The sequence below is a fragment of the Sceloporus occidentalis genome, unplaced genomic scaffold (genome assembly GCF_023333645.1).
Source record: "Sceloporus occidentalis isolate IW3139 unplaced genomic scaffold, rSceOcc1.0.p SCAF_14, whole genome shotgun sequence".
NCBI classification, from domain to species: Eukaryota; Metazoa; Chordata; class Lepidosauria; order Squamata; family Phrynosomatidae; genus Sceloporus; species Sceloporus occidentalis.
Genome location: NW_028316994.1, coordinates 15184610 through 15324643, shown reverse-complemented (window position 1 = coordinate 15324643; position 140034 = coordinate 15184610). Strand labels below are relative to the sequence as shown.

At 43.6% G+C, this 140034-nt stretch overlaps 9 protein-coding genes and 1 long non-coding RNA gene across 24 annotated transcripts in view; 7 read left to right on the top strand and 3 right to left on the bottom strand.

The window, feature by feature from the left end:
* EFS (embryonal Fyn-associated substrate) overlaps positions 1-14765 on the top strand; it is a 19647-nt gene extending 4882 nt beyond the window's left edge. Inside the window, exons 2-6 of one of the 2 annotated variants that reach the window (XM_089480528.1) lie at positions 184-516; positions 3384-3482; positions 9750-10442; positions 12034-12123; positions 12908-14765. In XM_089480528.1, coding sequence (XP_089336654.1) covers positions 184-516; positions 3384-3482; positions 9750-10442; positions 12034-12123; positions 12908-13321 — 1629 coding nt within the window. In that variant the 3' untranslated portion in view covers positions 13322-14765. The remainder of the gene's footprint in view (positions 1-183; positions 517-3383; positions 3483-9749; positions 10443-12033; positions 12124-12907) is intronic. The other variant, XM_089480529.1, reaches the window with a different exon arrangement.
* Positions 14766-17241: 2476 nt separating this feature from the next.
* Positions 17242-35591, top strand: SLC22A17 (solute carrier family 22 member 17). 2 transcript variants are annotated; one of them, XM_089480550.1, is made up of 10 exons: positions 17242-17795; positions 19624-19968; positions 21486-21589; positions 22659-22813; positions 24711-24876; positions 26523-26656; positions 27135-27240; positions 27984-28207; positions 31034-31145; positions 33582-35591. In XM_089480550.1, the coding sequence occupies exons 2-10, from the start codon at positions 19633-19635 to the stop codon at positions 33895-33897; spliced, it is 1653 nt and encodes a 550-aa protein (XP_089336676.1). In that variant the 5' UTR covers positions 17242-17795; positions 19624-19632; the 3' UTR covers positions 33898-35591. The 2 variants fall into 2 exon arrangements, with proteins under 2 accessions (XP_089336676.1, XP_089336677.1); XM_089480551.1 differs by lacking the exons at positions 22659-22813; positions 24711-24876 and having other exon boundaries at positions 17247-17795.
* Positions 21512-31090, bottom strand: LOC149304211 (uncharacterized). 2 transcript variants are annotated; one of them, XR_016271987.1, is made up of 5 exons: positions 31013-31090; positions 28254-28388; positions 26044-26126; positions 24184-24382; positions 21512-21597 (listed from the first exon to the last, which is right to left on the bottom strand). It is a non-coding gene; the product is annotated as an uncharacterized LOC149304211 (long non-coding RNA). The 2 variants fall into 2 exon arrangements; XR_016271986.1 differs by having other exon boundaries at positions 21552-21636.
* PABPN1 (poly(A) binding protein nuclear 1) lies at positions 35584-46362 on the bottom strand. Of its 2 annotated transcripts, none has more exons than XM_089480552.1 (7): positions 45556-46071; positions 42086-42200; positions 40113-40180; positions 39922-40028; positions 39593-39680; positions 38063-38217; positions 35584-37437 (listed from the first exon to the last, which is right to left on the bottom strand). In XM_089480552.1, the coding sequence occupies exons 1-7, from the start codon at positions 46054-46056 to the stop codon at positions 37398-37400; spliced, it is 1074 nt and encodes a 357-aa protein (XP_089336678.1). In that variant the 5' UTR covers positions 46057-46071; the 3' UTR covers positions 35584-37397. The 2 variants fall into 2 exon arrangements, with proteins under 2 accessions (XP_089336678.1, XP_089336679.1); XM_089480553.1 differs by lacking the exon at positions 45556-46071 and adding an exon at positions 46225-46362 and having other exon boundaries at positions 35610-37437.
* Positions 46363-54372: 8010 nt separating this feature from the next.
* PPP1R3E (protein phosphatase 1 regulatory subunit 3E) lies at positions 54373-60836 on the top strand. Its single transcript, XM_089480600.1, has 2 exons — positions 54373-55060; positions 58851-60836. Exons 1-2 carry the CDS (start codon positions 54608-54610, stop codon positions 59328-59330), a joined length of 933 nt encoding a protein of 310 aa, XP_089336726.1. The 5' UTR covers positions 54373-54607; the 3' UTR covers positions 59331-60836.
* Positions 60837-62083: 1247 nt separating this feature from the next.
* LOC149304207 (twisted gastrulation protein homolog 1-B-like) lies at positions 62084-73213 on the top strand. The gene is made up of 5 exons (XM_089480601.1): positions 62084-62165; positions 64262-64405; positions 67151-67250; positions 67756-67971; positions 71198-73213. Exons 2-5 carry the CDS (start codon positions 64292-64294, stop codon positions 71416-71418), a joined length of 651 nt encoding a protein of 216 aa, XP_089336727.1. The 5' UTR covers positions 62084-62165; positions 64262-64291; the 3' UTR covers positions 71419-73213.
* A 6783-nt stretch (positions 73214-79996) lies between these two features.
* LOC149304206 (homeobox and leucine zipper protein Homez-like) lies at positions 79997-84298 on the top strand. 3 transcript variants are annotated; one of them, XM_089481012.1, is made up of 3 exons: positions 80090-80176; positions 80717-80837; positions 82273-84298. In XM_089481012.1, the coding sequence occupies exon 3, from the start codon at positions 82335-82337 to the stop codon at positions 83856-83858; it is 1524 nt and encodes a 507-aa protein (XP_089337138.1). In that variant the 5' UTR covers positions 80090-80176; positions 80717-80837; positions 82273-82334; the 3' UTR covers positions 83859-84298. The 3 variants fall into 3 exon arrangements, with proteins under 3 accessions (XP_089337139.1, XP_089337138.1, XP_089337140.1); XM_089481013.1 differs by lacking the exon at positions 80717-80837 and having other exon boundaries at positions 79997-80102; XM_089481014.1 differs by lacking the exon at positions 80717-80837 and having other exon boundaries at positions 80123-80176.
* Positions 84299-84617: 319 nt separating this feature from the next.
* LOC149304205 (E3 ubiquitin-protein ligase RNF212B-like) lies at positions 84618-101515 on the bottom strand. Of its 9 annotated transcripts, none has more exons than XM_089479792.1 (17): positions 101075-101106; positions 98886-99049; positions 96957-97097; positions 96416-96468; positions 93956-94030; positions 91272-91387; positions 90228-90288; positions 90029-90057; positions 89797-89843; positions 89364-89406; positions 89004-89061; positions 88415-88460; positions 87991-88030; positions 87732-87856; positions 87458-87519; positions 87336-87376; positions 84619-86338 (listed from the first exon to the last, which is right to left on the bottom strand). In XM_089479792.1, exons 3-17 carry the CDS (start codon positions 97054-97056, stop codon positions 86305-86307), a joined length of 930 nt encoding a protein of 309 aa, XP_089335918.1. In that variant the 5' UTR covers positions 97057-97097; positions 98886-99049; positions 101075-101106; the 3' UTR covers positions 84619-86304. The 9 variants fall into 9 exon arrangements, with proteins under 9 accessions (XP_089335923.1, XP_089335918.1, XP_089335919.1 ...); XM_089479793.1 differs by lacking the exon at positions 101075-101106 and adding an exon at positions 100559-100662; XM_089479790.1 differs by lacking the exon at positions 101075-101106 and adding an exon at positions 100402-100547.
* Positions 101516-111032: 9517 nt separating this feature from the next.
* LOC149304204 (large neutral amino acids transporter small subunit 2-like) lies at positions 111033-128707 on the top strand. The gene is made up of 11 exons (XM_089479582.1): positions 111033-112487; positions 116016-116220; positions 116349-116500; positions 124437-124562; positions 124802-124955; positions 125052-125175; positions 125274-125377; positions 126234-126330; positions 126559-126708; positions 127774-127951; positions 128070-128707. Exons 1-11 carry the CDS (start codon positions 112361-112363, stop codon positions 128216-128218), a joined length of 1566 nt encoding a protein of 521 aa, XP_089335708.1. The 5' UTR covers positions 111033-112360; the 3' UTR covers positions 128219-128707.
* Positions 128708-133197: 4490 nt separating this feature from the next.
* CEBPE (CCAAT enhancer binding protein epsilon) lies at positions 133198-137132 on the top strand. Its single transcript, XM_089479583.1, has 2 exons — positions 133198-133949; positions 136812-137132. The coding sequence occupies exons 1-2, from the start codon at positions 133518-133520 to the stop codon at positions 137112-137114; spliced, it is 735 nt and encodes a 244-aa protein (XP_089335709.1). The 5' UTR covers positions 133198-133517; the 3' UTR covers positions 137115-137132.
* The last annotated feature ends 2902 nt before the right edge of the window (positions 137133-140034 follow it).

Sequence of the window (140034 nt, the reverse complement as noted above, 5' to 3'; positions counted from 1 at the left end):
TCTGCACTGGGGCAAACCTTTTTAGCATCTGCCTTGCAACATCACTGACACTCACCCACTGTGACTTCACAAGCTATTGACCCCAGGGCTCAGATTCTGGCACTGAAATCTCAAAGTATGGCATAGTCCTGACCTGACATCTCCTACTGATGATTGACAGCCTTACCCGCTCTCTCTTGGCAGGTCCAGCTTTGCCGTGCCCTTTATGACAACACGGCTGAATGTCCTGATGAACTGTCCTTCCGCAAGGGTGACCTGATGGTTCTTCTCCAGCCGGAAGCCCCAGGCCTCGAAGGATGGCATTTCTGTTCCTTGCATGGCCAACAGGGAATAGTCCCAGCCAACAGGGTCCGGATCCTCCCTCAGCCAGCATCCCCCGGACTGACCCCTTGCCAACATCATGCCACTGCTGAGGTTTACCAGGTGCCCAGGAAGGAGGTGGCCTTGGTTGGAAAGGTCTACGAAGTGCCCCAAGATGAGCAAAGGCAGAAAGAGCGGAGGAAAGAGGATCAGGAGGTATGGAAAGATATCTGGCAATTGGCACTCTCTTACCCCCTTCTGTTTTATTCCCTTGGGGGAGCAATTTCATCTTAGGTTTGAAGCTGGGAATTGTATTTATTTATTTATATTTAAGTATGTGCTGTAGGCCAGTTCTGTGCAAACAGGTGGTCCATGGACTGATGCTAGCCCCTGAGCCATCTGCTGCCAGTCCCTGGAGAGTTTCCAGGAAAGAAAGAAACGGTTGCAGACATTGGGCACAAATATGATGCCAATTCTTGGCACATTGGGAGAAGAAATCCTGCTGGTCCCCTACAACAGATTGCTTAAGGAACCTTGTTGTAGAGTACATTTTAGAGGTAGGCAATGGCAAACCACCTCTGAGTACTTCTTATCTAAGAAAGCCCCATGAAATTTGTGTGGCCACCATAAATCAATAGATGATCTGAAGGCACATACTATATTATACTTCACTTTTATTTAATCATTATCCCACCTTTCTCCACATATGGGATCTAAGGCCATCTTACAGTAAAGGTTAAAACAAAATACAGTCACCCCTCTGTTTTTGCGTACTTTGAATCCGCGTCCCTCACCCATTTGCGGGCGCCAAACAGAGGGGGACAAAATGGGGCACACCAATGGCACTTGAAGACCGGCAATTTTCCATTTTCACAAGGGGGTCCGGAATGGATCACCCATGAAAATGGAGGGGATACTGTACAATTAAAGCAAGATATAATGTAGTTGTTTCATTGTTTGTCACAGACATTCTCTAGCTCTGCCTTTATGGAATACTGATCCACAATGAAATTAATATCGTTGTTGTTGTGTGCCTTGAAGTCATTTCCATCTCATGGCAATCCTATGCTGAGCCTAGAGTTTTCTTGGCAAGAATTGTTCAGAGGAGGTTTCCCTTTGTTTCCCTCTGAGGCTGAGAGAGTGGGATTTGACTCTCCAGAGTCATTATACAACACCCAAACCACTACACCATGTTGACTCTCAAAATAAATATTACAAAATAAATATTGTTAAAAAGATGTTATCTTAAACCTAATCCTTTCCCTTGTTATTAAAGAAACATCACTTTGGTCTAAAACACACTGCAGAAACAATCCAGTTTGAGATTGCTTTAACTGCCCTGGCTCAGTGCTAGGGAATCCTTATTGTGGCACCAGACGTCTTGAATAAATGTCTCACAAAACCAGTTTCCAGAATTCCCTAGCACTGAGCCAGGGCAGTGAAAGCAGTCTCAAACGGGATTATTTCTGCAGTGTGTTTTGGACCTTAAAAATACGCCAAATGTAGGAGGTAAAAATATCATTAAACCATCCATAAAATTAAAACTAGTTTTTAGAAAAATCATAAATATTTAAAACAAACACTATAACACAATGCTGCAAGGCCCAGTCCCCTTGGGCAGCCAAGTCTTTAAAGGCCTACCAAGATTTATTTTAAAGAAAGAATTAAAGTGTTAGGTCAATATCACACTGCACTATTATAGCACTATTATTCTGCTTTAATTGCTATGGGTGCTGCCTGTGGAATTCTGGGGCTTGTAGTTTAGTGACACTTTGAGAATTCTAAATGCCTTTCCCTAAATTGCAAATCTCAGGATTCCATAGGAGGCAGCAATAGCAATTAAGGTGGAATGAAAGCACTGTAACAGTGCAATGTGATATTGTCCTTAGTCTGTCTGTGGAATGATAGCAAGGAGGGGATGCCAACCTAACCTCTCTTGGAGGGGAATTCTTGAATCTGGAACCATTTCCAGCATAGCCAATGCCAAGGGATTATGGAGGTTACTGCCACATTCCTCTGCAGTGGCAGCTGGCAGATTCCATATCAGTGGAGTGAGGAATCCTCGCCAAATAAACTATCCAAGGTGCTGATGTCTACTCCTAAAATGGACACAGCACTTTGGATAACTCTTTTAACTTCGGACATAAACTCAAAGCGGATTTATTTGCCCCAGCACTAATGGGGAAAGGATGGTATACTTAGAAATTTGTGGCTTCGCTCCCTTAGGCAACAACAACAACATTTATTTGTATCCCACTTCTCTAAAAGATCAAAGCAGCTAGCTATCACTAAAAAAATTCCTAAAAACATCCCTAAAATACAATGGTCGCTTGCTACCACTGTATCCCAAACCCTCCCTAACCCACCCATCCACAATAAAATACAATTAAATTATTAAACAGTTATTAAAACAATTACTAAAATTACAAGGCAGAGGGAGTTAGGCAATGTCCTTATTACTGATTGATGCACCCATGGGGAAAAGATCTAGAGTAAGATTCATATACAGTTTAAAAGAAAAATTGGCCAAAACACCTCAGCCCAGCATCTGGGTCTCTCACTGTCATTATAACTGGTTGCTGTATCTTTCACTTCTATAATCTCTTCCATCTGCATCCTCTTTTGTTCTACCTCCATTTGTTTGTTACATGATTAAGTCTGCTTTGTTTATTATTTATAATAGTTCAGCACTGGCTCAACCTTCTCTCCCTGGAAAGTAATCTGAAACAACTCCCAATTGCTTGAGACTTTTATAAATAAAGGTTAATAATAATAATAATAATAAAAGCAGCTTTAACTAATGTATTGCTCTGGTCTAGTACCACTGCTAAATCGTATACTTTTACCACCATCTCAGTGTGGCCAGAATCTGTGGATGTATTATAGTGGTGTAATTAATATTAGTGTAGAGGGGGGGAAATAGATGCAGGAGCCACAGAGAAGGTAGGCACTGGAGAGTTAGGCTGCTCAAACCTGGCAGATTTTGGCTGCTTCTCTCCCTCCCACTGAGCAACCCTGGGAAAAGGATGCATCTTTTGGGACTTGCATCATCCTGGTCTCTGATTTCTGTTTCTTCCCACCAGGTATATGAGGTGCCACCACCTGCCCGGCCCTGTCCATTGCCCCCAGAGAGTATCTACAGGGTGCCTCGGGGCACCAGAAGAGATGGGGACCCCACGGAAGTAAGTGTGTCTGCGTTTGGGGGGAATGTGGGAAGCCCATCAAAAAGTTGGGAAAGTTCCTTTTGAGGTGCTAAAAACTCCCTACATGCTAGCTGGGGGTTCTGTGAACTCTTATTTTTTAAAAACTGTATTTTCCAGACTCTCAAACTGACTTATAAGATGGCAGTTACTGCATTATTATGGACTTCAGTTGGATATTAAATGTACAGTCACCTCTCCAGAGAAGGAAATAGATTAAATGACCACACAAATACCTTCCAGCTCTAAGCAGAGAGAGAGCAACTAACCTAAGATTGGTAAGGGAGTTTCATGGTTGAATGAGGATTCAAACCCAGCTCCCCTTCCCATTTCTGTGTTGGTCCAACACTAGATCATGAGACCACACTGGCTATGATGGGTGCACAATTTTAAAATGCCAGAAAGTGGCATGTTCTGTTAGAAGGAGATTTTCTAGGTCATCTGTATTTGTCAATATAAGTATTTTCTCCCTTTTTATCTCTGCTTCCATTGTCCTCTTCTTCATAGAATCCCATGAATTGGAAGGGACCACAAGGAAGAGATCACAAGGTCTAGTGGTTCCCAAACTTTGGTTGCCCAGATGTTTTAGACTTCAACTCCCAGCAGCCCCAGCAAGCTTAATCAGCAGGCAGGAATTCTGGGAGCAGATGTCTAAAACATCTGGAGGACCTGAGTTTGTCCAACCCCCTTCCATGCAGGAATACACAACTAAAACTCTTCTGAAAGATGTCGATCCAGCAATCTGTTTAAAGATCTCCAAAGAGGGACAGTCCCTTCCTTAACTATATGTTTTTAAAGCTCCACTTTGCCCACCCTGGTGTCCTTCTAAGTAAGCCAGACTTCAGCCACCATCATTCCTGGCTAGCACAGCCATTGCCCTAGTGACCCAGGAAGATGGGAGTTGTAGTCCAGCTGGCCTGGTGGCCACCAGCTTGGGAAAGCTCTTGCTTGGGGACAACAAACTTTTCTCTCCTTGTTCTTGGATGACATTATAGTAATGTTGGGTGGGAGAGTCCATGGATTCTTCCCTCATTTCTTTATGTTGATCAGCCAACAGTGCATTCTTTCAAAATCTGGCCAGTTAATAAGTTATCTCTCCATGTTATCTCTGAGAGCCTTGTCGCTTTTTTTTGGCATGATGGCTCTCTCTCTCCTCTGAACTGGCTGGGTGTGCGTTTGATAACCGTGCCATTTGGATGTGCCTCGGCTCACGCTGCTGTCTGCTGGTGGGCTCGCCTTTCTCCTGTGGAGAATCGCCTTTATGGATAGCTGGCTCCATTTGTTGCAAAAGACAGCTGTGTCCCTCCTGGTCTCCTCCGACTGTGTAACTATATCTTGGGCCAAATGTGGAGACGGCTTACTCCTGAACCATATTGGGGTCCTTTCAGCTTCTCTCGCTTTCACAGCGCAGGAGGAGGTTGCCCTAGATGGATAAAAACTCAATGGGGAGTGGCAGATGAAGGGCAAGAAAGTGGCAGCTGGCATAGAATGAAAAATTTAAGGGTTACGCTCTGGGATTGGAGGCATCCCATCTTGTTAAGTTAAAGAGAACTGGTTATGTACAGTCAGCCCTTGGTACCCACAGATTTTTTTTATCCATGGATTCAAGGATTTGTGGTTTGAAAATATTTTTTATATATAGCAATATTAAGGACATTTCTATACCACTCATCAGTGCACTTAAGCACACCTTAAGCAGTTCACAAAGTGTAAGCTAACTGCCCGCAACAGGTTGGACATTCATTTTAATGACCTACAGAAGGATGCAAGGCTGAGTGGACCTTGGAGTCCCTGGGATCGAACTCACAATCTTCTGGCTGTGAACGGCTGCAGTACAGTGTACAGTGTGTGTGTAAATACATACACACACACACAGAGATTGAGAGTATTCCAAAAGCAAACCTTGCTTTTACCAGTTTCTTTTTGGGACACCATTTTACTATGCCATTATATTTAATGGGACTTGTGCATCTTGGATTTTGTTATCCATGGGGGGTCCTGGAACCAAAACCTAGCAGATATCAAGGACCCACTGTATGTGTTTTTTGGACATCTCTGGACTCAGAGGGCATCTTTGCCCTGAGAAAGTTATATCTTGGGGGGCATTACAACTCCTAGAATTCCCCAAACCGAGCGTGTCCAATAGGCAACAATTTAAAAAAGGAGGTTTTCCAAACTCAGTTCTCTTCCCCCTGAACACTTGATTTCTTAGTATTTGTAGCACCTGGGTGGGATTGGGAAATGATCAGAGTTATTTAAAATCAGAGACAGTAATTGAACCAAGAAGAATAAATTTTAGGCAGCAAAGTCTACCCACTAGGGAGTAGTTATGCCACACTGAATGGAGGAAGATTTACTTCTGAATTATCATGCATCACATGGTGCTGTTAGACTGTCTGCAGCATCTCTTTTCTGGTCCACAAACACAGGGAGCTAAGAATATTACAGAAAAAGAAAAGGAATGAGAGGGATATAATAGAATCAGAGTCTGGAAAAGTTCATTTTTTATACTACAGTTTTCAGAATTTCCAGCCTTTTGGAAGTACCATTTCCAAGGGTAAAAAATGGGAGCATGCTTACCTCTTCCTTGCAAGGTAGAACAGGCTGGGAGACATTTCCTCCTTAAAGCTAGTGCTTTCATCTTCAGCATGAAAACTTTCCTCAATCTGAATGGATTAAGATCTTCAGGCTTTATTTATTCAGAAATAAATGGGACTGGTTCTGGAGGTTGTATTTAATTCCTCTGGAATAAGCTTAATTGCAGACAGCATGTATACTCAGCAAGGTCCAAAACACTCTGCAGAAATAATCCAGTTTGAGACCACTTTAAGTACCTTGGCTCAGTGCTAGGGAATCCTGAGAATTGTAGTTTATTGTGGCACCAGAGCTCTGTCTGTCAGAGGAGTCTAAATGTCTCACAAAACTACAGTTCCCAGGATTCCCTAGCACTGAGCGAGGGCATTTAAAGTAGTATCAAACTGGATTATTTCTGCAGTGTGTTTTGGACCAAAAGTAGAAAGAATTTAAGCAGCTGCCATACTGCAGAATTAATGCAGTTTGATACTGTTTTAACTATTACAGCACCTTCCTTTGGAATTCTGGGATTTGTAGTTTGTTTTTGGAACCAGAGCTCTTTGATAGAGAAGGCTAAATATCTTGCAAAATCACAAATCCCAGAATTCCATAGCATTGAGCCATGAAAAGCGGTGTCAAGCTGCATTAATTCTGCAGCGTAAACACAGCCTCACCTATCTCCCAGGTCCAAATTTCAGTATTTTTCTCCCCTAAAGGAGCTTTAAAGCCAAATAAACAGAAAAGAAGCAGCTCCGTTAAAAAAAAAAGAGCAAACCAGCATTTTTTCCCTAGATAAGGCTCAGTCTGTTGCAATTTAAACCTGGTTGAGCAAAACTCACTCTGACTTATTCCTGAGATAAGCATGAATGGGGCAAAGGCAAACTGTGATAATGCAAAGAGCGACTCAGAGGTCATCCTATTTTATGATGTTTTCTAGGAGGATGGAGGCTTACCCTCCTGTCAAAAGGCATTCAAGGACACTTGATGTGTTGGCTTGCAAACTCAGCATCTTGGATGATGAACATAGTGTCCTGACTAGAGATGTAAAGGCCTGGAATGGAGGGGGGGGGGGATAGGAACAAAACTTTCCCCTAGTTATTTATGGGGTTTGGGGGCTTTATGGCCATGTTCTAGAAGATTTTATTCCTGATGTTTCGTCTGAAAATTTCTCTGAAAATTCCAGCCACGGATGCTGCAAAACGTCAGGAAGAAACTCTTCTAGAAGATGGCCACACAGCCCAAAAAACCCACGAAAAACTATGGATGCCGGCCATGAAAGCCTGGCTTCGACTTCACAAAACTTTCCCCTGCTTTCCTTCCCAAGCCTATATTTCTAGGGAAAGTGGTTTGTGAAATATTCTTGTTCAGAATGAAAAATAAAATATTCAAGATGAGGTGATCCTATATTTGCTCTTCTGGCATTATTTCTAAAAGCTGCACTAAGACCTTTATGGAAGACTATGTAGAGTATACTTCATATCACTGCAGTTCTTGGTCTTGGTTTCCCTTTCTCAGTTCTGTTTATGTTTGATTGACATTATATAAAAGGGAAAACAATGTTCTTTTGTTTTACCAACGCTGCAGGTTTCACCTGTTTGTTTTTTGTCTTTGCCAGCGCTTCATAAACTGGCAATAGCAAAGGGGTTCTTTATGCTTCGGGAGCTTGTAGGTGCCATTTGTAACAAACATCAATAAATAGTAAATTCAGTGTTTAATTATTTAGGGGGAAATATGTTTAAACTATCAAATGTAATACTTTAGTGCCAAATACAGCCAGATGCAATGCCTGTTGTGTGTGTTGTTTGCCTTTAACACACACTATTTCCAACATGAGAACCCTAAAGTGAACTTATAGTGGTGTTTTCCTGGCAAGATTCGTTCAGAAGAGGTTTGCCATTGCCTTCCTCTGAGGCTGAGAGAGTGTGTCGTGCCCAAGGTATCCCAGTAGGTTTCATGGCCAAGCTGGGAATCGAACCCTCAACTCCAGAGTCATAGTCCAACACTAAAATCTCTACGCCACATTGGACTACAACTCTGGAAACCAGGGTTCAAATCCTCAGTTATGGAAACCCATTGGTTGGGCAAGTCACAACCTCTCAGCTTCAGAGGAAGGCAAATCCCCTCTGAACAAATCTTGCCAAGAAAACCCTGTGATAGGGTCGCCATAAGTTAGAAACAACTTGAAGGTACACAGCACCAACAACTATCTAACAATGTAAATGGGACTGATGTGACATTTTTCCAATTTTCTGAAAATTTACATTTTCCCCCCCTGGAATAAAAAAAACCCTTTCCCCATGGCTTTCCTGACAGATGCCTTTGAGCAGAGGTGCAGCTGGGTAATTTTAGACAGGACCGATTGATTGGTGGCATTGAGGTACCAGTTAATATAATAAAACCTCTTAGCCTTTTACTAGACAAAGTATGAAAGATATATAGTACAATATCAAAAGATAGTATGAAAGATATATGAGTATGTGGGATCCCTTCGTATCTATGTTTTTGGCACCAACTGCTGCTGTTTTCACCTGTGATTTATTTTAGATTGTAAACTCCTTGGGAACAGAGTGGGTTTGGGTTTGTTTTTTTTAATGGTAGATAATGCTTGGATGAAAAGGTAAGATCATCAGAAGGAATAGGTTTCAGTAGTCCATTAAGTCTCTCCTAAATCTCTTTTATCAGCTTGATAAAACAACTTATTTTGGCATTCTTTCTTCACTTTGAGTCATTCTTGCTCTGAAGATCACATGGCAGGGAATTTTGGCAGTGTACAATTTCAGCCAGATTACAGGGTTCAGTGTCTCCTTGTATATTTAGTATCCCTGGAGTAAGGAAACATGCCCATCAAGGAGAAAGTCAAGCCTGGAACCAGTGGCGTCTATGTCAGTAGAGTGGGTGGGTCTGCTCCTGGTTTTAATCTCAACTACAAAGTTGTTATCCTCCAAAAGAGGTTCTTTTAGCCCCTTTAAAAATCCAACTTAACCCCAGAGTAGATTCACTGCCTCACTGATACGGGTCCCGCACCAATTGCCATTATCTAGATCAGACCCTACTTCCCTCCTGATTTTCTATGTGAAAGTAGATTTTCATGCAGAAAAGCACTAAAATATGTGACTTTCCCCAATCCCCAGATATGATATGGTGAAAATCTGTAATTGGTGTCTGCACATTATATTTGAATGTCCAGTTGGCCCTCCACATTTGGGGTTTTGACTTTTGCGGACTGGATTATTTGCAGTTTTGATTAATATGTCCTTTCTAGGAATCTCTAGGTGCGACTCTGCCAGATGTTGGCCATAGAGTTGAGCTGGAAAACCTAGAAGTTCCTAGAGACAGTACTTCTCTAGGCATATGTAGGTCCTCCAGCATGATTATGTGATCAACCTCTGGCAGATGTTGACTGTAGAGTTGCAATGGAGGACCTGGAAATTCCTTTGTTGTTATTAACTGCCCTCGAGTTGATTCCAAGTCTTAGGATTCCTAGAGGTGTTATTTTATACATAAAAAGAGTAGTGGTTGTTTGTTTTTTTAATTTATGGTTTTCCCACATTCACAGGAGTCCTTCACCCCTAGCCCCGCAAATGTGAGGGGACCACTGTATAATTTGGGGCTTCCATCCAAATTGCCCATCATCATCATCTTCACTCCTCTCTGTGCTCATTCTCCCACTGGCAGGTTTATGACGTCCCCTCTTCCGTGCTCAGGGACTCTCCATCTGACACTTACGACTCACCTTCTCCATGCCCGAAGAAAGTGGCCCGTGTGGCCCCACAGCCCACGGCCCCTCCGCCTTCTGACGACCCTTACGACATTCCTCTTGCCTTCAAAAAACTGTCAAGTCCGGAGGTGGAAGAGGAGGTGGATGACGAAGACTCTGAGGGTCCCCTGGTTTACGCCACTCCATCCAATTTACGCCGGGCATCGGCCTTGCTTAATTTGTATGAGTCGCCAGAGGAAGTATTAGGGGGAGGCAGAGAGGAAAAGGAGGAGGAGGAAGAGGAAGAGGATGGGGGGATCTATGACGTTCCTCTCCTGGTATCGAGCTCTCCACCCCTTGAAGGGGCACTCCAAGGACTGAGCCTGAGGGAGTCCGGGCCTCCGTCCCGCCCTCGCCTGCCCTCAGCGGAAAGCTTGTCCCGTCGTCCATTGCCTGCCCTTCCCAGCGAAGAACGGCTGTCAGTGGAGCCCCCTCCACCATCTCCAAGCATCGTGAGGAAGGGTAGTATCCAGGACCGCCCACTACCTCCACCACCACCACGACTGGGGGGTCTTGGAGCAGGGGAGCAGCTGGAGCAAGTCAGGGATGATGGACACAATGAATATGAAGGGATTCGCCTGCCAGATGAATATGACTATGTTCACCTCAAGGTAAGGAGAAGGATAGCTTGCCACAGACTGCATAGCAACCTCTAACCTAGGAGTTCCCAACATGTGCTCCGAGGACCCCTTAGGGCTCCGCATGCACTTTTCAGGTGCTTCGTGGCTGCTCCAGGAAAAATAAATAAATAAAAATTGAATGAAATTAAAGAATATGAATATTCTTTGGAGTATATATACTCCAAAACATCATTAACTTGTAAGGGTAGGCCTTTTAGGGGCTCCACTAGAGAAATAAGGGTTCTGCAAGTCAAAAAGGTTGGGAACCCCTGCTCTAACCCTACAGACGAGATGTTGAATTCTTGACCTGGGTTGGTATCTAGTCCATCAATGTAAGCCGCTTCGATCGTTCAGAGGAGTGGGATATAAACAATTTATTATTATTATTATTATTATTATTATTAGCTATTAGCTATTAGCTATTAGGGGGATTGTTCCTTTTCATGCATTAAACCCCCAAGCATGACATCTTAAAGGAACTTGTTACTTTACTCATGATCACCCATCAGCTCAAATTTTTGCAGTTAGTCCAGAAAGGTAATTTGCCAAGTTCCTTAGTACGGTACTGACAAGTACCATTAGTGTTGCTATTGGGCTATCAGAAAATACAGGGAAATGCTCTCTGGTTCTCCCAAGTGGCCGCTTCATATAGTACAGCTTTGAAATTCTGAGAAAAATGCAAGAGATTACAAAGCCATCCATCCTAGGTGCATGTGAACCTTCCTTCTCCTTCCCAACCCCAGTTGCACACATGTACATGTATGTGTGTGCATGTACACTACACACAAACACACACAAATGATCAATGGGGGAAAATCCTGTTCCACTAAAAATAGAATATGACAGCCATGACTGTTAGAAGTAAAAAAGTAACTTGGTTCCAGTTCATTACTGGAAAAAGTAATGCAACTCATTAGAAAATGAATTACTTCCTAGTTCTACAGAATCAAATCATTACCAATCAATAAGCTAAACTTTATATGAAACAGCAGTGCAGGCAATTAATTCATTGATGCTTAAATTTGTTGCTTAAAACAGACGGATGAAGCTTTGTCCAGAATGGAGATTTAGTGATGGGGAAAGCTGTATCTTCTTTAAATTTGACTGATCAGGTGGTGCCTTCTTTCTTCCTCTTACTGTCTCCATTCTGCAAAATGTTTCCCTTCCTAATTCTGAATAAAATAATTATTATTTGCCGCCTTCTAGGCAGCAAAAGGCTAAGAGGGAAGTCACAAAGTGCCTCATACTGAAAATAAAGAGATAGGGAGCCTGAAATCCAAGGGCCATCCACAGACCTCAACATAGTTTCATATGGATCCTGGCTTTATTTCATACCTCATCCATTTTGGCCCTGGCTTCACCCATTTTAGTCACTTTGGGGTCTACCCCCACCCAGTGCTAGACAGTTTTTCCACCACTGCGGTCCTACAGAATGTAGGGCTGGTCATACTTTTGTTCACTTTTCAGTTTTTCAGGACTTTTATTTATTTATTTACTACATTGGAGGCCCATTTACCCACCAGTGGTTTCTGCTGTACAAAAACCGTCAACTACATACCCAATCTGGCCTCTCTCTTCCTAGGGAGCAGATAAAATCCAGCCCAAAGTGACCACTCCTGAAGGGAACCCTGGACTCACGCTACCTACAGACATTGCTCAGAATGAAGAAATGGTATCTGTTGCTTTTAATACTTTTTGATGAATTTATACTGAATTTGTAACCCATGCTAGGAATTGAGATCACAATTTCCTTACAGAATTTATTCCCTGGGATGTCTTCTTTGTGCGCTTCTTTTTAAAGAGAGAGCTAAAACTGTGGCCATATGGTCAGTTTACTAGAATGAGATTTCAATCCAGGCTTTACATAACCTTAGCCAGCTCTTTCATCTATTAAGAGGGTCCAGCCTCTCTCTCTCTCAAATAGAAGGTTTCCCAGAATCCTTCCTGGAATTAAGTGACATAACTTAGCATCATGCTGGGGAATTATAGATGACATGCCCTTCCCGTCAAATCCACCACGCTGATAGGGATAGCTGAAATGACTTCTTTGCTTTTGCTATCATAAAATGACCCCACAAATGTCAGACAACTTACTGGAAACATGTAACCAAATGTTTTATACACCCCAAGCTGAAATTTCCTCAAGCCTATTTACACTGAATGAATTCTTATGTAGATATTATTGTGAGTTGCCCAGAAAAGATATTTCAGGAGCAGGAGAGGTCTTTTTTATCAGCTTCCATTTTGCAAATTGTAGAAAACCGAACAAGATGAAATCCAAAGATATAACCATGTTAATCTGTAGAATCAGTATGTAGAGAGATCTTGTAGCACCTTCGAGACTACCTGAAAGAAAGAAGTTGGCAGCATGACCTTTCGTAGACTTACGTTTATTTCCTCAGATGCATTTGGTGGAATCCGTAATCCATTCTCTGATCTCTTCTTCTGTTTTGTAGGCACCACCTTCCCCAGAAGACAACCAGCTCCTGCAGTTTTATACAGGGCAATGTCAGACTCATTACACCACCCTACTTTCGGCCATCGAAGCGCTGCTCGCCAGTGCAGGTGCCCAGAAGCCCCCTTGGGTCTTTGTGCCTCATGGCAAATTTGTCATTGTCACAGCACACAAACTGGTCTTTGTGGGGGACACTGTGTCCCGCCTGGCCTCCTCTGCAATGGTGCGAACAAGGGTGGGGGCTGCCAGCAGTTCTCTCTGCCAGGCACTGAAAGAAGCCGTACGTTCGGTCAAGAATGCCGCCTTGCGCTACCCTTCTCCTCCAGCTGCCCAGGAGATGCAAGAGTGCGTGGCAGAACTCTCCCGACAAGCCTTGGCTTTCACCTCCTTGCTCGGCACTTTGGCACCATCTTGATGATTCTGCCCTCTGCGTCTGCTTCAATTCTTCACCAGCAAACACACATAGACACAATGTGGGAGAAAGACAGACACAAGAATCCCTGGTGCCAATAATTCCTACATCACTTCAGACCTCTTATTGGGGTTGTGCCCTGTGGACGTCAGCAATGGTTATGCCTGAACATGCCTGTTGGATAACTCTGGGCCTTGCATCACTACCAATGCTTCCTTTCAGCTCTGGCTTTCAGGACCCAGAAGCACCATTTTGTGACTCCAGATGTTCATGCTTGTCCCCAATAGCCATAACTTTGCTCAGTGACATTCCTTTAGCCCCTTCCTCTACAAGGACCTATACCTCACCTTGGACTAGAAATGGTTCTTCTGAGTACCAAACCTTTGCCTGCTTCTTAATTTTTTAGACCTTGGTCTTTTGCAGGTACAAATATGGCATTGCCTTAGTTTCATTCCAGCTTAGAACCTTTGGCTGTTGTCCTAACCAAAGAGCCTTTCTGATCTTTGCCCTCTGACCCCAAGGTGCACGTCATGGCTTATTTTTCCCCTACCAACTGCTTTCCCTTTGAAACGACAGACCTTCAGAATGGTTCCATCAACAGTATTCACATTCCTGAAATGTTTCTGCTCAAAAGCTTCTGATGATGATATGGAGTTGTAGACCAAAGACATGCATTACACCAACTGAGGAAGGCCGTGATCACTGCCTTCCCACAAACTTGATGGCAGTTATCAGGGGCAGAGCCCCTCAATAAAAGCCTTAATGGTAAAGGAGTAGGTAGAGAATTTGGAGGAAATTTCCCTTTTTCATTCTGTAACAAAGTCTGTTGGAAAGGGTGGAGGAAGGAAATATAAAAAAATGATGGGAATAGTTGGTATAGAGACAACAGAGAAGATTAAGGGGGTTGGGGACAAGAATGACCCAGGCAGTGTGAAAGCAAACAAAGAAAGACTGCCAAATGCAAAAGGAAGCAAAGAAATCTGGAGCAGAAGGAAAGAAGCCAAGGGTCAGGAGGAAATGATAAAAAATAGACACTAGAGTAACTGGTCAAGGTAGACTTTATATGGCACGCAATACAGACCACAGATACGGTCACTTGCATACTGAAAGGGATGCACATGGAGCATTTGGAGAGCACTGGGGAGATAAACCTTTTCTAGGGCAGTTGGCAAAGACCCCATCTGTAGGGACAAGGAAGACAGCCTGACCCACTGATCAATTTACTCAGGTCCGTGCCTCCCTTCTCTGAAATCCCCTTTCTAATTTTGCATTCTTTCTTGAGTAGGTGACAACCACATTTTCAGTTGATAGACATCCCCCTCCACACACACAAATATAAATACACACAAAGGACCCTTCATCTCACTTCGTTGCCGGAAGCAAATGGGGTCAAAACATCTCTCTCAGGAAATATTTGCCAAGTTATTTTCTAGGTTTGGTCATAATAAAATTGGTGTTAAAAACAAATAGCTGTGTGTGTTGCTTCCTTTCAAATCCTGATTAACTGCCCCTGCTTCCTCCCCACCACCACCAGCGACTCAGAAGTTTTATTTTTAAGAATGGATATATTGCTTTTCATAAAATATAGCAGAGAGGTTTAGACATTGAAAACACAATGAATGAAAAAATCAAACCACAATCCTATGTGGAACACTTGGTTATAACCAGGTATTACTCCCCAAACTGGCATAAAGTATGGGACACAGCAATCAAAGTCAGTGTCCAAAAATTGACAGGAGAAAAATAAAAGTTTTTGCCTTTGAAAACAAACCAAAAAAAAAGAGATAAGGGTTCAAAACGCACTGCAAGAATAATCCAGTTTGAGACTGCTTTAACTGTCCTGGCTCAATGCTAGGTAATTCTGGGATGGGTACTTTAGTGAGACATTTAGCCGTCTGTGTCAGAGAGCTCTGGTGTTCAATAAACTACAATTCCTAGGATTCTCTAACACTGAAAGCACAGTTAAAGCGGTCTCAAACTGGATTGTTTCTGCAGTGTGCTTTGGACTGTAGTCTCTTTTACAACAGTGTTCCCAAAGTAGTGGTCGCTGGACCAGTGCTGGCAAGTTTCTAAGAAAGAAAGAACTCTGTCCAGTGGGCAGAAATGTACATTGAGAAAAAAGAATAATTGCAGAAAAAATAAAATGGAATAATTGCTGGTTTATTATTATTATTATTAACCTTTATTTATGAAGCGCTAGTTTGAGAAGCAGCATCCTTCTATAAGACATCACATTTTAAAAATATATCACCTGAGAATGTGGCTAAATAGTCCCTGTTGCTGTGGCTTCCAGGTCATTAAACGGGCATCCCCTAACATTAAAAATATGAATACGTGTATTTTCCTTTTAAGCAAAGAACGTACCGTCTCTCTCTTCCTCCTGCTATCAGTGTCCTTAATGACTTTATGGTGGCTTATGTTGCTTTTCAGAAACATTGTCATGCTTCTGTCCGCTGTTCTAAGGGCAAAAAAAATTCTTGGGTCACTAAACATTTCAACAAAAACAGAAATGAAAGGGGGCAGCCCATACTACCACTTTCTTATAGAAAAATGTTTTCAGAAGGATCTGGTCAAAATGCCAAGGTAATGTGCCAGTTGTTCAGGAATTCAGGTCAAAAATTAGCTTCCCAAAGTTTTCGGCAACACTGATTGAGATCTGGAATATGAGTCGAGGCCCTGTGGTTTTGTGAACATTGTTAATGTGAAGCAGCAATTGTTGTTGTTATTAATGATGATGACGATGTGCAATTATTATCATTATTATCATTACCTGCCTCTCTGCATGGATCAAAGTGGGGGACAACAACAATGAACAAACAACATCAGTTAAAACACAAGTTAAAACGCACATCAGTTATATTGACAAATAAAATGTACACATATTAAAACAATCCACATCTAAAATTCATAATTTAAATTCACAAGTAGTAGTAGAAAGTAGTAGGGTTCCGTTTTTGAAACCAGGTGTGTGTTTTGACAAATGACAGGACAGGATTGCAGTGTGCAGAACACCAAAGGCTAACATTTGTTTAAATCAAATATTCTCAATGCTAACTATGCAAGATTAATAGTTGAATGTCGTGGGACATACTTTTGAATAAATATATGTATCGCAGTCAGGTCTCCTGTTGTTCCCAGACCGGAAGGAAAGCAGGTTATGAAGTTAAACAAACATGAGCCATGTTTATTTAATTTTTAAATTTATTTTAATTATATGCCGCCTTTCTCCTAAATTGGACCCAAGGCGGCTCACAAAAGTTACTCTAAAAAAAATACAATTTTCAAATCAGAATGAAATTCATCACATCAGTCAAAAGGTTAAAAATACAAAATCTTTAAAAATGTGCAAAAACAGGTTCTGGACTCAAACAGCAGATTATAAAACCGCATAAAGATTGGGTGTGTTTAAAGGCTGTTTTCTCATTTCATTTGCTTTTTAAAATGGGTTTTTGAGCAGTTGCTGGAGTGGAAATTGGACAGGTACCATTTAGCTTTCATGGTTGTGTAGAAAAGGACTTTTTTAGCATGTTGTTGTTTGCCGCCTGGTTGTGTGACCTGCAACACCTGCTGAAATTCCCTCTTCTACACAACCATTAAAGGTAGAGGGGCATTTGCTAGTTTCAACTGTGGCAACCCTCGTTTTAGGTGATGTGTAAATTCATGGATGCTTCATCCTTTCTGTCAGGAGTTTAAGAAGATGATTTTATGTATGTATTTATTTATTATATTAATTTGTATCCCTCTTTTCTCCCAGACTTGGGACCCAAAGCAGCAAACAGTCTAAAAACTTGCAATTAAAAGTTTACAAAAATAAGGGCTCTTCTTCTCCCTCCACATCCTCCTGACACAACAACCTTGTGAGGCAGGCTGCTTCTGCATTGCAGAACTAATGCAGCCTGGCACTGCTTTAACTGCCATGGCTCCGTGCTATGGAATTATGGGATTTGTAGTTCAATGAGACACTTCTCTTGAAGTAGCCAATATTTGCTAATGATGATAAGCCCCGAGTAAAGGGGAGGGGGACTCTTTAAAAGGATATATTGGCCAAATATTCCTGGGGTGAAATCACTTTTGCTTGTCATAAAAAGCGGCCAGTGGAGATCTGGACTTCCCAGAATTCCATAGCAGGCAGACAAAGCAGTTAAAGCGCTTTCAAAACGGGTTATCTATGAAGTGTGGACACAGCCCCATGGGAAACTCAACCAGCAGGAAAAGGAGGGGTTAATCCAGATTCATTAATCTGAAATGGGCGGGAGGAATGTGGAGGAGAAGGAGAAGGAGGAGAAGAAGGGGGTTATGTTAGTGACGCATCCGGGCTCCGTTCCCTGAGTCCGCCTCAGTCGGGAGAAGAAGGCCGGGGAGCCTCCCTCTTTCCCGGCAGGGCTGGCTACTTTAGGCCGGGGCTTTGAGGGGCCATGGAGGCCCTCTTCTGGAGGGGCCCGGGGCCCACTGAGCCTCCCTCGGCCGGCTCCTGGTGGTGGGTCCCCGACCTTTTCCCTCTCCTCCACCCCTCCATCCTTCCCTCCTCTCTCCTCCTCCTCCCAGCCTTTCGCGTTCCCCTTTTCCTCCCTCTTTCTCTCCTTTTCTATATTTCTATGCCCTCCTTCTACCTCCATTTCTGGGACCCCGAGAGAGAAAGAAGAAGGGGCCTCCCCTTCTTCTCTCCTATTCTTCCTCCACACACCCCTTTCCCCATCCCTCCTTCCATAGGAGACCATCTTTCCTCCTCCCTCCCTTCCCCATTCCTTCTCTTTTTTGCTGCTGGAGGGACCTCACCCACCATTTTTTTCCAACCCCAAATCAGACCCATATAATATATATATATATATATATATATATATATATATATATTCATTCATCTGGGTAGCATTTGCCCTTGAGCTTTTCCTCAGCCCCTTCCCCTTCTCTTTCATATCTTCCACATCTCCCTGATCCCCCTTTTCCGTCTACATCCCTTTTTATTTCCCTCCTTCCTCTCACTTTCCCCCTTTACTCCATTCTTCCTCTCTTTTCTATTCCAAACCCATTATCCATAATCTTTTCTCTCTGCCCTTTATCTTTTCTACTTCTTTTCCTCCTCCTTTCCTCCATTTCCGTACCTTTCTTTCATACCATTTCCCCTTCTTCCTGCCTTTCACCTTTCTTTTCTTTTCTATTACTCATTATCCACTCTTCCTGCCTCATAACCCACCTTCTCACTGATACTCTTTTCTCTTTTCCTCCCTGTTTTCCTCCTCCTTTCCACCATTTCCATACCTTTTTTCATACCATTTCCCCCTTCTTCCTGCCCTTCACCTTTTCTTTTCCTTTACTTTCTTTTCGTTTACTTACTTATTATCCAGTCTTCCTGTCTATCCATCCACCTTATTGCTGATCTTTCTTTTCTTATTTCTGTTCCTCTTTTCCTCCTTGTCTTCCGCCTCCTTCTCTCCATTTCCATACCTTTTTCCTACTGTTTCCTTTTCTTCCTTTCACCTTCTTTTCTAGGTTTTTCTCACTTTCTCATTGATATTCTTTTCTTGCTTCTATTCATCTTTTCCTCAATCTCTTCCTCCTTCTCCCCCCATTTTCATACCTTTTTCATACCATTTCCCTTTCTCCCTGCCCTTTGCCTTTTTTCTTTTCTTGTCTTTTCTATTACTTTCATTGTCCACTCTTCCTGTCTATTCATCCATCTTCTCACTGATACTCTTCTCTTTTCCTCCCTGTTTTACTCCTACTTCCCTCCATTTCCATACCTTTTTCACACCATTAGCCCTTCTTCTACTACTTCACCTTCTTGTCTTCTCTTGTCTTGTGTTTTCTATTCCCCACTCATTTTCCACCTTTCCTGTCTATTCGCTCACCTTTATTCTTGATATTCTTTTCTCACTATTGTTCATCTTTTCCTTCCTGTCTTCTGCCTCTTTCCCTCCATTTTCATACCTTTTCCATACCATTTCTCCTACTTCCTCTTCTTTTCTTTTCCTCACCCATTATCCATTCTTGCTGTCTGTTCACCCGCCTTTTCATTGACATGCTTCTCTCTGATATTCATCTTATCCTCCTTGTCTTCCTCCTCCTTCCCTCCCTTTTCATACCTTTTTCATACCATTTCCCCTTCTTCCAGCCTTTTGCCTTTTGTTTCCTATCCACTCTTCCTGTCTATTCGCCCACTTTTTCCGCTGATACTCTTTTCTCTCTGATACTCATTTTTCCTTTTCTTCTTCCCCTTCTTTCTCCATCCTCCTCACTTTTCCTCCCTTCCCTTTCTTTTGCCCCTTGCTTGTAGATTTAACTGCCTTCTTCCCTCTTTCTCTCCACAGAGGCTGCCCATGGATACCAGCCCTCCAACGCCAGACCCTGGGGCCCCACGAAGGGACTTTGCAGCCCCCACCTCTGAAGCGGGGCCCCCATCCTTTGAATGGCTGCTGGGGCGGCTGGGAGCAGGGGGGCGGCGCCAGCGTCTCCTCCTGGCCCTGAGTTGTCTGCCCTGCCTTCTCCTGGGACTTGGGGATGGCTCTGATGCCCTCTTCACCCTCACACCTCCGCGGCACTGTCGGGACCCCAATGGCACCAAGCTGCCCGAGAACACCACTTGCCAGGATGCCCACTGTCAAAACTGGGAATATGGAGCACTCCCAGCACTCACCAGCAATCCAGTCACTGAGGTGAGACATCACAATGCTGCTTTCCCCCCCTTTTTTCATGGAGCTTACTTTTTTGGGCTACAAATCCTAGAATATCCATACTAGAATGGCCACTTGCCATGCTGGCAATAGGTATGCTGGAAGTTGAGGTCCAAAAAAGTACCTGCTTTTTTTCTGCCACTCAACTCCCCAGAGTTAGTATCTCAGAGTGTTGTGGGTTTAAAAATCCAGTGGTCATGCTGGCGGAAGGCCTAGATACCATAAAGGCATCCGATCTCTTCTGATCTTGCAAGGTAAGCAGTATCAGCTCTGGTTAGTCCTTGGAGGTGAGATCACCAATGGATACCAGGTATAGGCTGTATTTCAGAGGAAGGAACTGGCAAAACCCCCACTGAGTATTCTTTGCCTGAGAAAACCCTGTAAAATTCATGGGATTGTTATAAGTCAACAGGTGACTTGAAGGTGTGCAAACACATGCTGGCAGACACTTTTATAGACACTTTTGTTGTTGTTGTTGTGTCCCTTCAAGTCATATCCACCTTATAGGTACCCTAAGGCTACTCTATCATAGGGTTTTCTTAGCATGTTTCTTTGGGGTGAGGGGTTGCCATTGCCTTCCTCTGAGGCTGAGAGAGTGTGACTTGCCCCAGGTCACCCAGGGGGTTTTCAGATTGTACTCCAAAAAAAGGGTACTGCTTCCAGTCTCCACTTTTACTCTGATGTGCCCCATGGATTTAGTGTGTCATAATGAATAAAATGTCATTCTTGGATCAAAGAGTCGTGGGTTCAGATTCCTCAAGAAGCACAGTAGGTGACTTTGGGTCCACCACTATCTCTTTGGCAGTTTAACCCCACAAAATTTGCTGTGAGAATTAAATTGGTGAAGCAGAAAGAACTATGTGTTCTCCTTTTGAATTCTTTGAAAGAAGAGCAAGATAAATGTTTTGTTTTTTTAATGGCACACCTGGGCTACCTTGCTCCTAGGCCTGCACTGTTACATTCTTTCACTCCTACAGGGAGTGTTTAATTTTAAACACACACCAAACCGGTTTTTAGTGCTGGCCTCAGTTCTTGATCCCATGAAATAGTCATTAAGATAGAGGAGGGTTCTGACCATGTGCAGAGTGCCTACGAAGAATGCTAGGCCTGCTTGGACTTCCTTCTCTTTGCAATGAGCTGTAACGGCTAGACCGTGTTGGTTGAAAACACTGTGTACATTTTTTATTTTAGTTATCATCCAGGTCAGAGTTGGCCCAACCATTTGGCAGACCAAGTCAGCTGCCCCAGGGAACCCTCCCATTTAGGGGGACACAGAAGGGCAACAGATTGTTAGTTATTCACCATATTTTTACTGCCAGGAAATAGAAGAAACATATTTGTAAGTTTTGGTCCTGCAGGTGCCAAAATAACTTAACCAGCCAAAGATACAGTGACTTTTGACTTGGAGGGGAGATAACTTTGTTCCTTTTGTACCAAAAAGGTCCTTGTTGTCTGTTATTCTATCATTCTTCCTGCTTCTCATCTTCATTTCTCTTTAGTGGTCCTTGGACTGTTCTCGAGCGTGGGTTGTCCCCTTGGAGCAGCTCTGTTTCCTCCTGGGATTTGCTGCTGGAGCCCTTTTTCTGGGTCACTTAGCAGACAGGTAAGACTCTGTTGGAATATTGTTGGGATTGGTGTTAGGACGAGAAACTGGGGAGAAAGATTATCAAGGTGTAAAGCTAAAGTTTTCCAGAACTTGTCGTACATCTGCAGTGCAGAAATAATGCAGTTTGACACCACTTTAGCTGCCATGGCTTCATCCTACAGAATCCTGGGATCTGTAGTTTTGTGAGGCACCTGCAGTCTTTGGCAGTGAAGGTTAAAGACCTTGTAAAACTACAGATCCCAGGATTCCTGTATTGGAAGTGACAAAGAGATGGAAGTTGTAATTGAAAAAAAGTAACCTTTTCAAGCTCTACTCCTGACACATCCCAATGTGCCCCTCCTTAGCAAAACTCGCAGGTGATGGAACACCTAGTGGCAGAATTGTCTCCTGCATGCAGGGCAGAGAGGCATTGTTGTTGTGTGACTTCAAGTTGTTTCTGACTTAGGGCAACCCTTAAGGCGAACCACTGGGTAGATTGCAAGAAATCAGAATTTAAAAAACATAAAATTGGAATCTTGGTAACAAAATTTGAATGGGAATTTGTAAGCACATTGTTTCTCCCAAATTTGTTTCATCTAGTTCCCTTTCATTTCTCATTCTTCTCAGTGAGGGCAGTTCAGAAGTTAAAACATGCTAAAGTTTTTGTTTGAGCCAGTATGGCATAGCAGTTTGAGTGGTGGACTATGATTTTGGAGACCAGGGTTCAGTTCCCGCTCAGCTATGAAACTCATTGGGTGACATTGGGCAAGTCACATGCTCTCAGCCTCAGAGGAAGACAACTGCAAACTTCCTCTGCCAAGAAAACCTCATGATAGGTTCGCCTTAGGGTTGTCATAAGTTGGAAGCGACTTGAAAGTGCACAACACACAAACACACACTAATTTTTTGTTTAGCTGAAGTGGCCACCCTCTTTGCCTTAATCATCACTGTGGCTTGCTTTTTCTGCCAGAGGAAAGTGAGATATTTCTGAATGGACAGGAGTAAGGAACCGTCACACACTTCAGAATGGAAAGGAAAGAATAAGAAAATGGATGTTGGAGTAACTTCTTGTGTTTCTTGTCTGCAGTGTGGGACGGCGTAGCACTCTTCTCCTGGCACTTGCTCTTGGCTGCCCTGCAGGCATTTTGGCTGCATTTGCTGCCTCACCCTCTGTGTTCATGTTGGGTCGTTGTCTCTGGGGGGCAATGTTGGGTGGCATGCAGCTTGCCCTCTACCTTAGCCGTGAGTATTCCTTCCTGTCTTAGTCTGACCTCATGCTTCCTTTATGTTTTTCCTGGGGCTTGCAGATTTGAATTCATTGGTTCAGGCCAGTCATCAGCTGCAATCTGTGGCATTGCTAGGGTTGGTATCATCCTAGTGCGGTAACTCACGCTGTCACCACCAGGCTCAGATCAATGGTCCCTCAGGAGCAGAATGGGTGCTATAGGACAGAAAGGCTTTTGTCTACTTGCTGCCAATGGCTGGAGACTGTCCATGTCCTGGGGTATTCCGGTCTACCTGCCTTCTTCAAAAGTCCTGAATGAGTCCAGGCACTATTAAGTGATGGGAGAGGCCTCCAAGAGTTTGCCATGGTGTGCTGACAGGAATTCCAAGCAGCCTCCTTACTTGCTCTGGACAAATGGACCAGGCTGTTCCTAAGATCTTCAGTCTCTGGAAGTCCAAGTCTACCGACAGAGAAGTGTAGTAGTACACTCCACATCGGAAGGCAGACATCCGCCCTCTAGAAATGCCCCTGGCTGCAATCATAATGACAAGCCCATTAAAACCTTTCACTTTATCTGAGGGAACCTTTTTTCAGATACTTATTCGTAGCGAAATTAAATAGACAGTGAAAGGGAGTCATACCTTCTCTGTAACAGTGTCCTGGCTTGAGAGAATATCCACTGCTCAGTGGTATTATCTGTGCAGCACCCAGATCTTAACAATTTTAGATACTTCGCAGAAGTGTAGGGTCTTTTTTGTTTAGACCTTTTTAATTCAGGCTGTGCCATTAGTACTGTGTTTCCACCTGGTGTTTTATTCCTGTGCTTTTGAACTCTTTTATTGTTAAAATTATACAGTGGAGTCTTGTTATACGCTGGGGTTTGGTTTCAAGATCCCCCGTGGATAAAAAAATCTGTGAGTGCTCAAGTTCCATTAAATGTAATGACATAACAAAATGGTGTCCCTTATTAAAAATGGAAAATCAAGGTTTGAAATTTATACTTTTTTGAACATTTTCAAACTGTGTATAAAAAGGGCCGACTGTATTTGCATTCCTTGGAAATAGCTTGGGATATTCTGGAAGGCATAGTTCAGAAAATAACATTTCAAAACTGTACAATCAACAGAGGAAATGTTCTTCTAGCTATAAATATTCCATGCAGATTTGAAATGTTCTCCTCATCACATTTGTCTGTCTCTTCTACTACTCACCTGCCTGCTCTACTCTTTCTGTCTCAATCATCAGTTCATCAGTGTGGTTAGCCTCTTCTGCAGGGATATGTGAAACAGTTATGAGGCTCTCACTGGACACGTCTACATTTGCCAGAATACTCCAAGCTGCTCACAAAGTATTTGGTCTACAAATTCCCCTTGAATTTGCCTATTACCTGCTCTCCTCCTGCTGTGGGTTTTTGGTGCTTGTCACAAACAATGGGTTACTGGCTTCCCATGTGGCACTCATTCATCATCCAGTGCCACTACCGAGGTGAGAACGAGGTGCCCAGCAATGCTATCAATGCTTGGTGCATCGTTCTGACCTCAAGGTGCCTTGCACCTGCTACGGTAGTGGCAGGCAGCTTGCAGGGTCTGAAAATGAAAAAGCAGACACAATCATCACTGCAAACAGAGACAAAAACATACAGCAAAAGGTGAGTTATTTAAACACACGTTAAAGGGAGGAAGTCCTGAATTGGGTGTGGGCATCATAAAGACATTCAACACAGTGAGCCCAAGGCGAACTCAGGGCAGAACACCACATGTAAACAAGGCCACTACTTTCCCTGCAGAAGAGGCAAGCCACACATATGATCGAGACAAGAAGGGCATATAGACAACCCGAAACATGGAGGGAACATAAAGAGAATGGTTGGTTGAAGGCTTTCTTTTATTTCCCCCCCCCCTCCTTTTTTTAAAGGGTTGGAACTGTGCTGTCCTCCCCAGCGGCTGCCAGTGGCCATGGCAGGAGACCTCCTCATGGTTGGAGGCCATTTCCTACTTCTAGGGCTGGCATTGGCTTGTGGCAGCTGGCGGGTCCTACAGGGTGTGATGTCCTCGGGGCTTGGGCTTTGCCTGCTATATGGGTAAGTTAGGGTTGCATCACTATAATCTCTCCAACCCCCCCCCCCCCGCTTTTATCAGTCTTTCTCTTCCCTTAATTACATAATCTCTCCTGCCAAAAGAGCTCCATCTGGGTGTTTATTGTTGTTGTTTTTCTTGATGATGTTAGCTACCTTCAAATTCATGGTGTGTCATGTAGTTTCTGAATGTAGGCAATGTGTTAATTTTACAGAGAAATGCCTGATGTGGGTTGCATTCTCACTGCAGAAATAATCCACTTTGACCCTACTTTTACTGCCATGGCTCAATACTGTAGAATTCTGGGAACTGTAGTTTGTTGTGGCTCCAGACCAGAGCTCTCTGACAGAAAAGGTTAAATGTCTCACAAAACTACAATTCCCAGAATTTCACAGCATTGAGCCATGGCAGAAAAAGTGGTATCAAACTGGATTATTTCTACAGTGCATAGGCAACTTAGGTTAACTGAAATCAATGCTTTTATTTGCTGTTTAGGGAAAGATAATGTTAATATCTACTTCTTAATGGTCAACCCTGCATGTTATGAATTTTGACTGTCCCTTACAGCTATTTTGAAAATTAGCAACACTCCTTGCCACCTATGCCTGACCTGGAGAAAATCTTAAGTACTCGAGTAGCTTGAATACTTCACTACTAAATATTTAAGTACACAGGATCCTCTATTGCCACACCCCTGTCTACACCTTAAGGTGGCTATCCTTGAACAAAAGAAATTCAGGGACAGATGCCAATGCAAAACAACCAAACAAGAGTTAATCACAAGGCTCATCCTTATCTTCTGTGGCAGGAATAGAGAGTAAGGCTTTTATCATGCAACAAGTTTTAATCTGTTCATTAGTGTGATAATGTCTGTTTCACCAGCCAACTATTGTATTTTAATGGCTGCTGTTAAGGAAATGATCACTGTTTGATGTCAGTTAAATGTAATTCCCACCTTCCCAGGTTAAGTGTATAATATTCTGCCAAATGAAACAACATTTAAGGTGCCACAAGACTTTTTGTTGCTTTTAAATAACATGCAGAGGCCTTTGTCTTTGAAAAATGCTTAGTAGTGAAGCAGTTATTTTGTAAAATAACCATGGGTTTTATTCAATATGAAGACACATCACTCCAAAAAGGCCATCAGTAAGCAGAGATGGAGACAGACTAACCTCCTTTTGAAGGGTGTTCCACAGACTTGGTGCCACAATCAACAAGTCCCCATCAGTTGTGTCAATACCTCCTGTATTTTTGTCTAGGGGAACACAAAGCAGGGCAGGATTGAACATCACCATTAACTACTGCCTAACCCACTCATGTGGTGTAGAGGTTTGAAAGTTGAACTACGACTCTGGAGAACAGGGTTCAAAAATCAGCTCAAACATGGAAACCCACTGGGTGATCTTGGGCAAGTCACATTCTCTGAGCCTCAGAGGAAGACTGTAACACTAAAAGAAAGAGGTTGACAACTTTGTCCCACCCAATGTTTGTAAACTGTAGTTCCCATAATCCCTCATCATTGCTTAGGGCTGATGTGAGTTGGGCAAATCACAGTTGCCCACCTGCAGTCTGAAGACAGCCCATTCCAATTATAAGGTTGTCAAAGTTTGTGTCCCTGATACCCAATTCCCCCCTCACCATTCTTTCCTAGCTGCCCTGGATTTTACCCCGAATCGCCCCGTTGGCTTTTGGCCACTCACCGCACAGCTCAAGCCAAGGAGATTCTGATAGACCTTGCCCAGGGAGGTGGTGCCCAGGAGTCTGATGCTCAAGAAGCACTAGCTGGTAAGTCTTGAAAGATGCCAAAAGGCCTTTTATCAAATATAAGCTGATGTCAAGCTTCTCATCAGAGAACCTCGGAAGGTGGTGGACTCTTGTTTTTAATCAGAGGATGAATGACCATCTCTCAGGAGTGTTTTAGTTGTATATTCCTGCATGGGAAAGAGTTGGACTAGATTTCCCTCCCTATCTCTTCTAACCCTTGGATTCTGTGAGGGCCCAGATGAACTGGGCTACCTCCATCCTGTGGCCCTCCAGATGGTGATGAGCTGCCATTCCCATCAGCTTGTGCCAGTTTGGTTAAAGGTGAAGAATGATGGGAGTCATAGTTGAATGACATCTGGAGGACCACAGGTTCCTCTTCCTTGTCCTGGGTCCCTCTGTGCTTAAAAAAAGTTGTGTCAAGCATTGTGTGGTGTTCCTTCTGCCCTTCTCTTTTAATGCGTCCCCTGAAATTCCTTCTACGTCTTCTCCTTTTTTGAAGAACTTGACAATGCCTGCCACCTCCCTGCTGCGGCCCAAATCTCCCTCCGTGCTATGCTATCCTGCAGAAACATCTGGAAAAATGTTCTCATCCTTGGTTTTACCACGTAAGTTGCTCCTGACATGATGTCCCTGGGAACCAGGCATTGCTGGGAGTGGAGGGACAAGATGGGAGAGATATGTAACAGGATGCTAGAGGAGAAAACCCTTTGAAGATGGTGGGGAGGGGGAACCTAAAAATGGGAAAGAGGAACAGGTTGCACCTGCATGTATATAGTATAATGAAGTAAAAAATATTGGAAAGTGGAATGAATGAAAATAAATATTGGGGTGCATCTATCCTTTGTACAAGTGTTTGTATAAAGAACTGCCGATATGTTACACATACTGGTTGAGCATTCCTTATCCAAAATGTTTGGGACCAGAAGTATTTTGGAATACCTCTATTTATATGTACATAATAAGGTATCTTGGAAATGGGACCCCCAAGTCTAAACACAAAATTCTTTTATGTTTCATATACACCTTATACCCATAGTCTGAAGGGAATTTTATACATAACATAATATTTTAATAATATATTTTTGGCATGAAACAAACTGTGTACATTGAACTGTGAGAAAACAAATGTGTCACTGTCTCAGCCACCCATGAAAAGAGTTTTAGTTTTTGGGGTATTTCAAAATTCTGGATAAGGGAGATTCAACATGTATATGCACACAAAGAAAGGAATTTGTATTTCTCTATCCATGTCATGGCTGTCTTATTTTAACAGACAGGTGGAAAGTATATAATGAGCTGTGCTGTCCTTTCATTTTTGGTCTCTGCCACCTCCTCCTCCCCGCTGCAGGTTTATAGCCCATGCCATCTGCCACTGTTACCAACTTGCATGGGAATCCCTGGAGGATCCGCATGCCAAGTTCTACCTCTCGTACCTGCTGTCGACCGGCAGTGCGGGCCTAGCCTGCCTCTTCCTGTGCCTGAGTGTTGACCGGTACGGACGCCGTGGGATTTTACTCCTCACCACCACTTTAACCGGCATCGCCTCTCTTATCTTGCTGGGCCTGGGAGAGTGTAAGTCTCATGGACTGGCTGAGTGGAGAATTGGATGCTTGCTGACCTGTTTATGGTGGTGCTGAGTGCTGGTAGATCATATGAAAGACCTCGTAGTTCAGGAGTCATCATCTTTGGCTAGTCTGGGGACCAGTCCTCACTCTCCCTCTACAGGATCTTCTGCAGGCCACCCTTGCCAATGCTAAAAATGAAAAACAAATGACCAGAACTCACTTCTTTAACCCCAGCCCATCCATCCAATTTTAATTCTTTACTGTGCAAAAAGTAGTGTGGTGGCTTTGTTTTGTTTTATAGGGGAGCTACTGTTCTAATTTTTTCAAAAAAGATAAAGTTTTTGAATGGTATGAGTAGGATTCTCTGGTGGCCACAAAAATAAGTGGCAGCATGTAGCCCACGTACCATATGCTGCCCAGTCTGGAGTTTATCAAGGATTGAGGTATCACATTCACTCTACTGGTTTCTTCTCTATCTTCCCCAGCCATTAGCTAGAGAAAGGGGATCTGAGGCTAAATAAAACCCAGAAATCAGGCTGCAAACTCAGCTCTGGTTTGCATCCAGAGAAGCTAGATTCTCCTCCCAGATGCTTCTAGGAAGCCCCCACACAGGCAAAACCACTTATGAGTATTCCTTGCTGAAAAAAACCCCTATGAAATTCATGGGGACACCATAAATCAACAGGCGACTTTAAAGCACATACTCACACAACAGCTGATAATCAGTGAAAGTTCTCTCCTTCGCCTTGCATTTGTCTAATCCCCTTTTAAAACTGTCTAAGCTGGTGACAGCAAATTCCTATTAAGTCAATTATCTGCTGTGAGGAGGACTCTTACTTTCCCTGTCCTGAATGTACGCTTAAGTAATTCTGTCGGATGGCTCTTGAGGTCCAGTAATGAGAATGGATGACTTCACCATGCCCATTTTTTTACACTTGCATTGTTGGATAATCTCTGGTCATGACTCCCTTTATCTCTTAAAGTAAAAGGCCCCAATCATGTGGTCACCTCTTGGAGAAGCTGTTCCAGTTCCTTGGGTCATTTTGGTTGAACTTTTCTGGGCTCTCCCCACTGTCTAAGGAGTACAACAAATATATCATATGTCTAGATCTTGGAGACATTATTTGCTGGGGCTACCTATTTCCAGCATCCGCCTGAGACTTCTGAGAATTGGTATTCCTCAAAAGGAACATCTCCAGATGCTAGACATACAAGGTATTGGAGTGGTATAGTCCTTGTCCTATATATTCAGCCTATCAGTAGGTGAGCATAAAGCCATTAGTTTCATGGTTGACCTGCGATGAATCATAAAATCATAGTTGGAAGAGACCGCAAGGGCCATCCAGTCCAACCCCCTGCCATGCAGGAAATCCAAATCAAAGCATCCCTGATAGATGGCCATCCAGCCTCTGTTTAAAGACCTCTAAGGAAGGAGACTCCACTACACTCTGAGGAAGGAGTGTGTTCCCCTGTCGAACAGCCCTTACTCTCAGGAAGTTCCTCCTAATGTTGAGCTGGAATCTCTTCTCCTGGAGCTTGCATCCATTGCTCCGTGTCCTGTTCTCTGGAGCAGCAGAAAACAAGCTTGTTCCCTCCTCAATATGACATCCCTTCAAGTATTTAAACAGGACTATCATATCACCTCTTAACCGTCTCTTCGCCAGGCTAAACATCCCCAGCTCCCTAATTCGTTCCTCATAGGGCATGGTTTCCAGACCCTTCAAAACTGAATATAATTACTGATAATCCATGATGTAAATACATCTTTTTCCTGTATACTTCAGTTAACAAGATAGATTCATTTTTGGGCATTACTGCTTTAATAGGCAGAAATGGAATGGAAGAATAGGGATGGGTTCTTTCATCACAAAAAGGGAGAGCAGTTCAACATGTTTCAGCATTTTTTTTTATTTAGAACTAATAATATGCACCTATGAAATGAAATAACTGGGCCAGGTAAGCCACGTATGAGTAGATAAAAACATTTTTAATGTTCTGGAGATCATTTGAAGGTTTTTCATTCTCCAGTTTCCACTTTTCTTAATTATTTTCATTTTGGTGGCTAAACTTAGCAGATCTCTGCTTTCTTAACATGCAGATTGGGGAGCTGGTGAGAGAAGCTTATCTATTTTCACTCTTTCTGTTCTGCTGCTCATGAATGCCCAGTAATGATCTTCTTGCCTGTTGGATGCAGGCAGACATGGCTACAGTAGAATCAGCAAGAGCATGGTTCTCCTTTTCCCTAGCTCACGCTTTCTTTATTGTACAGTGGACCCTTGTTATACGCTGGGGTTTGGTTCCAAGATCCCCCGTGTATAACAAAATTCATGTATGCTCAAGTCCCATTACATATAATGACATAGCAAAATGGTGTCCCTTATAAAAAATGGAAAACCAAAGTAAATTTATACTTTTTGGGAACATTTTCAAACCGTGTATGCTTAAATCCATGTATAAAAAATCCGTGTATAAGAAGGGCCGACTGTATTGTTTACTCCCAGACACATTGCTGCAACCCAAAACCAAAAATCTGTTCCTCCATTCCTCCTTCCCCAGCCTTATGGTGCTGATGCTGCTAAAAATCTTTCAGCTAGACCGCAGATTAGAACAAAATGGGAATTGGGTGGGTGTAAAAAATTGCTCAGGAAAAACAACTTTTACTATCAAAGGCTTGTTAACTGAGGTGTGCCTGCATACATTTTAATGCAACTATTTCTGCTTTGGATGACAAATGTTTTGATTAGGTTGGTTCATTTGCCCATACATACAATTGTAATAATTTTCCCATGCATGATTACTACTGCTTCAATACTTGTCTCTCTCTGTGTTGCAGATCTGAATGATGCTGCACGGAGGACATTCTCCATCTTGGGCCTGTTCTCATCCCATGCAGCCGGCTCCCTCAGTATCTTCTTTGCCTCTGAAGTCATCCCCACCATTATCAGGTCAGACAGGAGAGAGCTGAATGACTGGAAAGCATGGCAGCGGGGACACAGGGGCCTGGGATAAAAATGATCAAGTTTTTAGTTTAAACACGTTTACATAACTTTTACCTTCTGGTCTACCCCTTCCTGCAGAGTTTCTTTGGCTGAAGTTCAATTACTGTTTGCCCCATTCTATATTTTAATTAAGCTTTTGTTCATTGTATGGTTAATCCAGAAGAGATTTTAAATCTGCCAGCATCATATTTTCTTTAGAGAATACACACAGAGCTAGACCTACACTGGATCATTCTGTGATACTGTCACCATCACTGTTTTAAACAGTATTCCTAGGTTTCAACATTTATGCCGGAGGGTTTTCTATGTAAACAAAAATAGCTAGGACCAAAAAATACACGTAGCCTGAATTGGATTGATGGTTTTTTTTTACCCCATCTGATATAATGGGCTGAGACAAAGCATGTCTCAGTGCTGCTTTTCAGTCAGCCACAATGCAGTGAAACAGAAGTGATATGCTCTGGTTGTCATTAAGTTGGTCTTATTTGAAAGTAATTGGTTCCAATGGGGGTACACTGAACTACCCAAATATGCAGGATGTATACATTGAATTTTACCTTTTTTATTTCACTTTCACCACACTTTTTCTGGATTTTTTAGTAGAAAACACTTGATTCTGCACACAAAAAACACTCCTTTGGACTTGGGTCATTTTTATACACTTCAGAGTTTGCACTGGGATAAGAAAAGTCTCGTAATGCTTTTTTAAATCCTAGTGGATGATGTTAACACCCTTCACCCTTTACTGGCCTTGTTTCTTCTCTTGCTCCCTTTCTCAGTAATTATGAACCCATTTGCAGTTACCTCCCCACTCTCATTTTTACAGACTCTCCCCAGCTCCACTACTTTCTCAGTCTAAGCTTCAATACTCTTACAGTAGAAGATTGTGCCACACATAGACAGACGTTAGTATGGGACAGAATTTATTTTCATAAAAACAGATATTTATGGGGCTATGAACCCACTGGTTGATCTTGGGCAAGTCACATTGTCTCAGTCTCAGGGAAGGCAATGGCAAACCTCCTCTGAACAAATCCTGCCAAGAAAACCCCATGATGGGTCACCATAAGTCAGAAATTATTGGCGGACACACACAACAAAAATAAAACACAGGTTCCTAGTCCATATGAAAAGGGGCATAGGCTTGGAAAGTACTTTACTGAAATCTTGAAAAACATGAGGGCAGAAGGATGGTTTTCCAGTAACTCTGGTGCCTTGTTCATTGTCACACATAACATTTTCTTCTGTTCAATGAACAGCATAAGCAGAGTGTTATGAGACTTCTCATACTCCTCAAGGTCCCATGCCCTTTCATGGGAAACTAACAAATGATAAATGCTTTACTACTTTGGATAACAGGTTCAGTCTCCCTTATCCAGAATGCTGAAATCCAAAATATTTGAAAATCATCCACATGGGTGGTTGAGATAGTGACGACACCTTTGCTTTCAGATGGTTCAGTGAACACGAACATTGTTTCATGTACAAAATTATTTTAAATATTGTATAAAGTAACCATCAGGCTACATGTGTAAGGTGTATAAAAAACATAAATGAATTTTGTGTTTAGATTGGGGTCCCATCGTCAAGATGTCTCATTGTGTACACAAGCTGACCAGACCTCCTTTTCCAAGACATATTATACATTTCAACCTTCGTTCCAGGAGGAATTTCAAAATGTGCTTCATTTTGAACATTTTGAACATGACAGTGTGTACGTAAATGCAAATCCGAAATCCAAAACACCTCCGGTCCCAAGCATTTCAAATAAGGGAGACTCAGCTTGCAGTTACTTATTACAGTGTTGCATGTGTGTTAAAATGCTTATACAGTTGACCCTCCACATTTGGTTTTGACTTCTGCAGATTTGATTATTTGCGGTTTTGATTAATATGTTCTCTAGGACTCTCTAGGTCCTCTGGCACAACTCTGCCAGATGTTGACCATAGAGTTGTGCTGGACTACCTAAAAGTTCCTAGAGAAAACATTTCTCTAGGCATTTGTAGGTCCTCAAGCATGATTCTATGACCTTCAGGCAGATGTTGACCATAGAGTTACACTGGAGGACCTGGAGAGTCCTAGAGAGGTGTTCTCTCAGGTAAGTGGTTTTTCCACATTCATGGATGTCCTTAACCCCTAATCCCAGCAAATGTGGAGGGACCACTGTGTATGTTGAATGTTGATTGCCTTAGAACAGGGACAGGAATCATGTGGCCCTCCCATTATCGGGAGACTGTAACTCCCAGCAGCCCTAGCCATTGGCTCCATGATAAGAACTGTTGGGATTTGCCATCTAATAATATCTGGAGGGTTATGTGATTCCTACATTTGAAAAAGCTCTCATCGTTCCGGCTTGTGTAACCAAAGCTGTTCTCTCCCCAGGGGAAAAGGCCTAGGCGTCATTCTGGCATTGGCATCATTGGGAGGTCTAAGTGCTCCAGTGCTCCGGTTGCGAGAACAGCATGGCTCATTCCTTGAACATATTGTGCTGGCGTCCCTCAACATCCTTGCCCTTCTCTGCCTGATGCTGCTTCCCGAGAGCAAACGCAAGGCTCTGCCTGAAGGCCTGCGTGATGGGGAACTTTATCGGAGACCCTCATTGCTCCGCCGGGCCGGGGGAAGCGAAGGCCGAGATGCTGAGGGGGCCACCCGGCGAGACGATGTGCCCCTACTGTCCACACCAAACCCTACTAGCTGATGCATCTCTGCCGTGACTGAATTTGACCACTTTCCTCCACATTGGGCCTAATCCACAAAGGAGGAGAAGGGACAAAGTAGTAGTTAATGTGACCCCTGCTTTTTCATTTTCTGCTTCTGGTGTAATGTGAGGAGACACACAACTTCTTCTGAATGTCACACCAGAAGCAGAAACCCAGAGCAGCAGTGCCAATTGCTTGTGCCACCACACACAATTCTGTTGGCAGAGATAGACCCACACCCTTCTTTTGATTTGCCACAAATGGCTAGGTCTGAACTGGGACCATACATCTCAGGCCCACACTTCCAAGAGTGGGGGGCCAGACAGAATGACCTCAAAACTCCTCGTGTGTGCAATAAAGTCCTCGGTCAGCCTTCTCCAACCTGGTGCCCTTTGGATGTGTTTTGGGACTCCCTGGTTGGAGAAAGCAGTCTTGGATACTATTAAAAATTCTTCACCTCTTTTCCTGGCTCTCCACTTCACTCACTGAAAGAGCTTCCCGATAGCTTTATAACAAGCAGAAATTGAGTAGTCAAGCTTGGTCTCAGCTGGGGAGGCAGTTAGGGAAAAGCTTTACCTGCTGGACTTCTGCCTAGCAGAGAAATGTTAAAGTGCACAAAAGCCATGATTGGTCAGAAAGTGCCAGTATTAGAGAACTGTTTTTGTTTCAACATCTATTCTCCTAAAAGAACTTAGCTGTTACATCCATTTCCCAGTCTCTTGGGATACCTCATGGTTTCATTTATTTATCTCAGATCACACCTTGAAATTTGCCAAAGGCTTCTCCTTTGTGGGGAGATAAAGCCTGCCCTAATTCATAAAACTTAACTGTAAATAACCGCCTATTTGGAGCAGTTTCCATCATCATGCCCATTTTACAGATTTAGCAACTGAGGTCAAGAACTACATTCAAAATCACTGGCTATTTTATGGACAAGGTCAAAGCTTTCAATCTATGCACTCCATTCCTAATTATTCATAATCACTTTGATACAAATCTGTCTAGAAAGGGCTCTTAATTAAATCTTTTTTGCCAAGCTTCTTGAATGAAATTGGGGGCCTTCAAAATCTTTTTAATCACCTGATTTTCCCCCCAAAAAAGGCCTGGGGCTGATGGCTCTGGAAGTGCTTTCCAGCGATTTCTATTCTTTGTGGGCTTCAGAAAACCTATTTTGTTTGCTACTCACATAAGAGGCATGTTGATTCAACTGATTTCTTGTTCTGCCACATGACTGTATGCAAAACTGGACCCACCTGTATAGACATTTCTTGCCAGGGCATTGTTTAAATGATAACAGCCGGAAATTAACAATAGCTATCAATTTCCCCCCAATTATTTTAATGTTGGCTTTCTTACTGTCAAAGATACAGGGCTCCTGTGGGTCGCAGCCTTCATTAAGAATATCAGCAGTACTTCACTTGGGACTTCACACAATCTTCCATCATGTGTGACTGGTAATTCAACTCATTTAAGCTAAAAGTAAAAGCAAATTGGCATCACTGATAGGAGGATACTGAAGATAAGAAGGGAACATGGCAATGCTGTGACTAGACTCAACTCCTGTTCCTCCAGGATGTTTCATAATGCAACCCACCTAAATTTGGAAAGTGTTTTGGCTGCTTTTTAATCCTAAAGGGAAATGAACTACTGACTGTTAATAAGCTAAATACAGATTAAAGAAAATTCTTGAGAACTCTGATCAATCCCAGAACATTTATTAAGTCATGGTGTTACCTTTCATCCATCGTCCTGTATGTGTGCATCATTTCTACCTTTGTTCTATGCATTAACAGTGCCACTATGACATAGCTAAGAATAGCCAGTGCTCAAAATAACAGATTCTGTATGGGTAAGGGGCAAGTGTTTTAATTGAAATTGGGGCTGCAGGAGCTATGTGAGGAGGAAAGACTTGCAAAATGGGCTCTCTGGACCTATTGCAGGAGATTCTGGAAGGCAGAAAAGTTCCCTTCAGTTCCAAGTTACTTCTGATCTCATTCCCTGCCTCAAAGGCTGCAACCCATTTCCAGCTGGTTTAGACTTTCCAGAAGATGGATCACTACCAGGCGATGCTCCCACAAACTACAGGGGAGATGCTTTCTTTGTTAAGGACATCAATGTGGGACAAGCCTCACCTGAATACACTCAGCAGCTTCCTCTTTGCAAGGAACATATCGGGTGCATTGTTTTTTCAAATAAACCTAATGGAATACCTTCTCTCCAGCAGAACCAAAGTCTTGGCAACAAAAACCACTCAAGCTCATCTTTCTTCCAAAAAAAACATCTTTATTTTTTTCCACCCTCTTAACATTTTTTTCCTATTTCTCCCTCTCTACCCTCCCCAGCCCTGGCCCAACCTGAATCTTTCCTTCCCCCACCCTTTCTTTTCCCTTCTTTTTTTTTTTTTAATTCATTCTCCCACAGGGAAACATGGCCCTTAATTCCTCCCCACCGACCCCCAACCCCAACCCGCCCCCCAAGGGAGTCCTCTCCCTTGCCCCAGGTTGCTACAGCTTCAGGTTTCGGTGACATTTCTTCAGGCTAAAAAATAAAAGAACCTGTAAAGATAAAGACACTCAAACAAGGCATATAACATACCCCTGGAATGAAGGTGGGGGGGGGGGGGCAGAGCAGAGAGGGGAAGGTGGCAAGAGGTAAAGTGGGGAGTTGGGGGGCAAAGTGAAGTGTCATGACCCTGAAGAGGAGCGACGATCATTGAATGGAAAAACACCCCAACCGCTTCTAGAATTAAGGTTCAGGATGCAGAACGCAAGACTGAGCAGGAGGGAAAAGGGACTCTGGGGCTTTGGGATGGAAAGAGGGGAGAAAGCTCTGGTTGGATCGCCTAACATGCACCCAGAACAGGAAGCTGAGAGACTTGAGTCTGCCAAAGTGAGAAAGACAAGAAAAAGCAGATGGCATTAACGTCTTGACCCGGGCAGCAACAGAGCTGCGGTGGCCAAGAACACCAGCCCCCATTCCCCATTAACCCCTGGGAAGGGAAGCCAAGGAGAGCTGGAAGAAACCATGCACACAGACATACAGACACACACACACATAAAATAATGGCCACGGGTGCAGACAAAAAAGCCAAAATAATGACAAAACACACTGAAAAAAGAAACAAGAAGGGGGAGTGGGGTGGAAGCCCTCCCAACCATGGTCCCTCCCCAAATGCAGAGCCACAATAAAAAGGTAAGAGAAAGAATGGCTCGGTTAGCCCAACAATCTCCACAGATAGAAAGGGATAGGGATGAAGGGCAGAGAGGGCAACAGGGCTTCAATCAGCAGTATTTGCAGGTGGAGACTTAACAACAAAATGGCCCCCCTGTCATTTTTGTCTGCCTCCCCCAACCCTCAAATAAGCCAGCCCTCTTTCTCTGCACAACATTAGATACATTCTCCTCCCACCAACAGTATTTTTTTCCATCATGGTAACAATCTTCATTTTTTTCTTTTTTTTTTTCCTCCTTCCTAAAACCACCATATTTTGTTTTTGTTTTTAGTAAGGGGAATACCATGAGGTCGCTCTGGCCCGGCCCCTGTAAAGAGAAGGAGGAAGCAGGTTAATGAAAAGCACGTGGAAGAATAGCTGCCATAACCCCAAACCTAAAGAAGATGCCAGCTGGGAAAGTCCTCTGTCATGACAAATTGCAGGCTGGAGACAAAAAACCCCACCTCTAACCCCAGAACTTTAAGCCCTTTTGCCCATGCATGATACAGGAAACTGGCAGCCTTTTGAAGTCAAAATAACATTTTGTATTTCAAAAGTTGCTGAAGTTTGACTCAGGGATACTTCAACAAGTACTGGCAAAAAGAGAGTAAACTGACCACAGTACATTGCATTGCTTTCAGTTCAGAACCCTCAAATCTTAAACAATCCAAAGAGGCCTTAAAAATCTGATTTCAATTGAACTGTTTATTTCTTCTGTTGGATTTATTCTTGTCATCCCCTTTAACGGGCTTTGACTCCCCTTCCTAAAAAAGCAGTTATGGTTCTCAGCCTCTTTCAGTTTGTCTTTCATCTGAGACACAGTAATCCCATTTATTCTTGAAACTTCAGTCTAATCCAGAACACCTGCTCCCCCAGCCAACCTGTACAGAAACCCCACACCTCAAGTGGGGAAGACTGCCCTCCCCGTCCCCACTGACAAGGTTGAGCCAGACCTGTAAGCCCGTCCTCGGGGCGGCCTGCTGCTGAAGCCACTGTAGAAACGGGCCCGGGAGCTGCTGTAACCAGATCCTCTCCCTCGGAACCGGGTCCGGGGGAACCCCCGGTCTGTGGTGCTGATCCCAGGGCGGTTGGTCCGTTTGGGAATCACCTTCAAAAAAAGATGAGAGATCCTTGTATGTGAGGCTCAAAGGAAGGTAATTTGAAAACTCCATAAACCATCAGGCAACCATCACAGATCGGCATCCTGTTTATGACAGACGTAAGCCCACCGTAAGCCTGTGTATGTCTTTTATTTTCATTCTCTTCCACCCTAGACAACAAGATCACATCCAGGACTCACCACACAACTGCAATAGCACTCTCTCCATGGCCATTCCATTGCTGGTAGAGAACGGAAGGGATCAGAGGAGTATCTGACTATTGGAAACTACAGAGTGGAGCGTCACTAGCAGGGTGCAGATCGCACCAGGTGACACTTTAGAAGTGACAGTGAACATTCAGTGGGGCATTCTCAGCCTCCGTCCCAAGACCACCCAGTTGCCCCGCTCCAGCAGCTAAGGCACTTCTGCCATCCATCACCTACAAGTGCAGGTGGGGCTCTGGCACTGCTGCCACTTGTCAGCCCCTTTCGGATCTGGCAGGGCTGCTGGCTGGGAAAGGGTAGTACAGGCAACCACAGACTTCCCCCCCTTCCACAAAAGGAAAGGCATATGAGGCTGCTATTGCCTCCATTTCCTGCCCAGTCAACAGCCTCCTTGGATCAGGAAGGGGTTGCTGGGCAGTGGCAGCAACAGCCCACCCCCCACCATGGCTGAGGTGGCCTGGCTGGCAGAGGGGTTTGGCTGGTAACTGTGGTAGCCAGCCTAGGGGTGAACAAATGAGTTACCACACTGAGGTGACACCAATCCTAGTGAAGACATTCCAGTTAAAAATCTATTACATTACCTGCAGAGACAGGTGTAAGGATCTCAGTAAAATATATCCTCAAATCCCCCTGCTCTCCATAGCAATGAAATGAAAGGGTAGGCTATCAACAGCTCAACCTGAGTCCTGAGGGTGGTGACAGGATCCATAGAAGCCTTGGAATTCTTCTAGCATGCTCAGTCATGTAGGATCTATCCCAGTGTTTGTTTCTACTGAAGGCTTAACAACCCCACCCCCAATTCTTAAATCTGTGTACTGTAGTTTTCCCTACTCTTGCCATTTCTTCTTTGATCTACATTACTCTACACGGTCAGTTATGTATATAATGGTTTGGAGTAATCTAAGTATCGATAAACACACAAAAGACAGCTCTGTCCCCCAAGAAACTCAACATCTAAATTTCAGGCAAGAGGGAAGACCACAGAGAGCAGGAACTGGAAGATATATGAACAAGAAGGGATGATCATCCACTGGAATCTTCCCACAGATTATTTTCTGGCTCCTGAGTCAGTGAACCACACAACCTCCAGTTGTAAAAAGTGATAGGATGCACAACCAGGGGACTGCAAGAGAAAAGGGCTGAGGAAGAATGTACTTACCTTGATCTGTCTCCCTCTGAAGAGGGATTCATCTAATGCTAAGGACGTCCGCACTGACTCCTTGTCAGAAAACTCAATATAGGCAAACCTTGGGGGAAGGCCAGGAAGAAGGAAGAATGATTAAGAAACAAATGAGATTGCTCTTTTGGGGGGAGGGAGGTTTTAATTATTTGAACATCCTGGATTTGATCAAGTATGTTAGTTCATGGTTATGTTCACCACCCTAAGACCTTCTCCCTGTAGGGCAACTCACAAGATGGGCAAATTAATTTTATTAATTACTAGCATAAAAAACACAATGCCTAACAGCCCCCTTGATCCACACTCACCCCTTGGGGTGGCCAGTATACTTGTCACAAAGAATGGTCACGCGGTTGACAGAGCCACAGCCATGGAAGTGGGCCTCTAGCTCTTCTGCTGTTGCCCCATAATCCACCTGAAAATGGGAAGTGGCACAAGGTGAGGTTAGCAAGATGTTCCTTTTGTTCTCATTAAAAACTGGGGTGTGGGAGACACTTACATTGCCTACATATATGGATCTGGCATCAGCTTCCATCTTTTCTTCTAAAGACATGATGACTGGGCCAGCTGCAAAGGAAGGGAGCCATCAGTTGGGAGACTCTGAGAAGGAAGAATTATTTCCAGCACTCCTAGTGCCTAGGAAGGAGCACAGCCCAAAGGACTTAGACCAACGTAGTCACCAACATCTGCTGGGAGGTTTAGGAAAGGCAAAACATTGGGAGTTCACTATTTCAAGTCTTCCCTTCCTTGCTAGGGAGGACATACTTTAAATGTTGGGAGGAGCAAACAGAACACATAGCAGAGTCACCAGACTACCAATGGGTCAAGCATGATTCTTTGCTGTAAAGTCCTCTACTTCCACTTTAATACTATGAAAGAAAACACAGAACTGGGAAATTCCATATGTGCCTTGCCCGACATCCTTCCACGCTAGAACCTCCAATGGCCAAGTCACACTGTACTGATGTGAACAACCAGCCTGCAGCAACCAACTCCTTCCCCACCCTCTAGTGCTCCTAGTCCTTTGCTGCCTTTGCAGTTTGCTAGGATCCCCCAGAAGACAAGTCACTGGGGAAAGCATGCCCTTACAGGAATGTAAATAACACCCAGTTCCACTTCTATTACCTTAACTATTGTTGGATGTGCTTTGCATTTATCCTTTTCTGCTCTGCCTCTTGTGGTGCAACTGCTATGGTTCTCTGCTGTACCTCAGTATTACTGACCCTACCAAAAGTCTCCTGTGGCAGAGCCCAGACTCTAAACATTTTGAAAAATCCTTATAAGACCTGTCCCAGTTAAGTTCATCTCTCAATTCCAGTGCAATCTGGATATATCCCTTATCTCCATTTCACACTAATGCTGCTTCAGCCTCAAAGAAACCTAAAATACACATAACTTCTTGCATCCCTATGATCTATCTTGATCTGTCAACCCTTCTCAGTTCAAGATCCTTCTATAAGAGCTTAACCCCCTAGAAAAAACTCATGCTGGGAAAAAGAAAAATTAAATAGTTGAACAACCACTTGTGACAAGAAAGTGCTGCCTTTTGCCGCACTATAGTACAGCGGGACCCTGGTATCCGCACTTGTACATCCATGTCCACGTTGCCCGCAGTGGCAGTGCACGCATGCAGTCATGTGGCCATTGGGGACAACAGGACTTGAGCATACACAGATTTTGGTATCCGGGGGGGGGAGTCCGGAGCAAATCCCCACAGATACCAAAGTTCCACTGTGCTAGGATTGGAAATGACTATGACCATACTCTGAAATTAAAAATATTCCTTTCTGGGGGACTGCAGCTCCAGTAATCACCAAGCCAGCAAGCAGAGGCTTTCCAAGGAAAGGATCAAAGTTCATCTCCGAGTACAGTGGACGAGTACCTCCATCTGAAACCCTTACAGATCACTTCCAGTGCTTAAAAAACGATTTCACATGACATATCATGCTTGCATATTACTCTATATGTTAAGCCAAGGGTTGCATTTTTTTGTGATGCTTCTCCATTAACTCCTTCACTTTAAACATATTTCCACCAGAATCAAAATACTTTGGTTTCCCAGAAGCCACTAGCATGTCAATCTTTTATCAATTCATTATTGGACTGGCCAATCCACTACCAAAGAATAGTCACAAACAACTCCAAAAACTGAGAGAAAACTATCAATTTTTCCAGGTCCTGACATTTCCTGGATTATTTTTGCACCAACATCACCTTTACTGGGCCATTTTCAAGGTTTCATTAGGTCAACAAAGAATCCAAAGGGTTGTAGTCAACAGCACTCATACATCCACAAATCAAAGGTGACTCCATCTTGCCTAGAGAGACATTCTCCATGGAAGGGTTTTGCCAACTACAGTACAAACAAGCCAACAACCTGCTCTTTCACCACTATGAAGACTTGCCTTCCTGGGAAGAAAATCCAGAATGGAAGAGCGAGGGAACCAAGGAACTGAAGACAAAGATGCTCACCATTGCCAGGTGGAGGACTCATATTCATTTGTTTCTCAACTTCATTCTGCAGCTCTTTCAACTTCTCTGCTTCCTCCTCCATTTCTCGCACTCGAGCTTTAATAGCTTCCAGCTCCTGAGGGGGGAGATAGAAAGGGTGGGTAGGGAAAAATGAGGAGGTAGTTAGAAGGTAACCCAATAGCCCTAAGAACTCTCTCCCACTCAAACATTTGTCTTCAGTGTGTGTTTCCCCCATTACTTACTTCCATCCATCAACCTCTATTGCTTCCCAGTTCACAAGATGCCTACCACACAATTCCTTGTTTCTAACCATTTTGGTCTTCTTCAGAGTAATCCTAAAACAACCCACATTATTCAAGGCTTTATAACCCAAACACCACTTTCAGACAGCAACCCCAAACCTCATTCCTTCACTAGATGAAATGTATTACCTGCCACAGAAGCAAGGGCTTCTGCTCCTGTCACAAAACTGTGCCTCCACAAATGTTTGGCTCAACTCAACATGGCCAAATTGTTCCCCTCCAGAACACTGTCCTTAAACAGCCAGCCCCCAGCCCTTCAATTAACAGACAAAAGTTAGCTCCTGTGAAGAAATATATTCAATAGCCTTTTAAGAAACTACCAGCCAGGGATCCTTCTCTCCTGTGCCAAATTGCTGGGGTTCCCTATTGGTCTGCAAACAAAGGGGCTTTCTTTCCAGGGCAACTAGGGCAGGAGTCAAGTGGGCTGGCAGGGGGGGGAAGCAACCGATCCTTCCCCCACGCCCTGCAAGGGATTCATACTTACAGTTAAAATACAAGGCTATTCCCAGCAAAGACGGTATGCCACCTCCTTTTCTGCACCATCTCCTTGTGCTCCAACACAGTCCTCCCTTGCCCACACCGCCCCCTGCTGATCTCCATTGGGAGTGCAAGATGGCTTAGCTGCAGGGAAGCAATCCCCACCAAAAAGGGAGAAACCCTATGGGCTGGTTTTTGGGGGATGCTCAGCTTTGGAGGAGACCCTGCTTCCCATGCTAAATGCTAAGATCCTAAAATGTAAAGATATACATCTGAGCACTAAGGTTAGAATTGTACAAGGCATTGTATTCCCTATTACCATGGACAGACATGAGAGCTGGACAGCGAAGAAAGCGGATGAGAAGAAAATCAACTCATTGGAGATGTGGTGCTGGAGAAGGAGGGCACCAAGGACAGCTAAGAAGACAAACAAATGGGTTCTAGAACAGGTCAAACCTAATTTTCCCCTGGAAGTCAAGATGGTCTTTGGCCACAGGCAAGGCATGAATCATGGTAGAAAGCAGCAGAAAAAGGGGAAGAGCACACGCCAGATGGATAAACTCAGTCAAAGAGGGAGGGGGGGGGAGGTTGTAGGTTTTTTGGGCTCTGTGGCCATGTTCTGGAAGAATGTATTTCTGATGTTTTGCCTGCACATGTGGCTGGCATCTTCAGAGAATGTTAGCATGGAAGTGAGTGGGGTACATATATATATATGTGTGTGTGTGTGTGTGTGTGTGTGTGTATTCTGTGTGACCCTTGGTTGAGAGCAAGTGATTTACATGTTAATCTATGTCTTGTTCTGTTGGTGAATGGCAAGGCCTCAGGGTGGGAGGATATGCCAGGAGGATTTGTGTCTATTTAATTAGTGGATTTTGGACTGTGCCAACAACTATCAGGTCAGAATGCACAGGGAAACCACTGCAATCCACAAACACCTGGACAATTTCAACAGGAAAGAAGAAACCCTGAAAGTAAACAAGGCTATCAGTCCTGAAAAACACCAAAATCAAGACTCAGGGCCAGGGCCTTTCCCAGATCACTGATTATAAAGACACAAATCCTCCTGGCATGTTCTCCCAGCCTGAGCATGTCTAAGAGGCCGCCATTTATACTACTGTGTTTTTATTTGATGTTCCACGCTTTTCCTTAACGTCCTCCATTGTGAACATGGCTAAGAAGCCTAGATTTCTATTTCTACGAGTGTCTTTCAGCTGTTATTTGGAAACGTCCTACATTTCTTTTGAATGCCTTCCATTTTGAAAATGGCTAAGAACTATGGATTTTTATCACTACATACGTGTTTAGCTGTTATTTGGTCATGTCCTACGCTTCTCCCGAATCCATCCATTTTGACCTGGAAGAACTCCAAAATGTCCTCCATTCTGAGCATGGCTAAGAAGCCTGGATTTATCTTTCTATGAGTGCATTTAGTTTTTATTTAGCAGTGTCCTCCATTCTTCCTGAATGTCCTCCATTCCGAGCAGGGAATTCTGGGCACAGCTAAGAAGCCTGGATTTATCTTTCTGTGAGCGCTCTTAGCGTTTTACTTGTTCACGTCCGACACTTTTCTCGAAACCCTTCCATTCTGATTAAGGCTAAGCTGATGGAGAAACACGATCTCTAAACTGACCCCTACTTTGCCTGTTTAATGTTCTATCGTCTGCTGTACTTATACTCTTATAAATTTCATTTTTGTGCTCTCTTTGCTTAACCTTTTACACAGGGTTTTTATATAGAGTTCTATTTAGCTTTGTGTATTTTGAGACCGTCCATGGGATAATAATTAATAAACATGGATTGGTTAATAATAATAATAATAATAATAATAATAATAGGATAGGGCTAAAGCCTGGAATTTATCTCTCTCTATTTTATTCATTTATTTTATTTTTATTCTGCCTTTCTCCCAAGTCAGGAACCAAGGAGCCCCCCCCCTCTCTCTCTCTCTCTCTCTCTATATATATATATATATATATATATTTTCTGCTTTTCTCCCAATATCTGCCTGGATGAGTTATCAGTGGGATATAATGGCCAATTATGCGGTGGAGGCAACAAGACTATGGCTTAGATTTTGTAATAATGATCCTGAAGTTTTATTGTGAACGTATGTTGCTGTATGCCTAATAAAGGCTAAATGAAGGAATGAATGAATGAATGAATGGCCTTTCTCCCAAGTTGGGAACCAAGGCAGGGTATATATATATATATCTATATATATATTCCCCCTTTCTCCCAAATTGGGAATCAAGGCGGCTCACAATACACACATTCATACACACACACATATATACAAAAACACACATTATACATATATACACGTTAAAAGAACCCTTTTGAAGACAATGAAAATTCCATGACCGTTTTAAAGCTTTGATGCAGCCTTCCTTCCCCCTTTCCCTTCCCCTTCTTCTCCCTGGACTCCCTCCATTCAGAGCATGGCTTACGAAGCCTGGGAGAGAGAGAGAGATCTATTTCTACGGACATGTCCTCCGTTCTGAGAAGCCCGGGGTCTGCCTGTCTTGTGTGTGTGTCTGTTGCATGTATTCCCACCCTTCCTCTGGCAGCGTCCTCCGTTTCGAGCAAGGCTTAAGAGGCCTGTATCTATCCCGAAGAGCGCGCTTTGCGCTTCCGCCTGGGCCTCCTCCTCCTCCCTTCTGGGCCTGCCTTCAGAAGCCTTCATGCCCTCACCGGGTCCTCGATGGCGGAGTCTCCGGGGTCGCTCTCTCCCAGGCCGGCCTCCTCCTCCAGCTCCTCGGCGTGAGGGTTGTGGTGATGGTGGTGGGGAGCCCCGGCTTGGCCGGCCCTGGAGGCAAGCGAGGAGGACGAGGAGGAGGACAGGGCGCCTCGAGGCCCGGAGCCCCTGCCGCCGCCTCCAGCCGCCGCCGCCGCCCCGGTCCCTCCCGCTCCTCCTCCTGCTGCTGCTCCTCCTCCGGTGGCGGCCTCCAGCAGCAGCTCCTCGTCCTCCTCCTCGTCCTCCTCGATGTCCCTGCGCAGCCCTCGGCCTTGCTCCGCTCCAGGCCCGCTCCCGCCTAAGCCGTTCCCGTACTGGGAGTTGGAAGCAGGCCCTCCGCCGCCGCCGCCGCCGCCGCCGCCACCGCCGCCTCCCGGTTCCCCTTCTCCGGCCAAAGCCGCCGCCGCCAAGGCCCCTCTCCCGCTGCCGACGCTGCTCGTGCCCCGCACAGACGCCATAGACCTCGCCACTGCCGCCCGCCGCACGGCCGCCGCGCTCTGATTGGACGCCCGCCCGCACGCGCTCCCATTGGCCCCTTCGCCGCCCGCACGCCATTGGTCCCCCAACGACGCTCCTCCCCCTCGCTCCCCAACCATTGGTTAGCTTTACCCGTCCATCAAACGTACCCGGCTCGGATAGGTTGTGAGAAGAGAAAAGAGGGCCGTGAGGCGTTTTTAACTGGCTCGACAGCGGCCTCGAGCGTGATTGGGCAACGCAAGAGGTCTTGCCCCGCCCGCCTTTCTCTGACTGGACGAAGCGGCGATCAGTCCGAATAACGGCTGGATAACCGTCGAGAGATTGGGTGAAAGAGAACGTCTCGATCCGCCTCCTTCGCCTCAGCCGTCAATCAAACAGATTGCGAAACGTGATTGGTTGTCTGAGACAAATGACGAAACAAAACTTGCACTGTCCCCTCTTATTGGACAAAATGTGTCTTGTCAATCATGTACCCTGGTGTTTCCATTGGTGGAATGGGATGCCTTAACAGGAATAAACCAACTCCAGTTCCTCTCTTATAGTTGGGCAGAGTCATTGCCAATCAGGCAGAAAGAGGCTTTTCTATTGGCCAGTTTGGCATTCCTTCTGTTATACTCTAAGAATGCCCTTTCTTTCCCCCTCTGAGGCTCCTTTAAACTGCCATTCCTGATTGGCCAATGAACCCTGGAGTTCTGAGGCGGTTGGGCGGGTCGTTGAACGGCCTCTCTTTGTGATTGGCTGCCACCTTTGCTGTAGCCTCCCCTTCCTTATTGGCTGCCTCTATACTTCAGAATTAATTCAGTTTGATACCGCTTTAACTGTGCCAAGGCTCAGTGCTGTGGAATTCTGGGATTGGTAGTTTTCTGAGTTGCTAAGCTTTTCCTGTCAGAAGGCTCTGGTGCCACAAGAAACTACAAATCCCAGGATTCCATAGAATGGAGCCATGGCAGTCAAAGTGGTATCAAACTGCATTAATTCTGAAGTGCAGATGCAGCCCCACTTATAAAGCTCACTCTCTTGCAGCCTAAATGAGGCCCAAAACACTCTGCAGAAATAATCCCGTTTGAGACCGCTTGAACTGCCCTGGCTCAGTGCTAGGGAATCCTGGGAGTTGTAGTTTATTGCAGCACCAGAGCTCTTTCTGGCAGAAATAATGCAGTTTGGCACCACTTTAGCTACCATGACTCTGTGCTATGGAATTCTGGGATTTGTAGTTTTTTAAAATATATATATATATAGCTTTCTTTGTCAGAGAGCTCTGGTGCCACAAGAAACTACAAATCCCAGGGTTCCATAGGGTTGGAGCCATGACAGTTAAAGCGGCATCAAACTCCATTTAATTCTGTCAGCAGAGAATCTTAGCAGTTCTCCATTACAAGTTCAATGGGAGGAACATTTCGTGTGCTGAACAAGAGTCATGGAATAATATTTGCAACTGCAATAATACAATTGGTCTTCCATATCCATGTATTCTTTATCCATAGATTCAACTTTCCACAGCATACAAATACTAAAGAAAGAGAGAGAGAGAGAGAGAAAGAAATTCCAAATAGAAATCCTTGATTTTGTCATTTTCTATAAGGGACACCATTTTACTACCGCATTAAATATAATGGGATTTAAGCATCCACCGATTTTGGTATCTGCAGGGCCTGGAACCAAAATCCAGCAGATACCAAGGGCCCACTGTAAACGAACAAATAAAATAATATTCATTATTTATTTATAAATTATTATTAATAATCGTTAATAATTATAAATAATTGTTTATTATACAGTAGTCATAATACTGTACAGTAATCATATTCTAGATTCAGGGCCATGATACATTTTTGTGCCAAAGAGCAAACTCAGGCTACAGTATTTACTGATACATACATATGTGTGGTTTTATTGAAGGATGAGGGGATTGGTTTTAGATTAATAATTGTATGTTTAAAATTTTATATTTGTAATTTTTTTAAAAAATTGATTTTAATTGTACGGTTTTAATATGAGAGAGACAGTGTTGCTTAGTGGTTTGAGTGTTGGACTATTTCATTACATTTATAGTATTTATACACCATTTCTCTGCCACAAAAGCTTTCATAGCTGCTTACAAATTGTTAATTAGACTTACAAGGCTTACAACCTTAAAAGATGACTCTGGAGACCAGGGTTCAAATCCTGGCTTGGCCATGATGAAACCCAATGATTCGATCTTGAGCAAGCCTCAAGGGAAGGCAATGGCAAACCTTCTCTGAACAAATCTTGCCAAGAAACCTCCATGATAGGATCACCATAAGTTGGAAATTACTTAAAGGCACACAACGACAACATATATATACACACACATGCACACGCACACACATATGCACATATATACACACACACATATACATTACACACACATATATATATATACACACACACACATATACATACACATATGTGCATTTGTATACTGCTTGTCATCCATTAGATGCAAGACAGTGAAGCGAAATTAGACATTTGTGTTTCATAAAATTTTAAAATATGATACTAATATATTAAAATATACAACCAACCCATAACATTCGCCATCATAAAAGCTACTAAAACATACTGCAGATTTAGAGTAAAATGCCTGGGAAAATAATAATGATTTTTTTTAATGATGCTGAAAGGGTTGCAGTGGAATTGGCGGTTTTGGAAGACAGTCCATAACTCTGGCCCCAGGCATCATTTAAAAAGGCTTTTGTTTAAAATGTTCCCCCAGGGTAAGGAAAGCTTTGTGAGTTTTATCTCCCGTAATGTTTTTGAGGCTATGCGTGCCAGCATTGGCGTGTCCCCGGTCCTGAATCTTCAAGGCTGGAAACGGCGGCTTAGACTCCTATAATCTCATTCAACATCACACATTCGGCACAGTCGCTTGGCGCATGTCATTCAAATAATCAATCCTAAGTGTAACAACATGAAAAAGATATAGCCATGTTAGTCTGTAGAGTCGGTACATAGGCAGATGTTGTAGCACCTTTGAGACTAACTGAAAGAAAGAAATTGGCAGCATGAGCTTTTGTAGACGAAAAGTCTACTTCCACAGATGTGTTTGGGGGAAATGCAACTGAGGAAGTAGACTGAAATTAGGAATCCAAGATGGTTCACAATATAAATCTTTGAACAGAAAACAGCTACAGGTGCTGCTGCAAAACACACTACAGTAATACAGGCCAAGAAAAAGCTAGCATGGTGTAGTGCCTTGAGTGTTGGACTACAACTCTGGAGATCAGGATTTGAATCCCAGCTCAGTTGTGTAAAGCCACTGGGTGACCCTGGGCAAGCCACACTCTCTCAGCCTCGGAGGGTTGCAATGGCAAGCCCCCTTGGAAGAAACTTGCCCCAAAAAAACCCCAGTCATAGGTTCACTTTAGGGATTATTTCTGCAGTGAGGAGACAGATCCACTGTATAGAACAAAGGTCTTGAGCATCCCTGGAAAAAGATATGAGGTGTGAAAGACAGGGTGAACTAGATCAGGCAAGGTTCTTTTTTATATGTTGCGTCCCTAATTCTCCAAGTAATGGAAAGTTCCCCAGGGTATAACCAACAAGTTTGGCTCCTTCTCAAAGATGGTTATGGTTTTGTAAGATCTGAATTGATTTGCAGACATATAGAGTACATGCCCTCCAGCGTTTTGCAAATGAAAACCAGGACACAAGTGGTCTAGCAGCATCAGTGCGTGGTGAAGATGACAAGTGTTATTAAGGAAGAAGAACACACAAGCTAGGAAAGGCTACAGTAGTTTGCTTTTGCCCGAGTCTACTGGGAAGGGCAAGATCCTGCCCCTTCTTCTCCTCTCTGGCTTCACCATTAAGTTATCCAAGTGCCAGTTCAGTTTGCAGCTGAAGACAAAGGGGGAAAGGGGGAGGAGAAACTGAGGCATTTTAAAAGCTGCTGAAAATTGGGATGTAAGTGGATTAGAATCATAGAATCGTAGCGCTGGAAGGGACCTCAAGGTCCATCCAGTTTAACCCCTGCCATGCAGGAACACAATCAAAGCATCCCTAACAGATGGCCATCCAGCCTCTGTTTAAAGTCCTCCAAGGAAGGAGACCCCACCACTCTTGAGGGAGTATGTTCCAACGTTGAACAGCTCTTACTGTGAGGAAGTTCCTCCTAATGTTGAGCTGGAATCTCTTTTCCTGCAGCTTGCATCCATTGTTTTGTGCCTTAGTCTCTGGAGCAGCAGAAAACAAGCTTGCTCCCCCCTCAATTATGACACCCCTTCAAATACTTAAACAGGGCTATCATATCACTTCTTAATCTTCTCTTCTCCGGGCTAAACATCCCCAGCTCCCTAAGTCGTTCCTCATAGGGCATTCAGACCCTTCACCATTTTGGTCACCCTCCTCTGGACACGCTCTAGCTTCTCAACATCCTTTTTGAATTGTGGTGCTCAGAACTGGACACAGGATTATCCCAGGTGAGGCCTAACCAAAGCAGAACTCAGTGGCACTATTACTTCCCTACACATACATCTATTGATGCAGCCTAGAATTGCATTGGCCTTTTGAGCTGCCGCATCACCCTGTTGACTCACGTTCAACTTAATTGCAACTGTTTCTGCCAAACTGGGACTGTAGAAAGGTATATGAAAGGAACTTAGGCTGAATACACTACAGTACAAACTGCAGTGTTCCTGGAATCAGGTTTCTGGGATTTAGCCTTTGGACCCAACCTGAACTCTTAGTGTGCCTTTACCTGATTCAGAAGTCAAAGTCTTGTGGTTTTGTTTCCCGTTATACACACCTTTTTACTGTACACCATTCCTTGGCTAAGGAAGGGAGGGAGAGAGAAAGCCAGTCTATATTCTCCTCCAAGTATTTAACAGCACTTGATAACACCAGCTATTGAGAGGCATCTGCTTTGCCAGGGCCATTAAGGCAATCTCTTATCTAAACTGCAATATTGGAAGGATGAAAGGAATGACTTGGAGTGATTCCTGAAGGTCATGCAGCCCAACCCTCCAAGGTTTACAACAGCGTTTCCACTATAACTGTCCTAATCTGGGTTTCTCATCTGTAAAAATGGAAATGTGAATGACCTCTTTTACAAAAATGGTGATGAATGAAGTTAGGGTGGCCAAATAATGGTGAAACTGTGCCCAGTATATGAAAGTTGGATTTGATGGGGCTCACTTTATGGAGTAGAAATTCTGGGTTCAAATGCTAAACCATTTAAAATTAAGATACAAGGGTGGGTGTGCATAATGCATAGTGAGTTGGGCTTCTGCCATTAGGTTTAGGAGTCCTAAACACTTGCAGCTGTCCTGTATCATAGAAAGAGTTACTTTGTATTAGTAATTTTGTAATTCAAAAAAAGCATTGTTACTTTTTTAAAAAATGACCTTTGCAATTTGAGGCTGAGAAAAGATTTGAAGGCTGGAAATTGGAGTTTATTTTCCTCTATTACTAATCTGCTTAAACAGTTTTCATAGTTACGGCAGGAGGGAATGGATCACGCTTTGGGTCACTTTTATTTTCGTTGTTCGTTGTTGTTGTGTGCCTTCAAGTCGTTTCCGACTTATGGCAACCCTAAGGTGAACCTCTCATGGGGTGTTCTTAGCAAGTTTCTTTAGAGGAGGTTTGTCATTACCATCCTCTGAGGCTGAGAGAGAGTGACTTGCTCGAGGTCAGTGGGTTTACATGGCCAAGCTGGGATTCGAAACCTGGTCTCCAGAGTCATAATCCATTCCTCAACCACTACATCATGTTGGCATGGGCACTATGTATCATTTGGGAGTTTGTCTTGCATTGGATTTGCCCTGGGGAGGCGCATCACAGCCCAAGGGCTCCCCATTAAGACTCTTGAAACCATAAAGCCCTATGAGAAGCTACTGGAGCTGGGTATGTTTGGCCTGCAGAAGAGAAGGCTAAGAGGTGACATGATAGCCCTGTTTAAATATTGGAAGGGATGTTATGTTGGGGATGGAGCAAGCTTACTGTCTGTTGCTCCAGAGAAAAGGACCCGGAACAATTGATGCAAGATACAGGAAAAGAGATTCCACCTCAGCATTAGAAAGAACTAACAGTAAGAGCTGCTCAACCATGGAATATGCTGCCTCTGAGTGTGGTTGATTCTCCTTCTTTGGAGATTTTTAAACAGAAGTTGGATGGCCATCTGCCGGGGGGTGCTTTGATTGTGTATTCCTGCATGGCAGAATGAACTGGATGGCCCTTGGGTCCCTTCTAACTCTAGGATTCTGATTTAGTCTGCCATGGGGAATGAAATCTCTGGCCAGGGATAGTCTGGGTACAAATAGGTTGTTCAGGGGTCCAATTCTGTCATTGGGCTGTGAAGGATGCTGGACACTATCAGCGAAAGCCCTGGAATGCTTCTCTGTTGCAGACCATCTGCTGCATCACTGACCACCAATAAAGCTTATCTTACAGCAGTAATGTGTGCAAGCGTTCAGTGCCGATTAAAGTCTTGGTGAGTCCTGGAACGACCTCCATTTTCAGAACAGCAATTTGTAGTGAGTGAAGAGGGGTTATGTTTGGTCCTGAAGGACTGGAATAAAACTCTCTGTGCCCACAACAAACTCCAACCTCCAGAATTCCATAGCCTTGAGCCAGACAACAAGTTAAAGCAGTGACAAACCGGGTTATTTCTCCAGTGTGGATGTAGCCTACATATGAGCTGGTTCTTAGCTATGACCTTGAAAAGGGTTGCAGGTTGAACCCTATAGAAGCCAGATGCAAATGTACTGAAACCGACCCTCTTCCTGTGAGCAAGAGTGAGGGGCTTTGGCAAGGGCTCTCTTTAGATCCTCCAGGGAGATTGTGCGATGCAGTTGTCTTTCTTCGGGGCTTTCTGCATCTTCTCGCCATCGCCCTTTCTGGTTATGGAAATGGAGCCTGCTTGGCATTTTTCCTTCCAAAGAAAGCTAGTTTAACCCTTCTGTCCTGCACAATGAGAAGAGGAGGGGAGGGAGACTGAAGGAGACAAAGATGGAGAAAGCACCAGGCCTGATCCATTATTCATGACCCGGATGCCTGCAGTTTTCTCGATAATTCATATACACAAAGACACTCTCAGGCACCTGGTTAACACGGCACAAAGCCAAGGAAACATCTCCAGTGGGGTGAACGGCTCCATCTCTGCTCCCACTGATGGCTTCCCTCTTCCCCCAAACTTCTTTTTGTTCCCCTTGTTGCTGGTTTTCGGACTCTTCCTTTTCCCTCTCCCTCCATCCCAATATTCCTGATCGGGGCTCCCATTTCCAATCTCTCTCCTGACCTGTTTCCAGTCTCACCCATTGCCCCTTTTCCTGACCAGTGTGAGGCATTCTGCTTTCTGGCTCTCACATAATCCATTAGTTCCATTTTGTCTCCTGAATAATTCATCCCCCCCATGGAAACATCTTTAAGCACGTCTTCTTTTTTGGGTACATCGTGTCCCTGGCACCTGGGGTAGGGGGGGAAGGGTGTCTTTTATTCAGCAGTAATAAAAGCTATAGGCTTCTCTATACAGATACCTTCTCCTTCCAGCTCACCCAGGTCTCCCAGTCTGGATTAGATTGCCAATTCCTTGGAGGAATCTTCTTTGGAGCATCACTCCTTCAGCCTCTGGAAGGGCAGGCAGATTTGAAGGAGCAGCCACTCTAAGCATTATGGTAATATCTGAGTCACATTTGGCTGGACCTCACTGACTATGAAGCTTGCAAGCTAGTGAGTGGGGAGCTATCAAAAAGAGCAAAAGAGATAGACAGTTTATTTCCTAAGAAAGGCAGACTGGACATCTCTGGGAGTGACCGACGTGGAATTATTGCAGTTGCCAGACAAGAAGAGCAGAAAGAATCCATGGAGATATTTCTCTTGTATAGTGAATTTCTTACGGCGCATGGTTATAAACAGAGAGAGAATGACAGAGATTGAGTAGAGCGAAAGAAGACAAGAGAGAGGCAGACAGGGAACCTAACTGACCAACTGACTCCTGGAAGGCAGAAGAGAAGGATGGAGCCCTAGACAAGAAAAACGGAGGCCACCCAGCTGGATCAATACAGTGAGACGAAGCATGAGTGGAATAATAAAGACGGAGCATTTCCAGAAGGTACAGTGAATGAGAGAATGAAAAAATGAGGTAGAAGCAGGGAGGGAGATCTCCAAAAGGAAAAACTGCAGGCATGGATGACGGAAAGGTGGAATGAAACCTCAGCTTGGCTGGATCGATGAATGGAAGCCAACATGTCCACCAACCTGGTGGAATGATAGGAAGAGAAGAAGTGACCCAGAGACAAATTCAGAAGCCACTTGAAGTGTTGGACTTAGAGAGCCACTGGTGGTGATGGTGTGATAAGAAGCCACCAGAGCTCCAGAGACGGAGAGGTAGAAGAAGGGGAGCCAGGGTTGGGAAAGTGTTGCATCTCTTTCCTCCCCAAATGGAGCAGTAGGACCACCCAACCCAGACAAAAGGAAAAGTGGTTCCCAGCGAACTCCCTTGGCAACAGTGTCAGAAGGCCAATCTTGCCAGACTGGAAGAATAGCCAGGCAATTGAGGACTGTGGCTTCGTCCTAATGGCCCGTGCTCCACCTTCACCTCTGACCCCCGGGAATATCCCACGCAACCTCAGCTACATTGCAGGCCTCTATGAGCGAGCATACTACCGCACTGCCCGCCCAAGCTTGGCCGAAGATTCGGGCACCGAAGGCTCCGAATCGGAGTCGGAAGGCCGGCCCCGGAGCAGACCCCGGAGACGCCGCCATCTTTTTGGAGGTCCCAAGAAGAGGGGACGGCGCCGGACTCGCTCAGCCCCTGCTCGGGGCAGGAACAAGGGGGCCTCACGAAGCCGCAGCCCCGGGACACGCAAAAGGGTCCGTTTTGCCGATTCTCTAGGCCTCGAGCTCACCAGCGTCCGGCAATTCTGGCCCAACGACCTTCCCCAAGTGCCGGAGCATGTCCACACCCAGCTGAGGCGGGATTCGCTCAGCCATTTTGCCCCTTGTCTGCCTTTTTCCCCACCAGTGAAGGTAATGGTGTTATTAGAGGAGGGATGAATTTGGGGTTGGAGTGGGATATGGGGTATATCAATTCCCCACTCCAAGAGTGGCCAAAAAAGGGAGGAGGAGGAAGACCTGTTACACTTTTGGACTACAGCTTCCAGAATCCCCCATGGGCCCTGCTATCTCAGGGATTCAGGGATCTGTAGTTTAAAAAAGAGTATCCCCAAATTCTGGATGTGCAAGTCCCATTAAATGCAATGGCGTAGTAAAATGGTACCCCATGTATAAAATAGCAAACTCAAGTGGCCCCTTGGTATCCTTTGGAGTTTGGGTCCAGGTCCTCCGAAAACCAAAAGTTTGGGTTTTTTGGATACCAAAATCCATGGATACGCAAGTACCATTAAATGCAATGGCATAGTGAAATGGTGCCCCTTATATAAAATGACAAAATTAAGGTTTGCTTTTGGGAATTTATATATATGAATTTATATATGTAGATGCTGACTGTACATGACAAGCACCATACCTTCTCCAACTGTCTTGATTTGGCAAGGAGAGTCCCAATTCATCTTCTGTTGTCCCACTATTTCAGCTGCTTTTAAAATGTCCTAGTTTCCTTCTCCTCCTTCCACTTTTCCTCTTTTTCCTCAGCTTATCTCATTTGATTCCATATGAATCCATGGTGGCATCAAAATGCTTTAACTGTATAGTGTGAAATAATTGTTTTTGTTTGCAATGCCGCTATTGACCATGTGGGGATACTGTTGTAACCCAAATCCTGGGAGACCATAGTGATTTTTGATTTTGGATCAGATCCATCAACGTCTTTGGTGACTTCAACACAAGCCAACTCCCAAACTTAATTTTTCCCCCAGGAAATTCTGGTTTGGGTCAAATTTGCATGAAATTTGGTGTGAAATCAATTTTAAAGATTTCATCTGTTCATTCAGATGAGAAGCAAATCATTAGCTTCAACCCAGGCAACATCAATGATGTTGACAATTATACTTTCTAATGTAAATATCTTAAATATTTACCAGTTTGTACTTACACCTCTGAAAGGTTAGCCGATATCAGAAAGAAAAGTAACCCACAGAAGAGATCCATTAGACCTGCTAAAAATATCCAAAGGTCAAAAATCTTAAGCAATATATGAAATGCATGCAAAATTGGTTATACTGTATAGTCCAGAGCTTTGAAAAGGTACTTTATTTAGATTGCTAGTCCCAGCTAATATTGACCAATTTAACCAATAGGATTTAAATAAAGGTCGACTTACCATGTATAATTTGATTCACTGGGTCTATTTAAAAACTCTCTTTTGTACTACACAATTACATTACTTCGATACCACATTAACAGCTGTGGCTGCATCTTACAGGATCCTGGGATTTGTAGTTTGGTGAGGCATTAGGGCTCTCTAGCAAATAATTCTCAGTACCTCATGGAACTACGAATGCCAGGAACCCATAGGCATGGAGCCATGAAAGTTAAAGTAGTATCACAGTGCTATAATTGTGTGGTTTGAAAGATACATAAGTTTGGACCAGAAACAGGATTTAAACCCTAGACTACAACTCCCAGACTTCCCCAACCACCATGACTGCTTGCCATTTTGGCTAAGACGTTTGGACGCTGGAGCCCCCAAAAGTAACCTTTCCAAGTTCTAGCCATATGGCTTTATATTTCACAAGAAAAATAGTCCAGGTTGAATCTCTCATATCTAAAATGCTTTGGACCAGAAGCTTTTTACATTTTTTGGATTTTGCAGGGTGGAATTTTGGAATATTTGAATAAATGGGACGCAATATAAATGAAATTCATTTATACTTTGTATATGCCTTATACACATAGCCTGAAGGTAACTTTATACATGATATTTTTTATTAATTTTTGTGCATGAAAGAAAGTTTGTATACCATCAGGAAGCACAAGTGTCACCATCTCAGTCACCCATGTGGACAATTTTGGATTTTGGAATTCTGGATCAGGGATACTTAACCTGTGCATATAGTCCATTCCTAATAAGAACCATAATGCGCAGTTCATAACTATATTGATAGTGACTATTTCGTTGGCATTCGGGCAACCATCTTGGCAGTCAACTATCTTCCCAGCTGCTCTTGAATTATTAGAATTATTAGACACGCCGTGATGACACCCCACTGCCAGAAACAGAAGTCACTAAGGAAAGGGAGGGAAATGTCTTCCTGTGTTGCAGCAGGTGCAAAATAGACCTATGTTTTAGGAAATTTGGGAGAGGGAGGAAAAAGGAAGAGAGCAATGGCCTCACACACTAATTCTGAGTCTGAAGAGAAACTATTTGCAGTCCTGCCATCTAATTTCCCCTCTTTTGGCCCCAAAATGCACATTAGCCTGCTGGCCCTCACAAATATGGCATGAAGTACGGTAGAAATGTGTCCATAATTGCTGTATTCAAGGCTGCCAAGGGAAAGTAGCAGAAATGAATTATGATGTTATCAGGAGTCTGCAGTTGTTCTTTTCTTCCCTGAGAATAAGAATCAAATATCACACTATCAAATCCCTTTTCTCCACTGTATTTCATTTGTTCTTGCTTTCTGTCCCATTGCCCTTCCTTCCTTCCTTCCTTCCTTCCTTCCTTCCTTCCCCTCCCCTCCCATCTTTTAGCACTCCTTGCTGTCCCTCTTTTTCTTTCCCTTCATCCATCATTTCACTTACCTGCCTTTTTTCCTCCTTCTCACCTTTCTTCATCCTTCTACAGTCAGTCCTTTGTATCCACAGATTTTTAATTCACCGATTCAAGCATCCACACCTTGCAAATATTTTGACTTGTTGTTATATTGTTCGGAATTGTTGTTCACCGCCCTGATTTTTAGAAGGGCGGTATTCAAATAAAGTTTTTATTTATTTATTTATTTATTATTAAAAATCAATAAATACCAAAAAGCAATTCTTGATTTTATACTTTATATAAGGGGCATTATTTTACTATGCCTTTGTATTTAATTGGACTTGAGCATCCACAGATTTTGGTATCCGCAGGGGTCCTGGAACCAAACCCCAGCAAATACCAAGGACCCACGGTAGTTTTCTTTTTGTAAACCTCCCAGGTTCCAATTCTTTTATCTTCCTGTCCACCAATAACTTTTCTCCACATCAGTATCCTTCTAGTTTCTAGTTTTTCCCTCCACCATGCTTAATTTCCCTTTTTATCCTTTGGTCTCTCCCTCGCCTCGCACTCCATTTTTTACAGTTCCTTCTTTTTTTCCTTCATTCTCTTCTTCCTACTTGTGGCCTCTATAACTCATCTATGTTCCTTCTTACATCTTACATCCTTTCCAATTTCTTCCTCACCACGCACATTACTGTTTCTTTTCCAAACCCACTATTTTACTTCCTTCCTGGGCAGGAATTTCTTTTTCTTCTATATTAACTTAATTTTCATCCAAAGAGAAATCTTTAACTATTTTGATTTTATCGTTATCTAAGTTGTGTTTATATAAATCTTCCATGGTCATTATTTTTGTTTTAAATTGTTAATGTTAGTCCTGCCTTTGCACTTTCTTCTTTGAGTTTCTTTAGTGATTGTTCCATGTCTGTGATGCCATGTTTAAATATTTAAAGGGGTGTAGAATGGTGTCATCCACATATCTTAGACCACTGATGTTCCTTCCTCCTATCTTCAGTCTTCCTTCTATGTCTGGGGGGTTACAATCCCTATAATTCCTGCTGGTGGGCAGAATTAAGGGAGCCCTTTTAATTCTAAGGAAGTTACCATGCTTGCTTGGGGTTTGTTTTCTAATTCTCATATCCTCCCTTTCATTCCTATCCTCAGGATCCTTTGAGTCTACGGTGCCTGCTAGAACCCACCTTCCCGGACCCCCTGAGCTTGCCGGATTTCTCGCAACGCCTCCTGGCCCAATGTGTGCTGCTAGAAGGAGCCCGGGCTGAAGGTTCCTGTGTGTCCGGCACCATCCGCGTGCTCAACTTGGCCTACGAGAAACGGGTCTCTGTGCGTTACACGTGGGACTCCTGGGCCACACGACACGAAGCCCGGGCCTCCTACGCTGCGCCTGCAGGCCGGGGCCGGGACCACGCTGACCGCTTTGCCTTCCGCCTTCTTCTGCCTGTACCTCTCCCACCAGGGGTCTTCCTGGAGTTTGCACTATGCTACCTTGTGGGTGGGAATGAGTTCTGGGACAATAACCAGGGGCGCAACTATTCCTTCCGCCCCCCGCCTTGCGTGGATGAGGAAGATGAACCCCCCAGTCCGACTCACGATTGCTGTGAGACGGGATGGATACACTTCCTATAAGAGATTATGTCCATCCCCAAAATAGCAGGGTGTAGGAGGAGGAGAAAAAGTTAAAAAGCCAAGGAAAGGACAGGGTATAAGGAGAGACTTATCAAAAGTCTGCTTTAGTATGATTTGCCTGGAGCCCAAGGAATAAGAGAGTGTGATAGATTGCAATGGATTGCATCACAGAACCATAGAGTTGGAAGAGACTCCAAGAGCCATCCAGTTGAACCCCATTCTGCCATGCAGGAATACACAATCAAAGCACCCCAATCCCCAGATGGCCATGTTTAAAAACCTCCAAAGAAGAAGACTCCACCATTCTCTGAGGGAGTGTCTTCCACTGTCAAACAGTTCGTTCTATCCAATGTTGAGGTGGACTCTCTTTTTCCTGTAGTTTGCATCCATTGCTCTATGTCCTAGTTTCTGGAGCAGCAGAAAACAAGCTTGTTCTCTCCTCAATATGACACCCCTTTAAATATTTAAACATGGCTATCATATCCTCTCTTAGCTCTCTCTTCTCCAGGCTTAATATACACCAAACTACAAATCCCAGTTCAAATAATTAACTGAATTATTTCCACAGTGTAGATGCCCCCCAAGAGAAGGGCCTCCCCTTGAATATCTGTAAATGTGAACAGGCTCGTGTGGAGAGCTATTGTCCTACGGCTATCCTGGATCTAAGTCCTAATGGTGCCTTAATGTGAGACTGAATAAGATAAATGGACAAGGAAGGAAAGAAGGAAGGAAGAGGTAAAAAGAAAGATGGACATTTTCCACTGCCATTGACAGATGGATCTCTTTATGTCCCCATGTCCTGGATCATACTAAAAACACTGGGTATCATTCAGAATATTCATTCACACATGCTATTTATTCCTCTCATCCTCCTGTATGAATACATGGGAAATGGGGAATTATGAATGTTTTATGTTTGTATTGTTATTTCATCTTACCTTCTCTGAACTAGCTGCTATTTTTAAAATGTGACACATGTTATTCCTTGTGCATGTTCTTCTCCAGATAGTGTGGGCTGCTTCATACCTGACCTTTTTATCTCTCTCAAATAGAGAAATAAAAGCAAGAAGAAGAAGGAAAAAAAGGTTAGGTTATGCATGAAATTGGCAGCCAGTTTTATTCTGGAAAATGGATATGTAGTTTTGCAATCTGTCCCTTGATGGAAAACAAATGGACGCTTGTTCCAGATTAATGTACAACAGTGTCAATGAGCTTTTCCAACAAGAAAGGTCTTCGGTGAAATAGTCCAAAAGTGTATGGATGATATTCAGCATCTGTAGTTGTTAAAATATTTCTATACTAGTCAGTGGTACATCGGAGCTGAGGTTTGCCTGGCTGAAAACTTTGGGAGGGAAAGATTCATAAGAATCATGAGATTACTTCCTAGACCCTGGGTTAGACAGATATTGGATTTGGCATGATGTGCTTTTGCTCTTCTATGTAACCATGACATGCCATCAGTGAAAGAAAGTTTACATTACTGTTTGTATCAATAAAGCCAGAAGGATGAATTGTCTCAAAAAACCAAAGAAATAAAACAGAGGGAAAACAAAGATTGAGATGATTTTAAATGCTAGTGGACCTCTTGTATACATGGCTGAACACCAGACATGAACCATGAACATGATCAATGAGATTTCAAATATGGGCTGCAATCCCTTGAATCAAAAGAAGCCCAGTAGAAAGATGAGAACAAGGCTGAGATGCCCAAAGAGTTGTCATTTTTCAACAGGACTGCTGACACAACAAGACATTTTGCATGGTGGAATAGCAAGGTTTCCAATATCTTTGCTTTGGAGCAATTTTCTAAGCGACAGACTTAAAAGACTAGTCAGTTTATAGTACAGTAAGGAAGGAGAAAGAGACCAAAAAAAGGGCATCTTCTGGCCCACAATTTTAGCAACTCCCAGAATTCCATAGCCTTGAGCCAGACAAATTAAAGTGGTGCCAAACCGGGTTATTTCTCCAGTGTAGATGCAGCCTTACTTGAGAGGGAATGTGGGTCTAGCAAAAGTTACTTGTGTTAAAGATAGGATAGACAGTTGCAGGAAACTGAACAGCATCAATATGGAGTGAGCGAACTGGAAAGAAGAGATAAGAAAGATGAGAAAGAGGCAATACAGTGGGCATGTGAGCCTGACAACAAGAGACAAAAGAGATGGGTATGGGAGAAAGGAGTTGCAGAAAGCAAAATGGGAAAAGGCAAGGGCAGAAGAATGGAAGGAGGGAGGAAAGAAGGAAGGAAGGGAAGCATAAAGTGAAAAAAGGCTGTAAAAACGCAAGGATGGCAGGCAGGCAGGGAGGGAAGCTTAAAGGCAGAAGAGGCAGTAAAAAGGGAAGGATGGCAGGATGGTAGGCATGCAAGAAAAGGGAGGCAGGCAGGCAGGCATAAAGCAAAAGAGGCTGTAAAAAGGGAGGCTGGCATGCAGGCAGTCAAGGAAAGAGGGAAGGAAGGGGGGGGGAGAGAGAGCATCTTCTGCCATGCTGCTTTCCCAACAATGTTCCAAACTAGTAATTCTTACTTTCAGAATAAGTCCCTTCGGGGGAGCCAAAGGAGCATTTGGAAACTCAAGGGGTGGGGGACCCCAGAGCAAAGGCTGCCCCTTCTTCCTCCCTTCTCTGCCTCTCTTGCTCTCCTCCTCCTCCCCTCCTCCATCCCCCTTCCCTCTCTCTCTCCATCCAAATTCCTTTCCCTCCTCCTCCTCTTCGCTCACTCTCTCTCTCTCTGCTCAGATCCCTCCTTCTTTTCCCTCCGTCGGAGAGAAAGGGAGAAAAGAAAGTGGGGGAGTGTGCCTGGGCTTGGAAGAGGCCCCCCATTCTCCCTAAACTCCCCAGGTAATCGCTTCCAGAGATTTCACTTCTTTTTTTTCGAATTGGGAGGGAGGAGGGCAGTTCTTTTCCCAACTCTGGCTGCATCCACACCTGAGAGATACCCCGGTTTGGCACCGCTTTAACTCTTTTTCTGGCTCAAGGTTCCGCTCTGGGCCCACAACAAACTCCAACTCCCAGAATTCCATAGCCTTGAGCCAGAACAGTTAAAGCGGGGCCAAACCGGGTTATCTCTCCGGTGTGGATGGAGCCAGATCACTTGGCTAATGGCAAACATGAAACAGACTCAAAGGAGAAAAGGATGGGAAAGACAGACTGACAGATAGATGATGGAAGAACTCAAAGATGCAGAAAGCCTGGACGATCAGTATGCCAACGGCTCTTATTGCATCCTTTGAGACTAACTGAAAGAAAGAAGTTGGTAGCCTGAGCTTTGGTAGACCTGAGCCCACTTCCACAGATGCATCTCGGCCAGGCATCTGAGAAAAGGGACTCCAGCCTCAGAAAGCTGGGGCCATTGACTTCTTTCAGTTACTCTCAATGGTGCGACAAAGCCCCTCTGCATACAGATACCCGTCTATATAATTCGATCTCATGTATAAGTCAAGGCCACATTTAGGGGCCAAAATTATGGATTTTTGCTATGACCAGTGAATAAGTCGAGGGTAAAAATTAGGGGCATATAGCAAAGGAGTTATAGGATGAAGCAAAGCAAAACAACGTCAAAGAACTTACAAAATCCCAGCAAACATAACTCTTTGCACTTAGACTGGATGGATGAGAGTGTCAAGGGGGTTGATGCTTCTCAGATTATATTCTTGCTTTTCACCTGGAGATGGCTCCTTCTTTTAAATAAGAGTTAAGCTACAGTACTTACCTTGACCCTTGGATAAGTCGACTCAGAGTTTTTGGGGTCAGTGTTTTGACTTAAATTTCTAGACTTATACATGAGGATACACACTAGATGGGCGGGTTGCTGAGTCATATAATAAGGATGGTACAGGTTGACTCTCCCTTATCCAAAAGGCTTGGGACCAAAGTTTTGGAATACCTGAATTTGCATAGACATTGTGCTGTTGTGGCATTTCCAATTTATAGCAACCTGAAGGTGAGCCTATCATGAGGTTTTCTTGTCAAGATTTGTTCAGAGGAGGTTTGCCATTGCTTTCTGAGGCTGAGAAAGTGTGACTTGCCCAAGGTCACCCAGTGGGTTTCATGGACAAGCTGGGAATCAAACCCTGGCCTCCAGAGCCATAGTCCAACACTCAGATCACTGAGCCACGCTGGGTCTCTTGCAAATACATTTGTAATGAGATATCTTTGTGATGGGACCTAAGTCTAAACACAAAATTCATTTCTGTTTCATATATACTTTCTACACATCGCCTCAAGGTAATTTTGTACAACTGTTTAAATAATTTTGTGCATGAAACAAAGCTTATGTACACTGGAGCATAAGAAAGCAAAGGTGTCACTATCTCAGCCCCCCATAGGGAATAAAAATTGGGGTTTGAAATATTTTGGATTTCGGAATTCTGGATAAGGGAGACTCAGCCTGTAGTAATCTTGTGGCCCTCCTGAATTGGGCAGATTGCAGTCCTCTGCAGCCGGGGATGATGGTGATTGTACTCTGCCATCATTTAGAGCAGTGGTCCCCAAATTGTGCTCTTTAAGGGATTTTGGACTTCAGCTTCTAGAATCTCAGAATCTCAGGTCAATATGGCTGAGATTTCTGGGAGCTGAAGTCCAAAATTCTCTTAAAGGGCACAGTTTGGGGACCACTGATTTAGAGGATCACAAGTTGCTCAACCCTACATTGGGGAAGGGTTTAGGCTGAAGTAATAATCCTGCAATACTGGAAAGAAGGAGTGGGAATCATGCAGCTCTCCAGCTGTTGTTGGACTACCACCCCCAGCAGCCCCTAGTTTGCATAGCCAGCTGTGTAAAATGCTAGGAGCTACAGTACAATTATATCTGGAGGGCCACATGATTCCCACTTGTGTTGTAAAGATGCTATAAGACTCTTTGGGGTTTTTTCTTCTTGGTGGGCATTTGTAAATGATCAGAGTTGGCTCTCCTTTTCACCTCTGATTCCCTTCTAGGTGCGTTGGCCCCATCCAAACACTTTAGCGATGACCCATAGTGTGATCTGGGTTTTGGTGGCAGCAACATGGGCCATGGCCTCCCCTGCCCACGGCTGCAATAAAGCCCTCTGTGCCAGCGACGTCAGTAAATGCCTGCTGCAGGTGAGATGCCAGGAGGGGCAATGCCCACACCTCAAATTTGTCTGGAGACCTGCAGACTACTGAAGCGTTTTTTCTAGGCATGCCTCTAACTCCTCCAAGTTAAAATAGGTGGTTCAATGCAGTGGCTAGCAGCCAAAAACAGTTACTTGAGATGATGGAATATTTAGCATATTACTCCGGGCAAACCTGATCTCATGTTTTTGGAAGGTAACCAAGTCAGATCTAATTAATACTTAGATGGGAGACAGAAGATAACAAGGATCACTGGGGCTGCATCCACACTGGAGAAGTAACCCGGTTTGGCACGTGCTCTGGGCCCCACAACAAACTCCAACTCCCAGAATTCCATAGCCTTGAGCCAGGCCACTTAAAGCGGTGCCAAACCAGGTTATTTCTCCAGTGTGGATGCAGCCTAAGAAAGCTAGGGGGAAAGTTTGTGCCTGAAAACTTGGGCTGTATGTGCACTACAGAAATAATGCAGTTTGACACCACTTTAACTGCTATGGCTCAATGCTATGGAATTATGGGGTTTGTAGTTTGGTGGGATGCCAGAACTCACTGACAGAGGGAAGGCTAAATATCTTACAAAACTACAAATCCCAGAATTCCATAGCATTGAGCCATGCCAGGTAAAACAAACTGCTTCATTTCAGCACTGCAGGCAAGGTCCTGGATAGGTGCTGCCAGTCCTGAGCTAAATGAGACCAGTAAAAATTACCAACTTGTTAGATGAAGGGAATGCTGTGGATATAGTATATCTTGATTTCAGTAAGGCCTTTGACAAAGTTCCCCATGATATTCTTGCTAACAAGCTTGTAAAATGTGGGCTAGACAAGGCAACTGTTACATGGATTTGTAATTGGTTGACTGACCGAAGCCAAAGGGTGCTCAACAATGGCTCCTTTTCATCCTGGAGAGAAGTGACCAGTGGGGTCCCACAGGGCTCTGTCCTGGGCCCAGTGCTATTCAACATCTTTATCAATGACTTGGAGGACAACATTGGGAGCATACTTATCAAATTTGCAGATGACACCAAATTAGGGGGAGTAGCTAATACTCCAGAGGACAGGATCAAGATTCAAAATGACCTGAACAGACTAGAAAACTGGGCCATAGCTAACAAAATGAAATTCAACACGGAGAAATGTAAGGTACTGCATTTAGGGCGGAAAAACGAAAAGCACAGATATAGGATGGGGGACACCTGGCTGAATGAAACTACATGTGAAAGGGATCTAGGAGTCCAAGTAGACCATAAGTTGAACATGAGTCAACAGTGCGATGCGGCAGCTAACAAGGCCAATGCAATTTTAGGCTGCATCAATAGAAGTATAGTGTCTAGATCAAGGGAAGTCATAGTGCCACTATATTCTGCTCTGGTCAGGCCCCACCTGGAATATTGTGTTCAGTTCTGGGCACCACAATTCAAAAAGGACATTGAGAAACTGGAGCGTGTCCAGAGGAGGGCGAATAAAATGGTGAACGGTCTGGAAACCTTGCCTTATGAGGAATGACTCAGGGAGCTGGGGATGTTTAGCCTGGAGAAGAGAAGGTTAAGAGGTGATATGATAGCCCTGTTTAAATATTTGAAGGGAGCAAGCTTGTTTTCTGCTGCTCCAGAGACTAGGACCCAAAGCAATGGATGCAAGCTACAGGAAAAGAGATTCCACCTCAACATTAGGAGGAACTTCCTGACAGTAAGGGCTGTTCGACAGTGGAACAAACTCCCTTGGAGTGTAGTGGAGTCTCCTTCCTTGGGGGTCTTCAAGCAGAGGCTGGATGGCCATCTGTCGGGGATGCTTTGATTGGGATTTCCTGCATGGCAGGGGTTGGACTGGATGGCCCTTGTGGTCTCTTCCAACTCTATGATTCTATGAGTGGTTCTGACTCAGTATAAGGCAACTTTCTATGTAACTCCTACCATCAGTGGAGTGAACACATTTGTGGCTGAATGTGCCACTGCTTTGGGTTTTCTAGGAGCAGATAAACCCAGTTTCTGATCAGAGAGATTCAAGAGACAGCTAACCCTTGCATCTTCACACTGGGTGAGACTGATGACCCAATCATATCCAGAGATCAGACATGCTGTATCCACTCTGCAGAAATAACCCAGTTTGACACCACTTTAACTGCCTTCGTTCAATGCTGTATAATCATGGGATTTGTAGTTTTGTGAGACATTTAGGCCCCGTACAGATAGGCCAAAATAAAGCTGCTTCGGGTCACTTTGGAGATAGGCTGTTTAAATGATGCATGCGTCCTAAGAGTCCAGAAGCCACACCAAAGACATGTTCCAGTCCAGAATCCCATATCATTGAGCCATGGCAGTTAAAGTGGTGTCAAACTGGATTATTTCTGCAGTGTGGATGCAGCCAGAATTATCCATCCATAGCTCATTGAGAAGAGCATCATGCAAAGAACCAGCAGGAAGTCTCCTTCGCTTGAAAGAGTAACCATGAGTTTGTGTGATTAACAATTTTCTTTGGTGTCTGTGTGTGTGTGCTTTCAAGTCATCTGTTGACTTATGGCAACCCCATGAATTTCATAGGGTTTTCTTAGGCAAGGAATCCTCAGAGGCGGTTTCACCGGTTCCTTCCTCTTAAATAGAGCCTAAACCACCTGATATTCTTGGTGGTCTCTCATACAAGGACTAACCAAAGATGGGTTTTTTGGCATTTCTGTGTGACTACCTTAGGAAAACAGGGAAAGATTATTATAACACCTTTACCTGGTATCTCTTTGCAGGAGGTGTGCCAGTGTGAAGCCAACCGTGCTGGTTGTTCATGCTGCCAAGAATGTGCCTTTTGCCTGGGCAATCTCTGGGAATCCTGCTGCGAATGTGTAGGTAAGCAAAATCCAGGGGTGGCTGAGCCTTCGTCCTTAACTGGCATATATTAATGCATACAACAAGGTATTGTTGTATACACAGAGTCTACAAGGGACAAAACAGAGGTTGAAATGGGGTATAGGCATGTTATTGTTGGAATACTGTTCCCAGAATCCTTCAGTTGGTATAGAATCATAGAATCCTAGAGTTGGAAGAGAACTCAAAGGCTATATAGTCCAATCCCCTGCCATGCAGGAACTCACAATCAAAGCACCACTAAGAGGTCGCCATCCAGCCTCTGTTTAAAAACCTCCAAAGAAGGAGACTCCACCACACTCCAAGGGAGTGTGTTCCACTGTCAAACAGCTCTTTAAAAATTTTAAAAAGACAACACAAAGTCTAATTTTGGAATTCTAAGGTAGTACTCTCATCCTGAGACTTTGCCCTAGAGAAGACAGGGTAAGCCCTGAGACCTTGCAACCATACCAAGGAGGAACTCTGACTTGGCTTTTCTCCTTCCAAGGGCTGTGTGATGAGCGCCCCTTCACAGCCCCTCGCCCTGCCCAGCGAAGCTCCATGCACAATCTGATGTCTCCAGTGCCATCTCTCTTCCGGGCGCTCACGGCCATCTCTGACAATGACTCTCCCATGGGCTGGAGCATCCTGACCCTGCCAGTGGAGGAGGAAATGAAGCAGAACCATGCAGAGACAGACCACCTCTTGCTGGGTCCACACACAGGTAGGTACACCCGGTGAAGAGTGGAAAGGCCTGGTGTTGGAAGGGGATTCCAGGACATTTAAGAAGTAGAGAAAGAATATGCATCAACATGCCAGTGTGGTGTAGTGGTTAGAGCATTGGACTGCGATTCTGGAGACCAGGGTTCGAATCCCTGCTCAGTCATGGAAACCCATTGGGTGACCTTAGGCAAGTCATACTCTCTAGTTCAGAGGAATCATAGAGTTGAAGAGACCACAAGGGCCACCGAGTCCAACCCCCTGCCATGCAGGAATGCACAATCAAAGCATTCCCGACAGAAAGGCAAAGGCAAACCCCCTCTGAACAAATAGGTTTGCCTTAGGGTCACCATCAGTCGGAACTGACCTGAAGGTACACACCAACAACAGGAGAAGTATTCAAAGATGTAGCCGTGTTAGCCTGTAGAATCAGTACGTAGAGAGATCTTGTAGCACCTTTGAGACTAGGGCAGTACAGACGGGCGGCTAGAAGCCGTCTCTGTAAGCCCCGCATCTGTGCTGCAGCATCCGCATGCTGCAGCACAGACACACCCTCAAAAAGGAGCTGCTCTAGGCGGCTCCTTTTTTGAGGCATCATAAGTGCTACAACACAGCCCTATGACAATTCTTCCACTTAGAGCCATTTGGACTCTCAGGCACCCTTACGTCACAAGGCTGCACCCCGTGTGGATGGGGCCACAGCCTTGTGACGTAAGGGTGCCAATATTAGGACTCGGCGCATATGGATGCTGCGCCTTATCGAGCCCTAATATCACCGCAAACATCCCGTCTGTACTGGGCCTAACTTACTTTCAACAGGGGAAGTAGAGATGCAAAAGGAAATCAAACTGTCCATGGACCCTATCTTTCTTCACCAGTCTGTAGAAGCAAGTGATTATAGAAGGATTAAGTAGAGCCAACCCAAAACATTTTAGCAACTGAGACAAAGGACATGATGATGCCCTTCTTTATTGAAAAGATGACAAGACTAGTGGTTGAACTTTTATTGCAAGGTTGGTCATGCTCCAGAACAGGGGTCGGCAACCTTCGGCCGGCGGGCCGGATGCGGCCCACGGAGGCCTTTGGTCTGGCCCCTGGCTGCTGCTGCCGCCGCTGCCGCCACCACCGCCACCTCCGCCAATTGCGGCTTTTCGTCACTCTGGGTGCCGCCATTTCTTTGCCCAAAATGGCAGCGAAGTCTCGCGCGATCATCGCTGGGGCCCTGCAGGAAGGGTCCGGTGGTGGCAGTGGGCCTCTGGGAGGCCAGTTGCCGTCACTGGGGCCCTCCAGGAGGGCTCCGACGTCGGCAGCGGGCCTCTGGGAGGCCCGATGCCGTTGCTGGGGCCCTCCAAGAGGCCCGTTGCCGCCGCTGGAGCCCTCTTGGAGGGCCCCAGCAACGGCAAAAGGGCTGGCAAACAGGAGGAGGCCTCCAGCACTGGCGGCCCCCGCTGGCTCTTTTGCTGGCCTCTGATGGGGCCTGGGGCCCCGTCAGGGGTCAGCAAAGAGGGGGAGGCCTCCAGCGTTGGCGGCCCCCGCCGGCTCTTTCTCAGCCTCTGACAGGGCCTGGGGCCCCGTCAGGGGCCGGCAAAGAGGAGGAGGCCTGGCCCCTGGAGGGTGGAAGCTCCGCCCCTGCATGCGGCTCCGCCCCTGGAGGGTGGAAGCTCCACCCCCGGCATGCGGCTCTGTCCCCGGAGGGTGGAAACTCCACCCCCCCCGGCTTCGGCCCCCCAGTTGTCTGAGGGACAGCAACCCGGCCCCCGGCTAAAAAGGTTGCCTACCCCTGCTCCAGAACCTAGAAAGCTTAATCACCCTATTTGTGCCATTTCTAGAGTTCTTGCTGCTGTATGCCTTCAAGCAATAGTAGCTTTGTTTCAAATTGTTTCCAACTTAGGGAGGTCTTAAGGCAAGACTATCACAGAGTTTTCTTAGCAAGATTTGTTCAGAAGAGCTTTTGCCAATGCCTCCTTCAGAGGCTAAGAGGGTGTGACTTGCCCTAAGGTCACCCAATGAGTTTCCATGGCCAAACAAGGATTCGAATCCTGGTTTCCCAAGTCATAGTTCAACATTCAAACCACTACACCACACTGGCTTTTTTTCTGGAGTTCTGGCACCCATCTTTTTGGGTGACCAAAAATGACATCACTCTCTACCATCACTGGTGCCTTTTTCAAGAATCTGGCAGCTTGAGGTAGGGATACTCTGAGACAACCTTTAAAATACATTGAATGTCTTTCGGAGCAGAAGGGAGTGTTTTGAGGGGACTTAAAGGATGGGGAGGTCAGCCAATTTTTTTGCGGGGGGGGGGGAGTAACTAGCAGTGCCAAAGACCTCACCATCTAGAAAATCACACTAGTTCCCAGGTCCAGGAAATCACATGGTACATGGAACTACCATGATTTGAGATAACAGACATGTCAAATTAGTTTTTCTCTACATGTTGGTGTATCCATACTACACAGGCACAGCACTGTAATTCTACTTTAACTACCATGGGTTTTGTCTTGGGGAAGCCTTCAGTCTTTCAAATCTTGGGAATTTGTAGTTTGGGGCAGTAGTTATAATTCTCTGCTAGAGAGCCATAGGAGTTAAAGTGGACTCAAATGTTATAACTATGCATTGTGAATATACCCCTTGTTTTTGTGCTGCAACAGAGACACTCATTGATTTGTTCTCTTGTGCTTTGCTTCAGTGTGTCTAGAGTCACAAAAAGTAGGAAAAGACCCCAAAGGCCATCCAATCTAACCCCCTGCCATTCAGGAATTCAATCAAAGCATTCCCGAAAGATGCCCATCCAGCCTCTGTTTCAAAGCCTCCAAAGGAGACTCCACCTCTTGCCAAGGCAGCATGTTCCACTGTTGAACAGCTCTTACTGTTAGGAAGTCTTTCCTAATTTTTAGATAGAATCTCTTCCAGGAGCTTGCATCCATTCCTCCGTATCCTAGTCTCTGGAGCAGCAGGAAACAACCTTGCTCCATCCTCATTATGACACCCCTTCAAATATTTAAACATGGCTATCATGAGTACCCTTATCATTTTTTCACAGCTTGTGTTGCATTCTTATAACTTTCTTTGTAGATGATGGAGGACACAAGATAAAGGAAAGCTAGAGAGAGCCATGAGTAAAGTTAAAGAATTGGCTCAGTTGTGAAAGGGTGTTTGAAAGATGGTGGTTGTGCTCATTACCTGGGCTTGGCACACTAACCATGTACTTTCCCCCTTCTCATTTGCAGGTTTGGTTCTTCCAGAGTCTGACAGCCTCAATGCCACAGCACCACCTTGCCAGTCCATTTTCTTCAATGAGTGCCTGTCCATGAGCCGATGCCGGACAGCCTGCCAGTCGGTGGGAGCCTGGCGTTATCGCTGGTTCCACAACGCCTGTTGCCAGTGTGTAGGGCCTGACTGCCAGGGCTATGGAGGGGCCGAAGCCATTTGCTCCAATTGCCGTAACTGACACAGTTTTTATCTCTATGCTTCCTTACACATACACACATGCAGAGCCTTCTTGGCTGTCCTCTGCCTGAACCTTCCTCAGCCTCCCTTCCTTCTTCCCTGTTTCCATCACCCTTTTATCTCAGAGGAATAATGCAGTGAACAAAGCCAGTCAAAGCCATTTTTGCTGCCTGAGGCAAAGCAGGGAATGGCACACCCCAAACTCACCCAAACAGTGGCAGCTAGTAGCATCCATGTCAGGGAGCAGTGTTTCCACTCCAGGTTTGTCATTGTTGTGTGCCTTCAAGTTGTTTCCGACTTATGGCAACCCTGAGGCAAACCTGTCATGGGGTTTTCTTGGCAAGATTTGTCCAGAGAGGGTTTGCCATTGCCATCCTCAGAGGCTGTGACTTGCCCAAGGCCACCCAGTGGGTTTACATGGCTGAGCTGGGATTTGAACCCGAGTCTTCAGAGTTGTAGTCCAGTGCTCAAACTGCTACACCATGCTGTCTGTAAGTTTAACCTCACTTTAAAGGAGATGCCCAAAGTGCTGCTTCAAGTCCCCCCCCCCACCTCAATGGCACCTTTAAAGTTTAGCCTAAGACATGGAGCAACCTCACTAACATCAAAACCACTAGGTGCCCAGGCACCCAAGTCAAAGGGCATACTACCCAAAGCCAGCCAAAATTTGGGTAGGGTAGGGTACATAAGGCTGGAAGTCCTACAAACACCTCTCCCTGATCTATGGTAGTAAAAATACACAGCAGTGATAAAGTGATTTGATGCCCTTTTGGAGTGTCCAGAATCTGCCACTTGAAATAACTCTTTTTATGTTGCTTAATGAGAGAACCATCCATGATTTGAAAGTTGGTTAGGCTGCATTTGCCTGCAAAAAGAATGATACCACTTTAACTGCCCATGGCTGAATCCTATGGGATTTGTAGTTTTGTGAGATATTTGGCTTTCTCTGTCAGAGAGCCCTGATCCCACAACAAACTATAAATCCCAGGATTCCACAGCATTGTGCCATGACTATTAAAGTGGTGTCAAACAGCATTATTTCTGCAGTGCAGGTGCAGGTATTCATGAACCCTTTTGTATTATGGCATCATTATTGTCTACAAGGGTCCAAAACTCACTGCAGAAATAATCCAGTTTGAGACCACTTTAACTGCCCTGGCTCAATGTTAGGAAATTCTGGAAGCTGTAGTTTTGTGAGACATTTAGCCTTCTCTGTCAGAGAGCTCTGGGGCCACAACAAACTACAGTACCCAGGATTCCCCATCACTGAGCCAGGGCAGTTAAAGCGGTCTCAAACTGGATTATTTCTGCAGTGTGTTTTGGAGCAGGGTTTTTCTCAGGTTCCCGATGCAGTTGACTTATCAACTCCCAAGAGCATGGAAAAGCCACCTTTTATGTTCCAGAATCCCCTACATAGGAGATACTTGGCACTGTAGTTCAAAAAGGTGACTGTTTGGGGCTCTAAACCCCCCCCCCTCCCACTTTCTAGGATATTGTGACTGTTTATATTCTCCGTCCCGGTCTGTCTTACAGGCAAGCTCTCCTGACCCCTTTCATCCCCTACTGCTCCCCATAGATGTGTCATAGCGAAGAGAGTTCATTTCATTAGCTGCTGCAGGATTTGAATCCTGTACCTAGCAAAGATCTCTCACTATGGTCCCCAGGCAAGCTCCTCACCTCAGATCTCTTCCCAGTCCTGACCTTTCTGACCTCCCCAAGCCTTTTGCTTTCTACAGACCTAGGTCAGACTGCCTTACTCCTACTTTAAACATAATAAAGAAACACTTTTGCCTTTATGTTGTCTCACTCAGCTGCCAAATTCCAAGATAATTCATTGTTTCTATCCATGGGCCATTGCAAACACAACAGAGTACAAAACCGTACAGTGAAATGACAGACATTAAAGGTGCAAGTTTACAATTCACCATTTAATTTCTGCATCTAAATTTTAAATCACCGCTAAGAACCGTGTAAAATTACTTCTAGTCATGCCTTTTCAAGGCATCCAAACTTTCTTGTGATCTCATGCCATCTGAATCGTGGTTATACTGATGTCAGCTGCAGAATTAATGCAGTTTGACACCGCTTTAACTGCCATGACTCAGCGCTGTGGAATTCTGGGATTTGCAGTTTGTTATGGCACCAGAGTTCTCTGAAAGGGAAGGCTAAATATGGCACAAAACTGGAAATCCCAAAATTCCATAGCATTGAGTCGTGGCTGTTAAAACGGCATCAAAGTGCATTAATTCTGCAGTGTAGATGCAACTGTTGTGTAATAATAATAATAATAATAATAATAATTTTTATTCCTATCTTCCCACCTCTCCCAGTGGATCGAAGCGGGATCACAGCAAGGTTAAAATTACAACACCATTAAAACCACAGTAAAAAATAAAAACATGTAGCAAAGTAGGGGTTCTGAAACTTTGATTCTTCAGATGTTTGGGACTTCTGGGGCATTTGCCATAATGGCTGGAGCTTCTGGGAGTTGAAGTCCACAATACCAGGGTAAGGATTGGGGAAATTAGCATTCTTGAAGTACTACATATCCATCTGAAAGTATACAAGTGGCAAGGATTTCTGCTGCCACATTGCAGAATTAATGCAGTTTGACATCTGCTTTATCTGGCATGACTCCATCCTATGGAATCCTAGGGTTTGTAGTTTGTTGTGGCACCAGAAATTTCCAACAGAGAAGGCTCAATAGTTCATGAAACTACAAATCCCAGAATTCAATTTCAACTCTTCACTTTCCTAGAGCATCATCACTCTTGCATTTTTATTAACTGCAAAATTCTTTTTGGCAGGATGGGCAACATTAGCAGGGATGGGGACTAATTTTTTGCCCCCCAGAACCCTTTGGATAGACTAACAAAAATGCCCTCAAAGGAGCATACAAGAGGAAAGTTCAAGGTGTACTCTGGGCCCACAAAGAGACAAAGAAATGGCTGTGTGTAAATAAAGCCTGAACTCCCCACAGTTGCCAAAATGACTAAACAGAAGCTGTCACACTTTGGCGGTATCTGAGGTCCAAAACACACTGCAGAAATAATCTAGTTTTAGGCCACTTTAACTGCCTTGGCTCAGTGCTAGAAAACCCTGGGAATTGTGGTTTATTGTGAGACATTTAGGTTTCTCTGACAGAGAAACCTAAATGTCTCACAAAGCTACATTTCCCAGAATTTCCTGGGCAGTTAAAGCGGTCTCAAACTGGATTATTTCTGCAGTGTGTTTTGAACCTGAGACAGCCTGACTCATTGGAAAAGATGGATAAGGGGAAGTGGCTTGACAATGCGGGGGAAACTAGGAGTTCATCTAGACTAGAAATAATGCAGTTTGACACCACTTTAACTGGACTCCATTTTACAGACTCCTGGGATTTGTAGTTTTGTGAGGCACCTGTACTCTGGTAGCCAAGGGCAAAAGACCTTGTGAGACTACAAGTCCCACGATTCCATAGGACGGAGCTACAGCACTTAAAGTGATGTCAAAACTGCATTCTTTCCACAGTGGCAGATTGAAAGATATAGCCACGTTAGTCTGTAGAATCAGTATATAGAGAGCTCTTGTAGCACCTTTGAGACTAAATGAAAGAAAGACATTGGCAGCATGAGCTTTCATAGACTTCAGTCTACTTCCTCAGATGCATTTGGTGGAGTGGAAGCCAGGGACGTACCTATATATGCCCTTGGTGTGCGAGAACGTCCATTCATATTCAAAATGCTTTGTGTATGTTTGATCAGTTGATTGTAATAAATCTATACATATATAAAATCCTTTTTGTATGAAAATGAAGTTACAAGGCCATTTTTAACTATGGTTGCTTGTGAACAAAGGCATTAGGAACTAGGCTTTGTGTGCGGAAAAGAAGTGGCAAGACCAGTTTGGCATAGGAAACTAGTCTGTAGGTGAAGAGAATAGATGAGTGTAGGACTGGATTTACCAAGGAGCTCCAAAAGAAAATCAGGGTGTGCTTTATAGACTATAGCAAAGCCTTTGGCTGCATAGATCATGAAAGGCTATGGAGTGCCCTTAAAGCCATACGAGCGCCAACACATCTGTACTCAGGACAGGATTACTATCAGGACAGAAGAAGGAGAAACAGAATGGTTCCCAATGGCAAAGGAGTCAGACAAGGCTGCATCTTATCATTCTACTTGTTTAACTTATATGCAGAAGATATTGTAAGGAAAGCAGGCTTGGACACGGAAGGAGGAGGAGTGAAGATAGGGGGAAGGAACATCAACAATCTGAGATACGCAGATGACCCCATAATACTAGCAGAGAACCTCAAAGACCTGGAACAACTACTAAGGAAGATCAAGGAAGAAAGTGCCAAGGCAGGTCTATTGCTGAACATAAACAACACACAAATAATGACCACAGAGAACTTACATTCAAACTAGACAGTGAGGAAAGAGAAGCAGTAAAAGACTTTTCATATCTGGGATCCAACATTGTTCGGAATGGGGACTGCAGCCAGGGAATCAGAAGAAGATTAAGAATGGGGAGAGAATGGCTATGAAAGAACTAGAGAAGATCCTAAAATGCAAAGGTATATAACTCAGCACAAAAGTCAGAATCACACAAGCCACCATTTTCCCTGTTACCATGGATGGATGTGAAAGCTGGACAGTTAAGAAAGAAGGAAAATCCACTCATTGGAAATGTGATGCTGGAGAAGAGTGCTGAGGATGCCATGGACAGCCAAAAGGACCAACCAATGGGTCCTGGAGCAGATCAAGCCAGAAATAACCCTAGAAGCCAAGATGACAAGACTGAGGCTGCCCTACTTTGGACACATCCTGAAAAGGAAGAACTCATTGGAAAAGACAATAATTTGGTGACATGTTTAGTCTTCTCTGTCAGAGAGCTCTGGGGCCACAACAGTCACTAGAGGGATTCCAGAGAAGGGAGCCATGGCAGTTAAAGCAGTGTCGACCCTCATTCTTCCTGCAGTGCAGATGCAGCCTCTATCCATCGCCTGGATACTTCAGGAGGGCCCTTTGCAGCCAAAGGCCAAAAGCTCCTCCGCCCGAAGCGTTCTAGAACGAGTGAAGCCACAATGCAGCCGGGGAGAGCGTGCCTCTGAGCGCGTGCAGAGAGAGGGAGAGGCCTCCTTGCAAGCCATCTCTAGGTAGGGTCGGGGTCCATGGTACGGGGGAACCGGGGGAGCTCCAGCTCCTCTTTGGCTGCGTCCACACTGGAGAGATAACCCGGTTTGGTAGCTTTTAAGTCTGTTCTGGCTCAAGGCTATGGAATTCTGGGAGTTGGAGTTTGTTGTGTGCCCCACAACAAACTCCAACTCCCAGAATTCCATAGCCTTGAGCCAGACAACAAATTAAAGCGCTGCCAAACCGGGTTATCTTTCCATTGTGGACGCATCTTTTGCTGCATTGTTTTGCTTGGCCTGAAACCCAAAGACCAGTGAATCGAGTGGCCTGGTTGCCTTCTCCCTGCCCTTGTTGCAAGAGCCTCCAGCCCCGGAGCCGCCCCGCCTCTCGCAGCCACTGGCAAAGCCCGGTCCCTGCAGCAGAAGCAGCAGCAGCAGCAGCAGCAGCAGCAGCAGCAGCCTCGCCAGCCCCGACGGAGCCCAAGGCGGCGGTGAGTGGCGGGAGCCTCGGCTGCAAAGAGGAGCCAGCCCTCCTCTTCCCCAGCCAGCCTCCCTCCGGGGCCTTGGCCAGACGCCTTGCCTCCTCCTCCTCCTCCTCCTCAGCCATTGCCTCCTTCCTTCCATCCTTCTCCACCCCCTTCCTTCCTTCCTTCCTTCCTTCCTTTCCTTCCTCCCTTCCAGCCCCTTTTGTCTGCCTCTTCTCTTCGGCTTTGCCCTCCTCCTCCTCCTTTCATTGTCTCCTTCTGTTCTTCCGAGTTCCCCTTTGCCTTCCTCACTGACACCGTCCTTTCTTCTTCCATCTCTGTTTTCCTTCCTCCTCCTGTTTCTTCTTTCTTTCGCTCTCTTCTCTTCCACACTCCCATTTCTCCCCCTCTCTTCTCTCCACTCTCTTTCATTTTCCTTCCCCCTCTCCCATCTTCCTTTGCCTTCCCTCTCTTCCGCTCTTTCATTTTCCTTCCCCCTCTCCCTTCTTCCTTTGCCTTCCCTCTCTTCTCTCCACTCTTTCATTTTCCCTGCCTCTCTCCCTCCTTCCGTTGCTTTGCCTCCCTTTTGAGCTGGTGATGAAAGCATGCTTTTCTTTCCCTCCTCCTTGGTGCATCGTGTCCTCCTCAGAGAGGGATGGCAGTGGGAAGAGAAGGTGAAGTCGGTTTAAAACAAGAGCACTTTGCTGGCTCTTCCCAAAGCTGCCCTGTCTGGAAGAGAGACAATAGGAAAGGCAATAAGAAGAGGAAACACTGGAGAGAAAAGAATGCTCTTTCCACTTTCCTTTTATCTTGTCTTGTTGTCTCTTCACAAGAGGGAAGCTGTGAGTTGGAAGCATGGGGCTAGTTTGTGGAGGAAGGCTAGCAGGACAGAGAGGAGGAGGGCTGAGGAAAAGAATGGGAAGGTAGAGCCAAAAGGTGGGCAGCCCTCACAGTCGATGCCTTCTGGGGCTGGTGGGACAGAGCCAGCTACAGTTCATTTCCTCCTCAGCTTCCTCTTTTGCAAGACCTTAAGTATCCCTTGTGTTTTCCTGCTGGTTGGAAGGAGTGCCGGGGTTAAGGGCACGGTGTTACATCTGCTCCTACCACAGGACTATCCCTGGTTCAGAAGATGGGTTGAATGGTGCGACAGAAAGGGCAGAGTTCTTCCATCCTTAATGTGAATGGTGCTTTGGAGTGCAGCAACAATTCCTTGCTCCCAGGAACTTATACAGTGGTTTAAAATTCAACTCCTGGGAAAAGAGGTGTCAAAGGGAAAAGTTTAGGGGCAGAGTCTGAAGAGCTGAGGCTTGGGGCAATGAGAATCTAGCACTACCTTTTTGCTTTGTGCCAGAAGGAACTCAACAGTCTTCATTTGGAACTGGACATTAAGAGCCTAATGCATGCTAAAGTTGCAATCCTTATCCTGTGCTCACCTATTGGGAGCAAACCCTACTGAATTTAGCAAGGTAAAATGTCTAAGCAAACATGCACCAGATTAGAGTGCAAAACATCTTTCCTTCATCAGTAAATGACCGCAACCTGCTACCACACGCCTGTGATTTCGGAGGCCATCACATGTTATTTCTGAATGAACCCAAACTTATTAAACATGCAGATCACTGTGGCCTCTTCACTTTGTCTTGATCCTGTGAGACTGTTCACACAAATCATTTTCAGTGGGTCTCCAAACATGCATGGATCTATGTTGGTGCTGAGACTGGAGGGGGGGTTGTGGAAAGAGCAAGTGTGCACAAATGTGTGAACTTGTTGTTGTGCACCTTCACATTGTTTCCCAGTTATGGTGACCCTAAGGTAAACCTATCATGAGGTTTTCTTGGCAGGTTTCTTCTTCACTCCACCAAATGTACCTGAGGAAGTAGACTGAAGTCTACAAAAGCTCATGCTGCCAACTTCTTTCTTTAGTGAGTCTCAAAGGTGCTACAAGATCTCTCTACATATGTATTTTTAGGGAACATATCCAGGGGTAGCCATGTTGGACGGGTAGCAAAGTACAGTAACATCTAAAAGCCACAAGACAGCAATACCTTTATTGGGCCAAAATGCATTCTGCAAGCTTTTGAAGCTCCACAGGGTTCTTCAGCAGGCAAAGATGTTAAAAACCACGCAGGAGAGGGGGGGGGATATGATGATGTTAGTCACAGGCCTGCATTTTGTCCATTTGTGTCTTTTCTCAGTTCAAGTGGCCTTGGAGGGCCATTCATGCAGGCCAGCCTGGGCCATCCTCTTTCTGGCCATGTGGGGACATGTGGGCTGCTGTTGTTGTTCTTGTTGTTGTGTGCCTTCCAGTCCTTTCCAACTTACAACAACCCTAATGCCATCATGGGGTTTTCTTGGCAAGTTTCTTCAGAGGGGGTTTGCCATGGCCATCCTCTGAGGCTGAGGGAGTGTTACTTGCCCATGGTCACCCAGTAGGTTTCTATGGCCGAGCTGAGTGTGGTACTCCAGGAAATGAACATTTTAAAGTTCCATTGTTGTTGTTGTTGTTGTTGTGTGCCTCCAGGTCATTTTTTTTACTTATGGCAACCCTAAAGTCATACGGTTTTCTTGTCAACTTTCTTCAGAGAAGGTTTGCCATGGCCACCCTCTGAGGCTGAGAGAGTGTGACTTGCCTAAGGTCACCAGTGGGTTTACATGGTCCAGCCAGGATTCAGCTTATGGCATCCTTAAGGGTACCTTATCATAAGGTTTTCTTGGCGACTTTCTTCAGAGGGGAGTGTGCCATTGCCATTGTCTGTAGCTGAGAGAGTGTGCCTCGCCCAAGGTCTCGCAAGGCAAAACGCGATGCTCTTTTTGGATCCCAGGATCCAAGTCGCCTCCGTTGAGCTTTAGCTGATGTTTCGCATTCAGGCGAGAGTTTGCACGAGAGAAGCAGCTCTGAAGGAGCAGGTGATAAGAGGAAACAGGAGATGATGCTGAAGATGATGGAGACTTCGGAGGACCAACCCAGGGTCTGGCTCCTCTTAAAGGGACAGCTTCCCAGGCCCACGGAACTCCGCCTTCTCCCAGCGTGCACCGCAGGGAGCAGAGAGAGGGGGAGAGAAAGAAGGAAGAAAAGTCCTGAAGTGGGGAGGAGTTTCTGGGAGAAAAGTGAGTACAGGACGCAGAGGGGAGAGGATTCGGGTTTGGCAAGGAGGAACTGCGAGGCCTGGAGGGCTAGCAAGGTGTGGTACCCAGGCTGGAGGGTGATGGGTTGGAAGGGAGACCGAGGAGACCTTAGGACAAGGGGCTGGAAGGTTAGGAGGCTCTGGAGAAGGGCCTTCCTTGGGGAGGGGAAGGTTGGATTTGCTATCCTCTGCCCCATTTTGCTGGATGCATGCTTTCATAACATCCTGGTAAACTAAGGTTGTAGTTGCACTGTAGGAAATAATCTGGTTTGGCACTGCTTGCACCGCTTTCACCTGGTGCCACAACAAACCACCATTCCCAGAATTCCACAGTATAGAGCCATGGCAGTGAAAACAGTGCCAAACTAGATTATTTCCTACAATGCGAACACAGCCTCAATCTGAGGGGCTGCATACACAGTACCCTTTCCCCCCCAAACTTGGGAAATTTGGTTTTGCTTTTTTGAGGAACTGGGATGGAGTGGTTTCCTGGGAATGCTGACTTGAGGCATCTTAATTTTCCCTGCCTTTTTTCTAAAACTGGCCTTCATTGCTCCTTTATTTGCTTGTACTGAATTCACTTCCATCTCTTTCCAGGACTGTTGGGAGTGAAATTGGCTGCTTAGTGCAGCAGCTCGGCAATACATTTTGTCTGGATTTATTTCCTGCCCAGTTCGAAGTTCCTGGGGCTGTGCGGATGGTTGGACGTCGAAATATGGTTGGCCCATTTGTGGCTTTTGACTTTTGCGGATTGGATTAATTAAACTGAATATAGCCATAATGAAGCAATGGATGCCAGTTTAAAAGACAGAGAAAATTGGATGCCTTGAGTCAGCTTTCACAGGAAACCACTCCATCTCTCTAGACATTTCTAGGTCCTCCAGCGCAACTTTGTCTGAAGTTGACCATAGAGTTGTGATGGAGATTTGTAGAGAAAATACTTCTCTAGACATTTATAGGTTCTCCAGTGTGATTCTTTGGTCAGTGTCTGGTGGATGTTGACCACAGAGTTGCACTGGAGAACCTGGAGGTTTCCAGAGAGGTGTTCTCTCAGGTTAACAAAAATAGTGAGTTTTTAATTTGCAGTTTTCCTACTTTAATGGGGAGGTGGTCCTGTGCCCCGAACCCTAGCGAATGTGGAGGGTCTTCTGTACTGTGTAGTATCCTGAAAGGTTTTCAGTCGCAAAGGCTTGAGCAGATGTGAGAAAGTACAGGTGTAGTAAGAAGTACCCCAGTAGTGAGGGACTCAAGACAATAACAGATGAAAATTGGATTGAGAGACTGAATAAATCTTTTTAGAACACACTGTGGAGCTAAACAAACACAAAATGTTGAAAGTGAGCTGTAAAGGTGTAAAAGGATTTTCAATATGTAAAGTAGTCTCAGACCAGATATGAGTGTGGTTTCATATCGAGCTTGGAACAACTACAATTTGGAACTACAGCCTCAGAGTCCCCAGTATCCTTGTGAGGGATTTGAGGGACTGTTGTCCAAAAGGTAGATTTTCCAGGCTATGACTTCATCTCTTGTCTAACAGTCAGGTTTCAAACAATACTCCAAGCTCCGATGTGCTATAATAAATCCTGATATCAACACCAAACCTTAAGAGTATGAACAGAGTGGAGAAGGCATGCAGCTTGGTCTATAGGCTGATAATTATACTTTATGAGCCTGGGATATAGGTACATCTGAACCAGGTGAAAAGGGACTTTATAAATACACTCTCTGGAAGGGAGAATCTGTGCTGTGTTGGTTCACCGTAGTAAAACAGTGTGTGGCACTGAAGATATGAACTTGCGTCTGAGTAATACCACACAATAGTGGCTCTCCATATGTCCTTCCAAATCTATGTGTAGAGGGAACTAGAAAAGTAGACTAGAATGCTCCATGATGTGGTAGGTTGTTTTTTCTGTGTCCAGGATTTAAAAAATATATACATTATAAAGTGATATAGCTTAGACAAAGATTTGCTACTGCCGTGAGAAATCAGCCAGAAAGATGTGGTTATGTATTTCTGTTTTCTACCAAACAACACATTCACTTGCTCTCCACAATCTCTTGTTTTTTCCCCTCATTGGTAGCTCTTCCTGTTTGTTCTTCCTTTAATTCATATCTTTTTCCCCTTTATGCCTGTATTTATTTCTCTTTTCCAGCCGTTTTAAGGGACTGACGCTGATCCCTAGAGATAGAAGATTTCTTCTAGACCTCAGCAGTCATGCCTCCCAACAAGGATGCCTCGGGATGTCTTGGCTCACCTCCAGGTTTGATCTGCTTGCCACCCATATCTGAGGATCTCCAGTTGGTGTGGACTCAGGCAGCACAAACCAGCGATCTCGATGGCAACCAGCACCTGCTGCAAACCTTCAGCTACTTCCCCTACCCCAGCCTTTCCGATCTGGCCTTGCTCTGCCTGCGTCATGGCCTGCACATGGAGAAAGTCAAGGCCTGGTTCATGGCACAACGCCTTCGCTGTGGCATTAGCTGGAGTGCTGAGGAGATTGAAGAGACTCGTGCACGGCTCATCTACCATCAGGATCAGCTTCATTTTAGTTGCCTGCTTGCTGGGACTGATGTTGACTGCTGGCACCAATCTTGTAAAAACCAGGAGTACCAGCAACCGTTGTCTGCCTCTGTGTACTACTCAAATAAATATCCAGAGAACCAGCAGTCGTCTATAGATTCCTACGCAAATAAATATCTAGTGAACCCGCCGTCTTCTATAGATTCCTTAAATCACTGCAGCACAGCCCAAGGAAAAGAAGACCTTGGGAGAATCACTCAGGATATTTGGAAACTGAAGGGAAATGCCTTGTCCCACCATAGCAAAGCTCAGGAGAACTGTGAACCTTCAAGGACCTCTGTGCATCTCCACAGTACCAAAGAGACACCATCTGGCGCTTACCTACTCACTACGCCTGCCAGTCTGGGTCATAAGATTGAGAACGCTCACACAGTAGCGTGGGGACTCCCTGCACTCTCCACAAAGCTACCAGAGCCTGTTGTGTCTACAGTAAATGGTGGGCATCACCCAGTCGTTCTTCCAGCTGGTTCCTCTGTCAAAGCTACTCCATCGTCAACTACAACTACAGCTACAACCAGTGTTATTGAGTCATGCAACCTTCAGAACTATCAGTACACTATGGGTGACCAGCAGCATTCTTCAGGTTGCATCTCAGACGTTCTTCGCAAACCTAGGCGAAAGACAAAGGAACAGTTGGATGTGTTAAAGTCTTTCTTCCTTCATCACCAGTGGGCCAGAAGAGAAGATTATCACCATCTGGAGAAGATCACTGGGCTACCGCGGGCCGAGATTATCCAATGGTTTGGAGACACTCGCTATGCCCTTAAACATGGTCAACTGAAATGGTTTCGGGACAATGCAGGGCAGAGTCCGCAGCCTGTCTCCTCCCTGCCTCCTCATCCACTTCACAGCAACCATCCAGACACAAGTCCACTGGAGCGCTATTGGGCAACCCATCTACAACTTCAGGAGAATGATATACCAGCACTCTGTCATGAGTCAGGTATGGATGTTGATCAAGTGTTAAAGTGGTTCAGTTCACATTCACCTGCACCATGTGAAGTAGAAGTATGCTTGGGGGATGAGGATGAAGTAGATGATGAGGTGGCAGCACATATGATAAAAGAGAATTATGAAGACTATGAAGAGGAGGAGGAAGAAGATGATGATGATGATAACAATGATGATGACGATGACGATGAAGATTGGGTTGCCTAGGGCTCTTCTGTGGATACTAGAGATTCTGGGGTTTGTGGATGGGTCTCAGGGATGGATCAAGAAGATAAATAAAAATGAAAAGAAGTTGAGAGTGAGGTCCCTACTTCATTAGGCTCCTGCCATTCTCATTGCTCCACACTGGGGGACCTTTCATGTTCTAGAATGTGCTTATCTTTTTCCTGTGTTTCAAATTTTAAGTTAAGAGAGTTGTCCTGTTCCTGTTATTCAGTGATTATGTCTTCAGTCATAGAGTTTAAAAGATACTGGAAATGGAGCTCTCAGTATCCTTTCGTATTCCAGAGACTATAGCATGAACCCCTTTGGTAGTCTGCTAGATCTGGAAGGTTTTATTTTATTTAGCTTTCAAGTTGATACCTGTTCATTGTGCTGATAGATTCCAGATTTGCTTTCTACTTCTAGAATCCTATTAAATATTCAAATTTTGCTGTTCTTGAATTTTAAAGCTGGTACTCCTGCTTTTCATTTATAATTGGATAGTTCCCCTAATTACCATAATTGCCTAGTCTCAGATTCAAGTCTTTCTAGACATTCTTATGACTTCTTATGTTTCTATTTCTATTGTAATACCCTTTTAAGTCACCATGCAAAAATCGGCTGCTCTAAGGCCAGTTTATTTCATTCTATTTAGGAAATACGATTTGCTTCTCAAAGTAAGAATTCTTTGTACTTTATTTTTATAAATGTAAAAGTGTTTTGCAAAAAACCAGAGGAGAAAGATATCACCTTTCCAACCTTTTCAGTTCTAAGCCATTCTTTTTTGGTTTTCCTTCTGTTGTTTGTGGGTTTCTGCTTCTGTGCTGCACTTTTTAAATCTGACCCTCAAAAAATGATAAATATGAATATCTGACTCTTTATAGATGCCTTGGTGTTTAAAATAATGTCTGTAGACATGTGTCCAAATCTTTGTTATGTTTGTGTTCTAATAATTTTTATTTGTTTTTGTATGTTTCTTGCTTCTCATTCTTTTATGTCTTCCAACTGCAATGCTACATGGTCTTCCAAGTTCTTTTTCATGTAAATGTCATGTTACTTTTCTTTGTTCTGAGCACTGCTTCCTCCATCAGTGCCTTGATTCATCAGCTTTCCTGTTACTGCCTTTCTTATTCCATTTCTTTCTTAATGAGGTAATTTATGCAGTCTATGCTAGTTGGAAGACACAATGAACTGAAAATAACTTTCCCTTTCCACTTAAATCACTTAAGAGATACAGTAAAATGTAGAGGCTATCTTGGAAGCTAACCAGGGTCAACCCTGGTTAGTATTTGGATGGGAGACTGGCAACAAATATCAGGTGATGTAGGCTATATTTCAGAAGAAGGAAGTGACAAAACCACCTCTGAGAAAACCCACTGAATCTCATGGGGTTGTCATAAATGGACAGGAAACTTGAAGGTGCACACACATATCGCCCCTGTAGAAACTGTGCAAGAAAAGCAGGGAGCATTACTAATTCCTTGCCATCTTCATTACATTTAAGACCCAGACCTTCAGTGAAACATCCCCCAGAAGATCTGGGGGAAGAGAATAAGTTTCTGTTAGCTCTCAGAATTAGCCATGACTGCTACACATGATGGTCAAGATGGATATGGCAATTTATAGAGGTATTAGGTAGGAGTCTGTACAAAAAATTATTAATTGCAGTTTAAAAGCATTTATTCAATGACTTTTGCAAGGATTTTTACAGAATCTCCACAACACACCCGCCTCTATTGGTGAGAGAATGGAAAATTACAGAGAAAATGTACACATGGTCTGTACAATTCTATGTGTATTGGTTCAAAGACCACAACTTGCTGAAAATACATTGAAGGAGCCAAATAAAAAAGACTGGCATGTGGACTGGTTACGTAATAGCCATAAAACTGGAAGCTTCTCAATTATTAGTTTTGACTTCAATAAACAATACCTTCCTTTTCCATCTTATTTCCAAATAATAGGGGTGGGTTTTTTTAAAGGCTTATGTGTTATGCCCTACGTTTGGGAAGCAAATCCTGGTTATGGCCAAAGTAATCCTATTATGTGCAAACAGGATTCAAACAGGTAGAATCTTGGATGTTCTGTAGAATTCCTAGATGCATTTTAGCCACTGACAATTTCAAAGATATCTGCTCTGTGTTTAACTTAAGCTGATCACAATCCAGGAAAAAAAATATTTTAGGAGCCATAGAGTGCTTCAGGTACTGTAGACCAGTAATGTGGAAAGTCCACAAGTTATACTTCTAATCACCTTTCTTCCAACATTAACCCTGCAAATATTATACCACTTAAATCTACTGTATCTGAAATGCTAGTGTTGTGCAAAAGAGAAGGAATGTAGTTAGTGAATGACTTTTTCAATCAGTGTCCAAAGCAGAGAGAATGTACACAATCAAAACCTTGTCCATAGTTGTGCTGATTAAGAGCAGAGTAATTTTGGTCCTCCCCATTATTGTTGATGGGTCTGGCTGATAGATGAATACCTGGGAGAAAGTACAATGAGCTAGCACCACACACCATCAAAGCTTCACAATTAAGGTTCAAATCCCTACTTATAATTCAGTTATATTCAAGAAAACTCTTAAGTCATGCACATCAAGCTGATATACACCTTTGAGAAGTCTTATGTTCTGGAGGAAGTTGGGTGTTATACAAAGTGAAAGCTTGATGAGGGGTGATGGTTGAAAGATTTCTCCCCCTTCCCCTGGCTCCTCTATTTCAAGTGCGGGGGGGGGGGGGGGACAATGTGCTTGACATTGTCAATTTAAGAAAAAAAAAAGGATACAGGCTGAGTCTCCCTTATCTGAAATGCTTGGGACCAGAAGTGTTTTGGATCTCAGAGGGTTTTTTTAATATGTGCATATAATTAAATATTTTGGAGATGGGATCAAAGTCTAATCATGACATTCATTTGTGTTTCATATGCACCTTATACATGTAGCCTGAAGGGAATTTTTTACACAATATTTTAAATAATTTAGTTCATGAAACAAAGTTTGTGTACATTGAACCATCAGAAAACAGGTGTCACTATCTCAGCCACCCATATGGACAATTTTGGAATATTTTGGATTTTGGAATTCTGGATAAGGGAGACTTAGCCTGTACATAATATTAGGGGCCTTAAAACAACTTGCAAAACAACATCAAAAGAATATACAAAGTAATATACAGTGTGGCATTCATCATCCTGTATCTCAAGCAAATATCCATCTTTTAAAATATTTTTCCCTTTTTCCTGCAAAACATGAGGGCTTGTTGGTGACTATGTCCTAGCTTTCAGGCAAAGCCTTTTTGGTATAATAAACATTGCCTACAACCTTATGTTGCAAAGTCTGTAACAGAAAGTGAAGTCTTCCTTTTGCACCTGCTTAAGTATGGACTGTGCCTGTGCTGTTTCAGAATTCACTTTTAGATACTCAGTGCTCTCCTAATTGTTAATGTCAGGATTGTGAAAAAAGCCAGGTGCACACCACTTACCTTCTGTTAAATGATGGTGTTGAGTGAGGGGTGAACATCAGCTGGAAGGAGAGGAAAAGAAAAGCATTTACTCAAAATACAGTAGAGGTGATTTTATATAACCTGTACAGACTGCCTCTCACCTGTATTGGATGCATCCTCTCGGTATCCTGGCGTTCTGGCACAGATATTCCCTCTCTCTGATCTGTGAGCCAAAACCAATATGGAACTGAACTTTGGAGAGCATATGTTTTGAATCTGGAGCAGAGTAGCATGTCTTGCTCTGACATCTTACACTACATTATTGAGCCTGTACACTCCACAGCAATCTCTCCTGAAGAGGACTGCAGTGTAAAGTGATTGGCAGTGACAACAAAGGGAAAGAATATGGAATAGCAGCATAGCAACCTTCCTCACCAGGGAAGATGTTGAGACTTAAGTATGGGGTTTCCTGCTGCTGCCCAGTATTGGGAACACTCTGACTTCGCCTCCTCACAGGCCCTTGTAGATTGAAGATACTCAAGCTGTGGGAAGGAGAGGCCCTGAAAGAAATATTAGAGTGATCAAATGCAAATCACAAAGGCAGACAATACTAAATGCTTGGCTTTTTAATGTTCAGGTCATGGTAACACCCTGGAAGAGAAGCCTGCCTTATTCCCCTTCCTGTGCAACTCACCTGTAGAATAAACTTTGAGTAGAAGCTGGAGAGGGGGTAGCTGCAAAACAAAATGTTTAAATATTATGCTTAGAATGAATGCTATAGACTAGTATATGTAGAGATGACAAGGGTAGAACAAGGTTAAGCATATGGGACCTTGTTCCAGGAGTCTAATGTGTGCTTTGTAGATTTCTAGTTGTTATTTTGTCATTTAGAGAGGTAGGACACTTCCTACTTAGGGACTCAATAAGCAATATTGTACTTGTAAACCATGATGTCCCCTATGGTTGAAGCTGATACCATGCCCCAGTGGCACTGCATTTGAAATCCTGGAGGAGGCGGTTATTTGTGGCCCTGTGTTGCCATCTTCTGGTACTCTTTATAGCAAGTCTAAAACATAGCAAAGAGTTCACTCTACCTTATGCTTTCAACTATTTCCTACCATTAGTAGAGTCAGCTGGGGTCATCCTTGAAGCTCCTGAGGCATGCTGAATAAAAATGAGAGGTCCCAGGGATTTACTATTTGTTGCTTAGAATACTGTATTTAGAAAAGTATATAAAGCTGGTAAAATGGGACAATAGTTAAAATATTTTTAAACATTTTAATTCTAAAATGTCCCTTATGGTAGCATTTGCATTATTCTTCATCACTTCCTTGAGTCACATAAGGCTCATAAACCAGAAGTTATTGGCACCTCCTAGTTCTGGAGTTCTCATTGGAAAACAGTGTGGAAGGAACAGTGATGCAAAAAACTCCATGCTTCTCCCACCCCTAATCTTGTTTCCTTTGTTGTGTCTGAAGGCATTAGTGGGCACAGTGGAAGAGCTGTTCATCCTTATTATTATTATTATTCTCCCTTCCCCAAAGGACTTCAAATAGGGCAAGGACTTCTCTTAGCATAGATGGATATTGTGAATAGCTCCTAACCTTCACAACTTCCTATGACATTGTGAATCCATAAGGAAGGAAACAGCACACCCACTGTTTCCTTCACTTTTATGATAAAAAGAAAGCAGTGGTAGGGACTCACATGCCAGCTGTGTGGGTGGCTGCCTCTGGAAGAGATGGACTCCATGGAAGAGCAGCGGCTATGCAAGAGGCAGAAAAGGTAAAGGAGTTGTCAGTGAAAAGCATAAATAGACAAGCAGGCAGTACTCACATAGGACCTTTGCCAAGAAGTCTAGATTTTTAACAGAGGAGGAAGCACTAGTCATAGCAAAAGTGAACTGTGTTATGAAATGTACAGGCCAGAATTTTACTTTTCCTGAAGGGGAAAAAATCAGGTGAAATTCCTATTGAATTTAGGGCAGGCTCCTAGATTCTTTGGTAAAAATTATTAACAGTTCATCACACCCAAAATTAAAGAATATGAATTTCCTCATGCACTTACCTAACAACCGCACTGGAGCGCTGAAAAATAGGCCGTGGTGTAACTGTAAAAAATAAGGTAATGAGTAAATATTTCATTGTCATTACTCTTTACAGCATTTAAAATAAATTGTGTTGTTTGTTTTTTTTAAAAAAACTTCAATAGGTGAACAGCAGAAAACCTGGAAAATTCCTGCTTAAATGCCTCTAAAATGCCTTAAAGGACTATTTAAAAGTAACTAGAAAAATGTTACTTATTATATGAGTACATATGTTTCCACTTGGCTTTACTTTTGGAATGCAACTTTGTAACACGCATCACTTGAAAATGTAACTCCACATTACAGGTAACTGTTAGTTGTAGTTACTTACTTCCAAACTTAATAAACTGCTGCATGCACAGTTGTTCAGGGACACCCCTGCATGTCAGCAGGACTCCCATTAATACACCTTACCTCTTTGTGATGGGGGTGTGATGGCAACTGGTCGTGGGGTGCTATTTCTGCAGCAAATTAAAAATATTTTTATTCAGTTAGGGTAGAAACTGCATGATCTTTACCCAGATGCTTGCTGCTCCATATTCTCCAATCTAGCTTCTTTGTTTGGCATAAGAAGTCCTTACTATCTACAATTCATGTGCTGCTGCTATTGATAAATGCCCCCAAAGGGTAGAATAGACACACTCACCTGCTACCTTCATGCTGTCTTGGAAAATCCTATCAAGAGAAAGATGGGGGTAAGTTTGCATAAGAACCAGATATGCACTGGAAGAGAGGTTGGTTCACTTTCATTTTCCCAATATAAGGAAAAGGACTAACTCATCCAGCAGAGGGTATCAGGAACCAAGTAACTGAAAGTGTGATTTGTTTTCAGCAACAGCTCTTACTTTCAAGTTGAAGTGCTTCTTTCTCAATTCCTTGTTCTCTTTCTGCATTGCCTCCAGCTCCCTAAATGAGGTGATGTGGGGAAAAGGGAGAGATACAAGATAAATGGTCTGAGCAAACATTTGACATTGCTTGATACATCCTTCAGTGCTGGGGATGGAGAGCTGAGCTGGGATGCATTTCTTTGGGTTCATAGAAACAAGTACTGTCATTTAACAAATGATTACAGACTATTAGTGATTGAACACAGAAGGCAGGAGGATTGTTGGATACTTTTAAAAGAAGAGCAGACATCCCTATCCAAGAATTGCAGACTTGTGTTAACTTTATTGTGAAAGGGGCCAATACACCAGTACCAGCATTATTTTCTCCAACAAAACAAAAAAACCAACTTCATAAATTGGGCGGGGGGTAGTTGGGAAATCAAGGGTACTGTATTATTGTGAGTCTTCGTCGTTTGGACTTATGGCAAACCTATCATGGGATTTTTGTGGCAAATTTTGTTCAGAGGGGGTTTGCCTTCACCTTCCTCTGATGATACAAGTGTGACTTTCCCAAGGACACCCAGTGGGTTTCCATGGCTAAATGGGGATTTGAACCCTTGTCTCCAGAGCTGTAGTCCAATACTCAAACCACTACACCATGATGACCCTACATTACTTCCTTTTCTATATGTTTGTTTGTAGAGAAGAAGGTACTCTAGACGTGAGTATAATAAATGTAGATACCCTTTTGATTATTATTAATTACATTTATACTTACCCTTGTTGGAAGGATCTTAAGACAAGTTACATTGTTCTCCCCTACCACCACCACCACCCACATCTTATCCTCACATCAACTCGATGAGATATGTCATCCTGAGATAGCATTATGGACCCAGTATCACCCTGTGAGCTTCACAAATAAGTGGGAATTCGAACCTGGGTCTTACTAGTCCTAGTCCAATACTTTAACCTATTATCTCATTATGGTTCTGCTACATCCTAAAGGCATGACTAGCATTGTTTGCCTTTGTTTGTGTGAACACAACCTGCATGTCTTACTTTTCCTGGATAGTTAGTTTTTGGAGAGCTTGTTGCAGGGCTCCATTAGTTTTTGCAGCTTTATGTTCATAGAAAGAAACCAGCAGTTCCATCTGACCTTTCTGGAACATCCACACCTAAAAAAAAAAAGGGGGGGGGGTAGAAGGGAAAGGAATAAGGAGATATTCAGGCAGTTATTCTCTTGCAGTCAGATCTGGGGACTCTGATTTGCTCAGGGATAAGAGAAATGGCATATGGGAACTTCCAGTTCTGCAGAGCATAGTTTAGGGGTAAAGCACATGCCATATATAGGTGATCACAGGTCCAGTCCTGCCAATCAGAATATATAAGGGGTGGAGAACACATAGGCATCAAGGTGTTGGATTTCCTTCAGCCCGTCAACACAACTAATGTTTATGAATGGTGACTATAGTATAACCATATAATAGACAATTCTGGGTTACATGTGTAAATGGTCTGGCTTTGAGCAAGGCAACTTCACATATTTGCTCTAATATTGCCTCCCTTTAGTGTGATCATTTGCATTATGGTCTGATGCTTGCAAGACACATGTTACAAGTGGCTCAGACTGTAAATAAGGACTATAATAGAACAGGGTCATATGGGTGAGATCAACTCAATAAGGTCTTATGCATTTTCCTATCTGTTTTCCCCCTCAAGAAGCCCCTAAATCATTTTTAAACTGAGGGAAAAAGCAACTTCTGGTCTAGAGGAAATCTCTAGAAATGAAATTTGTCAGGAAAAAAACCCCTGGTGTACTTACAGATTTGGCACTTTTACCTCTGCTTGCTGGTATTATGAGTAGTGAAAGCCAACGTGGTATAATTTTTTCAGCACTGGACTATGACTCTGGAGACCAGGATCTGAATCACCTGTCGGCCATGGAAATCCACTTAAGCAAGTCACATTCTCTCAGCCTCAGTGGAAGGTAAAGTAAATCCCCTCCGAATCAATCCGGAGGAGGGAATCTGTTATAAGTTTGCCTTAGTGTTTCCATAAGCCAGAAACTACTTGAAGGCACACAACAAGAGCCATTATGAAGTAGCCACTTTAGACTGCCTCATGAAAATTAGGAGGTTAATCAGGGATTGGGGAACCTCCAGTCAATGGCCCAGTTGTGACCAATGAGTGCTCTGTTCAGCCTATAAGCTTTTTTGCCACTTTATCAGTCAGTGATTAGAGATAAAAAGAATTTAAAGGCCACACTATTCCATAGAGCAGAGCTCTCTTTGCAGCCTAGGAAGTGGTTTTGAAGAACTGAGCAGTATTTGATATCCCAGAAAGTAGCTAAACACCATTTATAAGAGGTAAGTAGCAAAATACTACCAAATACTACCTGCTTCGAGTTCACTGCAGTCTGAGGACATAGGCTTCCTTATTACACTACACTATCACAGTTCTATATTCCAGTTTAACTGCCATGGCAACATCCTGTGCGATTCTGGGGTTTGTGGTTTAGTGATGCTGAAGAGCTCTCTGGCTAAATGCTCTCCCTAAACTGCTAATCCCAGGAATCTATAGGATGTTGCCATGGCAGTTATGAGTACAGCACTATAAAACTGTGGATTAGATTCGCTTCATGCATTGACACATGTCTGAAAAAATATAAGAACACTAAAAATGCAACAACTTGGAAAAATCTGCATTTTATTTAAAATATCCCTTTGCCAATTGTATCTCACAGGAGACTCAACTAACGTATCTGCTGTCCTCTTGACATCATTGTATGTCTTTAAAATTATCTGTTTACTGCTTGGATCTGTTGCTTTAGTCTTGTGTTGATTAATTTTTAAATTTGGGCCCCACAACAAACTCCAACTCCCAGAATTCTATAGCCTTGAGCCAGACAAGTTAAAGCAGTGCCAAACTGGATTAGTGAATGCAGCATCAGGGAGAAAGTTGGGCTGGTGATTACTGAGGCCTGTGAGAGATGCATATTAGGGCAACCCTGGCGGCTTTTAATGCTCAGATTCTGCTGAAATTCTTTTTCATGATTAACTAGCTTGAGCCTAGGTTTATCTGGGCCTTTTATCAAGATTTGTTTTTTGTAATTAAATAGCAGAGTTGGGAAATGGGAGCCTTTCTCCAGATTGGTTATTAACTAATACTCTACCTAATCGTAGCTCAACACCTACCCCTTATAGCCTCTAGGCATTAAAAGTGGGTGAAGCTTAATTTCATAAGATATCACTGGCTTGTTGAGCCAGAAAATGAATTACCAATTTCTTTCTTCTTGGATGCAGTAGATATTGTCCAAGGACCCCTTAAGGATGTTAGATACTTTATCAGCCCATACATCTGTCCTTTCTTTCAGATTTGCTGTTGTTGTGTGCCTTCAAGTCATTTCTAACTTATGGCAACACTAAGGTAAACATATCATGTTTGTTTTGTTTTGTATTTGTTTTTTGGCAAGATTTGTTCAGAGGAAACTTGCCTTTACCTTCCTCTGAGGCTGAGAGCATGTGACTTGTCCAAGGTCACCCAGTCGGTTTCATAGCCAAGCTGGGATCCGAACCCTGGTCTCCAGAATCACAGTCCATCAGTCAACCAAAAAATATCGTACAGATTTATTTTGTATTTTTGCTGCTGGGTTTTCCTTCTTTGTTCTCCTATTTGGCCCATTTTTATTGCCTCTTATTTGAGGATCTATTAGGGCTCCAGAGTACCTGATCTGTCATTCTTACTTGAGAGATGTGGGCAAAATATTTGAGAGCAGTTTCAACAGGATTTTTGAAAAACTTTTTTTCTTCTGGTTTCATCTGCAGACAAAAAAAAAAAGACAAGAAGGAGAATAAATAATTATCAGCTTCATAGAGAGGCCAAACAAGTTTAAGTTTTCTTGGTTTATTCAATCAATGGGCCTGAACAGACAGGCCAAAATAAAGCTGCTTTGGGTCACTTTGGAGGTATGCTGTTTCAACAATGCATGCGACCTAAGAGTCCAGAAGCTGCATCAAAGCCATGCTCCAATCCTAAGGACTGGAGCACAGCTTTGGTGCAGCTTTTGGCCTCTTGAGATGCATGTGTCTGTAAGAGAAAACAGATAAACTTTACACTTCATTTCATTACATATATCTGTGATTTGTTGGTTGTGACATGTGAACCAGTAACTTTGGCTTGTCTCCTCCCAGGCCACATTATGTAATGAAATGAAATGTTAAGATATATAATTAAATACTACAGTTGCGATTGTCCAAATTGCCCAAATTTTAAATTTCTATGTGTGGTTCCAGAAGCTGGACAGTGAAGAAAGCTGATAGGGAAAAATTAAACTAATCTGAGATATGGTGCTAGAGCAGAGTTTTGATATTATTATTATTAAACATTATTTATATAGCACTGTAGATTTACACAGCGCTGTACATACAATAAAAAATCGATAAAAATGAAACCTGCCAATGGCATACATTCTACAAAATACATATAAAACAATAGATAATAATACAAGATAGAATTAGATAAAATAAGCAAGCAACAAATTAAAAACATCAAATATCCCATATCAAGCAAATATCAAATAACAGTCAGATAACACTCTGGACTGCTAAAAAGATAATACTCTGGACTGCCAAAAACACTAGTGGATGGGTCCTAAAGCAAATCAGGCCTGACCTCTCCCTAGAAGCAAAGAGCACTAAACTGAGGTTGTCATATTTGGCCATATCATGAGAATTTGTCTTGTTTTGGTCATATCACTAAGAAAGACTATAATGCTTGGTAAAGTTGGGGGCAATAGGAAAAGAGGAAGGCCACATTCCAGATGTATAGATTAAATTAGAGAAACCACAGCCATGAATTTGCAAGAGCAGAGTGGTTGAGGATAGGTGTCTTGAAGGTCTCTCATTCATAGGGTCGCCATAGGTCAAAGTCGATTTGAAGGCAGTTAACAACAAGACCACATTATAATCATAAGCAAAAAATAAACCATTGTGTGTGGCTCTGGCTTATTTAGGCTGGGAGTTCCTGGGCTGCACATCACAACAAACCATGGATAAAAAGTCCTCAGTTTGTTTAATCATTCCTGCTTGTAGAAGGAACCAAGTGGGAGCAATCGGGCAGAGAGTGCACCAGCAAGCCATGTCATTCACAATAATCTAGAATTCTGATTTATCATGATGTGTAAACATGGCCACTGTGACAGTTTAAATTCTTACATGTTTAACTTTGAAATATGTATTGATTTGTTTAATGCAGTCATCCCCAAACTCTGGTCTTCCAGGTGTTTTGGACTTGAGCTCCCACAATCCCAGACTGTTGGCCAAAATGGCTGTGGCTTCTGGGAGCTGAAGTCCAAAACACCTGGAGGACCAGAGTTTGGGAATCACTGATTTAATGCATTTAAATTCTGCCTTTCCTTCAAGAAACAGAAGTAGTGTGTAAGTTTCTTTGACTGTTATCTTTGTAAAAGCCATATGAGGTAGGTTAGAAAAAGACATAGACTGAAGCATCATTGCCCTTCAGGGTGAAGTAGAAATGGGGTCTCCACAATATCACACTAGAATAAATAATTACCCGTCTATTGTGAAAATAAATAGGGGCTGAAGTTATGCAAAATGAAAGTACTATATGTTATAGCATTTATTAATACAAGAGATGAAGGATTTTTGGAGACGGGTCTGCTGTTTAGAACAGAAGTAGTGAGAGGAAGCCTTGCTCAGTCAGGCTCTCACAATATTAATTACTTTGATCAAATCTTATAGAAAAAAATGGATGTATCTGCTTATGAGAAAGACTTGTGTATACTTGTCTGCTCCCACATTCTCAGATGACTATTCTTTTGATTCCAAACAACCTAGTAATGATTATATTCTACCTCTGCACATCATGCTTCCACATTGTCATAGCTGTTTGCTTGATGTTCAGATTGTTTTTTTAAGGATGCTATTGACATCATCGCACACTCAAATGGAAAGAAAAAGTCAAATGTCAACCAGGATGTTTCTAATGATGGCTGTATCTAGACAAAACAAGAGACTGTATTTCACAATTCTGCTTACTGCTCGATTGTTTGCTCTGTATAAATACAAAGTATATAACAGTAGCCTAAATGGATATGGTATATAAATAGAACAGTTGCGTTGTAGAGAGAGCCAAGAAAGAGAGGTAAGAAGGTAAGGTTCTGCCTCAGAGAAACCGCAACTTACATTATCATTGAGAAACAAATATTTGCAGCTTGTTCCACAAGACGGGCATTTATCTGCCAGGATTAAAGGGCAAACAGTGTTAATACAGCCTGCTGGAAAATTAGCATGGATAATACTAAGTGCTCTGAAACTTCAGTATAGGTTAGTCCTCTAAAAATATGAGCCAGTCTTCATATGTGTGTGTGTGTGTATATATGTGTGTGTGTGTGTGTGTGTACACACACACACACACACACACACACAGAGCACTGTATTATTTCTGACCTCTAGCATTTTAATCTTTTAGCAGCTAAAAATTCCTAGAATGTTTCCTGCTGTCACACGACTTCAGAGTGTTACTAATGGGTAACTAACACATTGTCAACATACGTTAATGTGTAGGATCCAGGAGACTAGCATGAAATCTAATTCATTCTGTCTCTGTGTGGGAATCAGTGTCCATGCTCATTCTGAGGTGTTTGTGTGTGTAACATCTGTGTAACATCTGTGACTGAATCTTGCATCGAAAGGTATAGTACAACTATCACATTGCGACTCTTACCTGTACCAGCACAATTCTTGCAAAATATGTGTCCACAGCTGGTGACACAAAAGTCAGAGGTTTCCTGACTAAAGCAATGGTTGCAATGAAACCAATCCATTTTGCAAGAGGGAGAGGTAAGGCAGATGTCCCATTCAGATTCTGTTGGGGAAATGGATACAGATGTCAGGCTTTATAGGGGAAGGTACACAGGCCGACACATTGCAAATTCTCAGGATTTCATGTATTGGAAAAGAAGTATGGCAGGGGAGCCAGGAATTGAAGAAAAGAGTTATTGGTTTAAAGGTTAATATACAGTGATTAGGGAATGCTTAAAACTGGAGCATTTATCCATGATAAAACAACATTGGACACAGTGTGAAGCTTAGATGAGGATCTCTCAGTCAGGGAACAGAGATTTGGCATTTTAAAACTGTATTGAATTTTCATTTTGTTAGTCACTTGGACCTTTTAAGAAAGCTGTTTTTATTATGTGTCTTCAAGTCATCTCCAGCTTACTGTGATCCAATCCTAGGATTTTCTTGGGTAGATTTATTCAGAGGTGGAATGCAAAGATATAGCTGTGTTAGTCTGTAGAATCAGTATGTAGAGGGATCTTGTAGCACCTTTGAGAATAACTGAAATAAAGAAATTGGCAGCATGCATCTGAGGAATGCATCTGGCTGCATTCCTCAGATGCATTCCTCAGATGCATCTGAAGTCTAGGAAAGCTCAGGCTGCCAATTTCTTTCAATTAGTCTCAAAGGTGCTACGTGATCTCTCTAAGTACTGATTCAGAGGTGGTTTGCCATTGCCATTGCCTTCCTCTGAGGCTGAGAGAGGGTGACTTGCTCAAAGTCATTCAATGGGTTTCTGTAGCTGAACAGGGATTCAAACCCTGGTCTCTTAGATTCCTAGTCCAACACTCAGACCACTATATCACACTGGCTGGCATAAAGGCAGGAAGGCAGAGAGCAAGCGTGGTGTAGTAGTTTGAGCATTGGACTATGACTCTGGAGACCAGTGTTCGAATCCTTACTCATCCACAGAAAGCCACTGAAAGACCTTGGGCAACTCACACTCTCTCAGCCTCAGAGGAAGGCAAAGGCAAACCCCCTTTGAACAAATCTTACCAATAAAACCCTGCAATAGGGATCAACTTAGGGTCACTGTAAATCAGAAATGACTTCAAGGCACAGAATAACAAAATACAAGCTTTTAATAACAAAATATCACATACTTTTTTCACAATTAAATTATAGTCTAATTTAACTAAATACAGTTAAATCAAACTGTATTTTGATTAATTTGACTGTATTTAGTTACGGTAAGGGGATGAGTTTTTAGTTGTCTATCTGTTATGTAATTGTGTATGCATTTTTGTAAACCGCCTTGATCTGTTGGAAAGGTGGTATATAAATAAAATTTATTATTATTATTATTATTATTATTATTAGTCTGCCTTATTGCGTGGGAAAGATTATAGCAATTTCACAAAGCCAAGAGAACAGCTACTGCCTCATCCAACAGCCATAATCGGTGGACATAAAGATCCATTTACTTAAATGGTATAGTTAAATATGTGCCAAAATGTCTTCTGTTTAAATAATTTGGCTTCAGAGAAATTAAAAGGGCAACATTGTTGCAGGAAAACAAAATATTTTTGCATATTATGTTTGACAGCATATACATTATTGTCTGGATTCAGTATTTTGCAGAAACACTTTAGCACATGTTTTTAAAAAGTGATATGATTCCATGCGTTTTTTTCAGGGCAGTATTAATTTATAAAACCCACTTGTATTAGGCTTTTGTTAAATCACAGCTCACACCCATGTCATCATACTGATGTGGGCTTTTTTTGCAGCAATTGTGCAACAAGCAAGAGTTATTATTTCCATAATATTTTTATAAATTTTGTTTATTACAGCAAATAGCAGACATATGTACCATAGAAGATCACAGAGTGGTCCAAAAATAGGCCCAAAAAAGTGCCTTCTCCATGTTTGGGGCTGCAATGCTACAAATTACAACCGATGTATCCTATGATCAAGAATTAGAGGAGCTGTACTCAAATATATCTGCAGGGCATCCTATTGCCTACCACTCCAAGTCTAAAATAAAATAAATAATGTATTATTTATTACTGGTAAAACTGTGAACAGAAAGATTTTTGCAGACTTTTCAGACTCATTAGGGGATGATTGCTCTGTTACAGAGTCCATATTTTTATGCAGAAGGCTACAGATTGAGTCTCTGGCATATCTTGATCGATGCCAGGGAAAGTTTTAATCCTGAAATCCTGGAGAGATAATAATAATAATAATAATAATTATTATTATTATTATTATTATTATATTCCACTTAATCTCAGGGAATCCAAGTGGACCACGACAGTCAGCGTGAACAGTACTGTACCAGATGAATCAATGGTCTCATCTAGTACAAAGTAAATTTTATGTGTCTTTGGGGAACCATGCATCATGGCACAATGAATGCTAGCTTTAATAATCAGACAAAAGTGCAAGCTGTTATTTGAACTGGGGTTCTTTAATATATTTTTTTTAAAAACCCACATAAACAGGTTCCATCTCTCGCATTGTTTCTGCACCGTGGCAATGTCATGCCATAATACCGTCAACCCATGATATTTTATGTTTTACTGCACAAATCTGTGGATAGAGATATGCCCTGAGATTTAATAGTGGAGTTGGAGAGGATCGCTTTAATAATAATAATAATAATAATATATTAATGTTTATGTCCCACACTGACACCAAAGCAGGGCCAGTTCACCAGTTTTACAGGGCACTCCATTGATGGAGTGTCACCTGATGGCAAAATGAGGTATCTCAGTTTAAGACATGGCAACCTATGGTTTGGATTTTTTTCCCCCCTAATTCACAAATTCTAACTTTTTAAAAATCTTTTAAGATGTAAGCAGATTCCCCCCTTTTTTGGTGCAAGAGAGTGCTGTAACATAATGGCCCTCTGAAAACACTGGAAATTATGTTTCAGATTAAGCCCAGGGCAAATTATACTCTCTCAGACTCAAAGGATGGCAATGGCAAGCCTCCTCTGAAGAAACTTGCCAAGAAAACCCTGTGACAGGCTTGCCTTAGGGTCACCATACATCAAAAATGACTTGGTCTGCATCCGCACTGCAGAAATAATGCAGTTTGGCACCGCTTTAACTACCATGGCTCAATGCTATGGAATTCTGTGGATTGTAGTTTATTGTGGGATCTAGAGTTCTCTGACAGAGAAGGCTAGATATCTCACAAAACTACAATTCCCAGAATTGTTTAGCATTGAGCCAAGGCAGATAATCTATTCCTCCTAATAATCTGCCTATTTTAACCCTTTTGATCCTTTTGGAAAGGTGGGATATACTGTAAATAAATTTATTATTATTATTATTATTATTATTATTATTATTATTATTATATTACAGGGTGAATGCTACCTATTCCAAAATTATCAAGCCCACAATTGATAAAGTCTTTCTTCTAAAATTGGGATTGTTTCCCCTAGATATGCTTTTTGGTCTCTCTCTTATTTTTTCTGACTCCTTCCCGCCTTTTTTCCTCAAGGTCACTTTGACTCTCTGGCGCTCAAACGACCGTTAAAAAAGGCGGGAAAATTCAGCTCCTGAAAAGCATTAACGAGGCTCCAGTGGGCGGGGCTTCGGGGCTGGCTGGCTCTGAGGGGGAAAAGTGGAACAAAATGGAGTTGGGATTGTTTGGAGGACAGAGGGGAAACCAGGCAAAATAAGACGTCCTGTGTGTAAAAACTAAGGTCCAAAACACACTGCAGAAATAATCCAGTTTGAGACCACTTTAGCTGCCCTGGCTCAGTGCTAGAGAATCCTGGGATTTGTAGTTTATTGTGGCATCAGAATCATGGGCACTAGTTTTGTGAGACATTTTTAGCCTTCAGACAGAACTTTGGTGCCACAATAAACTACAGTTCCCAGGATTCCCTAGCATTGATCCAGGGCAGTTAAAGTGGTCTCAAACTGGATTATTTCTGCAGTGTGTTTTGGGGCCAGAGAGATGTTTAAAACAATAATGCATCTTAGTCTATATATGATGAAAGCACAAAATTCCCTTGCTTTAACGGGGACAAAAATTGTGTACTTGTGATAGTTTCATCCAAGTTAATAATAATTGTTGGGAAGGTAGAAGTTATGATGGCAAAGACAGATAAACATGATGCCTTTTAAAGAATTTAGTACTGAGTGTAGGTATTAGAAGATGCATCCAGCTCCATTCATGTCCTGGAAAAGGAGGACATCTAGGTGAAGGAGATGCTAAGGTTGCAGGGAAGCTAATGGGGATTAGGAGAATCAGAGAAGAATTATAATGGGCTATAATAATTATGACTCCAGAATAAGAATGGTGAAGGGATTCAAATGTGAGATGGAAAGGCTGCTTTTAGGAACATAAGAACCTTGCGTAGTATTGTCAACTCTGACTGGGAACAATGTCTATGATTTTAGACATTATTCTTAGTCCTCCTTAAAGATCCCTGGTAGTGTCCCAGGTGTGTTCAGGGTGGGATTTTGTGGAAGCTCCTTGGCTAGTGCCAACCACAATTAACGCAGTTTGACACCACTTTACCTGCCGTGGCTCTATGCTATGGAATCCTGGGATTTGTTTTGCTGTGGTGCCAGAGCTCCGATAGAAGTGAAACATCCGACAAAACTACAAACTCCAGAGTTCCTTAGCATTAAGAAACAGCAGTTAAAGTGGTGTCAAACTGTGTTAATTCTGCAGTGTAGATGCAGCCTTTGTCTCGGGTATGTAGCTAAAAGAGAGAGAAATGAAAATCATGCTCCTCCAAATAAGAATTATGTCCCCTCAACAAATTTCCACTCAATCCCCAAATTTCTAGTATTGCAGAGGGTGAGACACTAAAGAAAGTTCACACATGGCACCCTTGATTTGATGTTCTCGCATTCCTTTAATATTTTTTCCCCTGATGCCTAAACTGTATTTCTAAATGCTCAACCAACGTTTTAAGTTACTGCAAGGCTAGACATTTGGACACTGAAGGGAAATTTCATAGGGAAAGCAGAATTCTTACAGGGGAAAATGCCCTTATTTTGCCTCCCTGTAGGTTACTTTGTCTTTTAATAGAGAATCCCAAGAGCCACCAACTGGAGCCCAGTGCAAAAATCAGGCACATAAACAGCTGTTGAGTAACACTGACCCTGTGTATGAATGTGAATGTAGTTTGCTATCACATTTCCAAACATAAATACAGCTGTAGTTATCAACACATTTCATAATAAGCTGTACAGAAGTGTATGTATATGTGAAAGAAAGATGTACTTTGGTGTACATTTTGCCTCTCCCTGACCTAGAACTGGTAACCATATTTGAATGCAATACCTTACATAACAACAACAACAACATTTATTTGTAACAACCTTTCCAGCAAAGGGCGGCACCAGAACATGTACAATAAAATATGAACAATAAAACACCACACTATAAAATACTAAAATAATATACTAATATGCTAAAAACAAAAACAAACAAAATCCTCCTCTGTCTCCTTCTGTATCCTCCTTTTTTCTGCCTCCATTTTCTCCCACAGCTGCTGGAGCTGTGAATATGGGAATATATTGCAATTTTTAATGTTTATTTATTAATGATTCCACCTTTTTTTTTTACATAAATGCAGGGCTATTAATAAAGTAAAGCAAAACAACAATGTATCAGATGAACAGAAAGGAGGAAATCGCATGACAGCTGTGAACAAACATACAAAAACGTCAGGCAGAGGAGCAAAATTCTGTCTTCCAGAACCTGTGCCTTCCTTACTATCACCTCCTGTGTATTTCTTGGCATTGTGCATATGCAGATCTTTATTTATTGCATATGTATACTGCATTCCTCTCTAATTAGTAGACACAGCTTTTCTCTTCATAACAATTATGTGAGATAATGTAGGTGGATAAAAGCACCAAGACTGACTGTCCCACTGGGATTCATGGCCAAGTGGGCACTACAATCTGGATCTCTTAAATCCCAGTCCAGGGTTACGAACACTGCATCAGACTGCCTGTCATACTGATCCAAATGCATGTAGGGTTCTTCCATATTAGAGAGTATCTAAATTATAGATTACTACTCACATGGAGACGCAGCCCTTTCACATTGAAAAAGACCACAGCCGCTACATGCAGGTTGTGTAAGGGACATGCCTGGCAGCCATAATACTATAGTAATGAGTTTGTGAACACATGTGGAGGCCTTATAACCCCTAGTATAATAGAAGCAAGCTGCATGAAATAAAAATAGGCTAGGAGTGCATCTACGCTGTAGAAATAATGGTTTTATACCACTTTTAGCTGCCATGGTGCTATCCTACAGACTCTTGGGATTTGTAGTTTTGTGAGATACCAACACTCTACTTTGTAAAATTACAAATCCCAGAAGTCCATAGGATGCAGCTACAGCACTTAAAGTGGTATCAAATGGCATTTCTACAGTGTAGATAGATGCGCTCTAGGAGAACAAGACACAAAACAAGAATAAATATGAAACATATTTATTTATGTTTATATTTCTATACTATCTGTAAACCTTAAGAAAGAACCCCAAGTCAGTTTACAACAATCAGGTCTCAAGCAGAATATTCTAAGAGATAAAATAGGACTATAGCTAGCAGCATATAAGCCTGGAAAAATAAAGATACCTGAAAGACACAACAGAGTTCTACAATGGGACACTAACATTAAAATATCTCTGCCCCACAGCTGAACCCATTACACATCTCTTTGCGGCAGAAGATAGAGTGGTACTGTATTACCAAAGAAGACCAGAATTATAGGCAGGTACTTGCAGAAAGAGATAATTCTTGAAAGAACTGTTAATTGTCATTGATCCAAAACACATTGCAGAAATAATCTATCTGGAGACTGCTTTAATTGTCTTGGCTCAATGCTTAGGAATTTTGGGAACTTTAGTTCGGTGAGACATTTAGCCTTCTTTGTCAGAGCTTTCTGGTGCCACACTAAACTACAATTCCCAGGATTCCATAGCACTGTGCCAGGGCTGTTAAAGCAGTCCCAAACTGGATTATTTCTGCAGTGTGTTTTGGGCCATTAAAAAGCCTGGAAAGAAAAGGACAGAGTGAACAAATCTTGCCAAGAAAACCCAATGATAGCTTCTCCTTAGGGTCGCTCTAAGTCGGAAATGACTTGAAGGCACAGAACAACAAAGTGTAGTACTAAAGGCATCAAGCACATGTGCCTAGAGAGAGTTTGACAGTTAGGGTATCATGATTAGAAAAAAAAATTCCCCTTTCTTCTTCTTACCCTCTTGCTTTATTCACCCAATGAATGTTTGCAAAATGAAGACATTGACAGAGGGAGCTACAATGGGTCTACTAAGGTACTCTCCCAGCTTCCATGTTTTTAGATCTTGGCTGCAGGGCTACTGAGTGCAATCCCACTCTTCCTATCCACCTGCGTCTTTTGCATTGTTCGGCTAATGACCTGGTAGCTCTTCAAAATATATCTACAGTACACTGTAGATACATCTCGTTATCTGTCATTTCATCTCTCTAAGGAATGTCAGGAATTTTACTTGTGTCTTGTATGGTGTATTATACGTGTCCAGAGGAGGGCGACCGTAATGGCAAAGGTTCAGGAAACCATGCCTTATGAAGATAGACTTAGGGAGCTGGGGATGTTTAGCCTGGAGAAGAGACGGTTAAGAGGTGATATGATAGCCCTGTTTAAGTATTTGAAGGGATGTCACATTGAGGAGGGAGCAAGCTTGTTTTCTCTTGCTCCAGAGAATAGGACCTGGAGCAACGGATGCAAGCTACAGGAGTAGAGATTCCACCTAAACATTGGGAGGAACCTCCTGACAGTAAGAGCTGTTTGACAGTGGAATATGCTGAGTATGGCAGAGTCTCCTTCTTTGGAGGTTTTTAAACAGAGGCTGGATGGCCATCCGTCGGAGCCTCGGAGGTGCTTTGATTGTGACATCCTGCATGGCAGGGGGTTGGACTGGATGGCCCTTAGAGTCTCTTCTAACTCTATGATTCTATGAATCAAATCCTCTGTGAGTATCCATAGTAAACTGCATTTTCCTTATCAACCCACCTGAGGTCACACCATTGGCCAATGTTGGGTTCTGAGTCCTATTAACTGAAGAACAAATAAACTAGAGAAGAATAGGAATAGCAAAGCGAAAGGAAAGAAAATGTACTTGATGGAATAACTGATGGGATGTTAATGAAAGAGAGAGTGGGGTGAAGGAAAGGGAAGTGAGTGGTAAAAGAAGAAAGAGTCCAGTGGAGGATGTTGGCTCCAAAGGCATGGGGAGATGAATCTGCTCTAACTTTAAATGTGCTGACTGGGGTTTTTTACAATAAAGTTTTATTTATTTATTTATTTATTTATTTATTTCATTTATTTCACTTATATGCCGCCTTTCTCCCAGAAAGGACAATGGTCCAAAACACACTGCAGAAATAATCCAGTTTGAAATCCCTTTAACTGCCCTGGCTCAGTGCTTGAGAATCCTAGGATTTGTAGTTTATTGTGGCACCAGAGCTCTTTGACAGAGGAGGCTAAATGTCTCACAAAACTACAGTTCCCAGAATTCTCTAGCATGAAGCCAGGACAGTTAAAAACGGTCTCAAGACTGGCTTATTTCTGCAGTGTGTTTTGGACCAAAGTCTTGGCTAACGCCTTTACCATTCAGACTAAAGTCCAAATTGGATTAACTCTCCCACTGACATGAGAGCTACTGGTCTTCAGCAGATAAATTGAGGTGGCAGGTAGTACAAGTAGGACTGGAATGAAAAGTATGTTGCTGACAAGAAAACACAGAAGTGGGAGTGTTAAAGGGGAATAGGATATATGTGGAAAGCAGCATTAACACAAACAAGAGGTGTAACAGAACTAGTTGGTAAGAAATCTGAATGTGGAACAATAGAATTTAGGGTGGCAACTCATTATTAAAGCAAAGCCAGAGAAAAGAGTATTAAATAAGATTATCACATTTTGCTTGGCAAGGCCTATGTTCTTTTAATCACTGCCTCACAGACATATCCGATAAGTCATGTTTTTCTAAACCATGGTGTCTAATTGAGGAAAGCTGCGTCTGTGCAACTGTTATCTGTCCTCCAGACAATACCGCTGCTAGAGGGAACGCTGGCCACACTAAGGACTCAAGCAAATGAGGAGTTTTAAGAAGCTGAGCTATAGGTACAGAGGGAAACTTCCTAAACATTAGGAAGAACTTCCTGATGCCAAGAGCTGTTTGATGTGAAATACGCTGTCTTGGAGGATGGTGGAGTTTCCTTTGGAGGTTTTAAAACAGAGGCTGGATGGCCATCTGTTGGGAGTGCTTTCATTGTGTAGTCTTGCATGGCTGAAGGTGATTGGAGTGGATGGCCTTTATAGTCCCTTCCAACTTTTGGATTCTATGATTTTATACAGTGAGTGAGTGAGTGAATAGTAGTATCAAGGTAGCTGTTACCATATATGGACCCTTGGTTCTTTTAGCTTGCTGCAAGCAGGAGGCCGAACAAACATCACTGTAGAAAAAGTTGAAGCTAATAGTTGAGGACAGTGATATAATGAAGCCACAACAACTCACAAGGTTGTGGTGCTGGGCCATTTTGATTAGCAGAGATGACTAGATCATCTGCCAATCCTTTCAGGCTTCCCAATTTCCTCATAGTTTAGCTTCAACCAGAACGGTACTTGTGCAAATGGATTTTTAACAGAAATAATATATTGTTATGAGGTACTCTGGTTGTCATGCGAGCTACAATTGGACCTCCACATTTGTGGCTTTGACTTTTGCTGCTTTGGTTATTTGTGGTTTTGATTGTCGCCCCACATTCTCAGAACATCTGGAAAGAACCTTTTGGAGTACTCAAAAACCAGGCTAACAACAACTTCTTACAGAACATTCACCACCGCGGCCCCCAGATTGTGGAACCGCTTGCCGGAGGAGATCAGTCTTATCACCACCTTAGATGCCTTTAAGAAGGCACTAAAGATGGATCTCTTCTGGCAGGCCTACCCACCCAATCTTTTATAAGAGATCTTAAATACTCCGCTTCTGATCTGATTGTATGAATGTTAATGTGAATGTTAGTTGATGAACCATTATTTTAGTGAATTAATAGTAATGTCATTGTTTTAATTATTGTATTTTATATGGAATTGTTTTATTGCTGTAATCCTGCCTTGATCCTCAGGGAGAGGTGGGAAATATAAATTGTTGTTGTTGTTGTTGTTGTTGTTATGTTAACTCTAGGAATCTCTAGGTCCTCCAGAACAACTCTGCCAGAAGTTGACCATAGCGTTGTGCAGGAGAACCTAGAAATTCCTTGAGAAACCACTTCTCTAGGCATTTGTAGGTACTCCATCATGATTCTGTGATCACCTTCTGGGAGATGTTGACCATAGAGTTGCACTGGAGGACCTGGATATCCCTAGAGAGGTGTTCTCCTAGGTAAAAATATATATATTTATTTGCCATTTTCCCACATTCATGGGGTCCTTCACCACCAAACCCAGAGAATGCAGTGTCTCATACCACAAATGTGTGTGGACTACTGCTCTGAAATGTAGTCTACACTTTCAAATGCCACAATAATGTCCCAGTTTTTCAGGTGCCCCAGGACCTTTTGTTGTTTTCTTGCAACAGAGCTATCCCTTTCAAAATGGTTTGCCACAGAGTTATTGCTGATGAGCCATCATCCCCTGCCCCCACATGCTGCTTTCTTCTCATTCTTTGCTGTTATCGTCTCTCCTTCCCAGCCCTGACCTTTGTTCTTTTCTGTTCCAGCTGATATGATGATAAAAGAGTCAAGGTGCTCCCCAAAGGTTGGACTTCACCCCCACTTTGCAGGAGAAGGTGCGGGATCAGCAGAGATGCAGAAGGAGAATGTGCCAAGCAAGGGGAATTGGGGACAAGGAACAGAAGGGATGGAACGTGGTGCGGGGGAAGAAAGAAGCAGAATACTATGCAGGAGAGAGAGGAGACACAAAGTACTGTCATTTTAGTCTTTATTCCATTTTCCCAGTGCTTTTTTCCCTTCTGTCAGATGTCTCTTTTCCTGTTTTATTAAATTATAAAATCTCCTGAGACTTAAAAAACAACAACCGAGAGCAAAATGTATGTAGAGAGATCTTGCTGCACCTTTGAGATTAACTGAAAGAAAGAAGTTGGCACTAGACTAACGCCTACTTCCTCAGATGTATATGGAGAGCAAAATAAACACTCAATTTTTATACACAATCTGGGCCAGGGCCCATTTAAAACCTTTGGTTCTTGTATTTAGGTCTCTGCAGTCCCTGGCAGCTCAGCTAGCATAGTGTGCACCATATAGAAATTTAACGTCTAAGGGCAAAGGATTATTGTCTGTTCCACCAAGGCGCACGCACAGCTGTGTCAAGGCTGCAAGCCTTTCAAGATCTGGCTCTGCATCTGTGGAATGGCCTTCCTTTGGACCTCCAGCTGGAGGAGGATCTGACCTGTTTTCGGAAGGAGCTGAAGACCTTCCACTTTGATTAGCCGGATGAAGCTGCTGAGTTGCGCCTGAGGTTGCTGAGATGGGTAGTGGCTAGTGGGATGTGGGGGATTTGATGTATGTTTATAGTGTTATGTCTTATTGTCTCTGTCTTTGATTGTATATGTTTGATCTTCCGCCCTTTGGCGGAAAGGGCATTATAAATAGAATCATAGAGTTGGAAGAGATCGCAAGGCCCATCCAGTCCAACCCCCTGCCATGCAGGAACTCATAATCAAAGCCCTCCTGACAGATGGCCATCCAGCCTCTGTTTAAGAACTTCCAAAGACTGCCACATTCTGAAGCAGCACATTCCACTGTTGAGCAGCTCTTACTGTCAGGAAGTTCTTCCTAATGTTTAGGCTGAATCTCTTTTCCTGTAGTTTGAATCCATTCTTCCATGAACTAGTTATTGGAGCAGCAAAAAACAAGCTTGCCCCAATCTCAATATGACATCCTTTCACATATTTAAACATGACTGTCATATCACTTTATAACCTTATTTTCTCCAGACTGCACATACCCAGCTCTCTAAACGGCTCTTCGTGGGGCATGGCTTTTAAATGTTTCAACATTGTAATCACCCTCCTTTGGACACAGTCATAATGAACATAATTACTATGATGATGATGATGAAATAAAAGATGAAAGTCATAAATGAAATTGACTGTATTGAACAAAAAGTGGATAAATGAACAATAGGTGGATAAATTGCCCAGTGAATCATGGTATGTGGATTAGCAGAGAAGTATGTGCCTGGTGGAAGGTTTGCTATTATTTACCAAGGACAGTTTTATGTTTCTATATTTTTCAGCATAGCCCCTTATCAGAAAGACCTAGCCTGAAGGGCAGCAAGTTATCTTTTACAGACTAGGGCACTTTACAGCTCTTTGGGGAGAAATCTGGCTCTAATCTGAGGATTTTTGTAATCTGAAATGGCACAAGAAAATGCCATCATGGAAAAGGAGAAATCCAACAGGAATCCAAACAGTTTTCAATTACTTTTTAAAGCAGGATTACTCATTTAATTAGTTGTTCATAAATTGTTATCTGGTTTTGCTTCCACCTATGTTATAAGTCACCTTGGGTATCACTTTGGGGGAAAGCAGGATATAAATAAATACATACAATTTAGTGGAGAAATTCACCAGGACCCAAACCTGGCTTTATTTTCATGCAGTATTAGAAGCAAGATAATAATTTTCACGGCAAGCAAAAACGTTGTTTAGGCAGGCTTTTTAATATATAATCATGACAGGTGTATCATGGGTGGGTGTTTTAGTTCTGTTTTTAACTTTTGTATGTTTTTGTGTTAATTTGATACTGCTTTTGCTACATGATTTTAATTGTTTTTTTAATTGCAAAGTCTTTTTAAATGGTTTTTATCTTGTGAGCCTCCTTGGGTCTCTTTCTGGGAGAAAGACGGGATAGAAATGAGACGGAATAAATAAATGATGATGATGATGCACCACTTGACTTGAGGAACTACTTTCCTTACTGGATTGCAAAGGAACTATCTTTTGTGTTGCAGATGGATGTTAATTTTCTTGGACTTTGAGAAGCTCCCAGGTGCCACAGGGCCAGAAGAGAAGGTGCCAGCCTGCAAGAGATACCCTCCATGCCATCTGAACTAAGATCAAAAACAGCAAACTTCAGGCCTATAACTAATATCTTTTTTCTCTCCTGTATGGTTTTTAATACATTGCCTGATGAAGAAGCCGGTGGAACTTTGAAAGCTTGCAACTTGTATATTGTGCATTTTGGTTGGTCCAATAAAGGTATCACTGTTTGGTGGATTTTTGATGTTACTGGATTTGCTATATGGTCATCATGACTACCCCTGAATACTTTCCTTAAGGTTCCACAAAGACTGGTCACAGCATGAGAATATGCAGCAGAGTGCTAGTGTCTGGCCTAGAGACCCCATGGTTTTGGTTACATACATTTGGCCATCCACATTTGTGGCTTCACTTTTGCAGTTTTGATTGTTTGTGGATTTCATAGAATCGTAGAGTTGGAAGAGATCCCAAGGGCCTTCCAGTCCAACCCTCTGCCATGCAGGAACTCACAGTCATCCATCCTCTGTTTAAAGGCCTCCAAAGGAGTGTCTTCCACTGTTGAACAGCTCTTCCACATGGCCCTGCTGAATCATGTTCAGCTTGTGATCTACTTGGACTCATAGATCCCTTTCACACATATAAGTCTTGTTCAGCCAGGTGTCCCCCATAAACATATATCCAAGTGCAATACCTTACATTTCTCTGTGTTGAATGTCATTTTGTTAGCTTTGGCCCAGCTTTCTAGTCTATTCAGGTCCTTTTGAATGTTGATCCTGTCCTCTGGAGTATTAGCTATTCCTCCTAATTTGGTGCCATCTGCAAATTTCCCTTGATTTGGTTCATATGTTCTCTCTAGGAATCTCTTTTGCCCTGCAGCGCAACTCTGCCAGAGGTTGACCATAGAGTTGTGTTGGAAGAACCTAGAAGTTCCTAGAGAGAACACATCTCTAGGCATTTGCAGGTCCTCCAGCATCATTCTATCTGGCAGGTGTTGACCATAGAGTTGCCCTGGAGGACCTGGAGAGAGGTGTTCCCCTCTCAGGTGTAAAGAAGAGTGGGTTTGTTTCTAATTTGGGTTCCCCCACACTGACAGGCCAGAGACTGCGGAGGAGAGACCAGAGGCAGAAGGCTCGGGGGTGCAGAGCTGGTGCCTCGGGCTGTGTGTTCCCCATCCTCCTCCCCTAGAAACAGGAGGCTGTGATCTCAGCGAGGATGGAGGAGGCAGAGATGGGGGAGAGTCCGGGCGCGTGGGAAGACGGCAGAGAGGGGGCCAGAGCCAGAGGAGCCCTGCTGCCCTGGACCCCCAGCTCCTGCTGATGGGAGCCAGGAAGGTAAGGCGGCAGGAGGGAGGAGCCTCTGGTGGTGTCTCTCCTGCTGGAACTCAGGACTGACCCCCTCCGCCCCTTCGTCCGGCAGCAGCCGGTTCAGGTTCAGGCACATGAGCAGCAGCGCAAGGGAAAAACAGGAAGAGAGAGAAGCAGAGAGAGAACGAGAGAGAGCGCTGAGAAAGGGAATGAGAAGCTGAGAAATCAGCCCCAATCCCAAGGAGAGGAAACAGACTGCAGTGAGAGAGAGGAGCTGAGCCAGGAGGAAGGAGCCACAAGGAAATCTGAGGACAGGGGCTCCTGAGCAGAATGGCCCTGGTTCTTGCCTAGACGTCTGGCAGCGGAGCAGACAAGATCAACCCAATCGCCTTCCCCGCACTCCTGGGCTTCTCCTCCTCTGCTTCAGGGGAAACTTTGCAGGGAGAGGCTTCAGAACCGGTAAAGAAAAGGAATCCCTTGCTGTGATTGGAGCCCCAACCTGATCACCAGGAAGACTGCAAAGGAAATCATCAGCTTGGTACCTGAACCAAAGAAGGCTTAGCTGCTAGCACCCATCCACCGAAAGGCAGTTCAGAGAGCCAACTCATTCTTAACAAGGTTGATGCTACAAAGCAAGGCATTTAACCGAACTAGACTTAAGAAGCAGTCGATACAATTAGATTGGATGTAGGAGAGAAGGACTAGACCTGGCCATCATCTGAAACACAGTTTGGATTCCATAAACAGAAGCCCAGCTTCAAAGCATATCCAGAAAAGAGGCTGCACTCATAGGTCCCAAGTTGGACTGCAAGAACCACATAGGTCTACTTTGGACTTTGCATTGGTTCTTTCCCACAGGACTCAGAATCATAACTGGGCACAGGACCAACCCAGAGTTGCTCAAATCCTAGGAGAACCATCCAAAACTATAAGCCCCCAATTTTTGGGGATCCCCTAGCAATAATTCAGGGTTACCGACTCCTGTCTCCTTGAAAGCTAGAACATCATGGAAGATGGAGCACGTCGGCGTGGTGGCTCTGAGAAGGATTCAACTAACCCAGAGAAATCGGACGGCGGTGGTGTTGCCTTGAAGAAAGAGATTGGGCTGATGAGCGCATGTGGCATTATTGTGGGTGAGTGGAGATCCCAGAGGGATGTGGGCATTGCTTTGAATTGGATACTGTCATCCCCTCATTTCTCTCCTTCATCATTGAGAAAACTGAGGCCAGACATTAGGAGGAGACCCCTTGGGTCCTGTATTCTGCTTTTGTCATTTTAGTTTTAGGCTAGAGGATTAGAGGATTACGTAATTTTTAGTTATGTATGTACTGTGTATTTTATTTAGCAATTTATTGTAACCCACCTAGATCCTTCTGGAGAGATGGGATATAAATAAAGCCTATTACTGTTGTTGTTGTTATTCCCCAGCCAATCTTTTCCTCCCTAGAGCAGTTCCAGAACCAGTACCTGGACTCCTCCTAACCCCTGCCCTCCTAACACCAGAGAAACCCCCGTTTCCTGGCTGTTTCCCAGTGGATGGCACTGTGTTGCTTCACTCTACAACCTTCTACATTTTGGAATTGCAGGTTATTGTGTCCCATCCTAGAAATGTTGGCATCCCAGCCGTTGATGCGTGATATTTGTATATACAGCTGTCTGGGCCCAGAAGGAGAGGGATTTAAAGAACAAACAAGCCAGCACTCAGTTGCCCTGATGAGCTAAAAAAAAAACTCATGCCAGACAAAACTTCTCTGAGTATACAACTGCCCTGTGCCAAAAGTAGATGCGGTCTCTAATCTGGACAAGCGCTGATGTCCTCTAGTTGCCTGCCTCATAGGGAGATGAATGTTAGTGCAAGGGAGAATTACCATTTGGTGACTAGGGCTCCATGGCCCAATGGATTCTGGCTGAAGGCTACCAGCAGAGCCATGCAGGAGCAAAGCATGTCCCTGCAGTTCCACCAACCTCTTTCCCACATGAATTTGTTTTTCACTTCAGTGCAGCTGGAACGCCTACCCTTGAAGTGTTTTTTCCAGCTCCATCAGTCCCACTCCAGATGGCTGTGTTTCAGTAGGTGCCAGGAGACCACTGAAACAAACACAGGGGAGAATGGAAGAGAAAGCACTTTTGACAGACAGTCAGAAAACCCTTGCTTCCCACTCCATTACAGATTCACTAGTGCTCCAAATATACCCAGTTCTTGAGCTGTCCTCTCCTTTTCTGTGCTACAGAAATTTATCTCCCCATCACACCAATCTAACAAGTTAACTATACATCTTTGCTTCTTGAGTGCAGTTTCTTGGGTACCTTTCTAAACTGGGGATGGTAGTGATGACTAAGGTCTAGCTTAGTCTGAGCCTCCATTTCCCCAAAACACCACTCACATTGAGGGGTGTGTGTGCGCGCGTGCATATACACACAGTTGGCTCTCATTATCCATGGATCTTTTATCCTTGGATTCAACCATCCATGGCTTGAAAATTTTAAATAAATATATATTCCAAAAATCAAACATTGATTTTGCCATTTTATATAAGGGACCCCATTTTATTATGGCATTGTATGTAATGGGACTTGAACACTTGCGGATTTTGGTATCCAAGGCAGGTCCTGGAACCAAACCCCAACAGATACCAAGGGCCCTCTTTATGTCCCCTAACTTTCAACCAACCCCTTCCTTTCCCTCTGCTCTCTTCTTTTATCAGATCCTTGCCCCTCTCCCAGTTTCACCTGCCTTTGCAGGTATTTCTCAGGAGCCCATGCCATGTCATTCTCACTGGCCTGTTGTAATTCAAACTGACATCGCCCTGGGGCTGGCATTTTCAGCCACAAGACTGCCAGGGCCTCTGGCACCTATTCGTAGCTGCAGAATTTTAATTTTCTTAATGAAAAATGGTGAAAGTGTTTTCTGCCAAAGGAGGAGAGAAACAGAATGTATCCACACAGACGAAAAGCTGGGCAGCATGTGCTAGGAGGATTTGGGCCAACAATGTTATGACATGGACAGATGCATAAATAATAGGTAGGTGTATATAGATGGAAAAATAAGTGTAGATCATAGGTGAGAAAATTTGACTTAACTGTTTTTAAAAGTTTTTTGTACACTGGGATCCCCATTGCTGTGTGTTGAGCATCTCCCATCTCAATAAATGGCATCTTCTGCACCACCAGTTTTTTTTATGGGCATTGAAACCATGTTTCAAACTACAGGACTAAAACTTTGTCTTTAGAAGTCGTAACCCCATATTTTGGCTTTAGCTTAATTTCTTCAGTACTGACTAGGCTGTCCTGGATGGTAAGGAAGGTGGGTCAGACCTTATCCCCATCATCATCTCTCTTTCTATGCCACTTTCTTGATGTGGTAGGTAATTTTTTTGTTAAGTAATATAACATTAACATGCAAACATTTAAAATGCAAGTGTTAAATATAAATTTAAATTATTATTTTGGACTTTTAAAGTCAGCGTTGTAAACTCAGGATGCAGTTTTCAAAAAGGGCAGCAGTCAATGCAGGAACAAACCTTTCAAGAGACACCTAAAGAATGCTACAGTTGGTTTCCCGCAAATACTGAAGTGGGGACCACAACAGAAAAGACTCAGCAGATGGCTGTCTTAAATCTGTGTTGAATTGAGGCACCACTCAACTTTGAGTGGGTCTGAAAACAATCCGGTAGGAGGCTTAGATTTACAAACAGCTGTGCTGCAAAACATGTATAAGTACTGTGAAATTTTTGATGTTTGGTCTCCTGTCTGGGCACTTGCAGTCTCAAAACAGATGATTACATCCAATCCTAGACATATTTGCTTGGAATTAAGTGCTTCCTTTGCAGTGCGGGGGGTGGGGGACATAGTTCAAGTCAAGATATTTGACTCCAAATGACACTAAATGTCTTGGACTAGTCAGATGTCTAGACTGACATCATTTCCTGAAAAACTGAGTTGTACTTGGTAAATTGTAATCTGATTCTTTGAAAATATGCAAGATTTGTTAAATATCCCATAATGCAATTAAAAATATAAGTTTACATGCAGCACAGTCCTATACAGGTTTATTTGCCAGCAAGACATACCTTACATTGTACTGCAACCACAGGGCTATGTGCTTATTTCTAATACCCAAGGCATTCAATGATGCTTGTGTGTTTAGCATTACTAGAGAGTAAACTCCATTGAATATAATGGGACTTCTTTCTAAGTAAACATATATAATATTCTCTGGTAAATCATTAAAAATAGTTTCTTTAAAAGGTTCCCATTTCTAGTAGTTTCAGTGAAATTCTAATCCAATGCACACAATTAAGAAACCAAAATGATAGACTGAAAAGCCAAGTGATGTGAATGGCATCTGTTTAAAAGAGCTTTATAAATACAACAAAGACATGGATGTTCCTGATGCAGATAACTAAATCAAAGTATAGGATTTAATTTGGAAAAGAGTTGTTGGCTTCTCCAGTTGATATGTGAAGAAGCTGACATTTAAATGTCAATCTAAGTTAAGCTTTCTCATTAAACATATGGGATACATTCCCTTCCTTGAACCAGTCTCTTTTAGACTTGCACACCTCAACAGATATTATCATATTTGCTGCAAAGTTTTTCCTCATCATTACTCTTCATAATTTTTAACTTTTGTGAACCTTTTTCTTCTTCTTCTTCTTCAGGTAACATAATTGGATCAGGGATCTTTGTGTCGCCAAAGGGAGTGCTAGAGAATGCTGGCTCAGTAGGTCTGGCATTGATCGTGTGGATCGTCACTGGTCTCATCACAGCTGTGGGAGCACTGTGTTATGCTGAACTGGGAGTCACCATCCCGAAATCTGGAGGCGACTATTCCTATGTCAAAGACATCTTTGGAGGACTGGCCGGGTAAGAGGCAAAAGAGGTGCCAGTGTTTGGCTGGGCTTGTAATGGGACAAATGGGTCAAGATGGCAAATGGAGACGAATGAAGTGAGAAGAGTGGGTTATATTCTTTTACACTTGTTTCTCTTTCAAGGTTCTTGCGGCTGTGGATTGCGGTGCTGGTGATCTACCCCACCAATCAGGCTGTTATTGCCCTCACCTTCTCAAACTATGTACTTCAGCCAATCTTTCCCACTTGCCTGCCCCCAGAAATCGGACTAAGACTGCTGGCTGGCATCTGTCTTTGTAAGTAAAGGATTTAGCTTTTTAGTAATCCATATCCTTCAGCTGTTGTGTAATTTCCAGTTCAGTCCACCTTGGTAGTGGCCATTTATAAGTTCCCTACAGGAGAGAATCATAGATTCAATCTCAAAACAAAGACCATCAGGACACAAACACACACATGGTCCACCGAAAGTCTGTTCCACTGTTGGACAGCTCTTTACAGTAGAAAAATGTTCCAAAATGTTTAGATGCAATCTCTCTTCCTGTAATTTAAATCTGTTAGTTTGTGCTCAAGTCCCTGGAGCATCAGAAAACCAGCTTGCTCCATCACATCCCTTAAGATTTTTTTTAAATGGCCACCATGTCACCTCTCAGGTCCCTCTTCTCCAAGCTAAACATACCCAACTCCCTAAGTTGTTCCTCGTCAGGCTTGGTTTCCAGAACGTTGATCCTGGCAATCCTTCCCTGAACACATTTCAGCTCATTAATATTCTTCCTGAAGTCTGGTGCCCAGAACTTGACACAGTATTCCAGGTGAGGTCTGATCAAAGTAAAAGAGAATGGGACTGTTTACTGCCTTTGATCCAGACACTCTACTGTTGATGCAGCCTAGAATTACATTGCCTTTTTTGGCCACTGCATCACAGTGTTGACTCATTTTAGCTCCCTAGATCCTTTTCGTATGTACTGCTTTCAAGTCAGGGGTCATCCATCCTGTATTTGTGTATTTCATTTTTCCTGCCTAGATGTAGTACCTTACATTTATTTATTTTATTTATTTACGGTATTTATACCCCGCCCTTCAGCCCTAAAGGCTCCCAGAGCAGCTTACAATTATTATTTTAATTAGAAGGTTCCCTGCCCTCATGCTTACAATCAGGAAAAAAAATTAATGTTGAAATTAATTTTGTTAGTTTTGGCCCACTTCTCCAATTTATTAAGGTCATTTTGAATTCTCATCTTGATCTTCTGAGGTACTGGCTACTCCACTCCCCAATTTGGTGTCACCTGCAAATTTGATAAGCACACCTTCTATTCCAACATCTAAACCAATAACCAATACAACCATTTGCAAAACTGGTCCTGGATGATGGAACTGTTTTATCATTCTTGCAGTGGAATGGATATGGAGTGTGGCTTGTAGTCAGTAAATGTACATGATTGCTGACAGACTCTCTGTGTAGCTGCAGACCTTTCACAGTGAATTTATACAAGTGGCCTCCATACTAAGATGAATGATTGGAATATACTAAAACGTCTCAGGTTTATATTATAACTAATCTAGCCGACAACAAGGTTGCCCTTCAAGATAGACAGTCTCCTTCTTCGTATCAAACCATATAGAGGAGTGTGTTGGCTTTGGGCATCACACTGTTTCTGCACATTTTAATGATTGTTATAAACCATTAAATGGACCACTAAGAACCAGTATGATGTGGTGCCTAGAAAGTCAGACTTGGCCTAGGGAGACATGGGCACGAATCTCTACATGGCTTAGTGGGTGATGTAGAGAGCCAGGCTGTCCTTCTCTCTCATTTGATCTACTTTCTAGGGTTGAGATGAGGCTGAACTGGGGTCACTGGCATTCACACACACTTCCCTGAGCTCTGTGGATTTAGCATGACAGAGGTCCAAAACACACTGCAGAAACAGTCCCGTTTGAGACTGCTTTAACTGCCCTGGCTCGATGCTAGGGAATCCTGGGAACTGTAGTTTATTGTAGTGCACTACAGTGTTCTGATGGAGAAGGCTAAATGTTTCACAAAACTATAGTTCCCAGAATTCCCTAGCACTGAACCAGGGCAGTTAAAGCGGTCTCAAACTGGGTTATTTCTACAGTGTGTTTTGGACCAAAGAGATGAGCAAAGATATACAACAATAATGCATCTTAGTCTATATGGTGAAAGCAGAAATTCTTCTGCTTTAATGGGGACAAAAATGGCGTACTTGTGATAGTTTCATCCAAGTTAATAATGCTGTTGTAGTTACTGGGAAATACAAGCTAGAAGTAAAAGACAGATAAAAAACATGATGCCTTTAAAAAAATAGTACCATATGTAGATATTAGAAGATGCATCCACCTCCATCATACCTTTGAACCATCTATTTCCTCACCTTTCCCCATTCATCCCTGCACAAGCTTCTCCACCATCTTGTCTTGTCGGCTGCACAGTTACTTCACATTTAGTGAGTGGGGAGTGGGCAACTGCATACCCAGTAACTCAAAGGATGTATGGAAAGGCTAATCTTTAGAGAGGTTACTTTAGGACTTCCAACACCAGCAAGATCAGGCACAAACTGGTTTTGTTCCTTTCTTTCCAGGTCCACAGCAGAGGGAGGGGAGGAAGGATGAGCGATAGCCAGGGAGAGGTTTTGGCGGAGGCACTTATGCAAGCCAGCTGCTGCAGCTCAGCAAGAGCTTATGAATCAGGTCAAAGCCAGTTATTCAGTGCTGAGTCAGCAAAAAAAGAGGAGCATATGCACATGTGGCAAAAGGCAGGGAAGAGAAAGCCACATCTCCTCCAAAACTTCAGCAAGGAGGAACCACTTCTTTGAGAAACCCAAAGACCGTAGAGCTAGAAAACAATAAAACAGTATAGATCAGCAAAGAGCTGGGAGTGCTTAGCAAAAGAGATCAAAGAAAGCCCACTGGTTTGATCAAATGATATAAAGATAGTATTATCTATCATCAGGGTGGCAGAATGATTTGAGTAGGCAAATTGGCAGAGAGGGAGGCTGTGGTTGATGGTTGGAAGCAATCTTTGGATGGTACACTCCAATCCTACCGGCTGAAATTGGGTAGTATCACCAGTGTCCTGTTAAGCGAGTCTTAATCTGTCTTATCTGTAGGCTGTAGTTTCTGCCTCGTATCTCCACACTGACGTAAGCAAGCGACCTAGAAGTGGTGAGAATGTTGTTTTCCTGTACCAGTCTCAGCTTGGTGGCCACAGAATGCCCTGAACAAAATCATGAGTGCTCTAAAGAGGTGGCAATAACACTGCGGAGATGGTATTACTGGTTACTGACCTCTCTGAACCAAGCACTGCATCTATTTTGGGGCTAGGAATAGGGTGACATGATGGCTGCTCTGGATTAACCCTTGGGATAGCCTGTGCTAAAAAATTTTTAGCAACAGCTCCGAACCACACCTCCTGCTTCAGTGTCATCTCTGAGACTGTGTCTGAAAAAACACCAGGAAACTAAAAACTCCCTGGCCTTGTTCCAGTCCTGCTGGGTGCCAGGGATACTGAGAAACAAGGGAACTTCCAGGAGTTCAGTCTTTGGGCTGGAGCAGAATGGAGGAACATATGTTTTTGTCACATTGAAAAGCCAGCTCTCTAGACTTCCATCTCTGAAATCTTCTTTTCACTAGCAGATGGACACTCCTCCTCCCCTCATTACACTCTAACAAAAATCCTAAAGGAGTTGCATACTCAGAGCCACCCATTAATGTTAGCACTATTTCTGGCCCCTCCTATGACCCAGTTCTGAAACTCTAGCTAGTCCTAATCTATTCTTGGGATCTCACAGGCAAATCTAACTCTTGGTCTTAGAAGTAAACATATACGTTGTAGGGATCTGCTGAAACAAGTCCCAGTCGCCATATCTAATTGCATAGTGAAAAAGAGATTGTACAGCTGGCCTCATTCCCTACTCTCTGCCCTCTGTCCTCTTATCATATACCATTGATCTCCTAACCTTGCTGCTTCTTGAATCCCACATGGTCCCCCGGACTATTTTGCCCTGTTGAATATGTATCCAAATTTCCCTACACCCTGATGTATGGTGTATCTAAAGAGCAAAGATATACAACTGAGCACGAAAGTTAGAATCATACAAGCCATTATATTCCCTATTACCATGAGCTTGTTAGTAAAGAAAGTGGGCGGAAAAAAATAAATTCATTTAAGATGTGATGCTGAAGAAGAGTGCTGAGTATGCAATGGATGGCCAAAAAGGCAAACAAATGGATCCTAGAACAGATCAATATGGAAATCTGCCTGGAAGCCAAGATGACTAAACTGAAGTTGTTGTACTTTGGTCACATCATGAGAAGGCATGAATTACTGGAAAAAACCAATGTGGAGGGAAGTAGAAAGAGAGGAAGGCTGCATGCTAGATGGATGGATTCTGTTAAGGAGGGAAAGGGTATGAATGTACAGGAACTAAGCAGAGGAGTCAAGGACAGGGAGTCTTGGAGCTGCTCATCCCCAGGGTTGCCAGGAGCTGAGATCGACTTGAGGGCAGTTAACAACAACAATGGTGGAGTCAGATATTTCAATGATGTTTTCAACAACAATATATGCACACTAGTTATTTCATAACCTATATCATGCCCCAATTAACTAATCCTTTTCATCATGATCAACAAAGATTACCTTGCTCCAACCTGTGTGTGGCAGCTATGTTTCTCTTCTCCCACATGGAAATTCTCTTTTTATTGGGAAAACTTTGTGTGAAGTCACAAAAGATGCAAAGCTCTCTCCTCTCCTCTCCACGCCCCATCCCCCCCCCCAAGTGATTTTTCTGTTAAGTTCCAAGTTTCCTGTTTTGACTTGAACTTGATTGTGTAAAAGGGATGCTGAATCAGCAGGGAAGTTTCCATTTCCTTTTGCTCTACTCAAATTTGGGGACCTGTTGATTCTCCCCTCTCGTACCCTGCCTCCAAAAAGAAAAGATGAAAGCAAAGACAGGACACTGGACAGAAAATAGAATGACAGCACTGGAGGTTACCCAAAGATATTCTAGTCCAACCCTTGTGTAGGAATCAAAGCATCCCTGGCAGATGACCATCCAGCTTCTGTCTAAAAACCACCAATGAAGGAAAATCCACCACCTTCTGAGGCAGTCTGTGTCACTCCTGAACACCTCTTCTTATCAGGAAGTTCCTCTTCATGTTCACTCAGTGTCACCTTTCTTCTTAGTTGAATCCATTGTCCTAGCAAGGAAGATTGTGAGTGAGACCTCCCAACAAACTGGATACCATATATACTGGACTATAAGTCAACCTCATGTATAAGTCAAGGGTAGGTTTTTGGGGCCAAAATTATGGATTTTGATATGACCCGTGGATAAGTCAAAGGTAAAAGTTAGGGGCATGTAACAAAGGATGTAAAGGATGATGCAAAGGAAAATGATGCCAAAGAACTTAGAACACACTGGCAGGCATAACTGTGCTCATCCTAAAGGCTGGATGGATGAGAGAGTAGAGGGAATCCATGCTTCTTTTTGGTGCTGCCAGGATTAGGGTTGCCATATCCCGCCGGGGGGCGGGACAATCCCGGTTTGGGAGAGGCCAACCCGGTCCCGGCCCGGTTTGGCGCCCAAACCGGGACGGCCCCGCCCACCGCGGCCACCTCAGGCCCCGCGGCGGCTCCAAGGCCTTGCTGAGGCCTGGGAAGGCTCTCTGCGGTTGGAGCTCCAGCCGCGGAGACGCTCCCTCCCGGGCCCCAGCGAGGCCTTGGAGGTGGCTCCGCGGTCGGAGCTCTGGCTGCGGGGTCCTCAAGGCCTCCACGAGGCCAGGGAGGAGGAGGAAGCCTGGCACCGCGGAGATCTCCGCGATGCCAGGCTTCCCCCCCGCCCTTCTCGGCCTGGGAGCCGGCCTAGGCTCCCTCCCAGGCCGGGAGGAGGAGGAGGAAGCCTGGCACCGCGGAGATCTCCGCGATGCCAGGCTTCCCCTCGCCCTTCTCGGCCTGGGAGCCGGCCTAGGCTCCCTCCCAGGCCGGGAGGAGGAGGAGGAAGCCTGGCACCGCGGAGATCTCCGCGATGCCAGGCTTCCCCTCGCCCTTCTCGGCCTGGGAGCCGGCCTAGGCTCCTTCCCAGGCCGGGAGGAGGAGGAGGAAGCCTGGCACCGCGGAGATCTCCGCGATGCCAGGCTTCCCCTCGCCCTTCTCGGCCTGGGAGCCGGCCTAGGCTCCCTCCCAGGCCGGGAGGAGGAGGAGGAAGCCTGGCACCGCGGAGATCTCTGCGATGCCAGGCTTCCCCTCGCCCTTCTCGGCCTGGGAGCCGGCCTAGGCTCCCTCCCAGGCCGAGAGGAGGAGGAGGAGGACAAGGTTTAAAAATCTAGGACTTTTTTTTTAATTTCCTAGCCAGGAAATTTAAAAAAAAAAATGTACTACATTTTCAAACCTTGTCCTACATTTGTCCCGGTTTCGAGGTCCTCCATTATGGCAACCCTAGCCAGGATGGACTAAACTCTCACCTTTTATCACTGTATTCAGAGAAAGGGGATGACTGTTTTTATATGTATATATGCAAACACAAGTAGAAACACATGTACATGCACATGTTTACCTACATAATTAGGACAGGGTTGTCAGATGTGAGGCCTAGGGGCCTTCTCAGCCTCCATAAAGATTTCTAGCCTACTTTTTATGCTTCTCAAAGTTTGCTGAGTCTCTTCCTCAGGTAGTATATGTCCAGGGTGGGAGCTTGCTTATCTGTTTGGATAGCTGGGAGTAGACACAGCAAGGCAGATGATTATGTATGCAAAATGCCATTTGTTTATTGGATTCAGACTCTTTGTAGCTCAAGAATGGGCAACACCTCAGGGATGGTTTATTTTTCAACTTTTAGTGCCAATTTGTGGTACCGTTTATGATTTGTTGTGAAATTCAAGCACAGCTGGCATTTTCAGTGGAAAAAAAGTATGGGTGGCTTCTAAGACAGAATTCTCCCTCTGGCATCTTTTGAGCTCAAAAACCTTTGCTAAGATAATTTTGCATATTTTGCAAAAGCTTTGCTTGTTTGCATTAACCAAAGAAGACATTTCAATGTACAGATGTGTCTTTGTAATGTTGCTTAGAGTTAAACACATAGATGGCAAGTGGAGAGCCAGCATGCTGTAGTGGTTTGAGTGTTGGACTATGACTATGGAGACCTGGTTTCGAATCTCCACTTTCTCATGGAAACAATCGAAACCTACTGGGTGACCTTGGCCAAGTTGCACTTCTCAGCCTCAGAGGAAGGCAAAAGCAAACCCCCTCTGAACAAATCTTGGCAACAAAACCCTATGGTAGGCTTGAAAGTACACAACAACATATCTGCAAACGATTCTTCCTCTGTGTGCATATGTACTAGGCAGAGCTCATGAATAACTTTGTGTTGGAAAAATTATTTGTATATGTGGAAGCTTCTGAATTCTACTTTATGTTTTAAGATAATATCAAAATGCTGTGCATGCATTGCTGTGGGGAGGATAAAAATGGGATAACTAACTTTGCACAGAGTGGATGGAATTTCTACTTTGTCATCCTTGTTTGCTGGGGTCAGGGGTTGTTCAAAAAGGTGCTGACACGTTTTTCTATCTGTCTGTCTCAAGTAAGCCCTGACTGTGTGCTGCCGGGTTAACAGAGGCCAGTGTGTCTGTTTGTGCAGATGGGATGTTTTGGTGCACTCAGGCGGGGAGCCAAATAGGTCATAGCCTCCCTTCTTAGCTTGTTTTTCATTCTCTCAATTTTCCAGGAACATTAATAAGAACCTTATTTCTTTCCTTTCCATATAACTGCGGTGCAGTGCATGTATTTAACTCAAAGTTGCAAGCCCCAAGGATAGATCATTGATCTGAGGGTTTGTTAGACAATAAGGGAGAGACAATGGTAGAATGAATCTCTGAGGTCACTTGTACCCAGAAAAACTGTTAACTCTGAATAGCCTTGCCACAGACAATTGAAAGCCATTGTGCCATTACTGTTATAATGAGAGGTGGTGACATAGTAACAGGTATTGCTAGGCTATAATCACAGCCTGGCCTAAAGCAAATAGTAGTTGCCTTCAACCAACAAGAAGCCTTTGCTAGGTATCAGAGCAATATCTGAATTTGCTCCTGGTCACATTGCTGCTAGCATTATGTCCCCCCAAATGCTGAGCTATGGAGGCCTTGACTGAGTGATGGGAGCCAAAGGATGAAAAATATTAACAGTCCATTCCTCCACTGACTTTTTCTCTTTCTCCACAGTGCTGCTGACCTGGGTGAACTGTGCTAGCGTGCGTTGGGCCACACGTGTCCAGGATATCTTCACAGCAGGGAAATTGCTGGCACTGGGACTCATCATTATCATGGGAGTTGTGCAGATCTGCAAAGGTGAGACTCAGTCTGGCCAGGCAAAAAAGGGAGCCAGAATCTCTCTAACATGCTCTACTTGCTCACCCAAGGGGAATAAGCCCCAGGGTTTTAAAATCTGCATTCTCTAGTAAGCGGATTTAGAGAGTGGATTGGTTTCCATAGTTTCTTGTCCCAGTTGGCACTGGAAAGTACAAGAATTAGGAGAAAGAGAGAACAACCCATCTAACAGTCTAATTAATCCTTTCTTCTCTGTACAGGTGAATACTTCTGGCTAGAGCCAAAACATGCCTTTGAATTCTTCCAAACACCTGATGTGGGACTCGTGGCACTGGCCTTTTTACAAGGCTCTTTTGCATATGGGGGCTGGAACTTCCTCAACTATGTCACTGAAGAGCTAGTTGATCCTTACAAGTGAGTCAGGGATCTCTTTAATAGCGAACAGGGGTTAGAATAGACACTCACCTTCATACTTATTTCTCCTCTTCCATTTCAACTCTCTCCACACAGGAACCTGCCTCGCGCCATCTTCATCTCCATTCCCCTGGTCACCTTTGTCTACGTCTTCGCCAATGTGGCCTATGTCACTGCCATGTCACCTCAGGAGTTGCTGGCCTCTAATGCTGTCGCAGTGGTGAGGCCTCATGAATCCCATTGTGCTAATTCCCTTTCCTCCCTGGGTTCCAAATGGAATCACAGCTAACCATCTATTCTTTGTTCACTTCCTCATAGACATTTGGGGAGAAATTGTTAGGAGTCATGGCTTGGATCATGCCCATCTCTGTTGCCCTTTCCACATTTGGAGGAGTCAATGGATCACTCTTCACTTCCTCTAGGTGAGTTATGACTTTCAGCAGACACTCAGCATCCCACTTGCCTTGAGAACATAAGAGCCCTCTTGGTAAGACCAAAGACCTATCTAGTGCAACATTCTGTTCACACAATGGCCAATCCATTGCTCAAGGGAAGCCCACCAGCAGGACAGGAGTGCAAATGCACCTTCCATTTCATGCACCCCTTAGCAACTGATGCATAAGGGCAGTGTCCTTGATACTGGAGGTGACAAACAGCCATCCTGACTGGTAGTCACTGATGTCCTCATCCTTCAAGAATTTATCCAATGGCCTTTTAAACCCACCCAAGTTGGTAATCATCATCTTGTGGCAGAGAGTTCCACAGTTTATCTATGCACCATGTCAATCTCCCACCATTCAGCTTTAATGAATGATGCCATTAGTTTTAATTTTACGAGAGTAAGAGAACTCCCTATGTAGCTTCTCCACACCATGAATAATTTTATAAATTTATAAATACATTCATGCATAACCTTCCCTTGCTCCTGTCATTGATATTGCACCTTTTGAATCTATGGACTATCCCTTTTTAAGTGCAGTGGCCAGAATCTGAAACATTCACAGATCCCATCTCCTAAAGGCTCTACCTTTCAGTGTCACCCATGTCTTTATAGTGCGGCCACTTTGACTGCACTATGACATACCACTTACATTAGGACTGTGGAAATGAGGTGGCACTTCACTTATCAGAGAATTTTCCATTTGTTTCTGGGGCACAATCTTGAAGCCTTGCTCAAAGTGTGGAGTTGTCACATGTTCCCTGGCATGGGTTAAAATAGATCAATGTTCTTGCATTTTCCTATTTGTATTTCTGATGTTCTCTGTCTGTCATTCCCAGACTCTTTTTTGCTGGAGCCCGGGAAGGCCACCTCCCCAGTGTGCTGGCTATGATTCATGTGCGACGTTGCACTCCCATCCCTGCCTTACTCTTCACTGTGAGTTGCCAGCAGACAGATTGTGAAGGGAGCGGGGAATTAGGATGCTAAGAGTACATGTGGGACGAAGAGTGGGTATCTGGTGGTAAAGAATCTGTGAAGTGGCTAAAACCGTGAACCCTGGGAAGGGCATTTTCAGAACAGTTGTTGGGATCAGAGAGCTGGTGATATCACTTTAGGATGCCTGAAGTGATTTCCCTATTTTCTCTCTTTGCCTGTCTTTGGCAGTGCCTTTCAACATTGCTGATGCTGGTTACAAGTGACATATATACCCTGATCAATTATGTGGGTTTCATCAACTACCTCTTCTATGGAGTGACTGTCGCTGGCCAGGTTGTGCTACGCTGGCGGGAACCTCACCGACATCGCCCCATCAAGGTAAGGAGCTTCTGCTGTTGGACCCCTGCCTCCTGTTTATCAGCCCATCCTCTTCTTACACCAGTGTTGCCTTTCCCTAGGCTATGCATGAAGGAGTTAAACTGTGGTGGTCATTACTGATTTAAATCAAGTTGTTGATGTCTAATTTGTATATATTTTAACAAGCATTCATACTGTTAACTATAACAAATAAAACATAATTAAATAGAGTTTTATACCATCCATGAGTACAACCCTAAAGTTCACTAATTAGTGTTTCTCGAGGACATGGAATATTAAAGTCCATGCTGTTTTGGCCGACAGTCTGAAAATAATAATTTGCACAAGAACAGCAAGAACAACAATAACAACAATAAAATCTATGATTGCTGAGGTCATAATGATAATGCTTGACATTAAAGTAACTTGTTTTTGGCTGTGTTTTGCTCTTTAAATAGAACTTGTAGTCATTTATAACTTCATACATACGTTTTGAGAGATGGCATTTACTTACGTATAGAAATATATAGAAATAATTGACAAACCAAGCAACACAATATAACATTTGAAAAAATACATTTAAGCTGCATCCTAAACACTTTCTCTATGAAGTAATTTTCACTGGGACTTATTACTTAGTAAACATACATAAGATTAAATTACTTAAAGGAAATCTGATTTTTAATTTTAATAAACATTTGTCCTTTTATCCACTTACATTTCCTGTGTGACCGCCTCTCAAAAGATAAGGAATATTAGGAAACTGTTTTATACTGGTCTGCTTGTCCATCTAATGTAGTATTGTCTACTCTGATGAGCATCCGCTCTCCAGGGTCCCATACTGAGGTCTTTCCTATCACTTGGCACCTGATCCTTTTGGGGAGAGAGACTGGGGACTAAACCTGGGACCTTCTGCATGCAAAGCATGGATTATGCCACTGAATGATGGCTGTTCCCACCGCCACTGGCCAACACCTTACTAACTTCTTGCTAGGCAAGAAAACTTCCTCTCCTATCACCCCTTTTCCTGCATCCCCCCATTCCTGGTATTCCCGCCCAGACCAAACCCATCTCTCTCCTTCCCAGGTGAGCCTGTTCTTCCCCATAGTTTACCTGCTGTTCTGGGCCTTCCTGTTGGTGTTCAGCTTGTGGTCTGAACCTGTGGTTTGTGGCATTGGTCTGGCCATAATGCTGACAGGCGTACCTGTCTACTTCCTCGGGGTGCATTGGGAGCACAAACCGCCTGCCTTCCATACATTTATTGGTGAGTAATGGGCAGACTGAGGGGAGGACAGCTGGATGAAAGTGTGTTGGGTGTACTGAGGCCATGGGTTCTTGGGTTTTCCTGTTAAAGCTCACCTGTTCACCCCCTCTTCTTACAGATGCAGTCACTCGGGCAGGACAGAAGCTTTGTGTTGTTGTGTACCCCGAGATGGGTACACAGAAACCAGAAACCAACCTCAATAAAGAGACCAAAGAGCAGCTTGAGCCAATATGTGGAGTTGAACCCCTCAATAGCCCTCAGGACTGAGCGCATTTTACTGCCTGGGAGAGTAGAAGAAACAGCAGCCAGCCACGGACTGCACACTACTGCCTTTGCTGGGTTTGAAATGAATTGGAACTCCTTGCACAGCTGACGCTCCCGTTTTGCTCCTTGTAGCACCACATGCTGGGACTGGAATAGCTGTGAATGCCTCACTGTCACCCCTCTCCTTCCTTTGGTAAAGCCTTGCTGGGTCTGGAGGACCCACAGCCACCATTCCCCACCTTCAGTGCCCCTGCTGGAGCTGGAAAATAAATGGGAGCTCTCTTCACAGCCAGCAATCCCACAGTCAGCTCCCTGCACCCCACCCTGCTGGAAGGGGCTACCTTGTTGTTGCCTTATATTGTTGGGAATATTTTCATTAGTTTTGAACCTCATTGGGGGGGAAAGGCGTCCCCCTCAGTTTATGTCCTTGTATTTTTCACATTTCTCTCTCTTTTTTTCCTTTTTTGATGTAATAAATTAAACTCAACTTGCCCTGTCTGTTGTTTTCAATGCAGGATTTAGGATGAGGAAAGATCATTCAGGACAGACAGATTATTCTGCTTCAAGCTTGCTAAAATACCAAACACTTTGGCAAAGATGGTTCTAGTACTTTGATGGAAGGAGTCAAGCGCTACGGCATGCATTTTAAAAAAAACAAATCCTCAGTCTCAGCAAATGGCTAGAAAACAGCCAGAATGCGGTACCATATTTTCCTAAGCAGAGTTTTTTTTTGGTAGAAGCTTACATGGGGTAACAGCCATTGTACCTACTGCGGAAATGCTAGTGCCACGGATTCATCCCTGCATTCTGATAACTACAGGTGCACTGTGAAAATTCATATGTTGAAGGGGCCAATTTATTCTTGACCTACAACAACCTAAGAAGAAAGCAATAGCAGGAAAGGAACAGGTTACTCTCCAGATGTTATAAACTCTTATTCCCTTCAGTTCTACTACTCTGGCCATTGGTGAGGCATGCTAGGAGGAGTATTTCATCAACATCTGCATGACCATCTCTTCTCCAAAGGACAGGACAGAAGATCTAGCATCCTGTTTCACACATGGGCCACACACCTCTAGTAAGTCCTCATTTCAACAGCCTTCCCATTGTCGTTTGGCCTACTTCTCATTTTGAGCATTTTCATGGCTAACAGTGCTGTTAGGACCATCTTCTATTAATTTGCTTGATTCCTTTCTAAATTACTTAAACTATCTGCCACCATCACATCTTGAGGCAGTAAATTCCACAACTTAATTGTGTGCTGTGCAAAGAATTATTTTAACCTATCTTAAATCTACAATGAGACAATTTCACTGGCTAACTCCTGAATTCCAGTGTTAAGGTAAAAGAAAACTTACTTCTATCCATTTTCTCTACCCCATGCCTACTTTTACACACTTTCTTCCCTCATTCGCCAGAGTCTTCCCCTGCAGCTGGAAAATTCCAAATTCTTTAGTTTCTTGTAGGTAAACTGCTCCTGCTTTCTGCTCATTTTGGTTGCCCTTTTCTTTACTCTGTCCAACTTTGAAATTGAACAACTGTAAAAGCTTTCCAAATGTAGCCAGGCTGCAGATTGATATATACAGTCATTATGATATTGGCTGTCTTATTTTCAGTTCGTTTCCTGATCATCCATTATATGGAATTTACCTTTTTCACTGTCACTACACATGGGATGGATACAAACAGTGCACAATCACAGCTCTGAAGTTTCACAGGCAAGAATTCCAAAACATTGTGGAGTAAAAAGCAATTGCTAAAGTAGAGGAGGAAAAAAAAGCTGTCAGACTGGTTCTGTAGCCAAAAGCCATTCCCTCTAGGATACGTTATAGTTACCACAAGGTGAGCACACCCAAAAATACATATCACATGGCAACTGCAAGAAATAAAAGACAACAGTAAATAGTTTAGAGAATGTATTGTGTACTAAGGGACTGGGTAAGGCATTAAAGCAGCAAAGGACAAGTGCCTAGGGACACATTAAAATACCCAAATGATTATAATGGTCCTAGATGCTTCCAAATTACTCTTATAGATAACGTTTTGTGGAACTATTTAATATTTATTTTAAAACCCCGAACACTGTCATGTTAAAATGCAAAACATGGCCATTGTTATGTCTCTATTATCAGGAACATGTAACATGTTACAGAAGAGCTTCAAAAGCTTGCAACAAGTATATTGTGCATTTCAGTTGGTCAATAAAGGTATCACTGATGGGTTTTTGTTTGTGTATGTTACAGGTCATGTTGCTTGTAACATTTTTTTTTTCAAGCGGTGTCAAAATCAGTAGGTTTTGTTTTTGGCCCAACATGCATCACTTTATACTTAGCCTTATTTACTTTTTAGTTCCTTGTTCCCTTAGTTTAAGTTCCTTCCAGATTTGAGTTTTCACTATTCTGAATTATCTGACATCGTCCACGCCTGAGCTGTGTGAAGGAAAACATTATCACAAGAAGTGGGATTTTGTAAGCTACAGAATTAAAATTACACTCTTACTAGAGATCACTCCAAACATTTCTGAAACACACAACTATATTAAGAGGGGACAGAGGAGGCACTGAAGGTCCTATTTGATGAGAAGGAGCATGGCATAACATGGTTAAGAGTTGACATGAAAGCCATGTTTAAATATTTGAAGGAATATCCTATTGAGGATGGAGCAAGCTTGTTTCCTGCTGCTCCACAGACCAGGACACGGAGCAACAGATTCAAGCTACAAGAAAAGAGGTTTCACCTGAACATTGGAAAGAGCTTCCCGATGGTAAGAGCTGTTCAATCATGGTATATGCTGCCTGGGAGTTTGGTGGAGCCTCCTTCTTTAGAGATGTTTCATCAGAAGCTGGAGGGCCATCTGACACAGGGAGTGCTTTGGTGGTGCCTTTCTGCATGGCAAAATGAAGTTGGATTGGATGGCCCTTGGGGTCTCTTCCAACTATGATTCTATTGACATTTTTTATAGCCACCTCTGTGATAAGAACCACAAATGGTACATTAGGAAGTCCTATGGAAGGGCTTCTAGTATTTATGGTGGCTGGTGTATCAGGGTTCTCAGCCACTAAAGAAGTTCTGGAGCTATAAAAGTGGAAGCTCTAATAGTAGGGGGGTGGGAAACCAATCTGTGTGAAACTGGCTAGAGCAGGGGTAGGGACCCTCAAGCCCTGGGGCTGAGGATGGCCTTTTGTAGTTCCCCCAGGTGCTCACATGGCTTTCTTAGATGTCTGGTGGTTTCCCAGCATTTATACAGCCTTCCTCCTCTGCAAAAAGCGACTGGAATTGTGGAGATCTTTCCTGAAATGGAATTTGGCCTTCCAGCTGAAAAGAGGTTTGCTACCCTTGGGCTAGAACGTGTTTTGAGCTACAGCTGGAAAAATCCAGATTGAAACCCACCTTCACTCCATGTGCCTTTGGGCAAGTAATTAAACCTACTTTACAGGATTCTTGTGAGGCTGGGGGTGACTAGGAAGATAGCCAAATACCCTTCTTTGAGATTTCTGGAGATGGGGCAGGGCATTAGTGTAATAAATATAGTTTAAAAAAACAACACCCATTGGGTGACCTTGGGCAAGTCACACTCTCTCAACCTTAGAGGAAGGCAAAGGCAAACCTCCTCTGAACAAATCTTGCCAAGAAAACCCCATGATAGCTTTGCTTTAGGATGATCATAAATCCAAAATGCACACAACAATGCACACACATGCATACACAACATGCGTACACATGTTTGGTTTCAGAGAACCCTCTGCTGGTCCTGAAAGGCAATGCATTTTGCACTTTGAATCCCATCAGCCTCACTCTGGCCCCAGGATTAAGCACTGAAGCAGGCAAAGGCCAGGACTGCAGAGCTCAGAAAAGTTACTGTTTTGGACTAAAACTTCCCAAGCATCCAAGGGATTCTGGGAAGTATATTCTTCAAAAATGTGTCCCCAAAGGAACCTGATTTTGGAGGGTACCAAAGTGTATTCTAATTTTTACTGTAAGGGAGAGGGAAAGACACTTCTGGGTATTTGTGTCTCAGAGAGCCTTTGGAATTTGGCATTCTACACCAATGTTGGCTTGCAGTGGGGTGGGTTGCCTGCTCTTCTGAAGAAAACAAAATCTTTTAGGGCCAGCCCTAGGGAAAAAAAACCAGAGAAGAGGATTTCATGGGTGATTTTTAGCATCCTCTATAGCAGTTGCAGGAAACAGGAGCTCAGCTGTGAGGCACTGTGCAGCTGGACCGCTAAAGTGGCAACCAAAACAATTGGGGGCAGCCACAAAAATGATTCTTGCAAAGAGAGATTGGCACATTCAAGACTTAATAAATTTGGGAGATTAAGAAAGGGGTTACAACTGAAGATCTTTGCACTGTGTAAGGAAAGTGAACAAAAAGGGTTTGCGATAAGGTGCTGTGATCTTTTTCTAGCTGCTTTTGTCAATGTCATGGGTTTTTCTTTTCTCCTTCTTAGAAGGCTATCTTTTGGGCATGCTTTTAGGTGTGTATTCCTGTATGTCCTCCATTTCACGAGTGTGGTCAAGGTGGCAAAAGCTTTGGACTTCACAACAAACTCCAACTCCCAGATTCCATAGCCTTGAGCCAGAGCAGTTAAACCAGTGCCAAACCATGTTATTTCTCCAGTGTGAATGCAGCCTTCATGATTCTAACTCCCAACATTTCTCACCTTTGGCCATGGCTGCTGGGAGTGGCAGTCCAACAACATTTTGAGGGCTGCATGATTTTCATGTCTCTTCTAGTGGATCTGAGGGAATGAAGCCAAGATGATCAATATTGTTGAATAGGAGGCATGGTTTACGGAGAGAGATTTTTCAAAAGGGTACACACTGGGATGAAGAAAATTGTTGGGCGAACTAGGCTAAATTGCCAAAAGCAGGAGCCAGGGTGCACCTAAAAAGAGGAAGGAAGTGGGAGGGAGACGAAGGAGGGAAGGAACAAGATGAAGAGAAAGAGGGAACAAGGCTCAGACAGAGAGAGGGAAGGAAGGAGAAAAGGTGGAAAGTGAGCAGGGAAGGGGAAAAAAGGATAGAAATATTAAAAAAGAAAAGACAAGCGAAACTGCACATCCTGAAAGAAGGACGTATAAGACAACAAAACAACCAAGAAAAGTGGAGAACAAATTGGGGGTCAAAAAAAAAAAAAGAAATACTTTAAGGAAGACGACCTTTAAGTGCTAAAGAAGAAGAAAGAGAGGATTAAAAAGTAAGCGAACCTGCAAGAGGAGCATTAAAATATAAACTGGCAATAAACAAGTACTCTGGAACCAAGGAGAGAAGGAAAGAAGAGAGAACTGGAAGTTTCGGTGCCATGTCCCAAGGAGGGTATTTTGAGAGTGAGAGGCAGTACCAAGCCCTGGAAATGCCCCCGGCTGCTGCCAGGCCCACTGGCACTGACCTGGGCCCACTTTGTGAGTCTGAGCTGGCCTCATACATCGGAGATGAGCAGCTACTCTCAGAACTACTACAAGGGGCTCAGCAGCGCGGCCCCAAGGGCACCCCGTTCCCCAACTACTACCCCATGGAGCCGTATCCCTTCCTGTCTTATGGAGGAGACCGCAAGGGCCTGGGACCCTTGGACCCACGCTCCGTTGCTGTCAAGGAGGAGCCACGAGGAAGTGATGCTGGACGGGCAGGTGGACGCCACCCATACAATGCCATGCACTTCCCAGCTGCCCACTGTGCCCAGGTGGCCCTCGCCCAGCCAGGTGTGCGTGCCAGCCAAACTCTGAGAGTGCTCAAGGTAAGGCGACCAAACAGTCCTGTCACCTTTTGTCCTCCCTTCATCCATCTTTGAGAGTCTGCCAGTCTAGAACGTATTGCAGACCATTAAACCCTTTTCTAAATGTGGGATTTTGTCCACACGCGGCACAGCTCCCTCTTATGTGATCTTCCTTAGGTGTTAATCATCATTGCAATAGTCCTTTGCACAGTGTGCATGATGCTCCACAGGATACAAGAGGTTGCTGTCCCCAGGGACCTGCCGTCTACAATCTAAAACAGGAGAGACGACAAAGAGGAAAGGGAAAGAAATGGAGGCTGGGGCAAATGGGAAGAATATGTGGTTTATTTGGTTATGGTATAGTAAGAGAGAGCCAGTGTGGCATAGTGGTTTGAGTGTTGGACTGCAACTGGAGACCAGGCTTCGAATCCCTGCTCAGCCTTGAAACCCACTGGCTGTCATAAGTCAGAAATGACTTGAACGCACAGAACACCAACAAATAATATACCAAAATATGGCACTGGGGTCACATGTAGCCCTAGGAGGCTTTTTTGTGGCCCTTCACCCATCCAGACCAGTTGGGCTTGGTTCCTGCCCTGGGGAGGGAGAGAGAACTTCCTTTCCTGGAAACCTCCAAGATCCACGGTTCTCTTTTTATACAGTTTGTAGGGTGTACTGTTTAACATTTTTTAAAAATACTCCCCCCCCCCCCCAAGTTGTCATTGGCATTTTGGCAGTCTGTGGCTGCATCTACACTGCAGAATTAATGCAGTTTGACACCACTTTAACCATCAAGGCTCCATCCTATGGAATCCTGGAGTTTGTAGTTTGTTGGCACACCAGAGCTCTCTGACAGATAAGGTTACATATATCACAAAACTACAAGTCCCAGAATTCCATCTCATTGAGCCTTGGCAGTTAAAGTGGTGTCAAGCTGCATTAATTCTGCAGTGTAGATCCAGCCTCAGTTACTCCTGGAGAGTCCCCATTACAGAAAATTGGCCCCAGACTTGCCACAGTTGCCCACCCTTGCCATGCTTAGAGCTTGGGCCAAAGCTTTGTGGGAAAGGTGGGATTTTCCCACAAAGGGAAGGGGTTGAAAGAAAGATGAGAGCATCTTGTGACTTACATCTGTACAAAACTTGCATCTCTCCAACTTAATTCCCTCCTCTTAGAATTGGCCTCCCCATATTTCCACCCCACAGTAAGCCTTGGATTTCCAGTCCTTTCTATTGGGAACCATCAGGCTCACAATCACAGCCCCAATCCCTGAAGCATTGTTCTGTATTTCTTACATCTGAACAATCCTCTCCCAAAGTAGGACCATCATCCATCCTGCAGTTATATATATGTAGCCCTCATCCATCCTACTGTTATATTGCCGGTAGAGCTTGGAGATGTTATTTCATCCATATTGGCTCAGGGAGTCTTGAAGTTATCATCCAAAAAATTAATATTTCCAAGTTCCAGTAGTGACGGAATGGATAAGAAACCTAAACCGACAAGCAGAAAGAGTCTGAGCGTTCCCAAGTGTCAAGTAAAGCAAACCTTTAACCAAACTGCTCGATTCCCCATTTCCTGCTTCCAAGTGACACTGCTGAATGCCAGTAGTATTCTAGGGTGGTTTTTTTTTTTTTTATGGAAAGGGATGGAGTTATGATCTAGCTGATAGCAGATCCGCACTGCATGAGTCTGGAATAGAAGGGCAAGGTTGATGGATTGTGAAACCCAGGAAGGCCTGAGTGGAAAGCAGCCATAGACTGGCTGTTTCAGGAACAGCATGACCCAAAAGGACTATTTTCAGGGTCTCAAAACAGAAAGCAGGACTGGGAGTTGGCTAAGTGCACAAGGAGCTATCCGTCAGTAAGGGCCAAGGCTGCAGTGAGAAAGAAAAGCACGCAACTGTTTATGTTAATACTAGACTTGGGCCACGGACTCAGTCATAGCCTGACCTGCTCAATGTGTTCTTTATTTGGTACATTTCTAGATAGCCCTTCAGCTGAGTGTGACTTCCTGATTCACAAGTTCCAGGATTTGAGGGGTCTTGACCAAAGAGTTGGGGGTCTTTCACAGCAGCTGTGCATGTATTTCCTATGCAAGGCTCAGAAACCGCCTTGTTGGGTGGGCAAGACCCACAAGTAACTTTCCCAAGTTGTATTTTTAGGACCCTTTAGCTTCCCATAAGACATGGAAGACCCTACAACCTACCCAATCCCCCAGGACTGAAGCAAATCCTCCCTCCCCAGTTGACAGAAACACAAACAGGATTAATCAGTTACAAAAAAGATGTTTCAAGGTTTTCACAGGTAGGACTTTGCCTTGAACTCATAACATGCTATAGAGAAGAGACCCTAATTGCTAAGCTAAAAAGAAGAGATTTAAAATAATTCATTACAGAATAGAGAGTTTGGGCAAGGGGAATGGAGGGTTATCTCCAAAAAAGAATTTTCTCAAGCTCTGACAGAAAGTCATTCATATATTTTTGTCCAACCAGCTTTTTCTGTGCACCTTCTTTACACCTCCATTCCCAAAATGGAGTCCCATGACTTTTTGAATGTGAATGAATTAAAAGTTTATTGTACTTGTTTTATGTATATTACATTTCTTCCAATTTAAGTTTATTATGGCCATGATCTTGCTCTGGCAGTTGCCTTTAATCTAAATGAAGTCTGCAAATTATGTCTTCCTCTTCCTGGGTGTATCTACAGCACATAGTTATAGCAGTATAGTACCACCTGAACTGTCATGGCTCCATCCTTGAAAATCCTGCGATTTGTAATTTAGGGAGGGTCAGAGCATTCTCTGCTAATCTACACCCTTGAACTACAACATGACTAGAGCTAACCTCTCTTTCATGGTCTCTTCCTAACTCCATCTCGACAGGGTCCATCCTGCAGCCCAGCTCCACCCTGTGGTACCCCAAAAGGGAAAAAGTCAGTGAACAAAGATAGCCTGGAGTATCGCCTGCGTCGCGAGCGCAACAACATCGCCGTGCGGAAGAGCCGTGACAAGGCCAAGCGTCGAGTGATGGAGACGCAGCAACGCATGGTGGAGCTCCTGGGTGAGAATGAGAGGCTGCGCAGCCGGGTGGAGCAGCTGATGCAGGAAACCGAGACCCTCCGTGACATTTTCCGCCAAGTGCCTGAGGCTGCCGGGCTTATCAAAGGTCTTGGGGGTTGCAGCTGAAGCCAGCTGGGATGCCGTGGTGGTGGGATGGAGAGCAGGGAAGCAGCACAAGGCCAACTGGAGGTGGGGTCAATGGTGGGTCTTGGGATCAAGAAGGTGTGGGACTCTGAACATGTAAATAAAAGGATCTCTCGTAACACTTTGGTGATCTGTGGCCTTTGGTGATTTGTGGTGGTTTTCCTTTCAAAATAAAGTGGTAGAATTCAAAGATATAGCCATGGTAGTCTTTAGAATCAGCATGTAGGGAGATTTTGTAGCATCTTTGGGGCTAACTGAAAGAAAGAAGTTGGCAGCATGAACTTTCATAGATTTAAGTCTACTCCCTCAGATGTCCACCAAATGCATCTGAGGAGATAGACTTAAGTCTACAAAAGGTCATGCTGCCAACTTCTTTCTTTCAGTTATTTCCACATTGTAGAAATAATCCAGTTTGACAACCACTTTAACTGCCATGGCTCAATGCTATAGAATCCTGGAATTTGTAGTTTGTTGTGACACCAGAACTCTCTGAGAGAGAAGGCTAAATGTCTCACAAAATGGCAGCTCCCAGAATTCCATAGCATTCAGTCATGACAGTTAAAGTGGTGTCAAACTGGATTATTTCTGCAGTGTGGCTGCAGTTTCGGCCCTAGCGTTGGGCATTTTTAATGGCAGGTGTTTGGGTTAAGATCCAGTTCTTTAACTGTAGATCTGAAAATGGGTGAGAAATACCTGTGACCTGCCAGATTTGGTGAGACAGCATTTCCCATGTTTCTTGATCACTGGCCATGCTGTTTGAGAATGATGGGAATTGGAGACCAACAATATCTGGACAGCACTTGGATAACAGCTCACAATCCCTCAGCCGTTATGGCCACTGACCATGCTGGCTGTAAGATTTTACGAACTGATATTCTCAAAGGCTGACCTTTCCAAGCTCTGCCTCTTTTGCAAGTTTGTTAACCCAGATTATGTTTTTTTTATTGGGAGGACGAGATGAAGCAAAGCTGACAGTGTATGTGTGTGTGAGAGAGACAGAAAGCAAATTAGAGGGTTCTTGAATCCTTCACATTTTCCAACCCACCATAATCCCCACTCCCTTACTCTACTCAACACACAGCCTGCAACCACCATTCAAAGAGTGCATCTGGGCAACCTGGCATTGCTTGGAAAAAAAAAATGAGCATCTTGCATGAGAGCCTATATCCCTATTGCACCACCACTTTCTTGTTAAAGATCTGGTCTTTCATTCTTCCTGAACCCAAGCAATGCTGGGAAGAGGAAACCTCTTCCATTTGCTGTTGCTCCAGACCTATTGTTATTGTTGTTGTTGTTTTTGCATTGCAGCTGCCAGGAAAAAAAATTCTAAGCTTTTCTCCCAACAAACTACTATGCTAGACAGTCACCTGGATAAGCCTTATCTTCTGTCTCTCTTGGACTATTGATTTGGGCACACACATGACGGGAGGAAGTACTCTGTAGAGAAGAAGTAGGTAAATAAAAACATCTCCTTCTCCCTTCCTGGCTCAGTTATCATCTGTGTGAATCCACCCAGAATCAAGTGAAGTGAAACAAGCCAGCACAAGAATTTGGCATCCGTGCATCACCTCTACACACATTCTGGGCAAAACCAAATTACCACTGGATCTGTGTGCCAGGGAGAGAGTAGCATCACCTTTCACCAGGGGTAACGTAGGCTGTTTTCTGACTCTTGACCCTTCCAGACTTCCCAAACTCACCTGGATTTATTTGTTTATTTATTGCCAAAAGAAAAGAGTAGATTATCTAATTTAGAAGTAACAGCAATTCACCTTTTAAAAATATTGCAGAAGATCCTGGAGCAGATTAACAGCACCCCTCCACAAACACACACCACACACAACAATTTCACCCTGCAACATTTCATGGATGAAAACTGGGACACATGTGGCCAAGCGTCATCAGAGTATATGAGCGGACTCAAGATGGCAAAAGTTATTAATGTGGAGGAACATTCAAGATAAGAGAAACTGCAGCAATTTGCTTTTGCTTGAACCTACTGGAAAAGGCAAAATAATGTCGCCTTTCCCCTTCTCCACTCTGCTGAGCGTAAGGCTAACTTTGCACTTTGAACCTAGTTCACTTGAAGAAAGTTGAGGACAAAGAAGGAAAGTGGGAGGAGGAGAGAGAGGGTGGGACATTTTCACAGTAGCTGGGGAAAATGGAATAAGAGAAGATTAGTCAGAACCATCCCAGCCAAATCAGAACAGTTGGAAGGGATGAAAAATCTGTTTTTCAAAACCAAGTGGATTGGTTTTGTTATTGCTATTTGGCATTTTGTCATCCTAGAGCCAGCCACAGTTGCCCACTTCCTTGAAAGCTGATGCATGATTAGTAATGGAGAAACTGCCAGTTTTTCTCAGCAAGAGGTAAGGTAAGAGGCATCACTTCAGCTCAGGATGGTTGAGCTAAATCTGCCAGTGAGGCTGCCTGTTCAGAGGGCTAAACCTCTGTAGAGCAGTTCAACTGGTAAAGCCTCCCCGACTACAGAAATACATTCCAGAAAAGTATCCCCATCCTTGGATTTCAAAGTCCTATCATGCACATGAGGCCTATTTTTGGGAGCCTGTTTTGGTTATGGGGGCAGCGCCATCTCTACCAGAAGCAGAGTGAGGGAGCTGACAGGCAACCAATTGATAGTAGTTATTTATTAGCATTTGTATTAGTAGCACTGCTTCTTGAAAGGGGGAGAGGCAGCTGTAGAATTTTCTGCCTCAGGTAACTAAACACCTAACATACTTTATTGACTTGTTTGATTTATCACCTGCCTTACTCACAAAGTGGCTTGCAATGTAAGTAAAAACAAAATAGTTAAACCAATAAATCAACTTGGCAGGTGTTTGGTATTAAGCCCCTTGACTGGATGGAGCCAGTGTGGTGTAGTGGTTTGAGTGTCAGACTA

Coding starts and splice junctions, on each gene's coding strand:
- SLC22A17 (XM_089480550.1), top strand. CDS start 19,633: ATGGATACCAGCCCTCCAACGCCAGACCCTGGGGCCCCACGAAGGGAC. Junction 24,877..26,522: donor GGGCTTTGCCTGCTATATGG/GTAAGTTAGGGT, acceptor ATTCTTTCCTAG/CTGCCCTGGATTTTACCCCG. Junction 26,657..27,134: donor TGCTCAAGAAGCACTAGCTG/GTAAGTCTTGAA, acceptor CCTTTTTTGAAG/AACTTGACAATGCCTGCCAC.
- PABPN1 (XM_089480552.1), bottom strand. CDS start 46,056: ATGGCGTCTGTGCGGGGCACGAGCAGCGTCGGCAGCGGGAGAGGGGCC. Junction 39,681..39,921: donor TATACTGGCCACCCCAAGGG/GTGAGTGTGGAT, acceptor CCTTCCCCCAAG/GTTTGCCTATATTGAGTTTT. Junction 38,218..39,592: donor TCAGAGGGAGACAGATCAAG/GTAAGTACATTC, acceptor CTTTTTTTGAAG/GTGATTCCCAAACGGACCAA.
- PPP1R3E (XM_089480600.1), top strand. CDS start 54,608: ATGGCCCGTGCTCCACCTTCACCTCTGACCCCCGGGAATATCCCACGC. Junction 55,061..58,850: donor CTTTTTCCCCACCAGTGAAG/GTAATGGTGTTA, acceptor TCCTATCCTCAG/GATCCTTTGAGTCTACGGTG.
- LOC149304207 (XM_089480601.1), top strand. CDS start 64,292: ATGACCCATAGTGTGATCTGGGTTTTGGTGGCAGCAACATGGGCCATG. Junction 67,251..67,755: donor ATCCTGCTGCGAATGTGTAG/GTAAGCAAAATC, acceptor TCTCCTTCCAAG/GGCTGTGTGATGAGCGCCCC. Junction 67,972..71,197: donor CTTGCTGGGTCCACACACAG/GTAGGTACACCC, acceptor TCTCATTTGCAG/GTTTGGTTCTTCCAGAGTCT.
- LOC149304206 (XM_089481013.1), top strand. CDS start 82,335: ATGCCTCCCAACAAGGATGCCTCGGGATGTCTTGGCTCACCTCCAGGT.
- LOC149304205 (XM_089479794.1), bottom strand. CDS start 97,056: ATGGATTGGTTTCATTGCAACCATTGCTTTAGTCAGGAAACCTCTGAC. Junction 90,289..91,271: donor AAACTAACTATCCAGGAAAA/GTAAGACATGCA, acceptor CACCTCATTTAG/GGAGCTGGAGGCAATGCAGA. Junction 89,062..89,363: donor CGCTCCAGTGCGGTTGTTAG/GTAAGTGCATGA, acceptor CCTCTTGCATAG/CCGCTGCTCTTCCATGGAGT.
- LOC149304204 (XM_089479582.1), top strand. CDS start 112,361: ATGGAAGATGGAGCACGTCGGCGTGGTGGCTCTGAGAAGGATTCAACT. Junction 125,378..126,233: donor TCACTCTTCACTTCCTCTAG/GTGAGTTATGAC, acceptor TGTCATTCCCAG/ACTCTTTTTTGCTGGAGCCC. Junction 126,709..127,773: donor ACCGACATCGCCCCATCAAG/GTAAGGAGCTTC, acceptor TCTCCTTCCCAG/GTGAGCCTGTTCTTCCCCAT.
- CEBPE (XM_089479583.1), top strand. CDS start 133,518: ATGTCCCAAGGAGGGTATTTTGAGAGTGAGAGGCAGTACCAAGCCCTG. Junction 133,950..136,811: donor AAACTCTGAGAGTGCTCAAG/GTAAGGCGACCA, acceptor CCATCTCGACAG/GGTCCATCCTGCAGCCCAGC.